General features: G+C 48.1%; 1 long non-coding RNA gene across 22 annotated transcripts; it reads right to left on the bottom strand.

Annotated features, from left to right (window-relative positions):
- Nucleotides 1-34204: 34204 nt before the first annotated feature.
- LOC131809497 (uncharacterized) lies at nucleotides 34205-112618 on the bottom strand. 22 transcript variants are annotated; one of them, XR_009345189.1, is made up of 11 exons: nucleotides 112346-112618; nucleotides 110585-110649; nucleotides 85518-85716; nucleotides 74202-74289; nucleotides 66222-66323; nucleotides 56035-56183; nucleotides 48980-49089; nucleotides 45183-45366; nucleotides 43730-43849; nucleotides 39094-41177; nucleotides 34205-37718 (listed from the first exon to the last, which is right to left on the bottom strand). It is a non-coding gene; the product is annotated as an uncharacterized LOC131809497 (long non-coding RNA). The 22 variants fall into 22 exon arrangements; XR_009345190.1 differs by lacking the exon at nucleotides 34205-37718 and adding an exon at nucleotides 59752-59878 and having other exon boundaries at nucleotides 40670-41177; XR_009345194.1 differs by lacking the exon at nucleotides 34205-37718 and adding an exon at nucleotides 42081-42206 and having other exon boundaries at nucleotides 40670-41177.
- Nucleotides 112619-144179: the final 31561 nt, after the last annotated feature.

The raw sequence follows: 144179 nt of genomic DNA, 5'->3' as shown, positions 1-144179 counted from the left end.
CCCGGGAAAGGAGGGACAATTACACACTACTCCCAATCCCAGGGCACGTGCGGTGTGCAGTGATACTGTCGCGTCTCTACTCGACGGGGGAAGGCACTGGCCGAGGTCTCTGGCCACCTGAACGCCAGAGCAAAAGGGCAGGCCTTGCCTACGCTGGGAGATGACATTGTGAGCAGAGTGCCATCCTAGGCCACGCACGCTGCTGCAGGTTCGAGGATGTACCTGCTTAGTTCGGCATGGCAAGGGGCATCCAGGACGCGACCATGGAGCCAGGGAAAGCAAGGCCCAAGAGGCAACAGCTCTCCCGCAGCTCTTCCACCTGGGCGCGATAGAGCGAACACCCAAAGGCTTGCTGAGGAAGCAGCAGCCAAGTGCGGCTCGCGCCAAGGCCAAAGCCTCTGCGAAAGCAAAGCTTTCGCTGATAAATCAGAGTGTGTTCTGCGGGCTGCTGCTGCTGCTGGCCTGAGTCCATTCTCACGGTGGGGAAACCCGCATACAGTGAAAGCCTCTTTTCCCGGGCATCTCCCTGGGACAGCACAGCTATCGTTGGAAAATCAGAGTCTGGTTTCTGGGATGCTGCTGCTGCTGCTTGACTGAGCTACTCTGCGAAGCACGGTGGAAGAAATCCACATGGAGCGAAATTCGCTTTGCCCTAGCATCCGCTCTGCCTGAAAGAGAAGCCTGGTTGCGCCTGTAAACAATCTTAAGGACACGGACAAGTCTGTCACTGTGCTACCCAGGAGCATGTCAGGGGAAGTGCAGGACGTTGCCCCAAGAGAAGTGAAGGGGCCGTTGACCTTGTTGTCGGGAATGGTCGTGATGCAGGAGCGCCGGCCCTCGAAGGGCAGCGGGCCGGTGGCAAACAATGTGTCACCCGCTCTGTGTGCAGAGAGAAAGAAGCCTGGCTGCTAAGGAGACACGAGAGGACGACTAGTGCAGGGGGGCGTGCTCCACTCTGTGGAAGGAGTCTGGGCTGAAAGAATTCCTGTCTTGGGCCTCTGGGCCCAAAGGAACAGCAGCTCCTTGGCCTCCTGTCCTGGTACAGACATGGGTTTGCCACCAGGCGCCTACCCTGAACTCACAGCAACAGCTCCCTGAGAAATCGGGCGGTCAATGCCGTCTTCCTCCAGGATGTGGCAGCGTTGGCAGAGGCAGACGGTGTCCCGGGAAAGGAGGGACAGTTACACACTACTCCCCATCCCAGGGCACGGGCGCTGTGCTGTGATCCTGTCGCATCTCCTCTCGACTGGGGAAGGCACTGGCCGAGGCCCCTGGCCACCTGAACGCCACAGCAAAAGGGCAGGCCTTGCCTACGCTGGGAGATGACATTGTGAGCAGAGTTCCATCCTAGGCCATGCATGCTACTGCAGGGTCCAGGCTGCATGTGCTTAGTACGGCATGGCAAGGGGCATCCAGGTGCGACCATGGAGCCAGGGAAAGCAAAGCCCAAGAGGCAACATCTCTCCCGCACCTCTTCTACCCGGGCGCGATAGAGCGAACACCCAAAGGCTTGCTGACGAAGCAGCAGCGAAGTGCGGCTCGCGCCAACCCCAATGACTCTGGGAAAGCATAGCTTTCGCTGATAAATCAGAGTGGGTTCTGCGGGCTGCTGCTGCTTCTTGCCTGAGCCCATTCTCATGGTGGTGAAACCCACATACAGTGAAAGCCTCTTTTCTCGGGCATCTTCTTGGGACAGCACATCTATCGGTGGAAATTCAGAGTCGGGTTTCTGGGATGCTGCTACTGCTGCTTGCCTGACCTATTCTCCGATGTACGGTGGAAGAAATCCACATGGAGCGAAATTCGCTTTGCCCTAGCATCCGTCTGCCCGAGAGAGAAGACTGGTTGCGCCTGTAAACAGATAAGGAAACGGAGAAGTCTGTCACTGTGCTACCCAGGAGCATGTCAGGCGAATGTGCAGGACGTTGCCCCAAGAGAAGAGAAGGGGCCTTTGACCTTGTTGTCGGAATGGTCGAGATGCTGGAGAGCCGGCCCTCGCAGGAGAAGCGGGCCAGTGGCAAAGTGTCACCCGCTCTGTGTGCAGATAGAAGGATGCCTGGCTGCTAAGGAGACCGAGGGGACGACTAGTGCAGGGGTCGTGCTCCACTCTGAGGACGGAGTCTGGGCAGAAGGCATCCAGTCTTGCGCCTCTGGGCCCAAAGTAACAGCAGCTCCTTGGCCTCCTGGCCGTGTTACAGACATGGGTTTGCCACCAGGCGCCTACCATGAACTCACAGAAACAGCTCCCTGAGGGAACGGGCGGTCAATGCCATCTTCCTCCTCCAGGATGTGGCAGCGTTGGCGGAGACAGTCGGTGTCCCGGGAAAGGAGGGACAATTACACACTACTCCCAATCCCAGGGCACGTGCGGTGTGCAGTGATACTGTCGCGTCTCTACTCGACGGGGGAAGGCACTGACCGAGGTCTCTGGCCACCTGAACGCCAGAGCAAAAGGGCAGGCCTTGCCTACGCTGGGAGATGACATTGTGAGCAGAGTGCCATCCTAGGCCACGCACGCTGCTGCAGGGTCGAGGATGTACCTGCTTAGTTCGGCATGGCAAGGGGCATCCAGGACGCGACCATGGAGCCAGGGAAAGCAAGGCCCAAGAGGCAACAGCTCTCCCGCAGCTCTTCCACCTGGGCGCGATAGAGCGAACACCCAAAGGCTTGCTGAGGAAGCAGCAGCCAAGTGCGGCTCGCGCCAAGGCCAAAGCCTCTGCGAAAGCAAAGCTTTCGCTGATAAATCAGAGTGTGTTCTGCGGGCTGCTGCTGCTGCTGGCCTGAGTCCATTCTCACGGTGGGGAAACCCGCATACAGTGAAAGCCTCTTTTCCCGGGCATCTCCCTGGGACAGCACAGCTATCGTTGGAAAATCAGAGTCTGGTTTCTGGGATGCTGCTGCTGCTGCTTGACTGAGCTACTCTGCAAGCACGGTGGAAGAAATCCACATGGAGCGAAATTCGCTTTGCCCTAGCATCCGCTCTGCCTGAAAGAGAAGCCGGGTTGCGCCTGTAAACAGTCTTAAGGACACGGACAAGTCTGTCACTGTGCTACCCAGGAGCATGTCAGGGGAAGTGCAGGACGTTGCCCCAAGAGAAGTGAAGGGGCCGTTGACCTTGTTGTCGGGAATGGTCGTGATGCAGGAGCGCCGGCCCTCGAAGGGCAGCGGGCCGGTGGCAAACAATGTGTCACCCGCTCTGTGTGCAGAGAGAAAGAAGCCTGGCTGCTAAGGAGACACGAGAGGACGACTAGTGCAGGGGGCGTGCTCCACTCTGTGGAAGGAGTCTGGGCTGAAAGAATTCCTGTCTTGGGCCTCTGGGCCCAAAGGAACAGCAGCTCCTTGGCCTCCTGTCCTGGTACAGACATGGGTTTGCCACCAGGCGCCTACCCTGAACTCACAGCAACAGCTCCCTGAGAAATCGGGCGGTCAATGCCGTCTTCCTCCAGGATGTGGCAGCGTTGGCGGAGGCAGGCGGTGTCCCGGGAAAGGAGGGACAGTTACACACTACTCCCCATCCCAGGGCACGGGCGCTGTGCTGTGATCCTGTCGCATCTCCTCTCGACTGGGGAAGGCACTGGCCGAGGCCCCTGGCCACCTGAACGCCACAGCAAAAGGGCAGGCCTTGCCTACGCTGGGAGATGACATTGTGAGCAGAGTTCCATCCTAGGCCAAGCATGCTACTGCAGGGTCCAGGCTGCATGTGCTTAGTACGGCATGGCAAGGGGCATCCAGGACGCGACCATGGAGCCAGGGAAAGCAAAGCCCAAGAGGCAACATCTCTCCCGCACCTCTTCTACCCGGGCGCGATAGAGCGAACACCCAAAGGCTTGCTGACGAAGCAGCAGCGAAGTGCGGCTCGCGCCAACCCCAATGACTCTGGGAAAGCATAGCTTTCGCTGATAAATCAGAGTGGGTTCTGCGGGCTGCTGCTGCTTCTTGCCTGAGCCCATTCTCATGGTGGTGAAACCCACATACAGTGAAAGCCTCTTTTCTCGGGCATCTTCTTGGGACAGCACATCTATCGTTGGAAATTCAGAGTCGGGTTTCTGGGATGCTGCTACTGCTGCTTGCCTGACCTATTCTCCGATGTACGGTGGAAGAAATCCACATGGAGCGAAATTCGCTTTGCCCTAGCATCCGTCTGCCTGAGAGAGAAGACTGGTTGCGCCTGTAAACAGATAAGGAAACGGAGAAGTCTGTCACTGTGCTACCCAGGAGCATGTCAGGCGAATGTGCAGGACGTTGCCCCAAGAGAAGAGTAGGGGCCTTTGACCTTGTTGTCGGAATGGTCGAGATGCTGGAGAGCCGGCCCTCGCAGGAGAAGCGGGCCAGTGGCAAAGTGTCACCCGCTCTGTGTGCAGATAGAAGGATGCCTGGCTGCTAAGGAGACCGAGGGGACGACTAGTGCAGGGGTCGTGCTCCACTCTGAGGACGGAGTAGGGCAGAAGGCATCCAGTCTTGCTCCTCTGGGCCCAAAGTAACAGCAGCTCCTTGGCCTCCTGGCCGTGTTACAGACATGGGTTTGCCACCAGGCGCCTACCCTGAACTCACAGAAACAGCTCCCTGAGGGAACGGGCGGTCAATGCCATCTTCCTCCTCCAGGATGTGGCAGCGTTGGCGGAGACAGTCGGTGTCCCGGGAAAGGAGGGACAATTACACACTACTCCCAATCGCAGGGCACGTGCGGTATGCAGTGATACTGTCGCGTCTCTACTCGACGGGGGAAGGCACTGGCCGAGGTCTCTGGCCACCTGAACGCCAGAGCAAAAGGGCAGGCCTTGCCTACGCTGGGAGATGACATTGTGAGCAGAGTGCCATCCTAGGCCACGCACGCTGCTGCAGGGTCGAGGATGTACCTGCTTAGTTCGGCATGGCAAGGGGCATCCAGGACGCGACCATGGAGCCAGGGAAAGCAAGGCCCAAGAGGCAACAGCTCTCCCGCAGCTCTTCCACCTGGGCGCGATAGAGCGAACACCCAAAGGCTTGCTGAGGAAGCAGCAGCCAAGTGCGGCTCGCGCCAAGGCCAAAGCCTCTGCGAAAGCAAAGCTTTCGCTGATAAATCAGAGTGTGTTCTGCGGGCTGCTGCTGCTGCTGGCCTGAGTCCATTCTCACGGTGGGGAAACCCGCATACAGTGAAAGCCTCTTTTCCCGGGCATCTCCCTGGGACAGCACAGCTATCGTTGGAAAATCAGAGTCTGGTTTCTGGGATGCTGCTGCTGCTGCTTGACTGAGCTACTCTGCGAAGCACGGTGGAAGAAATCCACATGGAGCGAAATTCGCTTTGCCCTAGCATCCGCTCTGCCTGAAAGAGAAGCCTGGTTGCGCCTGTAAACAGTCTTAAGGACACGGACAAGTCTGTCACTGTGCTACCCAGGAGCATGTCAGGGGAAGTGCAGGACGTTGCCCCAAGAGAAGTGAAGGGGCCGTTGACCTTGTTGTCGGGAATGGTCGTGATGCAGGAGCGCCGGCCCTCGAAGGGCAGCGGGCCGGTGGCAAACAATGTGTCACCCGCTCTGTGTGCAGAGAGAAAGAAGCCTGGCTGCTAAGGAGACACGAGAGGACGACTAGTGCAGGGGGGCGTGCTCCACTCTGTGGAAGGAGTCTGGGCTGAAAGAATTCCTGTCTTGGGCCTCTGGGCCCAAAGGAACAGCAGCTCCTTGGCCTCCTGTCCTGGTACAGACATGGGTTTGCCACCAGGCGCCTACCCTGAACTCACAGCAACAGCTCCCTGAGAAATCGGGCGGTCAATGCCGTCTTCCTCCAGGATGTGGCAGCGTTGGCGGAGGCAGGCGGTGTCCCGGGAAAGGAGGGACAGTTACACACTACTCCCCATCCCAGGGCACGGGCGCTGTGCTGTGATCCTGTCGCATCTCCTCTCGACTGGGGAAGGCACTGGCCGAGGCCCCTGGCCACCTGAACGCCACAGCAAAAGGGCAGGCCTTGCCTACGCTGGGAGATGACATTGTGAGCAGAGTTCCATCCTAGGCCAAGCATGCTACTGCAGGGTCCAGGCTGCATGTGCTTAGTACGGCATGGCAAGGGGCATCCAGGACGCGACCATGGAGCCAGGGAAAGCAAAGCCCAAGAGGCAACATCTCTCCCGCACATCTTCTACCCGGGCGCGATAGAGCGAACACCCAAAGGCTTGCTGACGAAGCAGCAGCGAAGTGCGGCTCGCGCCAACCCCAATGACTCTGGGAAAGCATAGCTTTCGCTGATAAATCAGAGTGGGTTCTGCGGGCTGCTGCTGCTTCTTGCCTGAGCCCATTCTCATGGTGGTGAAACCCACATACAGTGAAAGCCTCTTTTCTCGGGCATCTTCTTGGGACAGCACATCTATCGTTGGAAATTCAGAGTCGGGTTTCTGGGATGCTGCTACTGCTGCTTGCCTGACCTATTCTCCGATGTACCGTGGAAGAAATCCACATGGAGCGAAATTCGCTTTGCCCTAGCATCCGTCTGCCTGAGAGAGAAGACTGGTTGCGCCTGTAAACAGATAAGGAAACGGAGAAGTCTGTCACTGTGCTACCCAGGAGCATGTCAGGCGAATGTGCAGGACGTTGCCCCAAGAGAAGAGTAGGGGCCTTTGACCTTGTTGTCGGAATGGTCGAGATGCTGGAGAGCCGGCCCTCGCAGGAGAAGCGGGCCAGTGGCAAAGTGTCACCCGCTCTGTGTGCAGATAGAAGGATGCCTGGCTGCTAAGGAGACCGAGGGGACGACTAGTGCAGGGGTCGTGCTCCACTCTGAGGACGGAGTCTGGGCAGAAGGCATCCAGTCTTGCGCCTCTGGGCCCAAAGTAACAGCAGCTCCTTGGCCTCCTGGCCGTGTTACAGACATGGGTTTGCCACCAGGCGCCTACCCTGAACTCACAGAAACAGCTCCCTGAGGGAACGGGCGGTCAATGCCATCTTCCTCCTCCAGGATGTGGCAGCGTTGGCGGAGACAGTCGGTGTCCCGGGAAAGGAGGGACAATTACACACTACTCCCAATCCCAGGGCACGTGCGGTGTGCAGTGATACTGTCGCGTCTCTACTCGACGGGGGAAGGCACTGGCCGAGGTCTCTGGCCACCTGAACGCCAGAGCAAAAGGGCAGGCCTTGCCTACGCTGGGAGATGACATTGTGAGCAGAGTGCCATCCTAGGCCACGCACGCTGCTGCAGGGTCGAGGATGTACCTGCTTAGTTCGGCATTGCAAGGGGCATCCAGGACGCGACCATGGAGCCAGGGAAAGCAAGGCCCAAGAGGCAACAGCTCTCCCGCAGCTCTTCCACCTGGGCGCGATAGAGCGAACACCCAAAGGCTTGCTGAGGAAGCAGCAGTCAAGTGCGGCTCGCGCCAAGGCCAAAGCCTCTGCGAAAGCAAAGCTTTCGCCGATAAATCAGAGTGTGTTCTGCGGGCTGCTGCTGCTGCTGCCCTGAGTCCATTCTCACGGTGGGGAAACCGCATACAGTGAAAGCCTCTTTTCCCGGGCATCTCCCTGGGACAGCACAGCTATCGTTGGAAAATCAGAGTCTGGTTTCTGGGATGCTGCTGCTGCTGCTTGACTGAGCTACTCTGCGAAGCACGGTGGAAGAAATCCACATGGAGCGAAATTCGCTTTGCCCTAACATCCGCTCTGCCTGAAAGAGAAGCCTGGTTGCGCCTGTAAACAGTCTTAAGGAAACGGACAAGTCTGTCACTGTGCTACCCAGGAGCATGTCAGGGGAAGTGCAGGACGTTGCCCCAAGAGAAGAGAAGGGGCCTTTGACCTTGTTGTCGGATAGGTCGAGATGCTGGAGAGCCGGCCCTCGCAGGAGAAGCGGGCCAGTGGCAAAGTGTCACCCGCTCTGTGTGCAGATAGAAGGATGCCTGGCTGCTAAGGAGACCGAGGGGACGACTAGTGCAGGGGTCGTGCTCCACTCTGAGGACGGAGTCTGGGCAGAAGGCATCCAGTCTTGCGCCTCTGGGCCCAAAGTAACAGCAGCTCCTTGGCCTCCTGGCCGTGTTACAGACATGGGTTTGCCACCAGGCGCCTACCATGAACTCACAGAAACAGCTCCCTGAGGGAACGGGCGGTCAATGCCATCTTCCTCCTCCAGGATGTGGCAGCGTTGGCGGAGACAGTCGGTGTCCCGGGAAAGGAGGGACAATTACACACTACTCCCAATCCCAGGGCACGTGCGGTGTGCAGTGATACTGTCGCGTCTCTACTCGACGGGGGAAGGCACTGACCGAGGTCTCTGGCCACCTGAACGCCAGAGCAAAAGGGCAGGCCTTGCCTACGCTGGGAGATGACATTGTGAGCAGAGTGCCATCCTAGGCCACGCACGCTGCTGCAGGGTCGAGGATGTACCTGCTTAGTTCGGCATGGCAAGGGGCATCCAGGACGCGACCATGGAGCCAGGGAAAGCAAGGCCCAAGAGGCAACAGCTCTCCCGCAGCTCTTCCACCTGGGCGCGATAGAGCGAACACCCAAAGGCTTGCTGAGGAAGCAGCAGCCAAGTGCGGCTCGCGCCAAGGCCAAAGCCTCTGCGAAAGCAAAGCTTTCGCTGATAAATCAGAGTGTGTTCTGCGGGCTGCTGCTGCTGCTGGCCTGAGTCCATTCTCACGGTGGGGAAACCCGCATACAGTGAAAGCCTCTTTTCCCGGGCATCTCCCTGGGACAGCACAGCTATCGTTGGAAAATCAGAGTCTGGTTTCTGGGATGCTGCTGCTGCTGCTTGACTGAGCTACTCTGCGAAGCACGGTGGAAGAAATCCACATGGAGCGAAATTCGCTTTGCCCTAGCATCCGCTCTGCCTGAAAGAGAAGCCTGGTTGCGCCTGTAAACAGTCTTAAGGACACGGACAAGTCTGTCACTGTGCTACCCAGGAGCATGTCAGGGGAAGTGCAGGACGTTGCCCCAAGAGAAGTGAAGGGGCCGTTGACCTTGTTGTCGGGAATGGTCGTGATGCAGGAGCGCCGGCCCTCGAAGGGCAGCGGGCCGGTGGCAAACAATGTGTCACCCGCTCTGTGTGCAGAGAGAAAGAAGCCTGGCTGCTAAGGAGACACGAGAGGACGACTAGTGCAGGGGGGCGTGCTCCACTCTGTGGAAGGAGTCTGGGCTGAAAGAATTCCTGTCTTGGGCCTCTGGGCCCAAAGGAACAGCAGCTCCTTGGCCTCCTGTCCTGGTACAGACATGGGTTTGCCACCAGGCGCCTACCCTGAACTCACAGCAACAGCTCCCTGAGAAATCGGGCGGTCAATGCCGTCTTCCTCCAGGATGTGGCAGCGTTGGCGGAGGCAGGCGGTGTCCCGGGAAAGGAGGGACAGTTACACACTACTCCCCATCCCAGGGCACGGGCGCTGTGCTGTGATCCTGTCGCATCTCCTCTCGACTGGGGAAGGCACTGGCCGAGGCCCCTGGCCACCTGAACGCCACAGCAAAAGGGCAGGCCTTGCCTACGCTGGGAGATGACATTGTGAGCAGAGTTCCATCCTAGGCCAAGCATGCTACTGCAGGGTCCAGGCTGCATGTGCTTAGTACGGCATGGCAAGGGGCATCCAGGACGCGACCATGGAGCCAGGGAAAGCAAAGCCCAAGAGGCAACATCTCTCCCGCACATCTTCTACCCGGGCGCGATAGAGCGAACACCCAAAGGCTTGCTGACGAAGCAGCAGCGAAGTGCGGCTCGCGCCAACCCCAATGACTCTGGGAAAGCATAGCTTTCGCTGATAAATCAGAGTGGGTTCTGCGGGCTGCTGCTGCTTCTTGCCTGAGCCCATTCTCATGGTGGTGAAACCCACATACAGTGAAAGCCTCTTTTCTCGGGCATCTTCTTGGGACAGCACATCTATCGTTGGAAATTCAGAGTCGGGTTTCTGGGATGCTGCTACTGCTGCTTGCCTGACCTATTCTCCGATGTACCGTGGAAGAAATCCACATGGAGCGAAATTCGCTTTGCCCTAGCATCCGTCTGCCTGAGAGAGAAGACTGGTTGCGCCTGTAAACAGATAAGGAAACGGAGAAGTCTGTCACTGTGCTACCCAGGAGCATGTCAGGCGAATGTGCAGGACGTTGCCCCAAGAGAAGAGTAGGGGCCTTTGACCTTGTTGTCGGAATGGTCGAGATGCTGGAGAGCCGGCCCTCGCAGGAGAAGCGGGCCAGTGGCAAAGTGTCACCCGCTCTGTGTGCAGATAGAAGGATGCCTGGCTGCTAAGGAGACCGAGGGGACGACTAGTGCAGGGGTCGTGCTCCACTCTGAGGACGGAGTCTGGGCAGAAGGCATCCAGTCTTGCGCCTCTGGGCCCAAAGTAACAGCAGCTCCTTGGCCTCCTGGCCGTGTTACAGACATGGGTTTGCCACCAGGCGCCTACCCTGAACTCACAGAAACAGCTCCCTGAGGGAACGGGCGGTCAATGCCATCTTCCTCCTCCAGGATGTGGCAGCGTTGGCGGAGACAGTCGGTGTCCCGGGAAAGGAGGGACAATTACACACTACTCCCAATCCCAGGGCACGTGCGGTGTGCAGTGATACTGTCGCGTCTCTACTCGACGGGGGAAGGCACTGGCCGAGGTCTCTGGCCACCTGAACGCCAGAGCAAAAGGGCAGGCCTTGCCTACGCTGGGAGATGACATTGTGAGCAGAGTGCCATCCTAGGCCACGCACGCTGCTGCAGGGTCGAGGATGTACCTGCTTAGTTCGGCATTGCAAGGGGCATCCAGGACGCGACCATGGAGCCAGGGAAAGCAAGGCCCAAGAGGCAACAGCTCTCCCGCAGCTCTTCCACCTGGGCGCGATAGAGCGAACACCCAAAGGCTTGCTGAGGAAGCAGCAGTCAAGTGCGGCTCGCGCCAAGGCCAAAGCCTCTGCGAAAGCAAAGCTTTCGCCGATAAATCAGAGTGTGTTCTGCGGGCTGCTGCTGCTGCTGCCCTGAGTCCATTCTCACGGTGGGGAAACCGCATACAGTGAAAGCCTCTTTTCCCGGGCATCTCCCTGGGACAGCACAGCTATCGTTGGAAAATCAGAGTCTGGTTTCTGGGATGCTGCTGCTGCTGCTTGACTGAGCTACTCTGCGAAGCACGGTGGAAGAAATCCACATGGAGCGAAATTCGCTTTGCCCTAACATCCGCTCTGCCTGAAAGAGAAGCCTGGTTGCGCCTGTAAACAGTCTTAAGGAAACGGACAAGTCTGTCACTGTGCTACCCAGGAGCATGTCAGGGGAAGTGCAGGACGTTGCCCCAAGAGAAGAGAAGGGGCCTTTGACCTTGTTGTCGGATAGGTCGAGATGCTGGAGAGCCGGCCCTCGCAGGAGAAGCGGGCCAGTGGCAAAGTGTCACCCGCTCTGTGTGCAGATAGAAGGATGCCTGGCTGCTAAGGAGACCGAGGGGACGACTAGTGCAGGGGTCGTGCTCCACTCTGAGGACGGAGTCTGGGCAGAAGGCATCCAGTCTTGCGCCTCTGGGCCCAAAGTAACAGCAGCTCCTTGGCCTCCTGGCCGTGTTACAGACATGGGTTTGCCACCAGGCGCCTACCCTGAACTCACAGAAACAGCTCCCTGAGGGAACGGGCGGTCAATGCCATCTTCCTCCTCCAGGATGTGGCAGCGTTGGCGGAGACAGTCGGTGTCCCGGGAAAGGAGGGACAATTACACACTACTCCCAATCCCAGGGCACGTGCGGTGTGCAGTGATACTGTCGCGTCTCTACTCGACGGGGGAAGGCACTGGCCGAGGTCTCTGGCCACCTGAACGCCAGAGCAAAAGGGCAGGCCTTGCCTACGCTGGGAGATGACATTGTGAGCAGAGTGCCATCCTAGGCCACGCACGCTGCTGCAGGGTCGAGGATGTACCTGCTTAGTTCGGCATGGCAAGGGGCATCCAGGACGCGACCATGGAGCCAGGGAAAGCAAGGCCCAAGAGGCAACAGCTCTCCCGCAGCTCTTCCACCTGGGCGCGATAGAGCGAACACCCAAAGGCTTGCTGAGGAAGCAGCAGCCAAGTGCGGCTCGCGCCAAGGCCAAAGCCTCTGCGAAAGCAAAGCTTTCGCTGATAAATCAGAGTGTGTTCTGCGGGCTGCTGCTGCTGCTGGCCTGAGTCCATTCTCACGGTGGGGAAACCCGCATACAGTGAAAGCCTCTTTTCCCGGGCATCTCCCTGGGACAGCACAGCTATCGTTGGAAAATCAGAGTCTGGTTTCTGGGATGCTGCTGCTGCTGCTTGACTGAGCTACTCTGCGAAGCACGGTGGAAAAAATCCACATGGAGCGAAATTCGCTTTGCCCTAGCTTCCGCTCTGCCTGAAAGAGAAGCCTGGTTGCGCCTGTAAACAGTCTTAAGGAAACGGACAAGTCTGTCACTGTGCTACCCAGGAGCATGTCAGGGGAAGTGCAGGACGTTGCCCCAAGAGAAGTGAAGGGGCCGTTGACCTTGTTGTCGGGAATGGTCGTGATGCAGGAGCGCCGGCCCTCGAAGGGCAGCGGGCCGGTGGCAAACAATGTGTCACCCGCTCTGTGTGCAGAGAGAAAGAAGCCTGGCTGCTAAGGAGACACGAGAGGACGACTAGTGCAGGGGGGCGTGCTCCACTCTGTGGAAGGAGTCTGGGCTGAAAGAATTCCTGTCTTGGGCCTCTGGGCCCAAAGGAACAGCAGCTCCTTGGCCTCCTGTCCTGGTACAGACATGGGTTTGCCACCAGGCGCCTACCCTGAACTCACAGCAACAGCTCCCTGAGAAATCGGGCGGTCAATGCCGTCTTCCTCCAGGATGTGGCAGCGTTGGCGGAGGCAGGCGGTGTCCCGGGAAAGGAGGGACAGTTACACACTACTCCCCATCCCAGGGCACGGGCGCTGTGCTGTGATCCTGTCGCATCTCCTCTCGACTGGGGAAGGCACTGGCCGAGGCCCCTGGCCACCTGAACGCCACAGCAAAAGGGCAGGCCTTGCCTACGCTGGGAGATGACATTGTGAGCAGAGTTCCATCCTAGGCCAAGCATGCTACTGCAGGGTCCAGGCTGCATCTGCTTAGTACGGCATGGCAAGGGGCATCCAGGACGCGACCATGGAGCCAGGGAAAGCAAAGCCCAAGAGGCAACATCTCTCCCGCACCTCTTCTACCCGGGCGCGATAGAGCGAACACCCAAAGGCTTGCTGACGACGCAGCAGCGAAGTGCGGCTCGCGCCAACCCCAATGACTCTGGGAAAGCATAGCTTTCGCTGATAAATCAGAGTGGGTTCTGCGGGCTGCCGCTGCTTCTTGCCTGAGCCCATTCTCATGGTGGTGAAACCCACATACAGTGAAAGCCTCTTTTCTCGGGCATCTTCTTGGGACAGCACATCTATCGGTGGAAATTCAGAGTCGGGTTTCTGGGATGCTGCTACTGCTGCTTGCCTGACCTATTCTCCGATGTACGGTGGAAGAAATCCACATGGAGCGAAATTCGCTTTGCCCTAGCATCCGTCTGCCTGAGAGAGAAGACTGGTTGCGCCTGTAAACAGATAAGGAAACGGAGAAGTCTGTCACTGTGCTACCCAGGAGCATGTCAGGCGAATGTGCAGGACGTTGCCCCAAGAGAAGAGAAGGGGCCTTTGACCTTGTTGTCGGAATGGTCGAGATGCTGGAGAGCCGGCCCTCGCAGGAGAAGCGGGCCAGTGGCAAAGTGTCACCCGCTCTGTGTGCAGATAGAAGGATGCCTGGCTGCTAAGGAGACCGAAGGGACGACTAGTGCAGGGGTCGTTCTCCACTCTGAGGACGGAGTCTGGGCAGAAGGCATCCAGTCTTGCGCCTCTGGGCCCAAAGTAACAGCAGCTCCTTGGCCTCCTGGCCGTGTTACAGACATGGGTTTGCCACCAGGCGCCTACCCTGAACTCACAGAAACAGCTCCCTGAGGGAACGGGCGGTCAATGCCATCTTCCTCCTCCAGGATGTGGCAGCATTGGCGGAGACAGTCGGTGTCCCGGGAAAGGAGGGACAATTACACACTACTCCCAATCCCAGGGCACGTGCGGTGTGCAGTGATACTGTCGCGTCTCTACTCGACGGGGGAAGGCACTGGCCGAGGTCTCTGGCCACCTGAACGCCAGAGCAAAAGGGCAGGCCTTGCCTACGCTGGGAGATGACATTTTGAGCAGAGTGCCATCCTAGGCCACGCACGCTGCTGCAGGGTCGAGGATGTACCTGCTTAGTTCGGCATGGCAAGGGGCATCCAGGACGCGACCATGGAGCCAGGGAAAGCAAGGCCCAAGAGGCAACAGCTCTCCCGCAGCTCTTCCACCTGGGCGCGATAGAGCGAACACCCAAAGGCTTGCTGAGGAAGCAGCAGCCAAGTGCGGCTCGCGCCAAGGCCAAAGCCTCTGCGAAAGCAAAGCTTTCGCTGATAAATCAGAGTGTGTTCTGCGGGCTGCTGCTGCTGCTGGCCTGAGTCCATTCTCACGGTGGGGAAACCCGCATACAGTGAAAGCCTCTTTTCCCGGGCATCTCCCTGGGACAGCACAGCTATCGTTGGAAAATCAGAGTCTGGTTTCTGGGATGCTGCTGCTGCTGCTTGACTGAGCTACTCTGCAAGCACGGTGGAAGAAATCCACATGGAGCGAAATTCGCTTTGCCCTAGCATCCGCTCTGCCTGAAAGAGAAGCCTGGTTGCGCCTGTAAACAGTCTTAAGGACACGGACAAGTCTGTCACTGTGCTACCCAGGAGCATGTCAGGGGAAGTGCAGGACGTTGCCCCAAGAGAAGTGAAGGGGCCGTTGACCTTGTTGTCGGGAATGGTCGTGATGCAGGATCGCCGGCCCTCGAAGGGCAGCGGGCCGGTGGCAAACAATGTGTCACCCGCTCTGTGTGCAGAGAGAAAGAAGCCTGGCTGCTAAGGAGACACGAGAGGACGACTAGTGCAGGGGGGCGTGCTCCACTCTGTGGAAGGAGTCTGGGCTGAAAGAATTCCTGTCTTGGGCCTCTGGGCCCAAAGGAACAGCAGCTCCTTGGCCTCCTGTCCTGGTACAGACATGGGTTTGCCACCAGGCGCCTACCCTGAACTCACAGCAACAGCTCCCTGAGAAATCGGGCGGTCAATGCCGTCTTCCTCCCTGATGTGGCAGCGTTGGCGGAGGCAGGCGGTGTCCCGGGAAAGGAGGGACAGTTACACACTACTCCCCATCCCAGGGCACGGGCGCTGTGCTGTGATCCTGTCGCATCTCCTCTCGACTGGGGAAGGCACTGGCCGAGGCCCCTGGCCACCTGAACGCCACAGCAAAAGGGCAGGCCTTGCCTACGCTGGGAGATGACATTGTGAGCAGAGTTCCATCCTAGGCCAAGCATGCTACTGCAGGGTCCAGGCTGCATGTGCTTAGTACGGCATGGCAAGGGGCATCCAGGACGCGACCATGGAGCCAGGGAAAGCAAAGCCCAAGAGGCAACATCTCCCCCGCACCACTTCTACCCGGGCGCGATAGAGCGAACACCCAAAGGCTTGCTGACGAAGCAGCAACGAAGTGCGGCTCGCGCCAACCCCAATGACTCTGGGAAAGCATAGCTTTCGCTGATAAATCAGAGTGGGTTCTGCGGGCTGCCGCTGCTTCTTGCCTGAGCCCATTCTCATGGTGGTGAAACCCACATACAGTGAAAGCCTCTTTTCTCGGGCATCTTCTTGGGACAGCACATCTATCGTTGGAAATTCAGAGTCGGGTTTCTGGGATGCTGCTACTGCTGCTTGCCTGACCTATTCTCCGATGTACGGTGGAAGAAATCCACATGGAGCGAAATTCGCTTTGCCCTAGCATCCGTCTGCCTGAGAGAGAAGACTGATTGCGCCTGTAAACAGATAAGGAAACGGAGAAGTCTGTCACTGTGCTACCCAGGAGCATGTCAGGCGAATGTGCAGGACGTTGCCCAAAGAGAAGAGAAGGGGCCTTTGACCTTGTTGTCGGAATGGTCGAGATGCTGGGGAGCCGGCCCTCGCAGGAGAAGCGGGCCAGTGGCAAAATGTCACCAGCTCTGTGTCCAGATAGAAGGATGCCTGGCTGCTAAGGAGACCGAGGGGACGACTAGTGCAGGGGTCGTGCTCCACTCTGAGGACGGAGTCTGGGCAGAAGGCATCCAGTCTTGCAACTCTGGGCCCAAAGTAACAGCAGCTCCTTGGCCTCCTGGCCGTGTTACAGACATGGGTTTGCCACCAGGCGCCTACCCTGAACTCACAGAAACAGCTCCCTGAGGGAACGGGCGGTCAATGCCATCTTCCTCCTCCAGGATGTGGCAGCGTTGGCGGAGACAGTCCGTGTCCCGGGAAAGGAGGGACAATTACACACTACTCCCAATCCCAGGGCACGTGCGGTGTGCAGTGATACTGTCGCGTCTCTACTCGACGGGGGAAGGCACTGGCCGAGGTCTCTGGCCACCTGAACGCCAGAGCAAAAGGGCAGGCCTTGCCTACGCTGGGAGATGACATTGTGAGCAGAGTGCCATCCTAGGCCACGCACGCTGCTGCAGGGTCGAGGATGTACCTGCTTAGTTCGGCATGGCAAGGGGCATCCAGGACGCGACCATGGAGCCAGGGAAAGCAAGGCCCAAGAGGCAACAGCTCTCCCGCAGCTCTTCCACCTGGGCGCGATAGAGCGAACACCCAAAGGCTTGCTGAGGAAGCAGCAGCCAAGTGCGGCTCGCGCCAAGGCCAAAGCCTCTGCGAAAGCAAAGCTTTCGCTGATAAATCAGAGTGTGTTCTGCGGGCTGCTGCTGCTGCTGGCCTGAGTCCATTCTCACGGTGGGGAAACCCACATACAGTGAAAGCCTCTTTTCCCGGGCATCTCCCTGGGACAGCACAGCTATCGTTGGAAAATCAGAGTCTGGTTTCTGGGATGCTGCTGCTGCTGCTTGACTGAGCTACTCTGCGAAGCACGGTCGAAGAAATCCACATGGAGCGAAATTCGCTTTGCCCTGGCATCCGCTCTGCCTGAAAGAGAAGCCTGGTTGCGCCTGTAAACAGTCTTAAGGAAACGGACAAGTCTGTCACTGTGCTACCCAGGAGCATGTCAGTGGAAGTGCAGGACATTGCCCCAAGAGAGGTGAAGGGGCCGTTGACCTTGTTGTCTGGAATGGTTGTGATGCAGGAGCGCCGGCCCTCGAAGGGCAGCGGGCCGGTGGCAAACAATGTGTCACCCGCTCTGTGTGCAGAGAGAAAGAAGCCTGGCTGCTAAGGAGACACGAGAGGCCGACTAGTGCAGGGGGGCGTGCTCCACTCTGTGGAAGGAGTCTGGGCTGAAAGAATTCCTGTCTTGGGCCTCTGGGCCCAAAGGAACAGCAGCTCCTTGGCCTCCTGTCCTGGTACAGACATGGGTTTGCCACCAGGCGCCTACCCTGAACTCACAGCAACAGCTCCCTGAGAAATCGGGCGGTCAATGCCGTCTTCCTCCAGGATGTGGCAGCGTTGGCGGAGGCAGGCGGTGTCCCGGGAAAGGAGGGACAGTTACACACTACTCCCCATCCCAGGGCACGGGCGCTGTGCTGTGATCCTGTCGCATCTCCTCTCGACTGGGGAAGGCACTGGCCGAGGCCCCTGGCCACCTGAACGCCACAGCAAAAGGGCAGGCCTTGCCTACGCTGGGAGATGACATTGTGAGCAGAGTTCCATCCTAGGCCAAGCATGCTACTGCAGGGTCCAGGCTGCATCTGCTTAGTACGGCATGGCAAGGGGCATCCAGGACGCGACCATGGAGCCAGGGAAAGCAAAGCCCAAGAGGCAACATCTCTCCCGCACCTCTTCTACCCGGGCGCGATAGAGCGAACACCCAAAGGCTTGCTGACGAAGCAGCAGCGAAGTGCGGCTCGCGCCAACCCCAATGACTCTGGGAAAGCATAGCTTTCGCTGATAAATCAGAGTGGGTTCTGCGGGCTGCTGCTGCTTCTTGCCTGAGCCCATTCTCATGGTGGTGAAACCCACATACAGTGAAAGCCTCTTTTCTCGGGCATCTTCTTGGGACAGCACATCTATCGTTGGAAATTCAGAGTCGGGTTTCTGAGATGCTGCTACTGCTGCTTGCCTGACCTATTCTCCGATGTACGGTGGAAGAAGTCCACATGGAGCGAAATTCCCTTTGCCCTAGCATCCGTCTGCCTGAGAGAGAAGACTGGTTGCGCCTGTAAACAGATAAGGAAACGGAGAAGTCTGTCACTGTGCTACCCAGGAGCATGTCAGGCGAATGTGCAGGACGTTGCCCCAAGAGAAGAGTAGGGGCCTTTGACCTTGTTGTCGGAATGGTCGAGATGCTGGAGAGCCGGCCCTCGCAGGAGAAGCGGGCCAGTGGCAAAGTGTCACCTGCTCTGTGTGCAGATAGAAGGATGCCTGGCTGCTAAGGAGACCGAGGGGACGACTAGTGCAGGGGTCGTGCTCCACTCTGAGGACGGAGTCTGGGCAGAAGGCATCCAGTCTTGCGCCTCTGGGCCCAAAGTAACAGCAGCTCCTTGGCCTCCTGGCCGTGTTACAGACATGGGTTTGCCACCAGGCGCCTACCCTGAACTCACAGAAACAGCTCCCTGAGGGAACGGGCGGTCAATGCCATCTTCCTCCTCCAGGATGTGGCAGCGTTGGCGGAGACAGTCGGTGTCCCGGGAAAGGAGGGACAATTACACACTACTCCCAATCCCAGGGCACGTGCGGTGTGCAGTGATACTGTCGCGTCTCTACTCGACGGGGGAAGGCACTGGCCGAGGTCTCTGGCCACCTGAACGCCAGAGCAAAAGGGCAGGCCTTGCCTACGCTGGGAGATGACATTGTGAGCAGAGTGCCATCCTAGGCCATGCACGCTGCTGCAGGGTCGAGGACGTACCTGCTTAGTTCGGCATGGCAAGGGGCATCCAGAACGCGACCATGGAGCCAGGGAAAGCAAGGCCCAAGAGGCAACAGCTCTCCCGCAGCTCTTCCACCTGGGCGCGATAGAGCGAACACCCAAAGGCTTGCTGAGGAAGCAGCAGCCAAGTGCGGCTCGCGCCAAGGCCAAAGCCTCTGCGAAAGCAAAGCTTTCGCTGATAAATCAGAGTGTGTTCTGCGGGCTGCTGCTGCTGCTGGCCTGAGTCCATTCTCACGGTGGGGAAACCCGCATACAGTGAAAGCCTCTTTTCTCGGGCATCTTCTTGGGACAGCACATCTATCGTTGGAAATTCAGAGTCGGGTTTCTGGGATGCTGCTACTGCTGCTTGCCTGACCTATTCTCCGATGTACGGTGGAAGAAATCCACATGGAGCGAAATTCGCTTTGCCCTAGCATCCGTCTGCCTGAGAGAGAAGACTGGTTGCGCCTGTAAACAGATAAGGAAACGGAGAAGTCTGTCACTGTGCTACCCAGGAGCATGTCAGGCGAATGTGCTGGACGTTGCCCCAAGAGAAGAGAAGGGGCCTTTGACCTTGTTGTCGGAATGGTCGAGATGCTGGAGAGCCGGCCCTCGCAGGAGAAGCGGGCCAGTGGCAAAGTGTCACCCGCTCTGTGTGCAGATAGAAGGATGCCTGGCTGCTAAGGAGACCGAGGGGCGACTAGTGCAGGGGTCGTGCTCCACTCTGAGGACGGAGTCTGGGCAGAAGGCATCCAGTCTTGCTCCTCTGGGCCCAAAGTAACAGCAGCTCCTTGGCCTCCTGGCCGTGTTACAGACATGGGTTTGCCACCAGGCGCCTACACTGAACTCACAGAAACAGCTCCCTGAGGGAACGGGCAGTCAATGCCATCTTCCTCCTCCAGGATGTGGCAGCGTTGGCGGAGACAGTCGGTGTCCCGGGAAAGGAGGGACAATTACACACTACTCCCAATCCCAGGGCACGTGGGGTGTGCAGTGATACTGTCGCGTCTCTACTCGACGGGGGAAGGCACTGGCCGAGGTCTCTTGCCACCTGAACGCCAGAGCAAAAGGGCAGGCCTTGCCTACGCTGGGAGATGACATTGTGAGCAGAGTGCCATCCTAGGCCACGCACGCTGCTGCAGGGTCGAGGATGTACCTGCTTAGTTCGGCATGGCAAGGGGCATCCAGGACGCGACCATGGAGCCAGGGAAAGCAAAGCCCAAGAGGCAACATCTCTCCCGCACCTCTTCTACCCGGGCGCGATAGAGCGAACACCCAAAGGCTTGCTGACGAAGCAGCAGCGAGGTGCGGCTCGCGCCAACCCCAATGACTCTGGGAAAGCATAGCTTTCGCTGATAAATCAGAGTGGGTTCTGCGGGCTGCTGCTGCTTCTTGCCTGAGCCCATTCTCATGGTGGTGAAACCCACATACAGTGAAAGCCTCTTTTCTCGGGCATCTTCTTGGGACAGCACATCTATCGTTGGAAATTCAGAGTCTGGTTTCTGGGATGCTGCTGCTGCTGCTTCACTGAGCTACTCTCCGAAGCACGGTGGAAAAAATCCACATGGAGCGAAATTCGCTTTGCCCTAGCATCCGTCTGCCTGAGAGAGAAGACTGGTTGCGCCTGTAAACAGGTAAGGAAACGGAGAAGTCTGTCACTGTGCTACCCAGGAGCATGTCAGGCGAATGTGCAGGACGTTGCCCCAAGAGAAGAGAAGGGGCCTTTGACCTTGTTGTCGGAATGGTCGAGATGCTGGAGAGCCGGCCCTCGCAGGAGAAGCGGGCCAGTGGCAAAGTGTCACCCGCTCTGTGTGCAGATAGAAGGATGCCTGGCTGCTAAGGAGACCGAGGGGACGACTAGTGCAGGGGTCGTGCTCCACTCTGAGGACGGAGTCTGGGCAGAAGGCATCCAGTCTTGCGCCTCTGGGCCCAAAGTAACAGCAGCTCCTTGGCCTCCTGGCCGTGTTACACACATGGGTTTGCCACCAGGCGCCTACCCTGAACTCACAGAAACAGCTCCCTGAGGGAACGGGCGGTCAATGCCATCTTCCTCCTCCAGGATGTGGCAGCGTTGGCGGAGACAGTCGGTGTCCCGGGAAAGGAGGGACAATTACACACTACTCCCAATCCCAGGGCACGTGCGGTGTGCAGTGATACTGTCGCGTCTCTACTCGACGGGGGAAGGCACTGGCCGAGGTCTCTGGCCACCTGAACGCCAGAGCAAAAGGGCAGGCCTTGCCTACGCTGGGAGATGACATTGTGAGCAGAGTGCCATCCTAGGCCACGCACGCTGCTGCAGGGTCGAGGACGTACCTGCTTAGTTCGGCATGGCAAGGGGCATCCAGGACGCGACCATGGAGCCAGGGAAAGCAAGGCCCAAGAGGCAACAGCTCTCCCGCAGCTCTTCCACCTGGGCGCGATAGAGTGAACACCCAAAGGCTTGCTGAGGAAGCAGCAGCCAAGTGCGGCTCGCGCCAAGGCCAAAGCCTCTGCGAAAGCAAAGCTTTCGCTGATAAATCAGAGTGTGTTCTGCGGGCTGCTGCTGCTGCTGGCCTGAGTCCATTCTCACGGTGGGGAAACCCGCATACAGTGAAAGCCTCTTTTCCCGGGCATCTCCTTGGGACAGCACAGCTATCGTTGGAAAATCAGAGTCTGGTTTCTGGGATGCTGCTGCTGCTGCTTGACTGAGCTACTCTGCGATGCACAGTGGAAGAAATCCACATGGAGCGAAATTGGCTTTGCCCTAGCATCCGCTCTGCCTGAAAGAGAAGCCTGTTTGCGCCTGTAAACAGTCTTAAGGAAACGGACAAGTCTGTCACTGTGCTACCCAGGAGCATGTCAGGGGAAGTGCAGGACGTTGCCCCAAGAGAAGTGAAGGGGCCGTTGACCTTGTTGTCGGGAATGGTCGTGATGCAGGAGCGCCGGCCCTCGAAGGGCAGCGGGCCGGTGGCAAACAATGTGTCACCCGCTCTGTGTGCAGAGAGAAAGAAGCCTGGCTGCTAAGGAGACACGAGAGGACGACTAGTGCAGGGGGGCGTGCTCCACTCTGTGGAAGGAGTCTGGGCTGAAAGAATTCCTGTCTTGGGCCTCTTGGCCCAAAGTAACAGCAGCTCCTTGGCCTCCTGTCCTGGTACAGACATGGGTTTGCCACCAGGCGCCTACCCTGAACTCACAGCAACAGCTCCCTGAGAAATCGGGCGGTCAATGCCGTCTTCCTCCAGGATGTGGCAGCGTTGGCGGAGGCAGGCGGTGTCCCGGGAAAGGAGGGACAGTTACACACTACTCCCCATCCCAGGGCACGGGCGCTGTGCTGTGATCCTGTCGCATCTCCTCTCGACTGGGGAAGGCACTGGCCGAGGCCCCTGGCCACCTGAACGCCACAGCAAAAGGGCAGGCCTTGCCTACGCTGGGAGATGACATTGTGAGCAGAGTTCCATCCTAGGCCAAGCATGCTACTGCAGGGTCCAGGCTGCATGTGCTTAGTACGGCATGGCAAGGGGCATCCAGGACGCGACCATGGAGCCAGGGAAAGCAAAGCCCAAGAGGCAACATCTCTCCCGCACCTCTTCTACCCGGGCGCGATAGAGCGAACACCCAAAGGCTTGCTGACGAAGCAGCAGCGAAGTGCGGCTCGCGCCAACCCCAATGACTCTGGGAAAGCATAGCTTTCGCTGATAAATCAGAGTGGGTTCTGCGGGCTGCTGCTGCTTCTTGCCTGAGCCCATTCTCATGGTGGTGAAACCCACATACAGTGAAAGCCTCTTTTCTCGGGCATCTTCTTGGGACAGCACATCTATCGTTGGAAATTCAGAGTCGGGTTTCTGGGATGCTGCTACTGCTGCTTGCCTGACCTATTCTCCGATGTACGGTGGAAGAAATCCACATGGAGCGAAATTCGCTTTGCCCTAGCATCCGTCTGCCTGAGAGAGAAGACTGGTTGCGCCTGTAAACAGATAAGGAAACGGAGAAGTCTGTCACTGTGCTACCCAGGAGCATGTCAGGCGAATGTGCAGGACGTTGCCCCAAGAGAAGAGAAGGGGCCTTTGACCTTGTTGTCGGAATGGTCGAGATGCTGGAGAGCCGGCCCTCGCAGGAGAAGCGGGCCAGTGGCAAAGTGTCACCCGCTCTGTGTGCAGATAGAAGGATGCCTGGCTGCTAAGGAGACCGAGGGGACGACTAGTGCAGGGGTCGTGCTCCACTCTGAGGACGGAGTCTGGGCAGAAGGCATCCAGTCTTGCGCCTCTGGGCCCAAAGTAACAGCAGCTCCTTGGCCTCCTGGCCGTGTTACAGACATGGGTTTGCCACCAGGCGCCTACCCTGAACTCACAGAAACAGCTCCCTGAGGGAACGGGCGGTCAATGCCATCTTCCTCCTCCAGGATGTGGCAGCGTTGGCGGAGACAGTCGGTGTCCCGGGAAAGGAGGGACAATTACACACTACTCCCAATCCCAGGGCACGTGCGGTGTGCAGTGATACTGTCGCGTCTCTACTCGACGGGGGAAGGCACTGGCCGAGGTCTCTGGCCACCTGAACGCCAGAGCAAAAGGGCAGGCCTTGCCTACGCTGGGAGATGACATTGTGAGCAGAGTGCCATCCTAGGCCACGCACGCTGCTGCAGGGTCGAGGACGTACCTGCTTAGTTCGGCATGGCAAGGGGCATCCAGGACGCGACCATGGAGCCAGGGAAAGCAAGGCCCAAGAGGCAACAGCTCTCCCGCAGCTCTTCCACCTGGGCGCGATAGAGCGAACACCCAAAGGCTTGCTGAGGAAGCAGCAGCCAAGTGCGGCTCGCGCCAAGGCCAAAGCCTCTGCGAAAGCAAAGCTTTCGCTGATAAATCAGAGTGTGTTCTGCGGGCTGCTGCTGCTGCTGGCCTGAGTCCATTCTCACGGTGGGGAAACCCGCATACAGTGAAAGCCTCTTTTCCCGGGCATCTCCTTGGGACAGCACAGCTATCGTTGGAAAATCAGAGTCTGGTTTCTGGGATGCTGCTGCTGCTGCTTGACTGAGCTACTCTGCGAAGCACGGTGGAAGAAATCCACATGGAGCGAAATTCGCTTTGCCCTAGCATCCGCTCTGCCTGAAAGAGAAGCCTGGTTGCGCCTGTAAACAGTCTTAAGGAAACGGACAAGTCTGTCACTGTGCTACCCAGGAGCATGTCAGGGGAAGTGCAGGACATTACCCCAAGAGAAGTGAACGGGCCGTTGACCTTGTTGTCGGGAATGGTCGTGATGCAGGAGCGCCGGCCCTCGAAGGGCAGCGGGCCGGTGGCAAACAATGTGTCACCCGCTCTGTGTGCAGAGAGAAAGAAGCCTGGCTGCTAAGGAGACACGAGAGGACGACTAGTGCAGGGGGGCGTGCTCCACTCTGTGGAAGGAGTCTGGGCTGAAAGAATTCCTCTCTTGGGCCTCTGGGCCCAAAGGAACAGCAGCTCCTTGGCCTCTTGTCCTGGTACAGACATGGGTTTGCCACCAGGCGCCTACCCTGAACTCACAGCAACAGCTCCCTGAGAAATCGGGCGGTCAATGCCGTCTTCCTCCAGGATGTGGCAGCGTTGGCGGAGGCAGGCGGTGTCCCGGGAAAGGAGGGACAGTTACACACTACTCCCCATCCCAGGGCACGGGCGCTGTGCTGTGATTCTGTCGCATCTCCTCTCGACTGGGGAAGGCACTGGCCGAGGCCCCTGGCCACCTGAACGCCACAGCAAAAGGGTAGGCCTTGCCTACGCTGGGAGATGACATTGAGAGCAGAGTTCCATCCTAGGCCAAGCGTGCTACTGCAGGGTCCAGGCTGCATCTGCTTAGTACGGCATGGCAAGGGGCATCCAGGACGCGACCATGGAGCCAGGGAAAGCAAGGCCCAAGAGGCAACATCTCTCCCGCACCTCTTCTACCCGGGCGCGATAGAGCGAACACCCAAATGTTTGCTGAGGAAGCAGCAGCGAAGTGCGGCTCGCGCCAAGCCTAAAGCCTCTGGGAAATCATAGCTTTCGCTGACAAATCAGCGTGGGTTCTGCGGGCTGCTGCTGTTGCTTCCCTGAGCCCATTCTCACGGTGGGGAAACCCGCATACAGTGAAAGCCTCTTTTCCCGGGCATCTTCTTGGGACAGCACAGCTATCGTTGAAAATCAGAGTCGGGTTTCTGGGATGCTGCTGCTGGTGCTTTCCTGAGCTACTGTCCGATGCACGGTGGAATAAATCCACATGGAGCGAAATTCGCTTTGCCCTAGTATCTGATCTGCCTGAGAGAGAAGCCTGGTTGCGCCTGTAAACAATCTTAAGGAAAAGGACAAGTCTGTCACTGTGCTACCCAGGAGTATGTCAGAGGAAAGTGCAGGATGTTCCTCCAAGAGAAGAGAAGGGGCCTTTGACCTTGTTGTCGGGAATGGTCGGGATGCATGAGAGCCGGTCCTCACAGGGGAAGCCGGCCGGTAGCAAAGAATGTGTCACTGGCTCTGTGTGCAGAGAGAAAGAAGCCTGGCTGCTAAGGAGACCGAGGGGACGACTAGTGCAGGGAGTCGTGCTCCATTCTGAGGAAGGAGTCTGGGCAGAAGGCATCCAGTCTTGCACTTCTGGGCCCAAAGTAACAGCAGCTCCTTGGCCTCCTGGCCGTGTTACAGACATGGTTTTGCCACCAGGCGCCTACCCTGAACTCACAGAAACACCTCCCTGAGAGAACGGGCGGTCAATGCCATCTTCCTCCAGTATGTGGCAGCGTTGGCGGAGGAAGGCGCTGTCCCGGGAAAGGAGGGACAGTTACACACTACGCCCAATCCCAGGTCACGGGCGGTGTGCATTGATCCTGTCGCGTCTCCTCTCGACTGGGGAAGGCACTGGCCGAGGCCCCTGGCCACCTGAACACCAGAGCAAAAGGGCAGGACTTGCCTACGCTGGGAGTTGACATTGTGAGCAGAGTGCCATCCTAGGCCACGCACGCTGCTGCAGGGTCGAGGCTGTTTCTGCTTAGTTCGGCATGGCAAGGGGAACCCAGGACGCGACCATTGAGCCAGGGAAAGCAAAGCCCAAGAGGCAACAGCTCTCCCGCAGCTCTTCTACCCGGGCGCGATAGAGCGATCACCCAAAGGCTTGCTGAGGAAGCAGCAGTGAAGTTCGGCTCGCGCCAAGCCCAAAGCCTCTGCGAAAGTATAGCTTTCGCGATAAATCAGAGTGGTTCTGCGGGCTGCTGCAGCTGCTTCCCTGAGCCCATTCTCACAGTGGGAGATAACCGCATACAGTGAAAGCCTCTTTTCCGGGCATCTCCTTGGGACAGCACAGCTATCGTTGGAAAATTAGAGTCGGGTTTTTGTGATGCTGCTGCTGCTGCTTGCCTGAGCTACTCTCCGAAGCACGGTGAAAACCCGCATGGAGCGATATTCTCTTTTTCCTAGCATTCCCTCTGCCTGAGAGAGAAGCGTGGTTGCACATTGGAAAGGGCCTTAAGGAATCGGACAAGTCTGTCAACGCGCTCCCAGGATCAAGTCTGTGTAAGGCGCAGCACGCCGCCTCAGAAGAAACGGAGTTGTTTGCCTTGTCGGGAAACGTTCGCGATGCAGGAGAGACAGCCCTGGCAGGAACCGTGGCAGGTTGCAAGACAAGTGTCACCCGCTCCCTGTGTGGAGAGACGCAAACCTAGCTGCTGAGGAGACACGAGCGGACGACTAGGGCTGTCCTGTCACGTGTGCTCAGGTCTAAGGAAGGAGTCTGGTCGAAGACATGCCTGTCCCGGGCCTCTAGACCCAAGGGGACAATAGCTCTTAGGCCATCTATCCCTGGTGCAGACTTAGGCTTGCCACCAGTCGCCTAACCTGAAGTCTCAGAAACAGATCCCTGAAAGAAGGGGCAGTCAGATTCCGTCTTCCTCCATGATGGGGCAGCATTGGCGGAGGCACGGGGTGTCCAGGGAAGGAATAGGGACAGTCCCCCAAAACTCCCCATCCCAGTACACGGGCCGTTTGCAGGGATCCTGTCGCCGCTCCTCTCCTGTGGGGAAGGCACTGGCCTGGTCCGCGAGTCCGCCTGAGCGCCAGAGCAAAAGGCCAAAAGTTGCCTACACCGGGAGATGGTAGTGTGCATAGAGTGCCATCCTTGGCGACGCATGCTGCTGCAGGGTAGTGGCTGTGTCTGCTTAGTTGGGCTTGGAATTAAGAACCCAGGGCGCGAACATGAAGCCCAGGAAAGCAAGGCCCAAGAGGCATCAGCACTCCCGTAGCTCTTCTTCCCTGACGCGACAGAGCAAATGCCCAAACCTTGCTAAGGAAGCAGCGCCCAAGGGCTGTTCACGCCAGGCCCAAAGCCTCAGCGAAAGCACAGCTTTCGCTGAAAAATCAGAGTGGGTTCTGCGAGCGGCGGCTGCAGCTTGCCTGAGCGCATTCTCACGGTGGGAAAAACTCGCATAAAGCGAAAGCCTCTTTGCCCGGGATTCACCTTGGGACAGCACAGCTATCTTTGGAAAATCAGAGTCGCGTTTCTGGAATGCTACTGCTACTTTCCTGAGCTACTCTCCAAAGCATGGTGGAAGTAACCCGTATATAGCGAAATTCGCTTTGCCCTCGCATCCCCTCTGCCTGAGAGAGAAGCGTGGTTGCGCCTGTAAACAGTCTTAAGGAAACGGACAAGTCTGTAACTGTGCTACCCAGGATCATGTCAGGGGAAGGTGCAGGTCCTTGCCCCAAGAGATGAGAAGGAGCCGTTGACCTTGTTGTCGGGAATGGTCGCGATGCAGGAGAGCCGGCCCTCACAGGAACACGGGCCCGGGGGCAAACAATGTGTCACCCCCTCTGTGTGCAGAGAGAAAGAAGCCTGGCTGCTTAGGTGACACGAGGGTATGACTAGGGCAGCGGCGTGTGCCCCAGTCTGAGGAAAGAGTCTGGGCAGAAGGAATCATTGTCCTGGGCCTCTGGGCCGAAGGGGAGAGCAGCTCCTTGGCCACCTGTCCCTGGTGCAGACATGGGCTTGCCACCAGGCGCCTACCCTGAACTCACATAAACATCTCCGTGAAAGAACAGGCGGTCAATGCCGTCTTCCTCTAGGATGTGGCAGCGTTGGCGGAGGATGGCAGTGTCCCGGGCAGGAGGGACAGTTACACATTACTCCCCATCCCAGGGTGCGGGCGGTGTGCAGGGATCCTGTGGCGTCTCCTCTCGGCTGGGGAAGGCACTTGCCTAGTACCCTGGCCACCTGAAAGCCAGAGCAAATGGGCAGGCCTTGCCTAGGCTGGGAGATGACATGGTGAGCAGAGTGCCATCCTAGGCCACGTACGCTGCTGCAGCGTCGAGTCTGTGTCTGCTTATTTCAGCTTATTTCATGGAGCCCGTGAAAGCAAGGCCCAAGAGGCACCAGCTCTCTCGCAGCTCTTCTTTCTGAAGAGAAAGAGCGAACTCCCAAAGCCTTGCTGAGGAAGCAGCAGCGAAGTGCGGCTCTCGCCCAGCCCAAAGCCTCTGTGAAAACAGAGCTTTCGCTGATAAATCAGAGTGGGTTCTGCGGGCTGCTGCTGCTGCTTGCCTGAGCCCTTTCTCATGGTGGGTGAAACCCGCATACAACGAAAGCCTCTTTGCCCGGGCATCTCCCTGGGACAGCACTGTTATTGTTGGAAAATCAGAGTCGTGTTTCTGGGATGCTGCTGTTGCTTGTCTGAGCTAGTCTCCGAAGCACGATGGAAGAAAACCACATGTAGCGAAATTCGCTTTGCCCTAGCATCCCCTCTGCCTGGGAGAGAAGCGTGGTTGCACAACTGGAAAGGGCCTTAAGAAAGGGACACGTCTGTCAACTGCAGGGTTGTGGCTGTTTCTGCTTACTTGGGCATGGCAGGGAGAACCCAGGGCACGACCATGGAGTCAGGGAAAGCAAGGCCCAAAAGGGACCAGCTCTCCCGCAGCTCTTCTTCCCTGACGCTACAGAGCAAAGGCCCAAAGACTTGCTGAGGAAGCAGCAGCGAAGTGCGGTTCGCGCCAAAGCCAAAGCCTCTGTAAAAGCATAGCAGGCGCTGGGAAATCAGAGTCGGTTCTGTGGGCTGCTGTTGCTGCTTGCTTTAACCTAGTATTCTCAGCACAGGTGAGAAACCCACACAGAGCAAAAGCCTCTTTTTACGTGCATCCCCTCTGGGAAAGCACAGCATTCAGTGGGAAATCAGGGTCGGTTCTGTAGGATGCTGCTGCCGCCTGCCTGCACATAGTCTCTGAAGCACGGTGGGTGAAACCCGTATGGAGCGAAATCCTCTTTGTCCGTGCATCTCCTCTGCCTGAGAGAGAAGCATGGTTGCGCCTGTAAATAGCCTTAAGGAAACGGACAAGTCTGTCACTGTGCTACCCAGGAGCATGTCAGGGGAAGGTGCAGGACGTTGCCCCAAGAGAAGAGTTTGAGCCGTTGACCTTGTTGTCAGGAATGGTCGCGATGCAGGAGAGCCGTACCTCACAGGAACAGCGAGCCGGTGGCAAACAATGTGTCACCTGCTCTGTGTCCGGAGAGAAAGAAGCCTGGCTGCTAAGGAGACACGAGGGGACGACTAGTGCAGGGGGGCGTGCTCCACTCTGAGGAAGGAGTCTGGGCAGAAGGCATCACTGTCCTGGGACTCAGGGCCCAATGGGACAGCAGCTCCTTAGCCACCTGTCCCTTGTGCAGACATGGGCTTGCCACCAGGCGCCTACCCTGAACTCACATAAACATCTCCCTGAAAGAACGGGCGGTCAATGCCGTCTTCTTCCAGGATGTAGCATCGTTGTCAGAGGCAAGGGGTTTCCCGGGGATGGAGGGACAGTTACACATTACTCCCCATCCCAGGGCGCGGGCGGTGTGCAGGGATCCTGTGGCGTCTCCTCTTGGCTGGGGAAGGCATTGGCCTAGTCCCCTGTCCACCTGAACTCCAGAGCAAAAGGGCAGGCCTTGCCTACGCCGGGAGATGACATCATGAGCAGAGTGCCATCCTAGGCCACGCACGCTGCTGCAGGGTCGAGGCTGTGTCTGCTTATTTCGGCTTGGCAGGGGGAACCCAGCACGCGAACATGGAGCCTGAGAAAGCAAGACCCAAGAGGCACCAGCTCTCCTGCAGCTCTTCTTCCCTGATGTGACAGAACGAACGCCCAAAGCCTTGCTGAGGAAGCAGCGGCGGTGTGGGGTTTGCGCCAAACCCATACCTCTGCGAAAGCATAGGTGGCGCTGGGAAATCAGAGTTAGTTCTGTGGACTGCTATTGCTGCTTGCCTTAACCTATGTGCTAAAGACTCTCTTTTTCCTTTTTTATATTTTTGCCTGCTTTGTGAAAGATTAATTGTGCACACAACTGCAGGTTTATAGCTGAGCTTCTGTCCTGTTCCCTTGGTTTCTGTGTGTATTTTTGTGCCAGGACCATCCTATTAGGATGACTACAGCCTTGTAGTAGAACTTGAAATCTGGAATTGTGACTCCTCCAGCTTTGTCTTTATTTCTCAGCATTGTGTTGACTTTTCAGTATCTGCTGGTTCCATACAGATTTTTAGGAGTGTTTGCTTGAGTTCTTTTTGTTTTACTTAAATTGAATGAGCCAACTTAGACTACATCATTAGTTTCAGAGTAGTGGTCAATAATAGATCAGGTGTGTGCAACACCCAGTACTCATTGCATCCCATGCCCTCCTTAATGTCCATCACCCAGTTACCGCATCCCCTAGCCACCTCCCCTCCAGCAACCCTCAGTTTGTTTCTGTAACAAACCCAACAGTTTGTTTCTGTACTGAAGAATCTCTCATGGTTTTTCTCCCGATGACTTCCCATTCAGCTTTCCCTCCCTTCCCCTCTGATCGTCTGTGGTGTTTCTTCTATTGCACATAGGAATAAACCCATGTACAACTGTCTTTCTCTGATAGACTTATTTTGCTCAGCATAACACCCTCCAATTCCATCCAGGTGGATGTGATGCTAGGTCTTCATCCTCTCTGATGGCTGAATAATATTCTGTTGTAGATATGAACCACAACTTCTTTATCCATTCATCTGTCCATGAACATCTGAGCTCTTTCCATACTTTGGCTAGAGAGGATAATGTTGCAATGAACATTGGGGAGCAGGTGCCACTAGTTTTTATTCAATCTGTGTCTTAGGGGTAAATACCTAGTAGAGTGCAATTGTTGGGTTGTACGGTAGCTCTATCTTTAAGTTCTTGAAGAAACTTGATAACATTTGGCAGAGTGGCTGTACGAGCTTGCTTTTCCACCAGCAGTGTAAGAGGATTCCCCTTTCATGACGTCCTCACCAACATTTGTCTTTTCCTGCCGTGATAATTTTAGCCATGCCAGCTGTTGTAAGGTGGTATCTCATTTTGGTTTTGATTTGTATTTCCCTGATGCTAAGTGATGTGGAGCACTTTTTCATGGGTCTTTTGATCTCTTGTATGTCCTTTTGGTAGAAAGTTGTGTTCATGTTTATACCTACGTCTTAATCTAGGATAGGGGTGTTCCAAGGAGCATGGAAGGTGTGATCTGCTTAGGTGTGGAGACTTCACAGACGTCTGAATTGAGGGCTAGAGTTAAGGAGAGTATCAGGCTCAGGCTTTGCATTCAGTATGGTTTGGAACTATAAATAAGCAGGGATTGGTTCAAGATTTCATTCAGATTTCTTCTCTAAATCCTTTCTGCAGTTCCAAAAGGCATGATTTCTGACTTTGTTGTAGGATGAGCCTCTGCTTTGCTTAGGTGTCCCCATTCCCTGGGGATCTGGAGCCACGCCTCTGGGCATGGTCCTTTAAAAAGCCAATCTAGGTGAGGGTTGGGGCCTAGGATCATGGCAGGTTCAATCTGCCAGCTGTGTGGCAAGACTACTGAAGGGCATGGTCAGGGTGAGTGTCAGGCTCCAGGTTTGAGTCCAGCCAGCACTGAATGTGGGGTTTGCTTTAGGTGGGCATGCAGATTTCTCCTGCTCTGAACCATTTCTGGAGTTCCAAATGGCATGGTTTCCTTCTGGGTGGCAGGTGGAATCCTCTGGATTTGCTCAGGTATCCTTAGTCCCTGGGGCTTTGGCATCAGGTCTCTGGGAACAGACTCCTCTGAGCCCAGCCTAGGGTCAGGGTTGGGGTCAAGTTTACAGCCAGGGTTTAGGGTCACAGGTTAGGTTCAGGGGTTAAGGTTAGGGGTTTGGGGTAAGGTTAGGGTCAGGGGTTGAGGTAGGAGTAGGTTTAGGGTTGTGCTAGGGTTAATTTTTTTGCCATTCCTGTGGGACAGAAAGCACGCTACTGTATTATATCCTCCTTGCACACTGTGGCTAACAAAGGGGAAGCACAAGCTCACTCTCATAAGTTTACACTTACACCTTTGTTTCTGCGCATCACTATCATGTACAGTGAATTCCTGTTGGGCTGCAGACATGTAGATGTGCCATTTAAGGTTTAAATAGAGGAGGATGGAGATGGAGTTCTGGCTAAAAGGATGGAAGTCCTTGCCTCTGGGTGTGAAGAAATTACATTTTACCCAGAAGGCGCTATGCTCTGTCCAAAGAAGTGACATGATCCTAGGACCTTTGAGACCAGGGATTGACACAGACTTTTCCATAAGGTCTCTGTAAAAATTTTCTGTCAGGTTTGCTGTCCATGTGTTGTCTCTGACAATGACTCCACTCTTGCACTGTGGCTTGAGAGCAGCCATAACTCATGTTCCAGCCACACTTTATTGACAGAATACAGGGAGAGGTCCCATTTGGCCCATGGGTGATAGTTTCCCACACTCCAGATCTGCAACATGATGGGGGAGAGGGCTCTTCTTTTCCAGTGGCAGAGTGGGAGTACACTGGGACATATCCTGCCTGACCCTGGCCCCTCCACTTGAAAGGAAAAAAAGATGATAGTGAGATTGGCCAACAATGAAGGCCTCAGGAATTCTCCTGCCTTTCTCTGTAGGCCCCAAGTTTGCCAAAAGACGTTCGTCTGTGGTTGAATTCCATGTAGGTATTGTTTGGCCGAGACAGTCCCCATTGCCTGGTGGGTTTATCTTGCAGGTTATATACCGCATAGATGGTCATCTTGTTCAGGCCAAGACCATGAGCACATTTAGGGTTCTCCTGAGTTAGCAGAGGTTGTAGCATGTGTGGGCTTCCGGACAAGTCTGATTCAGCCCTCAGCAATGTAATGGAGCATCTGGCTTCCTGAGCTCTCTGTGGCACTGGCACAGGCCTGGCTGAGGCCACTTCTGCAGTCATGATGGAAAAGCCCCCTGGCCTGGGCAGTTCACCCCATCCTTGGCCCTGCAGTCTAAGACCCAAGGTTCCTCCCACCTAATTGGCTGGGACCAGGTCACATGCCCATGAATGAACCAATCCCTGGAGCCAGGGAGTGGAGCCATGGAGGTTGGCACATGTTGTTAGGACCTCTGTTGTAATGAATTTTCTAATGGCTGTGGTGGCAAGATCTTATGGGATGCATCTATTAATAAAACGAATATTAATTTCTGATAGTAAGTGGGTCCAAGGTGCTGGCTTGGCACCTAGCACCTCAGTCCCAGAACCTCAGTACTGATGTACTTCTCTGCAGAGACAATGGCTGAGGAGCAAAGTGGATGGAAACTGGCCCTGAGTGCACAAGAGAAGTGTGTGTGTTTAGGGGATTGGGGATAATAGCTCTGGGCAAGCTATAGCTCTAACTTACCTAGGTTCAAGAAAGTGCAGGGAACTGGTTTTTCACCATCCATCATTTTGCAGATGGAGAATATGCCTTTGCATAGAGTCTGGCAAGACTTGTTCCAAGTCTTCTCTAGTTGGTACAGAAGTTGTGAAGACAGTACCCTCCATCTGCTGGGATAGGCATGAAAGGCTGAGTGCTCTCAAGAAAGTGTCTGGCTTTCTGTGAGCCTGCACACATGCCTGATGAGGACAGTTCACGGTTTTGTTCTGAGGAGGGAGTGGTGCCACGTATGATCCCGGGAAGAGAACAGACCTGGAGTCTGCTGTAGAGCTAATTCATGGGAGTGGGGGTGATCTGCAGCATCCTCCCCATGGGATGTCTGTCCTTTATTGAGTTCTGGGTATGGTTTCTGTGACTGTGTCCTAATGGCTGGGATTTCCAAGAAGCAGGATTTTTTGGCTTTACATTAAGAGTTGGTCCACCCGGACTGGGCAAGTCCCATTCTGCTGCTGAGAATCGTGTCTCCAGTGGTTGGAGTGTGTATTACAGGCCTAGAGGTCAATGGTGGGGTTGTTACAGTGGTCAGTAGACTACTGTTATTGATGATTTTTGTAAGTGAAATCTATAGGATATGTTAGATTTTATGGTTAGGGATCCACATTAGGTGCCCATAAATGGTGCTTTTTCTGAATTTCATATTTGGTATCTTTTTACTACTTCTAATAACCCTCCTTGTACTTGGTATTCCAAGAAGCAATGCATTACAACGTTGCCTGCATTGCGTTGATGGGAATTTGAGCATGAAAAGGTTGTCAGTGCTTCCACAAATTGTACACTGGAACAGCCAAAAAATAAAATTTTATTTTTGACACTGAATAGGAAATATCCTGCTGTGATTCTTAATTTAAACCAGGGGAGGGGTCCTCTTTTGGTACTGGTAATGAGTACCATAGGCCTTCCTAGGGAACATTATCAGATTCTATTGGAAACTTGGTTCTTTGTTTTTGTGGAAGAATCAGGAGTCAACCAGTTATTTGTGTCCTGTCTCATTTTCCATGATAGTTCCACAATATCTGGTTTCACACCTCTACCATTGTGAAATCCCAACTTTGGCACCAACTTGCCCTTCTCTGTCAAGGGCAGAGAGCCAAGTTTGAGCCAAGACAAGAGCCGCTTCTGGGTGACTGGGAGACTCTAGGATCAGAATGCTGTTGGTAGGGAGTTACTGGGATCCTAAATTCCAAACCAGCTCCTGACACCCAGATGAAATACATTTCTTTTTTTTTTTTTTTAAAGATTCTATTTATTTGACAGACAGAGATCACAAGTAGGCAGAGAGTCAGGCAGAAAGAAAGATGGGGAAGCAGGTTCCCCGCCAAGCAGAGAGCCTGATGAAGGGCTCGATCCCAGGACCCTGAGATCATGACCTGAGCCCAAGGCAGAGGCTTAACATACGGAGCCACCCAGGCGCCCCCAAGATGAAATACATTTCTGACTTAGAAACTTCAGATAGAAATTTTTTGTCCATGATGACAACTGAAGAAAATGTGTCATCCCTAAACCTAAACTTAACCCCTAACAACGCTGAAACCTAAGCTGACCTTAAAGCCCAAACTAGAACCCTGAATCCCAAACCTGAAATGGAACCCAAAGCCTATACCTGAGCCCTGGATCCAAGCCCTGAACCACGAACCCAAACCCTAAAACAGATCTCCAAGTCATGAACCCTGAACCCAAATCTCAGCATGAAGCCAAACCCCAAATTTGACCTTGAACTTTATCCCATAAGCCCTGAGTCTTAAGGCCTAAATCATAAACTTAAAGCCCTAAACTATAATTCTGTTCCCTTGTCCTTCACTCTAAATCCTCACCCTAACACTAAACCCAAAGCCTGATCTAGAACTCTGACTAAAACCTGAACCTGAACCCAAATTCAAACCCTTCACCACACTTTGCTTATGCGCTTGCCATTGATGGATATTTGCAGTTTCTACCTTTTGATTCTTGTGAACATTGTTTGGGTTGGGGGCTAGGGTTAGGGTCTTGGATTAGGGTAGGGTCCAGGCTTGAGACCAAGTTGAGGTCAGAGTGTGGGTCTGCATCAGGGCCATGTTCAGTACCACTGTTTGGGTCAAGGACTGTTGTAATTCCACATTGTTTCCAATTCATTGTTCCTTAGCTATTTTGGGGGATGTTGGGGGATATTAGGCTCCATGCAGCTTGAATTTCCGGAATGAAATGGCGTCAGCTGGACCCCGGGAGGGAGCAGGACCTTCCACTGAAGGATGAGCTCTCACAGTCCTGCACTGCCTTCCACCGCCTGCAGAGGGCACCAGACCCCAGCTCCCGCCCTGAGCCCAGGCTGCGCAGCCACACCTGGGACCGGAGCCCCGCCTCTTCAGGACCCACTGTGGAGAATTTTGGAGAATGTGGGGCGCCTCCCACCCTGACAGGACAAGCTGAGGAGGGTGTGGCTCTGCATCCACACTGACCGGACCCGTTGTGGAGGACACGCCCACACTGACAGCAGTCCACCCTCCTAAGGACCAGGCGCTGGAGGAGGTGAGGAGAAGCCGCCTGAGTGGACTGTCAAGGGGTTCGTGGTCTCAGGACCCCACAGAGGAAGGGCGCCCTGTGTAGACACTGGGGCTTCCGTCGTTTTGTGTGAGGAGACGTGGCCTCCTGCTGTGCTGTGCACAGGGCTGTGGGGTCCACCCTTTCTGGGCTTGGGTGCTCCTCGGTCCTCGTCTGTGTTTGTGTGCTCGCGGATTCGGTTCCTGGGGCTCCTCAGATGGTCTGCAGTCAGGGAGCGTCTGCCTGCCACGGTGCTTGTGCTCCCCCCACCTCAGCCCTGCAGGGTCCTTCCCATGTCCACACCCACTCCGGGCTGGCGCCGAGTCCGGAAGTTCAGGAGCCAGAGTGAGGACTCTAGATGGTTTTGGGGAGAGTAGGTATTTTCCCGGTGTGGGTTCTTCCCTGAGCACAGTGCCTCCCCATCTCTGTGTGTCCCCCTCCCTGTCTTTCGTCATTGTTGCAGGGCTGTCAGAGGACAGGTCTGTCACCTTCTTGGTTCAGGGGCCTCCCGGGTATCTTGCTCTCTTGGATGCAGGTGTAAATGAGATGGTTCTCTGTAGTCTCTTTCTGATGGTTCCTTCCGAGCACGTAGGAGTGCCACTAATTTGTGCATATTGATTTTGTTCCTTGCAAGTTCTTGAATTTATTAGTTCGATTTGCCTTAAACTCAATCTGCCAGTTATTTGACCAGCAGCATGGATTTATTTGGGAAGAGCAGAGAATGGCAGTCTGGGCTGAGCAAGCTATGGTCCCATCACAAGCAAGTGCGAGAAACAAAGGAGAGGAACATTATTTCATGGAGGAGGAAGAAGTTGGGAGGGGTGCTTGGAAAGAAAGTCCCCTGGAGAAAGGCAGGGTGATGGTGAATTCTCACCAGCTGAGCTGCAAAGCTCCTACAAAAAGTCAGGAGATAAACCTCCAGCCTGGAATTGGTGAGTCTCTCCTGTGGGGATTGCAATGTGGGGTCTGTAATGGGCACTGAGCACCAGGCGCCCCCTTCCAGCCTCCCCTTCTGGCATCCCCAGTCCACTTTACTGGGGCTTCCCTTCCTGCTTTTGTACAGTTCTAACCAGCTTGTGGTGGAACGTTGTGGAAAACTGGAATTCCAAATCCACTGCTTCTACTGCACCTGAGATACAGGGGCCCATGATTTAATCCTCCCACGAGCCTCTTGCTAACATGTGTCCTCTCCATCTTGGGTGACCTGGGTCTGGGAGGGCTTGGCCTCCATCCCAAAGTCTGATGTCCTCTCTGCTTCCATGTCGTCGTGCTAACATGGATGTTTGGAAGAGTCATTTCCTCTGCGGTGATTTCAAAGTGCAGTCAGCTTGTTATAGCAGCACAAATACGTGCTGTCTCCACAGTCAGATTCCCCAGCCGTCATTTCTTTACCACGTTTGCCACTTCACACGGGATGCTTCCGTGTGTTTGACCCCACACCAGGACAATGTCCTGCAGAACCACCACATAACCTGAAATGAGGAGATCATTACAGAACCCATCCAAGGGTTAGAGTTAGGGACCAGGGACATGGCAGGACTGACCTGAAGACCCCACGGAGAGCTGTCTGGGTGGCTGAGTTGACAGTGTAGGTGAGGGTGAGTGTCTGGCTCTGGCTTTGTGTCCAGGAGTCAGCTCTGTGTGGGTGTGTCCTCAGCTGGGCATGCAAATTTCTGCTCCTCTGAATCCTTTCCGGAGTTCCAAATGGGACAGTTTCCTTCTGGGCAGCAGGCTGAGTCCTCTGGGATTGCCCAAGTGTCCCCAAATTGTAGGGCATCGACTGCAAGGCCTTTGGGGTCAGAACCCTGAGAACCAAACCAAAGGTTATGGTTAGGGCCCACCACATGGCAGGCCCGATCTGCCAGCACTCTGTCCATCTTTCTGGGGGGGGGGGGGTGGCAATTGAGGGATTGGTTCGGGGTGAGTGTCAAGCTCCAAGTTTGCATCCAGGGGCCTGCTGAATATGGGGGTGTCCAGAGGTGGGAATGCAGATTTCAGTTCCTCTGAATCCTTTCTGGAGTTCCAAATGGCATGGTTTCTTTCGGGGTGGCAGGGTGAGTCCTATGGTGTTCCTCACTGTCCCTAATCTCTGAGGCTTTGGAGCCAGGCCATTGGGGACAGACCTCTCAGGACAGAATCTAGGCCTAAGAGTTTGTGCCTATGGGCATGGCTGCACTGATCTGAAAGCACTGTGGTGAGGATCACAGGGGTCTGAGTTGAGAGCATGGTTCATGATCAGTATCAAGGTCTGGGTTTGTGTCCAGGGTACCGCTGAATGTGGGGGTGGTCTCAGATGTCCAAGCCGATTTCCCCTACTCTGAATCCTTTCCAGCATTCCAAATAGCCTGGTTTCCTTCTGGGTGGCAAGCTGAAATCTCTGGGATTTCTCAGGTCTTGCCCTTGCCCTTGTAAGGGCAAGATACTTTTTATAGTGAAAGAATTCACCAGATGAGCTGAACAGCCGAAAAGACACAGCTCAGGAGTAAATCAGTGAACAGGAATATCATGCCAAAAACTTCTTTGAGAACACACTACAGAGCAAGGGAAGATAGGAGAGAAAGCTGAGATATAAAGGACAAACCCTCCAACTTTCCAACATCATTCCCTACTTGTTTATTTCCATTGCTGTCAGCTCCTTCCCAGCCAAAAATAAGTCACCTGAGCCAGCCTTTTTTCTTCCTGAGTTTGGGGCACTGCAAAGCCCACCAGAGGGGCCAAGGGCACCCCTGTACCTGCTGAGCTGAGCCCATTTGTACCCCAACAGTGAGCAGGTACCAGCCTGGCCCTCTGGTGCTCCGTGGTCTGTGGCAGTCCTTCCTTCTGGACCCTGCTTTGCTGCTCTTCCTTCCCTAACCCTGGTCTCAAACTAGGGATTGTTCCTGCAGGAGGAACCCAGGGAGATGAGGCTCAGGAGGGCCTCCCTGCCTGGAATCTCCGTGTAGGGAGTGCACAGCCAACAGATTTTGCCCAGGGACTTGCAAAATGCAGAGAGGCAGATTTCTTTTCTCTCTTTCTCTCTCTCTCTAGCCTCATACCAACCAGGAGTTCTCAGAACTTTCTTCAGTGACTTCTAGGTGTAGCTTGGCCACTGTTTCCACAGAAAGGCCACTCGAGCATGATCAAACACACATATAAGCAATTACATTTTTTTAAAAAAACAACAAGCCAATGCACACAGACCTTTGATAGCAGCACAGGATGCTCAAGGGACCAGAGTCCCTACCTTGGGCAATAGTGGTAGAGGCCGGGATCTGCCACGCAGGTCCCTAGACCTTTGGCAGTTTCCACAATTGCAAATCCAGACATGCAGAATCCTGAGGGACAACCTACTAACTGCAAAAGAGCAAAAATTCATCAGGATTCAGAGAGTGGAAATCCATTTGTACTGGAAAAGAAAGAAGCAGGCTTGCTGTGAATCCAGCAGGGAGGACAGGCATAGATAAAGGCTGGTGTATGGGTCACGGAAACTATTGTTTCTCAAGGGTCATGCTGTCTCTGTAAAATGCTATGAGGACTCTCTCTTGGGGAACTCCTGCCTTTCTACCAGTGACGCCCCCAGATTCTGCTTTGCTAGTCCCATGGATTCCCGGGGATACCCAGTTGATAAGCTATGCTGTCCTCATGACAACACTTGCTAATGGACTGAATGTGTGTGTCTTGTCCCAATTCAGATGTTGAAGCCCTAACCCTCAAGGAGTGCCATCAGGAGGTATGGGCTTTGAGAGGTCATGAGATTGGAACCCTTGTGAATGAGATAAAAGCACTTCTGAGAAAAGACCCGAGAGATTGTTCTGCCAGATGTCAGCCATGCAAGGCTACAACAGGAATATGGGCATCTATAGATAATGAAGTAGTCTCTTGCTAGATATCAGATCTCCCAGGATCTTGCTTTTGGACTTCTCAGCCTCTAGAACTGCAAGGAATAGTACATGTTTTGCTGTTTCAGCCACCCAGTCTGTCATCATTTGTTGCAGCAGCCTGAACTGAATAAGACAGAGCCCAAGTCCTGGTTAATCTCTGCTTCTACTCATTTCCCCTCAGAAAGAGCTTCTAATCCAGAACTGACCTCTGCTTTCCATACACGTGCTTCAGACTCCTTCTGTGAGAGCCCAGACTTTGTAAAAGACTCCTCCCTCATGGCAACCAGCATTCTGTGACTCCTGAGGAATGTCCTCCCTGACTGTATTGAGTCAATCAATCTGATTTTGATTCTGGAGTCCCAGGGTCAAGGACTGCATCAGGCTCCCAGCTTCATGGGGAGTCCGCCTCTCCCTCTGACCTTCTCCCCTCTCATGCTCTCTCTCTCACTCTCTCTCTCTCCCTCAAATAAATAAATAAAAATCTTTTAAAAATCTGATTTTAACAGACCATAAGCTTGTTCTTGCTGGTCTTTGGAAGATTAGGCATTAGCCCTTCTGAGAAAGTTCTGAATGGCTGCTTCATGAAGGGGTGAACTGTGTCCCCAAAGTCTCTTTTTGCTGCCTTCTAATCAAAAATGCTGAGACAAATCCTCCCAGGTGCTAGTTTTTCAAAGTACGTAATGCTTTGGCTTTAAAGTTCCTCACTTGACAGTTCTGCTTTAATCAGTTTGTGACAAAACAGCCAATTGGTGGTGGATGCAAAGTGCACTGATAAAGTTAATATCAGGGAACAATTTTTTGAGTGTCAAGCATGTGCATGTGTGTGCACACACATATCCATGTGCTAAGCATTATGGTAAATGTCTGACAAGAACTAAAACATCAAAAAGTCAGGATACCCCATTAGCTGATATTTTTATTATTCCTACATCCTAAACTATGAAAAACAGGGTCAGAGAATAAGAAGTGGCAAAAAGAATCAAGATTTGAGGCAGTTCGATTTCACAGCCAGCCTTGATCAATAAGCATGTACACCTGTGTCTAGTTTCAGCTCTGTGTAACCTTGCCATAACCTTGGATAAGCCATTCATCTCTCAAGTTCAGGTTCTTGGTCCAAAGAGGGAAGGGGCACACGTTGAGTACCTCCAGTGGGACTTCCTGGCAGGCTTGTTCATCCAAGCATTCCTGTTTCAGTTTGAGTAATTGAATCCAGTCTTTGTTTTACCGAAGGCCAAGCTTGTCCAGTATGTCCATGCCACCAGCCAGCAACATTTGCCCATGCCACGTAACAACTGAGCAACATTCATAGGAATGGGGAGGAAAAGATATCCATAGGTGTTGACAGATGCTCTGCATGAAGGGACAGGAGCTGGGGCCATCACCTGCTGTTTCTAGTGGCCTTCTCTGTCGAGTTAAAATAAATGGCAATTATTTGCAACTACAGGGATGAAAGTAGAGGGTATTATGCCAAGAGAAATAAGTCAGTCAGAGAAAGACAATTATCATATGATCTCACTCATATGTGGAGTTTAAGAAACAAAACAGAATCATAGGGGAAGAAAGGAGAAAAATAGAACAAGATGAAGTCAAAGAGGGAGACAAACCAGAAGAGACTTAAAAAAAAAGATTTTTATTTACTTATTTGACAAACAGAGATCACAAATAGGCAGAGAGGCAGGATGAGAGAGAGAGGAGGATGCAGACTCCCCAGGGAGCAGAGAGCTTGATGCGGGGCTCGATCCCAGGACCCTGAGATCATAACCTGAGTTGAAGGCAGAGGCTTTAACCCACTGAGCCAGCCAGGTCCCCCTCAGAAGAGACTCTTAATCACAGGAAACAAACTGAGGGTTCTTGGAGGGGAGGGGGATAGGGGTATGGGGTAACTGGGTCATGGACATTAAGGAAGGCATGTGATACAGTGAGCACTGGGTGTTATAAAATACTGATGAATCACTAACCTGTATGTCTGAAACTAGTATTATATGTTAATTAATTGTATTTAAATTAAAATTTTCTTTAAAAATAATTTTAAAATAAAATAAGTAACAATCAAATAATGATCAGAGTTATCCAGCAGGGAGTATGTGTTTTTAATGGCCATGGGCAACAGGGACAAAGACATTTTTTAAAAACTTACAGAGATCTATTATGCTCTACTACCTTGGCCCGCATGGGCCACTGCAAAGGGATTCTGTGAACTGTGTACTCAGATGAGTGGTCATTATCTTCAAAAAGGCAGGGGCTGTGATAGACACAGGAACCAAAAAAGTAAGAGTTAAGGGACCATCAGAATAATGGAGTACCAACACTTTATCATCCTTGGCTTGAATCCTCAAGGTCCAGTGTCTCAACAGAATTTTCATTTTGGTCTCATCTGACTCACTTGTCTACCCCTGGGCCAGCTGGCAGTTATACTGAGAACTGGAAATTTTCCTTAGAAGAGAAAAAGAGTATTTGTCAGGTAAACCCAGGAAATGTCCATTAAAGGAAGTTAGGCCTTTTGTCATGGTACTCCATTAGCACCCTCCTGACTGTTTAGAAAAAAAAAATTGTGACACCCATTAAAGACAGTAAGGAAGATTTTATTCAAGGGATGCTACTACGATGGGATTTTATTTTATAGTATGGGAGATAAATCTGGCTCACCTCAGACAAATGGAGATTTATAACTAAAGAGTATGGTGGGGGTCACTGAATGTAAAATTAAGATGGAACATCAAGGGTAAGGATGAAGGGATTCTGGCTAAACCATCTGGACAGTAATATTGTTGAAGGAAGGATAGGGTCATAAACTATTGAGAGCAGGGGATAAGGAATTTTTTAAAAGACTTATTAATACATTTTAGAGAGAGGGAGCAGGGGTAAGGGTAGAGGGAGAGGGAAAGAGAATTTTAATCAGACTCTTCACTGAGCATAGAGCCTGAGGTGAGGCTTAATCTCAGGACCGTGAGATCATGACCAGAGCAGAAACCAAGAGTCAAACGTTCAACCAACTGCAACAACCAGGTGCCCTGGGAATAAGGGATTTGATCAGATATTAAGCGTTGTAGATACTGAAGCACCTGGGTGGCTCAGTTGGTTAACTCTCTGGCTTTGGCTTAGGTCATGATCTGATCACAGGATCAAGCCTGGCATTGGACTTGCTGCTCAGTGTGGAGTCTGGTTCTCTCTCTCCCTCTGCTGCTCCCCCTACTCATGATCTCTCTCTGTCAAAATAAATAAATCTTAAAAAAAATAGTGGTAAGATACCAGGGGTGAGAGATAAGGAATTTAATCAGATATCAAGAGTAGGATAGGAGATTGCTTAAAATTGACTAAGCAGGTTTCTTGCTAAAACTGGGCTAAGTGGGCAGAGCCTGAGGTCAAGGCTGGACTGAAAGAGGACTCGGAGGAACTTGACTCAAGTCTGGTCAAAGAGAAAATCTTCATCATCCATGACCATTGTATTTTCTGCAGTCACACATTTTACTAATTCTTTTATCATACATTCAGTGAACGAGAAACATGAACACAGCAGCAATAATAATAACAAATGTAAGCGCTCTAGCAGAGACAAAGGCAGTATAGGAATCCACCTCATCAGATTTAGAATATGCATGACTCCATGACTGAATTACTACCACTGCTTGACTTTACTGTTGAGATTAAGATGTAGTACAGAGGATCAGAGGGAAGGGAGGGAAAACTGAATGGGAGTCATCAGAAAGGGAGACAAACCATGAGGCCCTTTAACTATAGGAAACAAACTGAGGGTTGCTGGGGGGGTAGGAGAGTGGGAGACATGGAGTAACTGGGTGATAGGCATTAAGGAGGACACGTGATGTGATGAGCACCAGGCGTTATCCACAACTGATGAGTTACTAAATTCTCTGAAACCAATGATGATGATCTAATGACTAACTGAATTTAAATACCTAAAAAAGACACTTAAAAAAAAAAGATGTAGCATAACTCACAATATCCTTTGAGTGGAAGAATGTGCGGACTTTCCACACCTCTGCTGTCCAAGTCCCATGGCTAGTAGCCACATGTGGCTAATGACCACTTAAATGGTGGCCAGTTCAAATGGAGAAATGCTGTAAAAGCAGAATAAACACTGGCTTTCAAAGACATATTGTAACCAAAGGTCAGAGAATATTGCCACCTTCACATCGCAAACATCACATGACTTCTACAGCTAATGAGAGTGGGACCCAAGATGGGAGAGGTCAACCTGAAAGTCCATGATGTCAGAAAGAACATGGGGAAGAAAGAGTTACAATCCTGGAGTGGATGGGCTGAGGACAGTTAGAATGCTTTTATTTTATTATTATTTTTTTTTTTTGGTGATTCTGTATATGGACAAGGAGAATTCACTGGAGATGACATCTGTATGCCTTACATTTTCAAGGGAAAATTACGAAAATGCATAGAGACCCACAGCCATAGTTTAATTATGTTTGAAATGTATTCAGACCTACTCCAGTCAGTAAATTGCATACTTTCACATTTAGCTTCTCAATTTTCTCTTCGGCCCCTCCCATTCTTGAAATCCCAACACAAATCCCATCTCTTGCCCTAAGGACCATAAACTACCTCACTATCAAAGGCCACAGTTTATTCATTCATTTGATTCATTCAAAGCAACCTAATCTTGAGTGATGTCTTAGGCGCTCTTCTAGGGACTGGTGACACGGTGAACAAAACAGGTAAAGATCTCACTTTCATGGAGCCTATCTGGTATTTAGGGGAAAATCTTTCCTTATCAACATGAAAAGACTTATGTTGGATGTTGCTTAGAATTTCAGTTTTTTTTTTTTCTTGACAGTATCTCAGGTGATCATCTTTGAGGTGGTTCTCCTGAAAATCCCTTTGGGGGGTACTGATTCGACTTTCTGAGTCAGACACTTTCCTAAAGACAGGGGTCACAGGAAAAGTGACAACTGTCCCTCTTGCAGTAAGAACAGGGATCACAATGCTTGAAACAGAGATATGCTGCTCAGCTGTCAGAAAGTCCACAAGCGCGGCGCCTGGGTGGCTCAGTGGTTTAAGCCTCTGCCTTCAGCTCAGGTCATGATCTCAGGGTCCTGGGATCAAGCCCCACGTCGGGCTCTCTGCTCAGCGGGGAGCCCGCTTCCCCCTGCCTCTCTGCCTCCTTGTGATCTCTCTCTGTCTGTCAAATAGATAAATAAACATCTTTAAAAAAAAAGAAAGTCCACAAGGCTCCAAATGTGTGTGGCCAACTAATGGAACCTGTAACTCAGAGGTTATCATCCTGAGAGCAATGGGAAATCCCTCTAGTTAAGGACTCTCCTTGACGGAAGCTTGACAATGGCCTTGATTCACTTACTATGATGTTTAGGTAATTGATTTGGGCGAGTTCCTCTTCTGAGTTTCCGTACCTACCAAAGAGTGACATTCTTTACTCACCTGGTGAGGCTGCTGGGAACTCTGTAAGCAAGGTATCAGGCCAACAGTCCCACGGGGCTTTATGGCTCCAGGTTTCATAAAGTCAACCTTAGTTCCTTAAAGCTGTCTGGTCATATCTGAGTCTATGCATGTCTTTCTCAAATATGTCAAAGCCTTGGTAAAATAACCAGTTCTCAATGGTGTCCTGTTAAAGGAGAACAGATTCTTATTGAACTTATGCAAATGACTGATTGCCATGGAAGAAAGAATACTTACTGAGACCTTTTGGTTTCAGAGGGTTCAGATAGAAAATTTGAATGCCTTGAGCACTTTTACATCTCTATAAGTTACAGATAACTTAAGAAAAAGTATCCCTAGTCTGGAAGAGCAAACATTAGAGAGAACCAGCAATGTTTAAAGTAAGACAAAACATTAAGAGACACAACACTATAATCTTTTAGTTCATTTAGTCCCATGTTACTAAATCTGGTGAATGCGGCTTTAGTTAGTTTTGGAAATTCTTACCCATTTCAGTTTTATGATTTTCAAGTGTATAAAATATCTGTATTTGTCCTGAAAGTCCTTTATATGAATCTCCTTGGAGATAAAACTCATTTTACAAGAGAATTAAAACAATTATAAATGACAAAAACTCAGAATGTATATGGTTAGAGCTGACCAGGAGAGTTTACAATTTAGCTGGCAAGTAAATCAGCTTATGTCTGTGACACATATCATTTCCATAATTACAATATCAAGAGATGATCTCTCAAAACATTAAAACGTTAGGAAATGCATAATCTCTAGAATAGTTATAGCATTTTCCCAAATGTAACCCAAGGTTTATCATTGGTACAGTAGTACTTCATGAGTCACTTAGCATACCAAGGAAAAGCCTCAGTTAAAGAGAATTAAAACTTAAATCTTGTCAATATTTGCTAAAATCTTATAAGGTTTTAAAGCACATGCCTAAATATAATTAGGGATGTTAAACACGTGATAAAACAAAACATAGAAACTGGATTTTCTGGGCAGGCAAAGAGAAAACCATTTACATTTTCGTAACAGCAGATCAATTATCTAAGAAAACTTTGTCCTTTTGGACAGAGACAATTTCAGTCTTATACCAATGTACCTTTAAAGCCCATTCATTTCAATCTTAGTCAGTTCTGACCATAGCTAAAGTTTCTTTTCTAAAGATTTCCCTTGGGACACCTGGGTTGCTCAGTGGGTTAAAGCCTCTGCCTTTAGCTCAGGTCATGATCCCAGGGTCCTGGGATCGAGCCCCACATCAGGCTCTCTGCTCAGCAGGGAACCTGCTTCCTCCTTACTCTGCCTCCTCTCTGCCTACTTGTGATTTCTGTCTGCCAAATAAATAAAATCTCAAAAAAAAAAAAAAAAAAAGATTTCCCTTCACACCTTCTACAACTTTCTTTTGCATTCAGGTTTTGTCCCAAGTCATTTCCTTACAAACAACCTTCTCATTTAAGACAAAATTACCTTCTCTTATCCTCAACAAAATGTACCTCCATTCCTTGAGTCTTTCTTACATATCTCCTACTTTCCTCCATACAGAGTTGTTTCCCTTATTTCCATCAGTCTTAGTTACACAAAGCATTTTGTATTCTTAGAAACACCTTAATCTCTAGTGAAGACTAAGTATTAATCAATTGTGAACTGTTACAACAGAATTCTTTAGATGGAAAATTTATGAATCAGTTAAGTGCAAAACATGTTTACCAAAAGATTTAAATATTCTTAGTTTCTTTTCAGTAAGAAGTCAAAAGCACAAACCTACATCCAGTAATTAACGACTTAGCATTTTATCCTGTTAAGACCTAGATGTCCACAATTTAATCCCATTTGTCATCCAACCAAAACTTTAAAGTTTCAGGTTACCAAAGACTTTGAAAGCTACTTCAGCAATTACCCATTAAAACTTTGAGATAGACTATTAACCATTAGTTTATTCATTTCTTTGCTAACAGATTTTAACAAATAACACAAGCTTATTTAACCTTTAGTAAACTTCAAAGTTTCACATTTACTGCTGATAACTTAAAAGACAGGTCTATCTTAATTAAACCAACAAACTTAAGTGTAAGTTCCAAACTCAAGTATAATTCCAATACTTATTTACATTCCACCTGGGCCCACTCCACTTTGAATGTTTACCAGAGACACGGGTAGGAAGATCTGGAGTGGGGAGTGTTAGGTCCAGAGGGTGCTCTTCTTGCTCCTTGACAGTGAGGAGAGGAGGAGCCATGGTGCATGATCTAGATAGAGGCTGGTCATGCAGGCTGAATGCACATTGGTACAGAAACAGGAGAAGGTGGCAACAGAAGAAACAAAGTGCTGCCAGGAGGCAGAGAAAGGATTCCCAGTTTTAGAGCTCATAAGCCCCAACAGAGGAGCAGACGCCATACTTTCCCACCAGCAAGGGAGGAGGGGTTAAGCAGTCCAAGTCAAGCCAGAGAAGACAGGGAAACTTCCCCGAAACAAAGTTTCGGCAGCTACTTGGGAATATTCCTTACGGTCTCTGTCTTGAGTTAGACTAACCCCAGTTGTCTCCAGTTCTAGCCATTGACACGGGAAATGAGTGAGGGAGAAGCCCCCACATATATTAGGAGAAGCAGAGAGAAATAAAGTCAGAGTACACTTTGCTAGGGATGGCCCAGGAACCTGGGTTTACTAGAAGGCTTATGTACATAATTATCATCCAATATGTTAGGAGGAAGTTTACTAGCTGACTTGTTCAGGCAAACATGTTCTGCAAAAGCCCCTTAGTTTGGTGTCCTGGTGTAGAGCAATGAAGGCCTAGGTATGAGCAATGAAGGAGTATCCAAGGTCCATTTGCCCTGTTTCCTGCAGAGAAGATCTAACTGATAGATCCCACTGAGGCCATGCAGTGTTACAGGAACTCAGTCCTTTCCTAAGTTTTGCAACCCAAATTATTTCCAGTGGGTTAAAAGGCACCCCAAGGTAGAGTACTTGGGAACTGAGGAAGCCTACTGAGGCCATGCTTCCAGAAAAGTAAAGAAGGTCCATTACCAAATACCCCCAGACTCCTGGGTGGCATCCCACGCAGGATATGTCAGAGGTTCCCATGTCTCAAAAGTGTCCAGAGGCGTCCCTCAACAAAAATCCCTATTGATCACCATCCTGCCTTACCCGGGAAGACATTCCTGCCATAAAAGGCCCTGGAAGGGTGCTGGCATCACTCCTCTTCCCCATCGCATCCTAAGCTGCTGATGGGTGCCTGGTGAATGGACCAAAATACTGTGCCATGCCATGCCATTGTCTGTCCTGAAGACTGCATACTGTTTTGCCATTTTAACCCATGGAAATACTAGAAAAGTTTGGCAAGGGGAAATTACCCAATTTCATAGCTTTAAGTAGTCTGTAGAAGACACTGACAAGAAACAGTAAAGACTGAACTCCATCATGGTCTAAGCGACATTTCAACACATGTGGTCCTTGCAGCCAACTTCCCTAGGAAACAGTCCCCGGTTGCATTTTAATTCAATCGGGTACTGGTTTCGGCCGGCTCCCAGTGGATGTCCCATACTTGGTGTTAGCGGATTGGCTTTGGAAGACCCCCTCGCGTGAAGAGAAGTGGCTAGACCAGGGATGTGAGGGGATCACATTAGATCAATCAGGAGGAAACCTCACACGGGAGTCTTAAGATTTGGCAGCCATCCTGGTGACTTAGGTGGCTGTCCTGTGCCCAAGAGAGACAACTTTCCATAAGAACAGGAATACAGAGAGGCCATCAAGTTTCTGGGTCTTATTGCCATTCCGGCCAGGGTACTACTTACAGCCAAAAGGCAGACGCTCTCCTCCCTGTAAAGCAGCCACAGGCTATAGGATTACAGCCTGAGTAATTGACATGCAAGTGTTCCAATAAGCCCATACTCCTTGAAAAGCCCTGAAATGAGAGTCAAGGAAAAGGAGAGAAGGTACTCACCAATTTTGCACCGAAGCTCAGAATCCAAATGTAAAGACTCACAGCCCCATGTTCGGGCGCCTATGATGAAGTTCTAGAACCTAGGTGAGGTTCGGTGGGCTGAGGTCTGGAGCCGAGGACCAAGAAAGAATTCTTGAGACATCTTGAAAGACCACCACCCCCCCGTCGTTAACTAATTAACTGCTCTTTTGTTGTGTAAGAGTACCCCTCCTCCCCTTGCAGTGAAAAGACCCTTCCCCCAGGGTTGAATTCAATGTAACTGCTCTTTTGCCTTTCTGTAACTGCTTGGCTTTTAGGGCATGACACTTGTCTCCTGTTTGAACAAGATACCTTCTCCTAATAGCCGAGGCATGGTCACATAAGCAAGGGGGCTGCATGGTCACGTAGGTCACGTAGACAGGGGGCTGCATAGTCAGGTAGGCAGGATGTCTTTCTGCTGAGTAATAAGGTCAAACTTCCCCTCTTTGTTTCCCCTTCCCGCCTTTCTCTTCGCGGGAGGGGGTCTTCCAAAGCCAATCCGCTAACACCAAGTATGCCTTTTTTCAAATGTTCAAATTGTCAGCCAATCGGCCCTGTCCCATCCGGGAGTTGTTTGTACCTGTCTATAAAAATCCTGCACCACCTCAGCCAGGTGTGTTCAGCTAGCAGGAGCTGCTGACCACCCGCAGGAGCGCGCTGACCACCCGCAGGCGCCTGCGTAACAATAAAGAACCTCTTGCTGTTTGCATCCTGTGGCAGTGTTGAATTCTTGGGTAAGGGGATCCGCGGGTCTTTCAATCTTTGGTGCAAAATGGTGGTTTATTAAAGCACGGGGACAGGACCCATGGGCAGGAAGAGCTGCTGCCCTGGGTTGTGAGAGATGGCAGGTTATATACCTTGCCGTTGGGAGGTTGTGAAGGGAAGGGAGATTCTTGGTGGAGTGTTATGATCCTGCTATCATTTACATTCCCTTCTACCTCAGCCTCCTTCAGTTTATGGTGGGGAGGGAGACATGAGGGCTTCAGGAACTGAGAGTTATTTGCCTCTGGAAAATTGTGCTATTGATAAGGTAACCTTCCTGTTTGTAGATCTCTAGGACATCTGTAGAGCAAGGGAGGTTCCTGTTCTGTAGGATTGTGATCTCTGCAAGTTAACTATTTATCATTTTATGGCAGTCAGGGGTGCCTGAGGAATGCTACACATATTACGGAGGGGAGCGGGTGGAGAGGGGGTGCAAGGTGCCAGATTTTGTTTTGTCTTCAGCCAGCCTCCTGCTCCCTCGTCACTAAGAAAGGTATTTATTTCAGCTGAATGTTAAGAAAGCTCCAGCTGACTGGAGCCATGTATTAAAAGACCCTTGTCAGATTTTATTTTTTTAAAAATGTGATTTATGAGGCACCTGGTTGGTTCAGTTGATTAAGCATCCAACTCCTGGCTTTGGCTCAGGTCCTGATCTCAGGGTTGTGAGATCAAGACTTATGTGGAGCTGATGAGGGAGCAGGAGTCTGGCTGAAGACAAAGCAAAAGCTAGCACCTTGGACCCCCTCTCTATCCGCTCCCCTTCGGTAATGTGTGTGACATTCCTCAGGCACCCCTGACAGCCATAAACGATAAACAAATAGTTAACTTGCAGAGATCACAATCCTGCAAGACAAGAGTCTCCCTTGGTTTACAAATCAATAGCCAGAGGCAAATAACTCAGTTCCTCAAGCACTAATTATCTCCCTCCCCACCATAAACAAAACTGAATGAGGCTGAGGTAGAAGGGAATATAGTAAATATAGTTAAATCTCTTCTAAACCTAAATCTCACCCACGAAGACGATTGGATTGATAGTAGGATTGTAACATCCCACCAAGCCTCTCCCAACTATCTTGATGTTAATGGCTGGCCTAAAGACAACATTGATCAAGCCACAAGGGCAAGGCCTCTGGTATTCCGGCACCCTGTAGGCCCTCTTTAGGATATGAAAACTCTGTTGAAACCTCCCTTCCCTTCACCTTCCCCCAACCACAGGGTAGGTAACCTGCCATCGCTCACAACCCAGGGCAGCAGCTCTTCCTGCCCACGGGTTCTGTCCTCATGCTTTAATAAACTACCATTTTGCACCAAAGATGTCTCAAGAATTCTTTCTTGGTCATGGACTCCAGACTTCAGCCCACTGAACCTCACCTAGGTTCTAGAACTTCATCAGGGCTGCCTGCTCAGCATGGGGTCTGTTTAGATTTCTCTTCCTCTCCCTCTGCCTCTGCAGCTCCTCCAACTCATGCACATGCACATCCTCTCCCTCTTTCTCCAAAATAAATAAGGAAAATCTGCTAAAATGCTTTTTTTATTTTTGAGATTTTTGTACATCTGGATTTTCCTACAAAATTGATAATTTTTAATGTTGGGAAGTAGTTAACATTAAGTATGCTGAAGGCAAAAAAAAGTATCTATGCACTGAGACCCAACACTTCATTTATAATCTCTGGCCTGCACAAAGTGATGAAGAAAAGAGTAACAAGTCTCATTACACACCACCTAAGGCTGAATAACAAAAATGTTTAGTGCAGCCAGTAAGCTTGGTCACAATTAGCAGTATGGAATTGGAGGAAAGGAAATAGATTGTTGTCACCAATCTGGAAGTTTTGTTATGTGGGTTTGGCAGGCAGTCAAGAGAAGGAAATAAATCTTGTGTATGAAAAGAAGGACATTCATGAACCTATTGTTGGCAAGCTGAGATAGCCTGGAAATGCACTCATTTCTTTTTCAAAGATAAGTTTATAGAAAGAATAAATAATAGATAAATTAACATAGATACCAGAATGAGGCAAGTGAGGCCCCTAGGATACAAAATTTAAGGAGCCAATCACTTGCAGGGTCATGAAGATTCATGGATGAGGCTTGTGCAAACCTAGGTGTACATGTCTCCTGACAGCCTGTGCTCTGGATGCATCAATTGCCTCAACTTAGTGCTGGTTCTGGTATTTACCCTACATCTAAAATAATTATTTATTCTTTTCTCAGACAATATGTCTATTTTTCACTTTGAAGACTAACAAATCTTAGTGAAAATAGTAATGAAAGAATAGTAAAAAGAAAAAAAAATCTAGACACTAATGGCCCATTCTGTGACAACAAATTTGCAACCATTTACTCTGTTGAATCAATCTTTATTTCGTATTTACAGATTTTCAATTATACTTCTAAACTGTGAAAGAATTTCTCTTTCTTTTTTTACATATTTATTCATTCCAAGGTATTTATTGAGTTCCTAACTCATGTGTCATTGTGCTAGGCAATTGATTCTATATTGGTGAATAAAACAGAAAAGGTGACTGCCCTTTTGGAGTTGATAAGTGATAGAGAAAAAGACACTTAATAAGTACGTAACTAAATTAATTAGTACTTATCATTGCAGTAAGAACAACAACAAAAAAGAAACAAACACGATGCAGGAATGTCTACTATTATCGTTTCATGTTCGAGAACACAGTCAAGGATCACCTCCAAGACCTTTGGTGATACAGTGTGGTTGAGGAGAATCCCTGCCAGAAGTCCTAAGACATTTGAGAAAGTAAATTATATTGAAAGACCCGCGGATCCCCTTACCCAAGAATCCAACACTGCCACTGGATGCAAACAGCAAGAGGTTTATTGTCACGCAGGTACCGGCGGGTGGTAGGCAGCTCCAGCTAACCGAGCACACCCGGCTGGGGTAGTGCAGGATTTTTATGGACAAACAAGTTTCGGGAGGGGCTGAGCTGACTGATTGATAGTTTGAACAGGCATACTTGGCGTCAGTGGAGTGGATCAGGGGACCCACGTGCGAAAGCAGACAAAGCAATCTTACAGAAGCAGAACTGGCCGATTAGCCCACGCATGCGAATGAAAGCACTATCAGGATATTGAAGGCCTGGTTACTATCAAGCCAAGGCCACTTTCCCTCTAATGAGGCACTAACATAAAGACAATTGGGAGTCTCCTGGTGGAATGTTACATTCCTGCTATCAAATGTCCTTGTTAGTGAGATTTAGGTCTTAAAAGAAATTTAACTTTATTTACTTTTCCTTCTACCTCCATCTCCTTCGGTTTTTTTATGGAGGGGAGGGTGACGTTAGGGCTTGAGGAACTGAGTTATGTATCTTTGGAAATTGGGCTATTGATAAGGTAACTTCTTTGCTGTAAATCTCAAGGACATTTATAAACCAAGAGAGACTCCTGCCTTGCAGGACTATGATCTCTGCAAGTTAACTATTTATAATGCTACACATATGGAGGGGAGCGGGTGAAGGGGGGGGGGGTGCAAGGCGCCAGCTTTTGCTTTGTCCTCAGCCAGCCTCTTGCTCCTTAGAGTTGAGGGTTTAAGCAATTTTTCATTTCTTAGCAAATTATTAGAAGCATGATTATACAGAAGCCAGACACAGCTGGGTTAAACACAGATTTTTGTTATTCGTTATCCTGTTATGCTGCTTGCTGACTCCCTTATCTATGGTCAGCTGGCCACAGTTTCTTAGTTAGCATAAGCTGGTCATAAAAAGAATGTTAAAACTTATAGGCTATACTATAGTTCTGACCTGGGGTCCTTCAATATAACGTCTTTTCTTTCAATATTAAAGATAAAAATGAAATAATTCATGCATAGTTTAAAAAATAGAAAGATAATTTTTCAAGCATGTAGAATAAATACAAAACATTTGGTTATACCACGAAGAGACTAATAATAAAGTTCTTTCTTTCTAGTTTTGCCTCATGCCACACTTTAGTAGTGGCAAAGCCCCCCCCCCCAACTCTCTCTTTCTAATAAAAATTATTTTAAAAGAGATGAAAAATCTGAAAAAATTTAAAAAGCCTACAAAATAAAAATAAAAGAATGTTACTTAGTGTTTTCCCTAAGCTCTGAAGCTTTGCAACCCTCTATTATCAGTAAACTTGAGAGGAGGAAGTTGTTCAAGTGATTGTGTTCAAGGGGAGGGATCTCTTGCCTTGATCCTCAGGTGTAAGTCAGCTAGTGCAAAAGCAGCTCTCCTAAGCAGCAGAGACAGCCCTCTGTGTAAGCAGCTCTGGATTCCAGTATGTGGTGGTGTTTTACTCCCTGAAGGCTTGCAGCGTCAATGGGTGAGATGAATATTGCTGCACCCGGCTCTCTATCCAGGAGCTGAAAATTTGCACCCCAGCTCTTCAGTGAACCCTCACAGAAAAAAAACAATCCACCAGTCTTAACTCCTGAGTCTCTGCCAGAACTCTGTGTTCATGCTGACAGTGAAAATGCATTTTTATCTCAGACACGCAAATGAGTTCCAACTCCAATTTTTTTTGTTTTTAAAGATTTTATTAACTAATTTATCTATCTATCTATCTATCTATCTATTTATTCACATTTTTTATTTTATGTATTTTATTTTATTTATTTATTTTATTATTTATTTATTTATTTACTTATTTATGAAAAGGTCAGAGGGAGAAGCATACTCCCCATGTAGCTGGGAGCCCGATATGGCACTCGCTCCCAGGACTCTGGGATCATGACCTGAGCTGAAGGCAGTTGCTTAAACAACTGAGGCACCCAAGCATCACCAACTCCAATTTCTATGCATTCCTGTGACACAGACCCACACGATACTTGCAGGGTGTTGTAGGTCTTGCCATGCTTCTGTTTTGTGCTGACCCCTCACAGAAAAGGGAATGCCTAACCATGCTGTGATTCAGGGTATAGGGCTATACAGAACAGAAAGCCGGGAGCTAGCTTCGTGATTTTCAGCCATTTTTCCCTAACTGATGTCTGGAAACTCTGAAGCATTCGGGCCACACCTGTTCTTCTCCTGACCCCTCAGGATCCTGAGATCATACTGTCACACCTGGGATTCCAACCTGCTTCACCACTTGAACATTTTTAAGCCAGGAATGTTCCCCACAGTAGTAGACTCCTGAGTGTTTCAATCATGCACTTCGTTGTTGATAAAAACTTTGCAGTAGGCACCTCCCCTCTGCTGTATCAACAGCCATATCACCCGCACAACTTATTCCCACCCACACCACTTGAGGTATGAAGCTGCCACAGGCATCACAGTGAGAGCTAGAGGAGCTCTTGAAGTGGTTCGGGATCTTCTTTTGTGGCTCGTGCCACAAAAAGCCCTTTCTTGTGGCTTGGTCCAAGAAAAGAATCATCACCATGATTGACTTTTCATGCCCCTCCTATATAAGGAAAATTTTCCCATCATTCAATGTTCTCTGAGTTCATGAAGCAATCCCTGGAAGGTCTCCCCTGATGGCCGGTCATGGGCACAGGGATCTGAGAGAGTACTGATTACTCATGGCTTACCAGTTGATGGAGACTTGCTCTGTGTGGCCTAAACTGTTCCCTCCACAGGTCTATATCAGCCAAACCCTGTCCTCCTCACCTCAGCATCTCTCTGGTTCTCCTCCCTCTGCCACTCCCCTCTTTCCTGTGCTCTTTTCCCTCTAATAAAGAAATAAATACCTAAAAATAAATAAAATATTGAGCATAAAAGTGTACATTTAGGCCTTCAAGACCTGGCTGGAAACACCCTCCTTTGTGTATTTATTTGTCATATTTCCTCTTGTGCTGATGGCATCAGAGGTGCATGACAACCCAGGGAGTGAGAAGAGTGATGGTGGAGGGAATCTGCCTTCCGAAAAGATCACATAAAGGATTTCAGTCTCCCAATTTTAAGAGCCACTCAACACTGTCATGGGAGGACATCTGTGGTGACATGCTACCAAAATTTGGAGAGTTACTTGGTAATTTAACATAATGTAATATGCCTACAACATGTTGAAATCACCAAACTTCAATAGCTACCAACCTAAATCTTTTAAAAATGACCAAAGAGGCACCTGTATTTCTCAGACAGTAGGATACTTGATCTCAGGGTTATGAGTTTGAGCCTAAAAAACAAAACAAAAGAAAACAAAAGGACTTACACATGAGAAAAATCAATGAGGCTCAAACAATGGAGCTGGTCAGTGTTGGGATGGATCTTGTTTTGTGTTCATTTTGCCACTGGGCACTGTACACTTAGATGGTACCAATGCTTATCAGCCAACCAGGTTCTCCCTCTAGAGCTCAGGGTCTATAAGAGAAGATTGACAAACAAGAAACAAAATTGTGAATGAAAAGAGCAATTGCTCCATAGGAAAAGAGCAAGGGACTACAATGAAGTCCTGAGCTCCACCAGGTGGGGGTATGACATGGATAGACTGAGAAGACATGTAGAATTCCTGTGGCAGGAAAAGAAGGAGACAGCCCTGCACAAACCTGAGTGTATTCAGCCTGTCAGAGGTCACCATGGAGCAGAGGATCAGAGGCAGACTTTGATATTCCCAGAGTGGAGGTTAGAGAGGAGGCCAGGGTGGCCAGAGAGCAGAGAGCAGAGAGGGAGGACCAGGGCCTCGGGCATTTTAACAGTATCAGTGCCCTTCTCCCAGTGCTGTGTGACCACATTTCTCCATACTCAGTGGTTGAACCCACAAACATTGTCTCCCAGTCTCAAGGGATCAAGAATCCAACAGTGCTCACCTGGGGGCTCCTTCCAGAGTCTCTCTTTAGGTTGGGGCTGTTGTTCAACACCAAGGGAGGACCTGCCTCACTGAGAACCTGAGCTCACTTAGGGGCATTGGCTAGATATGACCCATCTGAAATTTCCACTGTCTTTTGTGATCAACAGTGCTAGGCCACGTGCATATGTCTGTGTCATGGTTCAACCTAAGGGCTTGTCCTCAGGTATGAGGATCTGATAGAGAACATGGGTCAGAGTGAACTTGGAGCTGAGCAATGAGCTTTTATGACTAAATTTCAGCAGGGCCTTTGGGTCATGTTACCATGTTCTGTGGAATAAAAGTGAATCACTAAATCCAGATCATGCTCAGCAGAGGGGGTCACACAAGGATGTTTATGGAGGATTTGGGGAACCAATGGTACCCCTGAGGGAAGAAGGTGATGATCCCTGCTGGGTCCATGCCTTGCCCGGGATCAGATTGGAAGGAAGGCTTACTGGGCGTGAACCCAGCTCTTTGAGTGTCCTCAAAGGTGAGGACCTAGATACACCTAGCCATTCACTGGTGGCTCAGGAAAAGGTTGTCTAGAAGGAAGTGGCTATAGGCATGGAAATGGTAACAGGATGAGGGTGTTTTTTTAAAGATTTTATTTATTTGACAGACAGAGATCACAAGTAGACAGAGAGGCAGGCAGAGAGAGAGAGAGAGAGAGAGAGAGAGAAGCAGGCTCCCTGCTGAGCAGAGAGGCCGATGTGGGACTCAATCCCAGGCCCCTAAGATCATGACCCGAGCCGAAGGCAGCGGCTTAACCCACTGAGCCACCCAGGTGCCCCAACGAGGGTGATTTTTGATATCCTAGATAGGAGACATCGCCCTATGTTCTTGTCTTAGGAGGCCCCCATGTCATGGCAAACCACTGAATGGACATCACACCCTTTGGAAAGAGGGTAATGGCTTACTTCACAGGAAAGGCCATCTCTATGGGTAAGGGTGGATTCTGACCCTCAAGGGACAAGGATCCAATCACTTCTTTAGGGTTTGCATTGAAAATTAGAAGCCTAAGATCTTGGGAAGCTAATAACAAAACTATTACCCTGTTCTTCTGGGACTCCAGAATGTGAGCACTGATGAACACATGTGTTCACATAGGAGAGAGTGTGCATGTACATACAAAACCACACAAACCAGTAGGGACTGTGTGGTGGTATCTGACTAGTAGCAGATTCAAAGAAGTTGATAAGACGAAGGAAATTTGGTTGGAGGTATTTTCTACATGTGACACTGGTCATCTAACATCATAGATATTATCCAACCTACACCTATGGATATCTGGTAGAAGGACATGCTAGAATCATCCGTATTTTACTGAGAAGACCATCTTTGTCAGGTACAATGGTTTATCCAGGGTAAAAAACAGGTAAGAATAGAGTTCTGTCTGAAACCAGGTGTGTTTCCAAGCTGAGGCCCTGGCTGCACCCAGATCTTCCCTGGGGCCCTGTGGAGAGAAGTGTGTTGGCATCACTGTGTACAGATGTGACCTTTCATGCAGAAAGGCAATAAGGAGATGACAGACCAGAGCACTGTTTGTGTAGGTGTCAAACAAGGAGTGGACTGTGGTAGGGGATCCCAGGCAATGATGTCACTTCCTTGGCCACAGACCCTAACAGAACTTGGAACCCCTGCAACCAGGCATCCAGATTCTAGTGTAGTCCGTATCAGGGTTACTTGGCTAGAGACATCTGATATGGAAAGATGTCCTCTTGCTGCTTTCCTACTTCCTGGGGTTCTGGCTTCCGGAAACCCCAGGGAAATGGCTTTTTCACATGCTGCAGATACTGGCTCAAACCTCTCCCTCAATGCCTCAGAACATTTGGCAACAGTTGCCATAGTACTTAATACTGAGCAGACTAGGTGATGCCCACCCCTCTGAACTATCCAAGGGCAGCCCCATCCCTTCCTCTTGAGTTATAGGGAAAGAGGAATATGTGGGTGTTCCCACCCATGGGCTGGAGGAGGTTGAGCACAGTGGATACCCTAGTGATCCCTTCTTGCTCACACCAATGTCATTGTGGGCAGGGTGAAAACAGGATGTCTGAGGTGCCTCTTATCTGTGCCAGAGCACATCCATGGCCCTGAGAAAGGAGGGCCTTCCCTCTCCACCAGGGTAGCGAGGTATTATAAATTAGAGGGGCTGCTGAACTTTCATCCACATATCTGTTATTCCTGCTTTAGAGTAAAGGTCTGAGAGCTTCTTCTGGAAAATGGGAAGATGTCCTGGGGAGATGTGGATGGTGTGTGAGCACTGTGGGAGAGCATAGGGGGATGGAGGACAGCTTCAACCCCTGAGAGGGTCATTCTCCATGCCTGCCCCCTCCCAGCCCTATCTCTACCTTAATTCTGGGACCCAGAACCGAATATTTTGAAAGAATCACACAGAAGTCTGTTGGAATCTGGACACTGGATGCTCAGAGAGTGCTCAGGAGACCCAGTGAGAGCTCAGGGATCGGACGTCCCACACATGTGGGAGATTAGTGTCAATGGAAGGAGACCTACTCATGGCACCTAGTGAATAAGGAAGCACATGGGCGCAGGAGGTCACTTTTGAGCTATTGGGAGGGTCCTGGGTAGGCCTGGCTAGAGACAGAGTCCGTTGGTTCCCATCTTCTTTGTATCTCCCCAGAGTAGTGGCATGTGCAGTGAGAGTAATGAAAAGGCCAGACATCACACCTCCCTGGGCACATGCCATTGAATTCAAGTGACAAGTGGGCAAGGATACAGGCTGAGGAGTGTGTCCAGCTCCCCTGAGGAGGACAGAAATGCTCACACAATTGATCAAGGACACACATTCATAGTGAATTTCAGCTACCTTTCCATCTGTAAAAGGTCTGTCTCAGGCAGGACTGCTAGATCGCAGGTGAACAAGGAGTAGGACTGGTCTCTGACAGAGGCTGGAAGCCCAGGACCCAGGTTCACACAGGGTTCCCTAGGATATTGGTTTGAGAAGGTGCCCTGTCCTCTGACTTCTCTGCCTACCTGTCTGTCCCTAGGACCATCTATTCCATCTTGAGCACATTGCTGGAACAATATCCCAAGGATTTTTTCCATCCCCCAGAATTTCCCAGCCTGAATTGCGTATAGGCATACCTGGGTCTCAATATGCCCGGCTCAGACCTGGAGCGCTGTTCCCAGCTTCTGCTCTCATAGCTGCAACACCTCAAGCCCACGGAGCCAGAGGCTGGGGTGAGGAGGACTGGGGCTGACTTATGTGGGCCTGAGGAAGAGACAGGGTGGGCCACACTGAGTAAGCCTCCATAGATTGTAGTTGGGCCAAGAGGAGTGAGTAGTCTCGGATCTCTGTCTTCATAGGCTTCAGTTGGGGAAACCTTCCAGAGATTGGGTCTTGAACGCAGACCACACTAAGTGGTGGGAAGTTTCTTTTATGTATGAGGCAAAAGGGAAGTCAGTCGTGCTAATGATACTTTCTCTTCTTGGAGCTACACAACCAGCCCCAGAGCAAGATTTTGATCCACCTCAGGAACTCGTCCCAGCACCCATTCTGGCACCTGCTGCATCTTTGGAGCCTGAACTGGCTCACCCCATCCCTACTGCTATGGCTCACCTGTCAGGATGACCAGTGACACCATCTGCCCTGGTAGTCAGGGCTCTAATTCACTCTCCTGAGATGCAAAAGCCTTCAGTCCCTTTGCCTGACCTGAAGGTCCAGCAGGGTCCTGCCCATGCTCTTGGGATACCTGTATGGCATGAACCACCAGCTGCCTCAGTGGAACAAACAGTCTTAGCCCCTGAGCAGCAGCTGGTGCAGGTTGCAGCCCCAAACAATGTCTTCCCCTCCCCTGTCATTGTCCTCTTTGTAATATTTGTGTTTTGTGTACACCTGTATAATGACTTAATAGATTTTGTTCTTTAAATAAATTAGAATTTCAGCTTACATAAAATTTTACTTAGTTCCTTTTCAATGGTATATCAAGGTCTCATTAGATACACTCAGAGTTTGGCACAACCATTTACTTCTACAAAATTTCCATCTCAGAGACATCTGTGCTACTAATACTCATTCTTCATTCCCTCATCCCAGTCCCTGCAACCACTGCTTTTCTGTCTCTGGTACTTTACTTCCTCTTGGATTTTCATGTGCCTGGAATCCTACAATATGGTCTTCTGTGTCTGTCTGCAGAACTTAAGAGTGATTCACATTTTTAATTGTTTTATACAAATAACTCTTTATTACAAAGGTATGTTCCTGAAAGTACAAAGATCATGGGAAGCCCCCAAATGAACTATTTTCATTATCTGTAATAGGGTTTCCTTTCATAAGGATGCCTTGAAAAGTAGAAACAACAAGAGAAATGTCTGGCTCTATGAGACACCTTTAATTTTTCATTTTCCTGGGTAGTCTACATTTCAACTATTCTAATAGGCATATTATAAAATATTAAAATCATATCTTAAATATTCTCATTTTTTGCTAGCAAGTTAGGTAATAAAGTAAATATTTATTTAGGTTTTATCCAGACTATGTTTATGTAGTAAATAATGACTTATATATGAAAAAAACAAGAAGCAGATTCCTTCTACCAAGAAATAATCGCCCATAACACACGGTGTCCTTTTCCCCGCCATTCCCTCTAAGTGTAGTGTGTGTGTGTGTGTGTGTGTGTGTGTGTGTGTGTGTGGCAGAGAGAGAGAGACAGAGTGGGTCCCTGAAGGATCCAGGACTGCACTTTTGTTCAACCTGATGTACCCACAGTGGACAGGCACTGTCTCTGCTGTCCCTTTGAACATTCTCAGTGACAATACTCAACAGCACCATCTGATAAACAACTAAGTCATTTCCACTTATTTGATTCTAATAATGTAAGTGATTATCATGTCTGTGCCATGAATCTCTGTTTCTCTACAAATGATTCCTATAAACACCAATACTAGAACACAAATATCACTGGTCTATAAAGCAAGGAATAAAACAAGCACAAAAAGCAAAAATCCCTGCTTTCATGGACATTACTATCTGGTAGGAGAGAGAGAGACAATAAACATAAAAAATTAGAAAAATACTGCATGAAGCATGTCATGTGGTGCAAAGCACTATGGAAATAAGGCTGGAAATGGATGGGGAAATGAGGATGTGAGAGAGGACTGTGGGGTTGTTATATTCAATAGGATGGTCAGGGAAGTCATCACAAGGTATCTGTGACTCTTGTTCAGGGACAGTGGACACGTAGGAGAAAGAATCACTCCAGGCCAGTGCAAAGGCCCCAGGCTGGGAGTTTGCTGGTATGTTTAAGGGACAGCTAGGAGACCAAGGAGGTTGAAGGAGAGATAGAAAGAAGAAAAAAAGAGAAGTGGCCAATGGGTACACAAGAAAGTATGCAGATCATGGAAGCCTTGTGGGCCAATGAAAGCGCTTTGGCTTTTACTCCAACATAGGCTGGAAGCAGAGGAACAACTTGACTATCTTATACATTATGGGATTTCCTGGGCTCCTGTGTTCAAAATAAGGTATGGATAGACTTCTGGTCCCAGGATTAGCATGTAAACAAGTTATCACTCCTATCCTTAACATAAGAAAGAAGTGAAGAAAACTGAAAATCAATAATTTTCCTGGACTTGTCAGAGAACTGAGGTTACAAGGCAAAGGGCCACCCTGAAATGTGGAGACACAGGAGAATACAGAGATCACAGTCAAGGTCTACTTGCCTGGAGCAGAAGCTCTAAAGCCATAAGCTGGTAAGAACACCTGAATGGTAATTTTGACAAATTGACAGAAACAGAATGTAGACTAGTATGGCTGTGAATAACTCTGGTGACTTATGGAGACTCTTAGACTTTCTTGACTTTACCCTCCAAGATCCCCCAGATTCTCACAAGAAAGAACCAAGAAAGATCCCCTCATGGCTCTGGGGATTTGAAATACTCCCCGAAGATTCTCCATAACAAAGACCCACTCTCCAGTGAAAAAAACTTCACCGGAGCCTTGCCTCACCAAGGTCAGAAATTCATATCTGCACAGAAGACAGTATGGGAGAGGAAGGAGAGGAAATTAGGAAGTTACTGTAATACCTGTGGGAGGCAAAGATGCAGAGTTGGTTTCTTCCCATGAAGAGCCTAGAAAAGACTGAGCCTGGAGGAAAGGGAGAAAGAATGTCAAATAGTGAGTTTATTAATAGGAGGACAGTTTGTAGTCACAGACAGAGAAAGGAGAAGGTAAACCATTTCTCTCAAATTACAGAGTGAAAGGGTCCCTCTCCAAGCCAGCCATACTGTCCACCATTCTACAGCCAATTTATTAGTCACCTTAGGTAAGCTAGGTAGAATAGGAAGAGAACCTGTGAAGAATTTATCCTTGTGCCAACCTTTCACCACAGTTTTTGCAAGCATCCTTTGTCCAGTGGGCTGTATGATTCTGGAAACAGGCACTATTAGCATTCTTCAAGATAGCTACATGGTCTCAAGGTCACAGGATCACCTGGAAATCACCCTTCTCTTTCCTTCAAGTCCCCATTAGACCATGACAAATCTCTTGGCATATTTTTTTTTCCATGGCTACACCTCATGTAGTTGTGGTCAATGTTTCAGACCACAAATATGCCAATCAGGTTCATCCAAACAGTAATGGGTACTACCAGGCCCTGAGATCTACTGATCTTTATCTACTGATCTTTACCCTGTAGTTCCTCAAGCATTTCCATGGAAGTATCTTAAAATACTGTAAAATTTATGTTTTAACCTTTTAACCTTCAGGTGGTCTTCTTGGTTTTGTTTTTGTCTTTGTTTTTGTATTCCAGCAGATCCAGCATCAGCGCTGGTTTCTTCTCAAAATATTCAACACTATTTGTCAGAGCACAGCCTAAATGACAGCACTCATATCACAGTATGTAGAATATTCTCTTTTTTTAAAAAAGATTTTTATTTATTTATTTGATAGACAGAGAGAGATCACAAGTAGGCAGAGAGGCAGGCAGAGAGAGAGGGGGAAGCAGGCTCCCTGCCAAGCAGAGTGCCTGATGTGGGGCTCGATCCCAGGACCCTGAGATCATGACCTGAGCTGAAGGCAGAGGCTTAAACCACTGTGCCACCCAGGCGCCCTGTAGAATATTCTCTTTGATGAAAAGATCCTCTCAGACTAGGTATCTCTGGTTTCACTGCCATTTCTGTGGGAGCAGCTGGAGATTGATGTGGCGCCAAGCTCAAGGTCGTCTCCAAATCAGCAGATGAGACACATGAGGACTCCCACTTTTAGTAACTCCTGTGATGGCCCATTTCTATGTCTGCATTCTGAACTTCACAGATAATATGACTGAGATTTGGGAGGTCACTATGAATGGATGGGTGGACAGATGGATGGATATCAGAAAGCAGTGTTAAATACAGTTCTCAGGATGCTTCCTTCCAGGCAAAAGACAGCCTATTTTCCACTTGTTATATTTTTAGTAGTGAAATTTTGGAGGTATATGGGGCTAAGAGAAACATAAGGAAGATGACCTCATAAGAGATTGTTGATCCTCTTATCTGATGGTCTCTGTGACCTAACATACTCAGTTTAGAAAGAATCCAGGGTAAGCTGATGATCTGCCCTGATGCTGAATTTTCTCACCAGTAAATATCTAGACAAGTTATGATATCATTTCTCTAGCTTTAGAAGTAAATATCTGGCCACCCAGCTGATTCTAATATCTTACTAAATAAAAGAGAGAAATCAACTTCAACAGTTAAAAAAATAGAGAACAATTACTGAAATGCTTACCACATGTTGTGTATAAAATACTGAAAATGATACAGGTAGGGGATTATTTTTTATATTCAAAAACTCCTTATACTTGATATCATAATCTACTGAACTTTATGTTTTGACTGTGACATCTTATTTCTAAAATAGATTAGGTAAATAATATGCAAAGCTAGAAATAAAAAGGAAATCGATAAACCCCAAGGTCCTATGGGAAGGAATCAGAACTTTCTCCACAAATGTGATGAATTAACACTTATACATGTGTAGAAAACTACCCAAACATTACAAAGCCAAAAGTTACTTGTCCCATGCTGCGTGTGGCCAAAAGCCATACTATTTTATTTTAACACAATAAAGACTATACCAAACGTCCCTGGAGTCTGGACTAGAGTATATAATAACTGAACTATTTTGACAAAATACAAGCTGAGCAGTCATATTCTTTTCTGCAATTTTTCACATCACTCACCCCAATATAATGCAAAGTGCCTTTAGAATAATACAGATATCTCAGCTCCAAATTGTATGGAAAGGATGTCCTAGTTGCATGACATAGAACAAAAAGTCTCCTGAACAATGCGGTCTGCAACTTCCTCAACTGAAAAATTGAATCATAGTGCATTTCTTACAATATTATTGTGAAAGTTATAAATAATATGGGCAAAATGTCTGATTTTGAATACCTACTGTTATTCTTAGGCTGTGATCTTTCATTAGGTAAATCTGACCAACCATACTTACATCTTTTTGGCTACATGTAACTCCATGTCCCTCCCACCCCCCACAACATACAAAATGAAAATGTCAGTAGTAATTTTCAGATTGCATTTACACATAGAAAGCTGGCTACTTCATATTTATTTAATTGCAATCCAAGAGAAGTGTGCTCTTCATGATGGGGCAGAAACAGAGATGGGCCCTTCTGATCCTCTTTCCAAAAATGGCTCCCTGCTCAGCTATAAGGAGCATGGTTCACACAAGGCCCCCAGTTGTTAGTCCTTCAGGATCTGCATCAGCTTTCCAGTGAAGGTCACAACATTTGTGGGGTGGCCTCGGGACAATGAGTGAGCCAGACAGGGATAGCCAAAAACATGTTCCCGTCACAGCAGCCTCCAGTCAATGCCTGAACAAAAGCATAAATACAAGGGTTTGGCCACCCAACATGGCATCCCTCCAATGGGCAAGCTGTGCTCCTGAGCTCCCACTACGCAGGCAGATGCTTGGCCAGGTGGGCATGCCAGACTGACAGTGCCCCCTGCCTGGTCCTGCTCCCTCCCATTCCCATTCACAGGCTTACTCCCCAGTAAATATCTTGCACTTTTAACTGCCTTGTCATCTGCTTCCAAAGAAACTAAACTGTGACACATAGCAAATGCATAAGAGACCCATGTTACTAGATAATAGTAACAACCACCACCACAACATATCCCAGTAGAAGAATCAGTGACAATAGAGAAGTTCTTTGTTACTTTCTCTAAAACCGAACACCCCAGATAGGGGTCTACTCTGCACCTTTTTGTCCCCCAGCTTTACAGATATATAATGGGCATGCAACATGTGGAAGTTTAAGGTGCACAACCTACTGATTTGACATACTGACATAGGGCAAAATCTCCATCCTGTGATATAATTACCACTTCTCTTTTGTGGTGAGAACATTCAGGATCTACTCTTAGCAACTTTGAAGGATATAGCACAGTATTGCTGACTGTAATCACTATGTGGTGCACTCCATCTTCAGATCTTATTCATGGTATAGCTGGAAGTTTGTATGCTTTGACTGACATCTCCTCAATTTCCCCTTCCCCAGACCCTGGCATCCAAAACTCTATTATAAATTAACAGTCCATACCTTCAGTCTTACCTCTGAGTGTTAAGCCAATGCTAGCATATGTGCATATTTGTCTCTCTTTGGTCCAGTGTGAATTTTCTTGCTGCAACCTAGGCTGTCTTCTCCATGTATTTACTGTGAAGATGAAGAAAAAAGCACCTACAGTGTGATTTCAAAACATGTAAGCTGTGCTTTCACTATTGATCAAGATTCTCAACCTCTTTAAACGTCCCTCTGAAGTCTTGCTTTCCAAGCTATTCATCATTTTTATTGCTTTTCTCTGGATGTTACCCAAACTTTCCACCCTGCCACTGTCTTCTGATGAAGAGTTTCAAACTCAAAGCAGGTCTCTAGTAAGCAGCTGGCTGTATTACAGGGAGATAGAGAAGTTCAACAGCCAGACCACCAAGGAAAGGGATTAACTATGAAAACCAGCCACACAAACTTTCTAGCTATGCTTATTTTTATTATTTGGTAACCACACAATTGAAATATTTTATTCATTTCTATCCCGTCTCAGTCTACAGAGCATTTTGAATGGTCTTACTTAAAATGCACCAAGGGTCAGCAATATACAAGGAATGGCCCCAGCAGAAACACAAAACTTCATGTTTGCAATCAGTTCCATAATAAACTTTTAAGATTCTACTTATTTGAGAGAGAAAGAGAGAGAGAGCATGTGTAAGGGGAGGGGAAAGCAGAGGAGAGGGAGAAGCAGAAGCAGACTCCTCACTGAGCAGGGAACCCGATGCAGAACTCAATCCCAGGACCTTGAGATCATGACCTGAGCCAAAGGCAGATGCTTAACCAACTGAACCTCCCAGGCACCACCCATAATAAACATTTTTAAAATTTACAAGAACGGTTCTTATACCTACACACATACCTAAAATTGATGGTGAAGAGCACAATGAAGGGCAACATTCTGTTAGGTTCCTCTTAATCTTTTAAAATAGGAGCTACCAGCTCTGCTTGCAGTCTGTGTTTTCTGTAAACTGGCTTTTTTGGCCTGCAGAATCTTACATGACCTGCTTTCCCAGCATATTCTCCAAAAATCCTTTTATCCACTCTAAGTTCCAGTTCGACTGAACTATACACCATTTCTCTCCAAACATTGCTGCTTTCCTTAGTCCTCTGATGTATGCTCATTTCCTATGAGCTCAAGTGTATCCCCTCCCTATTCAAAATAGGTTAAGCCATCCAAAGCCCAGTTTGAAAATCTCCTTTGCCTAGAAGCTCTTTCTAATGCCATGGTCACACCTTCTCCCTTCTCTGAATTCCCAGAGCACTCTGTTGCACCATCCCTTTCTACACTATACTATCTGATATGTGTACATGTCCTACATCAAGTTTCTGTGGCCAGGAAAAGTGTCTTGTTTCTCTTTGTGCTTATGACAGCTTTGCGCCAAATATCCACCCACAAAGTCACTGAATTGGCCACAAATATATGCGAGGCACTGAAGTAGGTACTGGAAACCTAATCCAATAACACTGACTTAGTACCTATCCTTAAGGAAGGAGCTTCATCTAAACAGAAGAACTACCAAACATGCAATGACCAAATTTCCACAGCAGACAGAGGGCTCCTGTGCTGGTGTAGAAAACATGGGAAGGGCTCCTAACCTAGACATCAGAATAAGGAAACTCTGATGAAGACTAATATGCAAGCATTCAGCCAAGATAAGAGGCTGGGTGGTGGTGATGGCCACGGGTAGAGAAATAGGTCAAGAAAACACCAGGAGAAAGACAGCTTCGAAGTATCGTGAGAGAGGTATGAGGATAGGTGGGGTAGCATCTAAACTCAGAGGTGAGGATGACAGGAAAGCAGAATCCAGGTCATGGCAGCTCTTTTACATGTGAAGAGTCCAGACTTAGCCTAAGAACAATGGCAAGCCCCTGCAAGGTAACAATAATCTGTATTTTCAAACAATCCCTCTGGCTTTAGTGCACAGACTAGGTTGCAAGAGAGCAGGACAGGGAACTGGGAGGCCATTTAGTCTGTTTGCAGTAATTCAAGCAACTCTCAGTAAGTGCTATGATAGGAGGCTTATACCCATATCTTTAAATAACCATCATTTGCCAAATTCCAATTCCAATGTGTATGTACCAGCTCTCACCCTCTCTGTGAAGAAAATTTAAGTGAAACTGGCAGAAAATATGAAACTCCCCATATGATCAAGGGGCCTCTGACTTTCCTGTGCCAGCTTACCTTGTCCAACATCTGGATTTTTAATACACCTCTTAATACTTAAGCATTTTCACCATATTTATCATGGAGAAATTCACTGAGTTTCCAAGCACTGCTGTAATTCACAGTTAATATGCTCAATCAATGAATATTGCAAGCATTTTTATTGTTGTAACACAAACAATTACAATACTTAGTTGATAAGCAGTGAGGACAGACAGAGAATATGAACAAGAAAACCCACTTCGAGGAATGACGCCACATTTTCATCACATTTCTTTGACCATGCACAAAATCAGCAGGCACGTGTGTTTGTCTTTGTTTAAAGCCGAGTTGGAGATGAGAAACAGTCTAAATCCCACTATACTAGGAGTGTATCTTTTTGGTCAGGATATAGCATGGAACTCCCTGTGTAATATAAATCTGTTTCTGAATGGCAGAAAAGGGGAGATGGGGAAATATACCATGTGATATTTCCCTCATGGTCATAATATATATCTCCTCTACCATCACTACCAGGTCATTGAGAGGTTAAGTGCTCTCTTCACTGTAGATAACTCAAGGTTATAGTAAGGAACTGGGGGTTATCTTAATGGCTGCCATGACAACTAACTAATACCAAAAAAAAAAAAAAACCCATAAAAAAAGCATTTTGAAACAGGTAATCCGTTTTGATAAATGTCCTCTGTTATCTGATTGACTCAAACTTAAATGATTTAACTCATTCAGTTTGTCCTGAACTATGTGCCAAGAAACTGCATTACTCATGTCAATGTCCTTCTTAATGAAGCTATTATCATATAGTTCTGTTCAGCCTTAATAGATGACGTGAGTATTTGCTTGTACTTCTTTTAAAAACATCTAGACCACATTATTATGGCACTGTTCTATGAAAAATATTTAGGCATGATTTGCCTTCCTATCTGTCTACAAGCTGAAGAAGTGGTTCAACGTCTACATTCTGTAGATCATCTTGACGACATGAGTTACCATGACCAGGGCCTCCAGTTAGGCATGTCTCCCTCTCAGGCTCTGAACTCTCATGAAGAGGTAATAGTTTATCCTCTTTTCATAGGTTTTGCTCAGCTTAGTGACAGAGGAAAAAGCTATACATAGTTATAGACAAGTTTAAATTGTAAACCCTAGCTACATGTCAGGGAAAATAACCTTGAATTCTTTGTTCCTCAGGAGAAGACTGAAGGATATGCCGTCCATCTACTCCTTTAGCTATTCAAAATCTTTACTGGATTAATCCTGATGAACAAATTATGTAATTGAATGGTGACATATTGCTTTCCTAGTTAAACTGCTTTTTTTCTGATGTGCTTTAGCAATCTCTCATCAGTATGCTGAGGGACCAAAGGACCTATACGAAAGTGAGCCCTATAAAACTCGGGACCACATTTCCTTTAAGGATGCCATCAAATACATTGTTTCTAATGTTACAGAGTGGCCTCCTTAGGAGGACCCATAGGATATATTTCTCATAGGTCTTAGTGCTGGAAAGAGCTGTGTTTCCCCAAGGCAGTTAAGTTCATTTTCCTTTTACTGGCATAGTGAATCAGGGACCTGGTAACATTCTGGCCTATGCTGGCTGTTAGAAAATTTACAGCCAGAAAAGAGAAAGGACCCAAATAAATAAAATCATGAATGAAAGAGGAGAGATCACAACTAACACCAAAGAAATACAAACTATTATAAGAACATACTATGAGCAACATTACGCCAACAAATTTGACAATCTGGAAGAAATGGATGCATTCCTAGAAACATATAAACTACCACAACTGAACCAGGAAGAAAAAGAAAGCCTGAACAGACCCATAACCAGTAAGGAGATTGAAACAGTCATTAAAAATCTCCAAACAAACAAAAGCCCAGGGCCACACAGCTTCCCGGGGAAATTCTACCAAACATTTAAAGAAGAACTAATTCCTATTCTCCTGAAACTGTTCCAAAAAATAGAAATGGAAGGAAAACTTCCAAACTCATTTTATGAGGCCAGCATCACCTTGATCCCAAAACCAGACAAGGATCCCATCAAAAAAGAGAGTTATAGACCAATATCCTTGATGAACACAGATGCGAAAATTCTCACCAAAATACTAGCCAATAGGATTCAACAGTACATTAAAAGGATTATTCACCACGACCAAGTGGGCTTTATTCCAGGGCTGCAAGTTTGGTTCAACATCCGCAAATCAATCAATGTGATACAACACATCAATAAAAGAAAAAACAAGAACCATATGATACTCTCAATAGATGCTGAAAAAGCATTTGACAAAGTACAGCATCCCTTCCTGATCAAAGCTCTTCAAAGTGTAGGGATAGAGGGCACATAACTCAATATTCTCAAAGCCATTTATGAAAAACCCACCGCAAATATCATTCTCAATGGAGAAAAACTGAAAGCTTTTCCGCTAAGGTCAGGAACATGGCAGGGATGTCCATTATCACCACTGCTATTCAACATAGTACTAGAAGTCCTAGTCTCAGCAATCAGACAACAAAAGGAAATTAAAGGCATCCAAATCGGCAAAGAAGAAGTCAAATTATCATTCTTTGCAGATGATATAATACTATATGTGGAAAAGCCAAAAGACTCCACTCCAAAACTGCTAGAACTTGTACAGGAATTCAGTAAAGTGTCAGGATATAAAATCAATGCACAGAAATCAGTTTCATTTCTCTACACCAACAACAGGACAGAAGAAAGAGAAATTAAGGAGTCAATCCCATTTACAATTGCACTCCAAACCATAAGATATCTAGGAATAAACCTAACCAAAGAGGCTAAGAATCTATACTCAGAAAACTATAAAGTACTCATGAAAGAAATTGAGGAAGACACAAAGAAATGGAAAAATGTTCCATGCCCCTGGATTGGAAGAATAAATATTGTGAAAATGTCTATGCTACCTAAAGCAATCTACACATTTAATGCAATTCCTATCAAAGTACCATCCATCTTTTTCAAAGAAATGGAACAAATAATTTTAAAATTTATATGGAACCAGAAAAGACCTCGAATAGCCAAAGGGATATTGAAAAAGAAAGCCAAAGTTGGTGGCATCACAATTCCGGACTTCAAGCTCTATTACGAAGCTGTCATTATCAAGACAGCATGGTACTGGCACAAAAACAGACACATAGATCATTGGAACAGAATAGAGAGCCCAGAAATAGACCTCAACTCTATGGTCAACTAATCTTCGACAAAGCAGGAAAGAATGTCCAATGGAAAAAAGACAGCCTCTTCAATAAATGGTGCTGGGAAAATTGGACAGCCACATGCAGAAAAATGAAATTGGACCATTTCCTTACACCACACACAAAAATAGACTCAAAATGGATGAAGGACCTCAATGTGCGAAAGGAATCCATCAAAATCCTTGAGGAGAACACAGGCAGCAACCTCTTTGACCTCAGCCGCAGCAACATCTTCCTGAACATCGCCAAAGGCAAGGGAAGCAAGGGCAAAAAAGAACTATTGGGATTTCATCAAGATCAAAAGCTTTTGCACAGCAAAGGAAACAGTTAACAAAACCAAAAGACAACTGACAGAATGGGAGAAGATACTTGCAAATGACATATCAGATAAAGGACTAGTGTCCAAAATCTATAAAGAACTTAGCAAACTCAACACCCAAATAACAAATAATCCAATCAAGAAATGGGCAGAGGACATGAACAGACATTTCTGCAAAGAAGACATCCAGATGGCCAACAGACACATGAAAAAGTGCTCCACATCACTCAGCATCAGGAAAATACAAATCAAAACCACAATGAGATATCACCTCACACCAGTCAGAATGGCTAAAATCAATAAGTCAGGAAATGACAGATGCTGGCGAGGATGCGGAGAAAGGGGAACTCTCCTACACTGTTGGTGGGAATGCAAGCTGGTGCAACCGCTCTGGAAAACAGCATGGAGGTTCCTCAAAATGTTGAAAATAGAACTGCCCTATGACCCAGCAATTGCACTACTGGGTATTTACCCTAAAGATACAAACGCAGTGATCCGAAGGGGCACGTGCACCCGAATGTTTATAGCAGCAATGTCCACAATAGCCAAACTATGGAAAGAACCTAGATGTCCATCAACAGATGAATGGATCAAGAAGATGTGGTATATATACACAATGGAATACTATGCAGCCATCAAAAGAAACGAAAACTTGCCATTTGCGACAACATGGATGGAACTAGAGCGTATCATGCTTAGCAAAATAAGTCAAGCAGGGAAAGACAACTATCATATGATCTCCTTGATATGAGCAAGTGGAAATGTAATATGGGGGGTTTGGTGGGTAGGAAAAGAATAAATGGAACAAGATGGGATCGGGAGGGAGACAAACCATAAGTGACTCTTAATCTCACAAAACAAACTGAGGGTTGCTGGGGGGAGGGGGTTTGGGAGAAGGCGGGTGGGGATATGGACATTGGGGAGGGTATGTGCTTTGGTGAGTGCTGTGAAGTGTGTAAACCTGGGGATAAAATATATGTTAATAATAAATAAAAAACTTTAAAAAAGAAGAAAATTTTAAAAAGAGAAAAAAATGAAAATTTACAGCCAAATTGGTAGTTCACAGATTCACATTAAATTTCTCTGTGCATTTTTTTCTTATTACAAAAGGAAAACATAAATATTGAAGAAAAGTTGAAAACTCTGATTTATAAAAAGAACGTAAAAATTATTTGTACTCTCACTGCTCCATGATGATCATTATTAATGGTTTGTTACATTTCTTCAAGTTTCACTTCCATGCAAACATCCTTTATTCTTTTTTAACAAAAATGGAATCATTCCACATACAATTTTGTGACTTCCCTTATCACTTAGCATATTATGAAGAACATTTACATATCATTAAATGTTCTTATACAACATTTACAATGGTCATATTGAGGATAAACATTCCATAGTAGTACCAGCACCTATGCAACCATTCCTTTGTAATTGAGTATTTATGCTCTTTCCGTATTAATGTTATAAATATGCTCTGAAGGAATTCTTCATAACAGTATCTTTACAATAATCTTTTATTATTTGCTTATGGATGAATTTCTAAAAGTAAAAATGACTAGGTAAAAATTATGCAATATTATAAGATTATTACTAGGAATTAAGAACTTGCTCTTCAGAAAGCCTGCCAGTTTTTGATCCGACCAAGTGTCTTATTAAATGACCTCCTGTCAGCTACAGATACTTGTTGTATTGTCTGACAGTTCAACACATGCGTGCACATACCACGTACACCACACATTTGCAGAAACACAGATTATCTGTGTCTGTTGCTGGGCTCATCTGAACGGATACCGTGGCTTCTGGGATTCTCGCCCACCTCCTACCACTCCCTGTGTGCTCCCTGCTTCTCTGACAGTCTCCAGGTTAGCTCCTGGAGCGCTCCCGCCTCAAGCCAGGTAGTTCTGAGGCCGGCAGGCATTTCCCACCCCCCACCCCGCCCCCGCCCCCATCAGGCCACCTTGGCTGCCCACAGGTGACTCAGGAGCGGCCACCTGGCTACAAGTGGTTCCGCCGCGAAACACCCGGTGGGCACACAGCGCCCTTCTCTCCCCACTCCCATTCCCCTACCCATCTTCGTCCCCACCCCACACAGAAGGGACAAAACGTTCACGGATCAGAGACCCCTCTGAAGAGGTAAAGTTAAACCAGGGTCACAGAGTGTGCTGGTGGTGCGCTGTTGGTGCGCTGTTGGGTGCTTGAGGCATGCCACGCATCAGCCGCCCCCCCCCTCCGGCCCCCCGTGCTGCTGGAAAGCTGCCCCAAGCACCGCAAGGTCCCATGACACTCTTACCCGAAGTGTGCCACAGACTCCACTCTATTCTTTGTGTGTCAGTTTCAAAATTGGCCGTCTAATTCTCAAACACTGTTGGGACATAATTCTGGACAAACAAAATGGACAGAGAAAGGAAAGAGGGCAAGGAGGTTATCTAAAATCCACGTCACCGCACAACACCCTCTGAAAATCACTTCCTCACTCCCCAATTAAAAAAAACAAAACAAAACGAAAAAAAAAAAAGAAAAACCCTCACACACACTAGACACGCCCTGGCTTTCTGAAACCTCAGACTCAGTTTTTAACTTTTATAGAGTCCAGTTTATACATTTTTTAAAATTTTTAAATTAGTGTTTTTATTTTCATTGGGTAAATACCCAGTAGCAGAATCACTGGATTATATGGTAACTCTATTTTTATTTTTATTTTTTTAAGATTTTATTGATTTGTCAGAGAGAGAGAGAGAGAGAGAGAGAGAGCACAGGCAGACAGAATGGCAGGCAGAGGCAGAGGGAGAAGCAGGCTCCCTGCCGAGCAAGGAGCCTGATGTGGGACTGGATCCCAGGACGCTGGGATCATGACCTGAGCCGAAGGCAGCTGCTTAACCAACTGAGCCACCCAGGTGTCCCGGTAACTCTATTTTTAATATCTTGATGAACTCCCATACTGCTTTCTACAGTGGCTGTACCAATTAACATTTTCCACAAGTGTTTAATGGTTCCTTTTGATCCACATATTTACACATGTTTCTACTATGGATTGTACTTTTGTTGACCTAAAGAATTTTTGCCTTACCCAAGATCACAAAAATCTATGTTTTCTTCTAGAAATTCTATAGCTAAAATGTATCACATTTAGGTCCTTGATTCGTTTTGAGGTTAATTTCAGATTTGTCCACTGGACTGGTGCTCCTGAGGATTTACCATAGATACTGCAGTGCCAGAAAGGTCCGTGTTCCTGCTTCCCTGGCAACTTTCGGCACACCTTGCACACCAGCACACACCAAAGGCTGTTTCTCCGTGTTTCTGTCCCTTTCCTGGTGTGGTATACTGCCTTTGCTTATTAGTTGGCTTGAGGTATGATTCAGAGAGAGCTTTTTAAAAATTAAAACCAAGGTGGAATCCATTTTATAATGTTAAACTTAGATTAGAATGATCTTTTTGAACTAGTGACCTTAAAAAGATATCTAAAAAACTTGTTACTTTGGGGGCGCCTGGGTGGCTCAGTGGGTTAAAAAACTTGTTACTTTGTCAAGAGAAATTGTCAAGCATTGCAGTTCTCACAATTGAAAATGAAATAAGTAAGGAAGATTTAAAAAATGTTGTTGAATTTGTTCCATTAAAGCCAGGAAAGTAAAATTATAATGCATTCTGTGTTATAAACAAAATATTTAATCACACTGTGAATTGTAATACTTTTTGATGGCTCGATATTGAGATTTTTTTTCAATATTTTTTCAACACTTAAATGTTCTAGAAAAAAAAAGTTAACTATTCCGAATCCAGAAAAACATATCTAGAGTGGTACACATTTTTCTTTCTGCCTTAGGCTCCAATAACCAGTACCTGCTGAACACTGGCACTTATTTAAAACTTTAATAATGTTCATCATGGATTTATTTTGCATTAATTTTGGCTTTTAGAAGCTATTGTATTAAAATGTTACTTATTTTTAATTACTGAGTTTTTTGTGCCTCCTTAAATCTTGTGCAGCCCCCTCACTCTTCTTTTCCTAGACCCAGCCCTCCTCAAAATATATTCAAAGAATATTTATAGAATACAATAAAAGCCCACAGAAGTTGGAAGTTCATAGAATCAATCCAACTAATTGATTGTAGTTTGTAGAATCTAGTCCAACTAGATTTCATTTGCTCATTTATTCATTTTCTCTTCACATGAATCAATACATGCAGTGGCAGCCAGTAGGGTTGAAGAGGCAAGGGGTGGGTATAACCATAGTGTGGGTGGGGAATTTACAAGTCCAGGCAGGGGTGATACATAAAGAGAAACTTTTTGAAGTTAAAATGAAAAAGGAAAAGGAAAAGAAAAAGGATTTCACAGTGGTTGTTAGAGTAGCAGTATCTTGGTGAACTTAGGGCCTTAAGAAATATCTAAAGTGGCCATGCAAAGTTCTCAGGTATTGATCAGTGATTTTCATGTTGAAACACTATGCTATGTTCTCTACTACACAAATTTTCTTTTTAGTGTTGTTCTTATTTAAAAAGAGTGCCTCAGTGGGCACCTGGGTAGCTCAGTCAGTTAAGTGCCCAACTCTTGATCTAAGCTCAGGTCTTCTTCTCAGGGTTGTGAAATGGGGCCCTGACTTGGGCTCTGTGCTCAGAATGGAGCCTCCTAAAAATCAAAGAAAAGCAAAAAAAGAATTAAAAAAAATTAAAGTAAGTGTGTCTTAGAAAATAGCTGCTGTCATATCTTGTGGGGAAAATGTACTTTTCATGTACCAGACACTATTCACTTGTATACGAATATGAATTTATATGAATTCATTTAAACTTCCTTAACAATCCACTATGGTAGGCATTGTTAGTATCTCATTTTACAGATGAGAAGGCTCTGGCATGGTGAGATTAAGGAACTGACTCAGGTTATACGGTAAGTCCAGAACCTAGATTTGGACCCTAGCAGTCTGACTTCTGACTCTGCCTTGTAATTGCCAAGCTGTGCTACTTTACACATACAGGAGTATCTGAATGCAACAAGATGGGATAGATCAAATATATGTGTATTCATTTTCCATTGATGCTCTAACAAATTATCAGGTTAATTTTAAAGAGAAAAGTCACGGACTATGGGTAGATATGGATCAGACATTCTGTATGTCTGTTTGTTAAGTCTATCCTTTCTGGGAGTATTCTCTCTCTGTGTGTGTAGAAATGAGTGGATATAGGCAACTTTGGGTAAGCCAAATGTTCAAAGTAAAAGTGTGGACCTATTCTAAGAAGAGGAAGGGCTAATAAGCCCCAGTGGTCATGCACGATGATGACCAGGAGAAGGTGTTTCCAAGAATGTGTTGTAATGATGATGGATTTGCAAGATGTCCGGGAAGAGAGCTGTGTGTGCAGGCACACACTCTCTTGAGGAGTGGAGAGTTTATTGACCTGCCAACCACCTGAGGTCCTCATGGGCACACTGGAGCCAATATTAAACTGAGGCACACCAGACTCTGCCCAGGAATAGATGAACATGGAGACAAGACAAGGACACAGATTAAGGAGAGGTATGGGATAAAATAGCCCCATGAGCACAGGCACTTGAACCATAGCTATGAGAGAGCTTTAGCCCAGTGAGGGCTGGCTCTAGACCAAAAGTTAATTGATACGCTTTGGTGAGAGGAGAAGGAGAGGGAGGAGGGCACTTTAACTTCCCTTACTCAATCAAAAGCCACTAGTTCTTTAGTGTTATCAGGTAGTCTTAACAATGGTGAGTTTCCACTAAGCCCCAGTATTCTAAATGGCACAGCAGTTACAAAATTGTATGCATTTGACTAACATGCATGCATGTATCTACATCAGGATGACCTATAAGAATTTGCTGTTTTTTGGTGGAACATCTCTTTGAAATACAGTGGTGGAACATCTCTTTGAAATACAGTGCTGGGGGAAAATATGGTTTGATGTCCAAATTTTAATTATTGCCTCAAACTTGTCATCAGGAGATCTAAGTAGTTTGTTTGTTTTTCCCCAGAAAAATTTGGAAGGGAGGGTCCTCTTGCCTAACTTCCGGTCCACTTTTCTTTTTAAAGATTGCTTCCTTCTTTCAGGTTAAGATCCCATTGAGAGCCTACATCTGATATTTAGGTGGGCTTTGCCAAGCCATCTCCATACTGAGACCTGATCACATTTATGGAATGATAGGTACTATGTTTCCATCCTCATGAGAGAGACTGTACTCATTGAAGTGGGCTGTAGCACAGAGTTTTTGCAGTTTACTGGTGTACTTCTGAGTAACCTTTTGATTCCGTCTCCTTGATGGTGACCAAAGATGCTGCTAGAGGACTGAAACTTTAAATGTAATTGTCAGCACAGGGAAAGAAACATATTTTGAGTATTTGCAGAATGTTTATGTCAAAATGTTTTGGGAGCAGTAGTTTCATTTTTAACTTCAGAGATTAGATCATTTATTTTATGCATGAGGAGATATTTGCACTTAAGCTGCTGTGGGCATTTATGTTACTTTAATAGCAATCATTTTGACTCTTTTAAGAGTTTTAAAGAGGTTCATACTTAAAGTACTTTTATCTTAAAGATATCTGTCTTTCCCATGACATTGTTTTGTTTCTGAAGGTCAGTTTTATTTTTCAAAAATTATATCTTTTTCATAAGTACATATTTTCATTTCTTATTTTGTTTTTTAGAATGTATTATTTCTTTCAGGAGTACAAGGTCTGTGATTCATCAATCTTAAATAATTCACAGCACTCACCAGGCACATACCCTTTCCAATGTCCATCACTCAGTCACCCCCGTCCCTCCCATTGCCCTCCCTCCCAGCAACCCTCAGTTTGTTTCCTAAGATTAAGAGTCCCTTATGGTTTGTCTCCCTCTCTGGTTTAAAATTGTTTCCTTTTTCCCTCCTTCCCCTATGATCCTCTGTCTTGTTTCTCAAATTACTCATATAAGTGAGATGATGATTTTCTTTTTCTGATTGACATATTTTGTGTAGCATAACACCCTCAAGTTCCAACTACATTGCTGCAATGATTTTGGGGGGGGGGCAGTTGATAGCTGCACAGTATTCAATTAGCATATATACCACATCATTATCCATTCATCTGTTGATGCTCATCTAGGCTCCATTGATACTTTGACTACTGTGGACATTTCTGTTATGATCATTCAGTTCACATGCCCCTTGGGATCACTACATTTGTATATTTGAGGTAAAAACCAGTAGTGCATTGCTGGTTCACTATTTTCAACTGTTTGAGGAAACTCTTCAGAGTGCTGTACCAGTTTACATTCCAGGCAACAGAGCCAGATGGTTCCCCTGGCTCCTCAATTTCACCAGCATCTCTCAATTCCTGACTTCCACCCTCCCCTCTGCTCTCCTCCCAGTTCCTCTCCAGCCACACAGGATGCCTTTTTCATCCCCTCTGGCCAAACCAGCTTCTGGTACTGAGGCTCTGCAACAGAGGTACCTTCTTCCTGACACAATGCACCCAGATTGTGGAGGAATAGCTCTTTTTTTTTTCATTCTGTCCTCAGCACTGTCACCCTCAGTGAGACCTTTCAGGCCTTCCTATCCAATGACTTTGCAGCCTTCCTGTGGAGCACATTTTGTTTGCCACATGAAAAACTTGCCCTTTTATTTTGCATGGCATTGTTTCCTGTGCTGATCCATCTCTAGACTGTGGGCTCTTAAAGGGGAGGAGCCGTAGGTATCTCCAGTGCCATGCATGGGACCACCAAGGTACCTGGCCACAGGGGAGTACTTTAGGGTAGAGTTAGTGAATGAATAATTGAGATGGTCTTGGAGCCCACCTTCCCTATTAAGCACCTAGACTGTGGGGGAGAAGTGCTACTCCAAGTTTCAAGCTGTTTCTGAACAGGGGGACAATCACAATGGTCTCAGCCTGACTCTTCCTGCTCCAGTTCCTCCAGCAGTACTGCATAGGTACTGAGGACGGGGTGTGCACTGCATCCTGTTCTCCAGCTGTCCTGGGACAGCCCAAGGCCAGCAGAAAGTCCAGGAAAGACATGCTGTTTTCCTTTGTTTGTTTTGTTTTGTTTTGGCAAGGGGATCCTCAAGTGACTGGCTTTCCAGAGTCACAGGAGCAAAGGAGTACAATCTCCAGGCTCCAAGGGCAGAGGAACAGACATCAGAAACCTCCCTCTCCTCCTTTTCTGTGCACTCTCTCAGTGTGCTCTTTACAGCACCCTCACTTCAGCCAGAAGAGTGCTTCTGCACCGACCCCTATATGTGCCTGGGACAACCCTCAAGGTCTCATTGAGACTAGCCTTGTCACTGGGTTCCAAACACAGTGTTTGGAGTGCTCTTGCATTTTCCCAGAGGACATAAGCACATGAGGAACAGGCAGGATAAAAGGTCCTCAACATGACTAACCATCAGGAAAATGCAACCAAGAGCATAATGAGCTATCCCATCACATCAACTGGAAAAGCTATCCTAAGAAAGGCAAGAGGTAACAAAGGCCGGATATGGAGAAAAGGGAACCCTTAGACCCCACTGGTGGGAATGCACATTGGGAAAGTCACTATGCAAAACAGTATGGAGATTCCTGGAAAAAGATAAAAATAGATCTACCATAGGATCTCACAGTTCCATGTCTGGGAACATACCCATAGAAAACCAAGGAATATGAAAACAAAGAACTCCAGGAACCCACCTCCATGTTCAAGAAGCATTATTTTCAAGATCCAAGACAACAAAAACATCAGTGCCCTTTAGTGATGATTGGATAAAGAAGTGTTTACCTATATATTGGGATAGGAATCAGCCATAAGGAAAGGAAATCCTGCTATGTGTGACAATAGTAATTTACTACTCAAGCATTATGCCAAGTGAGATGAGTGAAGCAGAGGAAAGTAAATACTATCTATATTCAGGTATAGAGATAGAGATAGATATTACATAGATAGATACTAGATACATGAATAGATAGATATTTTCCCCTTCTATTCAGAATCAGAAACAAAGAAAAGGAGAAAAACTAACTAGAAAAAGACATCAGCTTAAAGGAACCAAAAGCAGAGGTTGGAGGATGGAGCAAGGATTGAGTGAATGGTGAAAAGTACAAACTTCCAGTTTTAAGATAAATAAGTAATATTTGTAACATGATGACTACTCTTCATAATGCTCTATGGTGTATTTCAGAGGTGTTAAGAGTTCTCTAGAGTTCTTAACTCTCTTAATTCGAGAGTTCTCATCACACAAAGAACCTTCCCTTTCTTTTTTCTTTCTTTTCTTTTTGTACCTCTTAGAGATGATGACAACTAAACTTATTCTGGTAATCATTTTAGGTCCTGTGAAAGTGAAATCATTTTGTTGTATACCCAAAATGTACACAGTTCTCTATATCAATTATATCAATAAAACTGGGGCCAGAAATATTTTACTATTCATAATGGACCTCAGGAAAGTTGACTTGGTAAACGAGTGACACGTAAACAAAACTGAAAACAGCAGAACCTTAAGTCAGTAGATTATGATAGGCATAAAACCATCCAAGCCACCTGCATGAATAATGGATTCTAAGTTGAAAAAACAGTAAATTAAAACTCAAGGAGATGAAGTAGAATGTTCAATTTGGGTTGAGTTTCAAAAAATTTTCAAGGAAAATGTATCTTAATAAATTAACTGAAAATTACCTTCTCAAATAACATTTTCCTGTTTGGGACAATTCTGATGTTAAACCTTGAAGTAGGCGCAGAAGGACAACATTTTGTTTGCTCCAAGTTATCTCAAGGAAAATGGCTGGAGTAAAATGCCCAAGATAGAGCCTACCTGGAAGGATATAAATGGCAGATGAAATGGTCTTGTGTTCATTTCTCCATCTTTGCAGCCTTTCAGTGTAATTTATTTTTAGGTCAGGCAGTCCATGAAGTTCTAAATGTTTTAAATACATTATTATCTTTGTAAACCCCCCTGTAACCCATCTTCCCATTTCACTACATCTTGTAAAACTAAAACTCTCTAGCATGAGTGAGAATCTTCCCATGAGCACCTCCTTCCAGCCCTTGGCAAACACCATTCTCCTTTCTGTCCTTAGGGATCTACTTTAGGTAGGTCCTAAGAGTGGAGTCAAATTTTGTATTTTTATGAATACTCATTTCACTTATCATATATCCTCAATGTTTATCCATGTTGTGGTACATGTCAATGTTTTTTTCTTCTTTACAGAAGGAATACTATACCAACATGTGTATATGCAACATCTGTTCTTCCCTGGACCCACACTTGGATTGCGTTCGTGGGTTAGCTTTTATGAATAATACTGCCATGAAAAGGTGTGTTCAGGTATGTCTTCAAGACCATGTTGCCCATTTGGATGTCTACTCCAGAAGTGGAATTACTAGAATAATTCTAATAATTGATTTTTTTGAAGAGCTGCCATACTGGTTTTACAATGATGCCGTTAAACATTCCTATCACACACAATGAACAACATTCCACTGTCTCTCTTTTTTGCCAATACTTGATATTGTCTTTTCTTCTAAGTCTTTTTTTTTTTTCTTTTTCTGGGGCAAGTCTTCCTCAGGGATATGAAGTGATACCTCATTCCTTCTTATAATCTGTATTTCTTGAAAAATTAGTGAAGGGAAGTATCTTTTCAAATTTCTTTCCATGTGCATAGCTTTGAGGTTACATCTCTTCCCCATGTGTACATTCACACATCACATTTAGTTTGTCTTTTGTTGTTGAGATTCTGGGATCTCTAGATATTGCAGATATTGAGCCCCTGCCAGATACATTGTTTACAAATACATTCTCCCATCTTGAAGACTATGCTTTCCCTTGAATGTCTTTAAAGTCACAAAGATTTAAAGTATTCTGAATGTTCAGTGTGTGAATTTATTTTTCCTTTCCATCCTGTGCTTTGCAGGTTCTATCCATTAAATCACTGTCAAATCCTGTTTTGTGAAGCTGATGAAGATGATTATTGCTGAGCTCCAACTTCAGAGATGAAAGAGGTTTACAGGTCTATACTGGGATTCTAACTAATGCAATGGCATGATGATAGGAATAGGTATGGTGGGCCAGCAGGAGACGTGTACTCAAAATGATACCCTGCCCATTTTGGGTACCACCTATGTGGATGATGGGAGCAGTGAGATATATGACTGGACATGTCCCCAAGCTAAGCTCTTCTTCAAAGTGAGCCTTTTTTTGTACTCTGATCCACTAATGTTTGAAGAGTATCTTAATCAAATGAGGGACATAGTCTTCCACGACAAAGGGTGATGAAAGTGGTGTGCTGACACCTGTCTCCAAAGAACTTCTAATCCCTCTATCATGGTGAGCCATTGTCTAGAGTCAATTGCCAAGAAGGTTAGAATGTCTCAAGGACACTGGGATCAAACCCAAAGTGGGACCAGTCTAAAATTGCCATGCTGAGCTGAATTCACATAGGAACTTTGTATACTTCTTGTGTTTTCCCAGTTCATGGTCACTTAGTTCTGCAGGTTCTTCTATGGGAGAGAGGGGAGAGCCCTGTTTGCTGGTGAGCTAGAGAGCTATGGTACCTCCATGAGTGAGATGGAGACCCTGACTATAGTTATCTCACAAGTGAACAAAAGGGATTGATGTCATGAATGATAAAAGCATCAGCTGCCAGTGTCCATGCCACCTGCCTGGAAAACGTGTAGTGAGGCCCTTATATATGATGGAGGGTGCACACTCCTGTGTAGTAACTCCTGTGGCAAGTACAGATGTTACCTGCTTGAGGTGACTCAGCTTGGGGGGTTGGAGTGTTTGCCACCCTATCAAGAGTGTTGCAAATTGACTAGAAAGGCAAGAAGACAGGAACTGGTGAAAGTATGTTTGAAAATCTCTTTAGAGCTGAAATAAAAATGGCACTGTGCCCTGAGAATTGCATCATGTACAGGCTATCTCATTTCATTGCTTGAGGGAAGAAAAGAAATCATCTTGTGTTTTCCACATTGAAAAAAGGCTGTGAATGGATGGTAGGTCTCTAGGCAGTAATTCTCTTCTGCCACCTAGAGCAGTATGATGTTCCATGAGGACTTGGTATTGCTGGGCCGAGAAAGAAGAACGGATGCAGGCAGAGCCTGAGTGGCAAAGTTGCAGGGCCAGGTGAGGGCTGAGCAGTGGGGCGGGGGACCGGTCCTGGGTCTTGGCACACACGCCCACCCTCCTGCCTGCAAATTCATCCAGTCCCAATCTGTTCTCAGAGGCAAGTATAATTATTCCCTCTTCCAGGAAGTCCTTGATGCCTTTCCTAGATCCCTACTGACTAACTAGATGGGTCTTCCACTCCTTTCTTAGCAACCTATCCCAGGAAATATGAGAAGGAGGAGAGGGGTTGGAACCAAGGAATATTCTTTCCAGGGACATCTCTGATACCCACTGCCTCCCCTTCCCTATAGGAAGTTCCACATATGCTCACCTTATTCTTTTGTGCTAGCTGATTTCATTCCCCTGAAAAGTAGACAACCAATGTGCCCCAGAAAGAGCCCCTGGTCAGTCCTAGCACCTTACATCCACCCTTCCTTAGGCTGTGCATAGGCCAGGACACAGGAGGGACACTCAGACACAGACAATGGGACTGGTGTCAAGGTCAGGCCCTGGGGTCAAGAGAAAGGTAGACATGGGGCAGATGAATTGGCTCCAGGTTGGCACCCTGCTGCACAACTCTCTCTAATGACAGATGTTTTTAAAGATAGAAAAGCAGTTTCTTAGGATCATGAAAGCAACTCAGCTGGGCCTCCCATAGCATATCTTGGCAACCTTGATCCAGTATTCCACCACCATGGCCCTGTCCCAGGCTGCCATGCTTGGGTTGCCAAGACACATGGTAATGACACAGCTGGCCACAGCACTGAACTGGGTGATGAGGGCCCATCCTGTGGGTGCCAGAGCTCATGCCCATACTTATTCCTCTCGGACCAAAAGGAGCCAAGGTATTGATGGGACAGCACCCTCTTGAACAGCTCCTAGAGAACAGAGGGAGGATGTTTACCCAAACACTGTTCACATGTGCAAGATTCATGTCCTAGGTAGAGGTCATAAGTCAGAGCTGGAGAGCAGGAAGCTGTGAATGTGGCCTGAGACTGGTTGGAGAGCCTGGATTTCATTCCATTCTTTTTCACTGAGGGAACCCAATACAGGATAACCCAGGGGCAAATAGAGGCAAGTGAAGGATCATCCTAGCATATCACCCCAGCTCCAGGGGACAGATCCAGGTGGTACTTCCAAGGGGGCATCTTCTCCTCCAAATGTTCTTCCCTGTGGTCCCTCTCTCATTTCAGATGCCCATTCTCACATGATTGCTGAAACCATCGGTTTGTCTGTCTACCCTGTCCTTAAGGACACATCAGATGCCTAATCCAGGCTGAGGGTGTTCAGGCTCCAAGGCAGATGGGTGGGCCACTCATGGACTTGGCTGCACACAGGGAGCTGCCGTCTTCCACCCGAGGGACCAGAGCCTGCCCCTTTATGTTCTATCATTTCTGGTGCATTTCATACATGTGGCAACTCTGCCTCAGTCCTTATCAGTGCACTTTACAGTGGCTAACTGAACATAAAAACAAAAACAACAAAACTCTCTTCAGTTTCATGAACTCACAATACATACAGACACACAGACACAGACACACACACACACACACACACTAACCTGCTGATAGACTTTGTTCACAAAGTTGACATAAGTCAACTTATGAGCACACAGTGCTGTGCTCTTCTTCAATGCTACAAAGGCTGGGGTTGCTGAGTCTTTGGTCGCAGAAGGTGATGGAATGGTTTTTGTCCTGTACTGAGGGACCACTGCCATCCAGTTCCCATACTCTCTCTTTGTATGTGCCACCACCAACAGTCTGGAAGAAAGGCATACCACTTCTGAGTGGGCCTCTTTGGCCCTCAAGAATACCTGGTGAAATGGATGACTTGATTTATTTTTAAAAACTCTGGTTCCCATCAACTTGAAGGCAAGCTAGACACCAGCACTGCTCAAAGCACAAGGGCCTCCAGGACCTGTACTTACCAATTCCACAATTCACCTTCTCCAACTCAGTTATTTTAACAGGACAGCACTATATTATTGCACGGAGGGAGGCTCAACCAAGGTTTTCTCAACCAAAACCTTTAACTTATACCTACAAAATCATAGAACAGATTGTGTCAAAGAATTTATACTATGATCACCTTTGGTTTCTAAATTCAGCACTCACTCTGTGGTCACAGAGATCTGAAAGTTCAGTGGTTTTTTGCAGCCACAATATTGGAAAGCATTATTTGGTTCATGGACTAAGTGACATCTGATGGAGGAGTGTCAAAATCATTAGAGGGTATTTCATGAGAAGAATCTTGATCTGAGCTTTATATTCAGAATCTCAGATTGAACTTAACTGAAATATTTATAAAACTTTAAATATTTAGAAGGCTTTTAGAGCACAAAGAAATAAAATAATTCATGCTCATGTATACTGTAGATTTATGCACTTATCTTCCCAAAGAATTAGTTTCTTCCAAATATAATACATGTATAATTTTGCTTCAGTTTTGTAAATTCCATTATTTTTCAAGTGTCAAAAATGTCAACTCAAATACCACTAAAATTCTACCCACTGTGCATATTTTTTACAACAAATGATAAGAGTAATACAAAGTAGTAATTTCGGGAACTACCAAGGATCATTTGAAAGCAAATATCCAAATACCAATCTCTAAGGAAAATTAATGGAAGATTCTAACATTTTCCTCTTCATGCCTTAGCTATTAAGTTTGTGTGGCTTATCAAAGGTAGTGTCATACTGTAAGATGAGCTGTCCTATAGAAATTATTTCATCCTATTTATGCATCAACCATTTTCCACAGAAAAATATAATTTTACTCATTTTTAGTGATATACAAGTGTATATATAATAACTGATATGGAGATGTACATGTGCACCTACATATATATTCTTTAATCTATAAAGTATGGAGGTTGGATTAAGTCTAATGTCTCTCATACAGCTTGATAACCTGTGACTCTTTGATCAGTAACTTCCATTTTCCCACAGGTCAGAGAAATGGGGGAAAATGCACATATGAACTTATGTAGCACGTTAAAAAATGATCACAAATCCTATGACTCCCCATTCCCTTTGATTCACATGGGCTCTGTGACTGTGTTAAACAGTGGAAGAGAGTGGAAGAAACCTGTGTCAGTTTCAGGCCCAAGTCCAAAAGGAACCCCTCTCTTGGAACATTTGCTATTGGAGCTCTGAGTGGACAGGAAAGAAGTCCAACAACCTTGTTACAAAGACAGCACGGAAGTGGGGGGCCAGCTGAGCCTCATCTCCCAACTGTACCCATCAAAGTGACAGGCATATATATAAAGTCATCCTGAATCCTCTAGACCAAGCAGCCGCTGCTGAAGGCCACACCCACTGACCTCAGTTAATGCCATGTTAAGCATAAAAATTGCCCCATGAGATCCTGCCCTAATTTCTGACCCCCAAAACATATGTAATATGACAAAAGTGTTGTTTTAAGCCACCAAATTTTAAAGTCATTACATAACTAATTGGGTAACATGGCAAATACGTATCCAAAATAATGTAAATCAAGGAATATGTTTAAAGGCACCAAGTTATCTTAAAAAGTTCTCTGAACACACAGAAAAACAGAAAGAGACCCATAAATACAGAGAACAAATTGATCGTTTCCAAAGAGGAGGCAGTGGGTGGACAGGCAAAATGAGTGAAGTACAGTTGGAGACAACAGGCTTCCAGTTACAAAATTAGTAAGTTGCAGGATGAAAGGCACAGCATAGGGAATACGGTTGGTGGTACAGTATGGCGAGCACAGCATAACATACAGACTTGTCAAATCCTATGTTTTATATCTGAAACTAATGCAATATTGTGGGTCAACTATACTTCAATTAAAAAATCAAAATAAGTTAAAAAAATTAAACTGAGCTCTATTATCCAAATAGGACATACGAGATGGATTTCCCATCATACCATAAATTGAAAACGACTTCTCTTGATAGAACAATGCTTTCCCTAGTCTTAGTCCCTACTCCCTCCACAAAAAAACTACTTTCCAAAAACATCTTGGTATTTTGACAAACGATTATAACTGCAGTGAGTGATGAGAGTGAAAACAAACTGATAATCCAAGTTTCCTCATTTCTTATCCCTTTTATGAAGATGAACAGTAAAATCATGCGTAAGAATTAACCACAGAGAGAGGTCCATTTTCCACTCACTATAATCAAGCTGGAATTCGCAACTATTATTTAGTATTAGTTGATTCTGGTGGCAAATGCAAATATGGTTTCACTTCTTGGGCACATGAGGAAGATTTGGTCGGTGAAACAGACATACCAGGTTGGCCCAGGCCTGCACTGCCAGGGTTCAGGAAATTGCAAGATACAACCTGACACTTAAAACTTCCCATCAACAACTACCCCTGCCCCCCAACATCTTGTTCCTTCACACAGACAGCTCATACTGAGACCTGTCCACTGGTCAAGCTAAAGGGGGATGCCCACAAACTAGGTGGGAAATGAGAGGATGCAACTGCAGTTCTGTGGGGATGCCTAAGGCCACTGAATGCCCCGTCATGATTCTCCAGCACAGATGGGGGCAGCCTGCACCGCGTGGGTAGAGCTCTAGGACACAGAAAGTACTGGAGTGGCAGTCAACAAACAAATGTGTTTGTGTAATATATAAGCCCCCATAGGGTTGTCAATTTGTGGGATTCACTTTTTCGAACTGTTCACCCCATGACATACAACTTCAGGAAACCCAGAGCCCATGGATTATTGTTGAAGGGCACATTTGGACTCAATCAAAGTGTAACTAAGCGTAATCATACACATAAATACAAATATCATTAAAAAAATCAATACCACCTCAAACTTTCTTTTTCATTCCCAAATGAGCTTTTATGGGTTTTAATATCAATTAATGTGCTTATAGAACTGGCAAAAAACAGTCACTGATGAAATTTTAAAATTACCACTCTGCTTTCCCTAATTTCTGTTGATGTACTTTTATCTCACACAAAAATGAATTACTAAGGAATAAATCATACTTCACTGAATACGTTTCAGCTGAAATGATGCACCCAGATGTACAGTTTTGGTCAGGCTTATGCTGTTGTTGTCAACATAGTATACAGGGTGTAAGAGCTACTGTCTTTTCCTTCTCCCATGAATATTAGTCCTAACAGATTCTTCAAGTGGAAAGAAAACTTAGTCTAGAAGATACACTAATTCCTCTCCTCCCTGTTGAAAAATACTGTTAGAGGTATTAGTTTTAGATAGAGAAGCAAGTTCACTTTGGAAAAAAGCACACACACACAAAACCCTCAAACATGACCTTTAATACAGTGATAAGGGTGAAAGTGTAAACTTCATTTGGAAACAGCACTCAAAATACTGTTTTGAAGGGCCTTTACAACAGTGGTATACTCTTTGAATAGATTTTTCAGATCAACTGATTGAGTCATATTTACTTTACCTAGGGACAATTAGATAAAATTTAAAAGTCCAAACAAAAACTTTTAGGACACAAATAAAATTATATGTGTTTTTATTCCTGCAACTACCTCCAAAATCTAATATTCAATGGTTTAAATTGCTGCATTTCTCATTTGCAATGTAGATGAAGGGAGGAACATAGCAGACACGTGTGAGATGAGGTGTGAGGCATAAAAGGGAGTACAGGAGGCAACTGATCAGCTGAGTAGTGACTGCCCCAAAGATGACCATACCCTGAGCCCAAGAAGCTCTGAGTACTTTACCTTCCCTGGCAAAAGGGATTTAGCAAGCATGATTAAATTAAGGTGTGAGGGGGGAGAGATTATCCTGGATTACCTGGGTGGTCCCAATGTAATCATGAGGATCCATAAGGAGACAGGAGGATCAGAATCAGAAGGCATGTGAAGTTGGAAACAGAGGGATAAAAGGTGGTGCAATGAAGGGTCAGAAGCCAGGGAATGCAGGCAGCTTTAGAAGCAGGACAAGGCAAGAAAATGGATTCTCCTCTAGAGCCTCCAGAAGGAACACAGGCTGTTAACACCCTGATTTTACCACACTGAGACTGATTTTTGAACTTCTGACCCCCAGAACTGCAAGATAATCAATGTGTGTTGTTTCAAGCCACTGAAAATTTGTCATTTGCTACAGTGGCACTAAAAAACTGCTAGAACTCACTGTGAGACATATTGAGTCTGTACAATGGCAGTGACCATTTCTAGGTAGGACTGTCTGTAGGGTGTGGTAGTACTGGGCCTGGATAGTTGACTGCCAGCATCCTTCCTCCCTTCCCTTCCCTGAACCCCAGTGCACTGTGTGCCTCCTCCACGGCAGCCCAGGTGACTCACAGGAAGCTGGCCCCATCCACACTACAGGGAAGGGTTCTGTCATGGAAGCCAGTCATGTTCCTCCTGGGCCATTCACATAGCCAGCTATCTGTCTACGAGAACCTGTCTCGTAGGTTCTACGAGAGACAGTAACCTAGGATGTCCCACTCACACAAACAGGAAGGGCTTTACAGAAATATCTGGGTTGTCTCTGAATGGGAACAAGGAAAGCGGTGCCCCCACTGCGGGCAGCCATCACACAGTCAGCAGGGGGTGGAAGACAAACTGGCCAGAGGGAAAGGGCAGAGTAGGGAAAAATGGAGAGAATCATGGGGACAGTGTGAATAAAACACATTCTCTGCAAGCCCTGCCATGAGCTGCTTCTTCACGAGATTGAAGTTGTTTGGTTTTTTTTTTTTTTTTAATCTTTAAGACAGTTTGAGTTATGGGCGCCTGGGTGGCTCAGTGGGTTAAGCCGCTGCCTTCGGCTCAGGTCATGATCTTGGGGTCCAGGGATCGAGTCCCGCGTCGGGTTCTCTGCTCAGCAGGGAGCCTGCTTCCTCCTCTCTCTCTCTCTGCCTGCCTCTATGCCTACTTGTGATCTCTCTCTGTCAAATAAATAAATAAAATCTTTAAAAAAAAAAAAAAAGAGAGTTTGAGTTAGGATGAGACAACCATCCAAACTGATTCAGGAGGTCAGACTTTACAGAAACTAAGAAAGCCAGATAATAAAAGTAGATGACTCACATGTGTGAAAAGTTTCCTTTCCAACTAAGGGCAGGAGGAAAACTAGAACCTTGAATTTGTGGTTATTCTGCTATTCTTGCTATTTTTCATCATTCAAAGGTATTTTTTAAGAATGAGGAACTTATTCTCAATAAATACAGTGATGGTTCCCTGAAAATTTGTAACCAAGTAGGGAACAGAGTCTCTAAACAGATTGTTTTGAATTGATTTAACAATCACACAAGATACATTATAAAAGTTATCAGAGAGTGGGACTGAGTTTCTTATATATGATTTCATGCAATTTTTTGTCTACCTGATGATTTTTAGTTTTTGTCTACAGGATGAGTGAATAAAGGTGTCTCAACATGGTCCATAACTAATGGTGTTCCCTGGCTCAATGTGAAATCCAGGGTCATTTCTATTTCCTTTTCCATGAATTTATCCTTCCTCTCATTTGGTCTGTTTTTCAATCGGACTGTTTGTCTTCTCAATTTGTAGGCACTTCAGAGACATGAACTCCTTGAACAGCTGATGTTACAGATGCTTTTCACAGCCTATTGCCCACATGCAGCTTTACTCTATCTTTTTTTTTTTAAGATTTTATTTATTTATTTGACAGACAGAGATCACAAGCAGGCAGAGAGGCAGGCAGAGTGAGAGAGGAGGAAGCAGGCTCCCTGCCGAGCAGAGAGCCCGATGCGGGACTCGATCCCAGGACCCTGAGATCATGACCTGAGCCAAAGGCAGCGGCCTAACCCACTGAGCCACCCAGGCGCCCCACTCTATCTTTTGATATACAAATCTTTTTCAAATTTTTAAAATAAAGTGGCATGTCATTTCTTCTATGGTCTGTGGGTCTTATCTCTACCTAAGGTAGTCTACCACTTCCCAAATTTTTACATGTCCCTAGATTATCTCCAAATTCTTTATCATTTTGTTTGTAGAGTTAGAACTTAAACCAATTTACAATGTTAATCAATCTGACATCTGCTTACATATGTGATAGGAAGCAAGGGTTCTAAGAAAGAGAGTTCTTTCAGTTCTGAGGGATAGAGCTTAAAGTCAATATTCAATGACACTCTGTCTCATTTTCTAGAAGGAACTGGTGGTTTCTGTTTGGAACTCTGATAATTTTTTCTTAGTCCCTGAAAGTCAAATAGGTTTGTGTCTGTTTTGGTTTGAGTCTGTTCTGCTAATTCTCCCTGGGACTTGAAGGCTTTATGAACTGAAGGCATGACTGTTTTTCAGCTCAAGTAAATGCTGCATTAGTTCAGTTATAACTTCTGTTATTTTCTCCTTTTGTCCTCAGGATACTTGCAAGGAAGATTTGGACCTGACCTCAGATCTTATTTATTTGTTTCTCATTTCCATCTCTTTGAAATTTTCCTCAGTGTTCTGGGATATTCCTTTGGAAAATCAATTTTGTGGGGCACCTATGTGGCTCAGTTGGTTAAGCCACTGCCTTCAGCTCAGGTCATGATCTCAGGGTCCTGGGATTGAGTCCTGCATTGGGCTCACTGCTCGGTGGGGAGCCTGCTTCCTCCTCTCTCTCTCTCTGCTTGCCTTTCTGCCTACTTGGGATCTCTCTCTGTCAAATAAATAAAATATTTTAAAAAATCAATTTTGTTCTCAGCAGTGATCATTACTGTTTACAGTGTTCCTATTACATGTTACAACTAGTGAATTTAAGTTTCGAATCTTTCTTGTATTTTTATGTTTTAAAAGATTTATAAAATTTATTTGACACAGAGAGACACAGAGAAAGTGAGCACAGGCAGTGGGAGTGGCAGAGGGAAAGGGAGAGGGAGAAGCAGACTCCCCACTGAGCAGGGACCCCCCCCCAACATAGGGTTTGATCTCTGGCAGACATTTAACCAACTGAGCCACCCGTGCACCCCAAAGCTTCCTTTCAAAATCTTCAGTAAGTATTTTGCTGCTCTTTACTGTAACTGTATCCCCCTCAGACTTCTTGACAATAAGTTTCTCCAGCTCTGTAGTCAGTTCTTAATCAATGAGGACACATGCTCTGGACCTCAGTTTGGTGCTCCTCCACCAAGATGCTACCTGCCACTCAGGTGTGTGAACTCTTCCAGCTCAGGCCTAGTCACACTTTTGGGAACTCCAGGGCATCAGCCAACCTGCTCTAAGGGGGCCATGCTTTGTGCATAAAAGCAGGCCCCTGCCATGAAGCAACTGCTCTCAAACCTCCCCAAGTTGTCCTTCTCTACACAGCACAAAGTCTCTAAGCAACTCAACCTGCTAGGAAAGCCCAGTTCTCTATGACCAAGGACCACAAGAGAGGGAAGGTATAAAATGGGCCCCACACAGAAAGAGGTCTTCACTGAAAGCCTTCAAAAGAGACGGCCTTTTCTTCCAGGCATTCCATCATGGCATCTCAAAATCCTGAGATGCTCTTCCACTCTTCCCCCTGAGATGCCAAAAGGCACTTGGCAGTCAAATAGGTCCTTCCCACAACCCACCTGCATGATTCTTGAGGGCCTGCCTAGTGCTGGGGATGGGTGAAGGCAACACAGGCCCCTGGTCTTGTGCTCTGATGTCACTGGTTCTTGAGCAAAGGAAGGAAAATGAGAGGGTCCAGGAGACTGCACACAACACCATCTTCTCAGAATATCTCCCTGGCCCCCAAGATCACCTTGTCATGGCAATGTCAGCAGAGCATGGCAAGTGCTACCTCAGAAGTCCCTCTGACACCTCAGCAATAGAGAGAGAGCCCAACCATAAACATAATCCCTAGAACCAGTATCCTTTAGGAACCAAAACCCCTATGAGTCGATTACCTTGGTATGTGTTAGTGTATTTTTACCTATGTAAAATATAAGAAAAAGAGGAATGACATACCTGTCTGATTTTGGGCAGTACATCAACTTGATTTTGAGTGTTTTAGATTATAGCTAGATACCTTTTTTCCAAAAAGAAATTTATAATCCATTTAATAACAATGTGAACTGCCATGTATGGAATTTTTATACTATAAATGTTTTCATTATCTTGAGTTGTAGTAATGCACATACACTGGTGTTGGTCTCAAATGGGGGATGTCTGGAAGGAAATAGAATACGTGATTAGGGGAGTGAGTATAACCCATCACCCTAAACAGTTCAATTTCTCACAAATATATACCTCAGCCATATATTTGATTGGATGAATATCAACTAAAGCTTTAAAATTAAAGTACCAGAAATTATTAGGGATGACATTTTTTGGTAGAATTGTTTCTGATTCTGCCTAGTGACCTGACAAAGGTGGGATGGTGGCTCCTTGCTTATTACAGCTATGGCATATAGCAGTGGAAGTACTAAGTACTAAGCTACTAAGAAATTTGAGAAAGGGTAAGCAATTCTAATAGTAAGGATATTTTCACATACATTACAACTAATTTAATATTATTTTAGGACTGAAACAAATCTAGAAGAATGTACAGACATTCTTCATCATTTCAGGTACTTTAACATCCAATACTACCCTAATCAAATCCATGGGACTTTAGTTTTATAGCCTTTTCCTTGTAGATGAATCTGAAGAATAGAATCAGTATAAACTACTTTATGTCTGAAAGAATTAATTTTTGAGGTATCAGACTTGACCAGTTCCACAGAATTAATAAGAAGTCCCTTTCTTGGTGCAGCCACATTGGGAAACAATGGAGATTCCTCAAAAAAATTAAATTGGAGCTGCCCTATGACCCTGCAACTGCACTCGGTATATACCGAGAAGATACAGATGTAGTGAAAAGAAGGGCCATCTGTACACCAATGTTCATAGCAGCAATGGCCAAAGTCACTAAAGTGTGGAAAGAACCAAGATGCCCTTCCATGGACGAATGGATAAAGATGTGGTCCATATACAATATGGAGTGTTATGCCTCCATCAGAAAAAATGAATACCCAGCTTTTGTATCAACATGGACTGGACTGGAAGAGATTCTGCTGAGTGAAATAAGTCAAGCAGAGTCAATTATCATATGGTTTCTTACTTCTGGAGCATAAGGAGTAACACAGAGGACATTGGGAGATGGAGGGGAGAAGTGAATTGAGGGAAATTGGAGGGGGAGACAAACTATGAGAGACTGTGGACTCTGAGAAGCAAACTGAGGGCTTTAGAAGGGAGGCAGGTAAGAGGTTGGGTGAGCCTGGTGATGGGTATTAGGGAGGGCACGTATTGCATGAAGCACTGGGTGTGGTGCATAAACAACGAATTCTGGAACACTGAAAAGAAATAGAATAAAAAAAAGAATTCCCTTTCTCCTTCTTTAAATTTCATAATCAATACAAAAAATTACATGGTATTGGACTTGAGCTACTACTTGCTGTATGTCCAGCTCTCTTACTGACTTTTTTTTTTTATTTTCAGCATAACAGTATTCATTGTTTTTGTACCACACCCAGTGCTCCATGCAATCCGTGCCCTCTATAATACCCACCACCTGGTACCCCGACCTCCCACCATTTATATACTTGGAGGTACTTGCATGAGGCAGACAAGGTCTCAACAAAGAACTTTAATTTCAATATATTAAAGTATACTATGTTTTCCACAGCGAATATAGACTATTTATCAAATCAGAAGCAAGTTCTGAAAAAAATACCCATATACAGATAGCTAAAAAATACACAGCCCGGTACCTCTAAAGGTTAGTACTTCCACATCTTTCAAAATGCATCAAGTTTCTGCTGTTTTCCCCTGACCCAAGCATGCACATTTGTGAGTATGTAAGTAAACACCCAAAGACAACTGAATTAGTAGTCCACATTCACTACATGGATTAATGCCTGTTGTGATCTTTTCCCCTCCAAAATTGTTTCTGATTATTCACTTTAACTAATTTTGCCTGCTTTCAAATAACAGGGAGAAGAAAATTTGCTTTCCCACCCTAGCACTAATCAAAGGGATACTTCTGTCCTGTGAGCCTCCATTTTTCATAGGGGAAAACAAACAAACAAACAAAAAACCCCCCAAAAATCCCTGAGCAGTGAAACTAGAAATTCCCTCATGTTTCCTTCCTTTCTGGAGCGTACTGCCCTTAGGTTGCACAGTTGCCCAAATATTGGCCCCTCCATAAGAAGGTTTAAGTAGCACCTAGTGGATGAAAGATCCAGAATATAAGGAACTCTGGGCAGTTGCATGGCCTGGGATGGTCTGCCTCACCAGTGGGCAAGGTCTGGGGTCACCATACCTCAACACCTTTAAGAGAAGACTTCAACAAGAATGTTTATTTCAACATCTTTGCATGAGAAAATGAACACTGCCTTCAATAAACACTTTCAATTAAAAAATTAAAATTTTAAAACATAATTTTAAATATAATTATACCAAGAAGAATCATGACACATGTTGAATTATTTTAGGAGCCACAGTCTTCCTGAGGTACAAATAAATAGTTTGTACAAATAGGTAAAATCATTAATTAGGAAACTTTAAACCTCTTATAATAAAGTTACTATTAAATATAAGAATAAAGTGACTATTTTGCTTAAAAATAAACAAAGGTCACTTTGTGTCGGGGACTGCCTCCGGCCGGGAAAGTCCCCGCCATTACAAGAAGGTGCTTGGCTCACTGCTAGCAAAACATGCTGCAAGTATACAATGAATTTTCTGGTGAAGCCCGCCTAAAGGAGGACATAGTTATTGGCTGTATCAAATTTAATCAGCATAGTAACAGGACTCTCATTGGCTCTCCCCATTGCTTGACCCCTTATTGGTCACCCTGCTGTATATAAGCTAAGGAAGTTGATTAAATAAACGGAAATGAAGCATTAACACCATACCAGGCTCGTTGTCATCCTTGCGGGCCGAGGGCGACAAATGGTGCTGAGACCCGGGAAATATTAAGAAAAATAGAAAAACCTTGCAAGGGAGAAGTCCGCAGGTAAGCGGGGAAGGGACCACAATCAAAGTGGTGGGAATCTTGTACAAGACCGCAATAAGAAGTGGGGCGGCCTTAGAGCCGGGATTTAGTGAGTCTGCAATAAGAAGCGGGGTGGCCTTAGAGCCGGGATTAAGCAGCGAGTATACACGGAACAGCCATTAGGTTGGAATTCTAATTATGGGATCTGGACTGTCAAAGTCGAGGTTAGAGGGTTCCCTAAAGGACCTTCTAAAGGCCAATGGCATGCCATTAAATACGAAAACTGCTAGGACATTCTTGAATACAGTTGAGACAGTGGCGCCTTGGTTTCTGGACGAGGGCTTGCTAAATATCCCTCAATGGGACCAGTTAGGTGAGGATTTTAAGAAGAGGGATAAAAATAAACCATTGCCACCGGGAACGTTAGTTATATGGACTCTAGTCAGAGGGTGCCTGGGAGGATATAAGCCGAAATGTGATTCAGTTATTCAGGAGGGCGCTGAGGCACTCGAGGAAGTTAAAGAAGAACGCTCATCTCTTGCTTCTAGTGAAGGGGAAGAAGAAATGTCGGGGGAGGAGCTAGAGTGGAAGTTCAAATTAAAACCAGACCCTCCCTGTTCAGCAGTGACCCCTAGTGCTCCGCCTCCTTACAATCCCCTGGCGGGGGAGATAACATGTAAATGTCATCCCTCTGCTAATGAGGATTGGAAGACCGCATGGAGGGGGGCCAATAGCAGCTCGATTTTCCCAGTTCTAGAAGACCAAAATCATCAATAGTATCACCAGCCCTTGGAATTTAAATTAGTTAAACAATTAAAGGAAGCGGTCATGCAGTATGGCTCTCAGGCAGCATTTACTATTTCTCTAGTGGAGTCCATAGCAGGCATGAATTTAATCCCCGAAGACTGGGGGAATTTAGCAAGGGCAGCCCTCTCTGGAGGGCAATATTTGGTCTGGAAGACAGCATGGCAAGAGCATTCCCAGGATGTTGCACGGCGTAATGCTGTAGCAGGCAATCCACAATGGAATCTGGATATGCTTATGGGCATGGGGCCATACACTGGTAAACATGACCAACTGCAATACAACCCTGCCGTATACATGCAGATTGCGGCTGCTGCTACCAGAGCATGGAAAACCCTCCAGGGCAGTGGGGACTTGCAGGGTCAACTATCTAAGGTGATACAAGGACCAAATGAAGCATATGCTGATTTTGTTGCAAGATTGATGCAAACAGCTGGGACAGTATTTGGGGATGTTGACTCAGCCATGCCTCTAATTAAACAACTGGCCTATGAGCAAGCCAATAAATGGTGTAAAGAGGCCCTTAGGCCATGGAAGGCTAAAGATTTAAGCACATACATACTTATTTATTTGACAGAGAGAGATCACAAGTAGGCAGAGAGGCAGAGAGAGAGAGAGGAGGAAGCAGGCTCCCTGCTGATGCAGGACTCAATCCCAGGACCCTGAGATCATAACCTGAGCTGAAGAGACAGGCTTAACCCACCCATTTAGCTACCCAGGTGCCCCTAGATTAAATACATATATTTTTTAAAGATTTTATTTATTTATTTGGCAGACAGAGATCACAAGTAGGCAGAGAGGCAGGCAGAGAGAGAGGAAGGGAAGCAGGCTCCCTGCTGAGCAGAGAGCCCGATGTGGGGCTCAATCCCAGGACCCTGGGATCATGGCCTGAGCCGAAGGCAGAGGCTTTAACCCACTGAGCCACCCAGGTACCCCTAGATTAAATATATTTTTAAGAGAAGAGTAAAGTTAGCAAGTGAACCTCGGTAAAAAACAAAACAAAACAAACAAACCCAAAACTGACAAACATCCTCATGAAGCAGCAACCGCAGAAATTCTCAGTGATGCACAGATGTGTAGCCACAGGAAAAGATGTCTGGAGGCCAACTTCAAGGAGGACAAGTTGCTCCCACTGGAGATAAAGGCAGACAGAAAGGCCTGCTCGCTTGCTGCCTGAAGCCACAACTTCAACTGGGCTGGCGGCCTTGATTGCACACCACTTGCTTCACCAGAACACTGTGAGGTTTCCAGTAGCTCATTACATCTAAACACTACTGCCTCCTTTAACAAGGTTTCCCTTCCGGATCGCCCCTGACTTACAGGGATAGGCAGTAGGTGTCCCTACACATGCTCCTTCCAAACTCACTCCTCTCTCTGCTTTCTTCTGATCCACTTTTTATTTATGGGCTAGCTTTACAGGATTCCCTTCTGTGATTAAACAGGTCTTAATAATTCTACCTTTTGTAAAGGAAGCCTTCCCCAATTATTTATATGTTGATAAATATTGACCTTTGAATCTCCATAAATCATAACTTTATATGGCACCAACATGTAGAAAATAAGAATGAAGTTACCCAATTTTCAGAATGAACCATACAAATTACAACCTACCATCTAAAGCCAGAGACAGAAAGAGAACATCTGCATAAACAAAAGTAATGCAGGTTCCTTATTCATTCATCTTTATTGTGCAAAATGGAAGTTTTAGGAAGATTAGAATAATGCACACTTGTTCTATTATATAGGCAACTAATCCTCTGTAGATGGTAATGTATCCATAACTCCATCTCCAATATAGAATTTCTGGACACAAGGAGAGGGTATTAAAATCTCCTCTGTGGGAGGCAGAGAATTACAGTGTCTGGCTCTGGCCTTCCTGCTGCAGGATGAGACTTGCAATTAGTGATGGCAAATGGAATTCACAAAACATTTCTGGGCTTTAGAGGACATCAAAAAACTAACAAATGACTTAGAAAACGGTAGGAGAGGAAGCAGGAAGAAGGGAGGTGGCAGAAACAAGAGAGCCAAAACTTAATATGTAAGCAACAAGCTCAAGAGAAACAAATCAGGGTGCCAGAGAACAAATGCCATTTTCACTGCAGGATCTCTACAGGCCTGTGCCCTCCAGACCCCATTCCCACCACATGGTAAGTTGGGAGAACTGAACCTGAGCTTTCCTTAATAAACCAGGACCCTCAAATGCAACCAAAGTGATCCCAACCAAGAACACTCCCAGCCTCCTGGCAAAGGAAAGACAAACCCTCCAGGAAAAAACAAACAAACAAACAACAACAACAAAAAAAAAAACCAAAAAACAGAATTAAAAGAGATTACATCTATGTTCCAATAAATCTGGTCTCAAAATCCCATCACAGAGCATGCAAGAAATGAGGCCACTGTGAGAGACAGCGGACCGAGGGAAAATGAAGACTTTCGACACTGGAATGATCAGATACAGAATAGGAAATATTACATGTTATTTGTTTAAGAACACAAAAGAGGTTTAAAAATGAAGAAGGATCAAGAGCCTATCAAAAGCAACAGGCCAAGTGTGAACATGGAACTGAAGGAAGTTAAACAGGGACCAAAAATCACTGAGACGTAAAACACAACAGAAAACACACCAGAATGGTGGGGCAGTAGATGAGCCCCGAATGAAAGACTTCACACACTGCACACAGGAAGTGAAGACATTCCCCAGAATGCAACACAAGGAGGCAGGAGAAGAGGATGAACACCAGCTTGAGAGACATGGACAACAGATGGGAGGTTTAAATAAGAATCCTGGGAAATACAGCAGAAGGACAGAGTCAACATTTCAGAAGACAACAGCTGAGCATATTACAGAAATGATAAATCCAGAAATACAGGAAATGCACAGATACCAAGCAAGACGAGAAATCTTCAATTAGACATTTTGTGGTAAAGCTATAGAATACCAAAAACTAAGAAAAAGGTTCTAAGGAAAGCCAGAGAGAAAAGGCATTTAAAGGAATGAACAGGGTGGAAACAGGGTTTAAAGCTGCTACAGTGGTAAGGAGATGCTAGTAAAATGATACCTGTAAAGAGTGACAGGAGTATTTTTACTGCCACTACTGCTAATACTGTGTCTAATGCACATAACAACTGAAGACTGTGAAGGTTAATCTGGAGCAGAAAAAATTAAACGAATTATGACCCTCAAAAGAATTATCATGCCAATGAATTTTGCAACTCTGGTGATTACTTTCAAAGCATCTCCTCTTTTTATCATAACATTTGTATCATGTCCAGGATGAGATATTACAGCACATGTAATAGAATATTTTAAAACAATAGTCCATTTTGCTCAAACTCCATGTTGAAAGCAAACGACTCTGTCAAACACTTTGAAGAAGGTTAAATAGTGGAACCATGTTTTGTCAAGAAAGCCCAGGGAGAAAAGCAGGTAGTAAAACCAAGTAGCAGTATGGAGGAAGGGCAGCCTCAGGGAGAAAATGAACAGTTTTCTTCTGTTTTGTTCTCTTTTTTGTTTTCTTATTGTTGGTATCTTTTTTTTTTTTTTTTGGTCTTTCCCAGAAATCACTTCATATATATATACACATTTATCTGTTCAACTTCAGTGAAAGTTGGGAGGAAAAGGTGCCAGAACTCTTGAATGGTTGTCTTCAGCTGAGTGCTTATTTTCTTCCTTCAGTTTCTCTGGGGTTTCCCACTATTCTTCAATAAACATGTGTTGCTTTCTGGCAGGGTAAAGCCAAATGCATTTTTAAAAGAAGTAATGGCAGGTCATCCGTCCATCCAGATCAGGAGAGAGCCCATACCAGGGCAGGCAGAGAGGGTAGTAGATTCCCCTCTGTGAGTTCCTGCCCTCTTGGTCTTTCCTCAGCCCTTGCTCTCTGCTCTGTCTCTCCAGTCACACCCCAAACCCAGAGCAACAAAAGGACTGTTCAAAACTTAAACCCTGTGAGAAGGGCCACGCAGAGGCAAGGAGAGCCCTGTAAGACTCTGAGCCATGTGGTCTGTATCTGAGACTGCACATCTCCTTGAGCCATGTTCCATTCCCTCCATGACTAATGATGGCCTCACGTTCTACAGAAGCAGTCAGGGCATCCATACACTCCTCTCTGCATGCTTTTCTGTATATCTGATCCCATCTCAACCCACAATCCCCAGCACCATGCACCACCTGTCATCTCCCTTCAGTCAACCTGCAAATAGGTAAACACAGCCTGTAAAACCCACCCTTGACCAAGCTATGCCTGGAGTTATGATCGTCTGTCTTTACCATCAAACTTTCTAAAAGGCTATTCTTGTGTGTGGCCTCCATGGTCTCACGCCCAGTCACTCTATCTCCTGTCTGGCTTAGGACTCCACTACTCACTCGCCTTTTCTTTCAGTACTCAGTGACAACCTCCTCGATCTACCCCCACCCCCTAATCAAGCTGCTTTGCAACTTTTAACATCATCGAACATTGCTGACATTTCATTCTGAAATCTCTCTTCTCTAGACATCTGTGCAAAAATGCCTTCCTGGCATCAAAGCCACGTCCCTCCCCTTCCATCCACTACTCCTTTATTTGTCCTCTTTATCTGCCCAAGAAAAGAAGGAATTACCCTAAATCCTTAACTGTCACTCTCTCTACAAGGAATATATCCCTTGGCAACAGCATGATTGCATCTCTCTTCCCCCAAGAACCCATCCCTACATTTTGACTGTCCAACCAGAACCTACACCTGCGGGTCCCACAGACACCTCAACTCAGATTGCCTAAAGCTGCACTCCTCCTCTTACCTCCTGGACCTGGCTCCCTTCCTGAGTTGCCACGACTGTTATGGCAGTTGACACATCAGACTCAACATTCTGAAAGCACAGAGGCACCCCTAAGCCTACAGCAGCATTTTTTTTCCATAGCTGAGATATGGAAGGAGCCCAAGTGTCCAGTAACAGAAGACAAAGTTGTACATACACACAATGTTATATTACTCAGCCATCAAAAAGGACAATATCCTGATATTTACAACAGTATGGATGTACCTAGAGGGTATTATGCTAAGCAAAATAAGTCAAACAGAGAAAAACAAATACTGTATCTCCAGGGATGAATCCTTGAAAAATGCCCTACATATTCAAGTTTTAATGCAGGACCAAAAGCAACAGTTTTAGCATATATCACCACGATATAAAATAAAATCTTTTTTAAAAAAAGGGAAATAATAGGACAACAGCAGCTAGGGTAAAAAGACTTAACAATTGTCTTGCTCATCATCACTACCACCACACCAGTTACACGTCTGACCCCCAGGCCAGCATAGCAGGTGTGAGGATAGGTCCAGGCATAGAAAGTGTTACTTGTCACATTTTTTGAAAAATAATAAACAGAAGGGATGCCTGGGTGACTAGGCTGGTTGAGCGACCAACTCTTGATCTCAGCTCGGATCTTGATCTCATGGTGGTGAGTTTGAGTTCCACACTGGGTGTGGAGCCTGCTTAAAGCTAAACTAAACTAAAATAACACCTCTGTCAAAAGTATGTGAATTCACAACTTACATGTAAGTCAAGTTCTACTTGTTCTAAGACAGCATGAAAACCAAGATGTCATTATCAAGACAGGAAGCAAGATAAATTGTGTATTCCATGTGCTGTGAGATGACCCCACCTGCATCCAATTCAGCCATGGCCCTCCACACATCTGCAAGAGAGGGTATATTATCCCCATTAGCACAGAGGAAACCAAGGCTTAGAGAGGTTAAAAAAAAAAAAAAGGGTCCAAGATCATAGCATCATTTAGCAGCACAGCCAGAATGTATAGGAATTACCTCAAAACAGGCCACACTAGTGGAAGAATACCTTAGTGTGGAGTTATGAAAACCCAGGTAGAACGCTGCCTCAGAAAGGCAGATAATCAATAAAGGAAAAATAAAGAGGTGCCTGGGTGACTCAGTTGGTTAAGCATCTGCGTTGGGCTCAGGTCATAAGCCTGGGATTTTGGGTCCTGGGATCTTGCCCTATGTCAGGCTTCCTGCTCAGCAGGGAGTCTGCTTCTCCCTCTGCCTCTGCTCCCCATTCATTCTCATAAACAAATCAGTAAAATTTTACCCCCAAAAAAGGAAAAATAAAGATTATAAGCTTACAATAAATATATGAATGATGAGTCAAAGCTTTCAGTGACACACACACACCTGCCTACAGTTCTCTGGCTAAAACATGGGTGGAATTGATGGGGTAGGAGGCACATAGGCCCAGACAGCACAGCACCAGCAGATGGAGAACCCTGGTGTGGGTTTAGCTGCCTTTCATTGTCCTTTAAAATGTCAAAACTGAAATCTGGTAGGGTTATTGAAGTCTGATCCCGGGGGATGCCTGGTTGGCTCAGTCTGTTAGGCAGCAGCCTAACATGACTCAGGTCATGATCACAGGGTCCTGGGATCAAGTCCGGCATCAGACTCCTTACCCAACCAGGAGCCTGCCTCTCCCTCTGCCTGTTGCTCCCCCTGCTTGTGCTCTCTCACTGACAAATAAATAATCTTTAAAAAGAAAGAAGAAAGAAAAAAAGAAAAATAAAATCTGATCCACAGTATGGAACAACACAAAGGATGGTACTTTCTTGGGCTGATTTCTGTTTGTTTGATTTTAAGTAGGCTCCACAGCCAGCATGGACACTAGTGCAGGGTTTGATCTCAGGACCCTAAGACCATAAACTGAGCCAAAGGCAGACAATTGATTAAGCCACCCAGGCACCCCACTTTCTTGGGTTCTAATGGGATTTTTCCTAGGTTCTAATCTTGGCTGTACTGGCTGCCAGGGGGAATGAAGTCCAGCACCACAAGAAAAGCATCCCAAGGCAGCAGTCCTCTGCAGGAGATTTGCTGGTGGCTGCCATCATCAAAGAGTCAGTGGGTGAAGGTTTTGAAGCACAGTGGGAACAATGATAGCCACTGCCTTTTGGGTGTCACTGAATCATCCTACTCATCTTCAGGAAGCCTGGCCCTTCTCCAGTCAATGCAGCAAAAGCAAACTTGTTAGAAGAACAGGGGAGGTGTTCATCTCCCTCCCTCCCAGAAACTGAAGCAACCAGCCAAACAGTGCAGCACTAGAGGAAAAATAAAAATATGAAGGAATGTGGGTGCACCTGGGTAGCTCAGTCTGTTAAGCATCTGCCTTTGGGTCAGATCCTGATCTGAGGGACCTAGGATCTGAGCCCCACATCAGGCTCCCTGCTCAGTGAGGAGTCTCCCTTTCCTTCTCCCTCTGCCCCTGCTCCTAGCTCATTCTCTCTCTCTCTCTCCCTCTCAAATAAATAAAATCTTTAAAATAAGAAATTTAAAAATGAAGGAATGAATCAAAATGCAGAATTCAGAAACAGAACTACAGATATAAAAACTACATATAAAAACCTGAAATATGACCCGGTGAGTGAGGAAGGATTATTAAATCATGATACTGTATGAATTTATTGCCAATTTTTTTCTTAGAACAGAGCACACTGCACTACACCAAAACAAAAACACAAAATTAGGATTAAATACAAAAACAAAATTATCAGTGTTATTCCATCAAGTGTTTCTCTAACCTACTGATCAAAACCTCAGTTCCTCCTCCAAAAGAATCTGGGCACCACCTCAGGACACATGAACACATTTTCAGACCACAGTTCACACTGCTCCAGTCCCCACTCTGAGTCCTGAGCCCTGGGTTCCTCCAGGCAATGCCACCACCAACTATGTCAGGGCCCCTGCCCTAGAAATCCCCAGCCACTTCACAACAGGGAGACTCAGGGAGATTCAAATGGGCAGAAACGTGGGATTTTGACTGTTTTTTTTTTTTAATTTATTTACTTGAGAGAGAGGCAGTGAGAGAGAGCATGAACGAGGAGAAGGTAGAGAGAGAAGCAGACTCCCTGTGGAGTTGGGAGTCCGATGCGGGACTCGATCCCGGGACTCCAGGATCATGACCTGAGCCGAAGGCAGTCGTCCAACCAACTGAGCCACCCAGGCATCCCGACTTTTTTTTTTTTTTTTAATTAAAAGGAAAATACAGCAAGAAACATTTCTAGCACAAAGTGAAGAGCTAATCTCTCACAATGTCAAGAGTATTAGAATTATCACTACACCGTCAATAGTTTGATAGGTCAAACAGGCCAAAAGCTGGAAACACCAGAGAAAATGCTCACAGCAAACAGACCTGAAAGCCAGGGCCTGGACCGGCTGACATGGCTCTGCCGCTCACCACAGCGAGAAAGTGTAACTTTCCTGGGCCTCAACTTCCCTCTTGGCCAGCAGGAAAGTGGCAACACCACAAAACTCATGTCTGGTCAGGGATTATGTGAAAGGAGAATGCTCAGTGAGAGCCCCGCCACACCGCCCATCCAGCCACAGTCTGTGCCCAGTGAATGGGAATTTCCTCTACTGCAGCCACATGAAGAGCTGAAGGATATGCACAAGATGCCTGTTTATTTACCAGTCACAGTCTCTGCCATAAGCAGATAGGGCAAGAGACCCCAAGAGATGGGAATATCCCTCACCCTGCCTGGACCAGGCTTTCAAGACAAGTTGGAAAGCCCACAGCAGCTCTGCCACTGACTCTGAATGAGCCTTTGGAAGACAACACCATCGCAAACAACAGTTTAATTTACTTCTCTTTAAAAAGCAGTAAGACAAGCTCTTGGCCACATCTTCATAAATTAAAAGCTTAGGAAGCTAAACCCCAATGATTTAGTTATGTCCCCCGCAGGCACACCTCCACTCGTGGGCAGCTTCAGGGAGAAAGGGTGCTCCCCACCCATGAGGACACCCTCTGACACTCATCTGCCTGAAGGTGCTTCCTGCCCATGGGCATTTACTCTCTGGAACCCTCCCCATCTAAGTTCCTCTCTGGATGCTGCACAAGGCAACTTCCTCACACCCCCATCACCACTGGTGACACCACAGCTACCCCCAAGCCTTCAAGCAGGGTGCACCTGTCTTTGCTGCCAAGCGTCCCATCAACCCAGCTCCATCACTGATTTCTGTACTCATAATTAATTAACTTATGCATGTATGTATTTATTTATTTTTACAGATTTATTTATTTTAGGGAGAGAGAGAGAGAGATACAGAGAGAGCACACACACACAAATACAGGGAGATAGAACCTCCAGCAGATTCTACACTGAGAGCAGAGCACCCCTCAGGGCTCAATCCCACCACCCTGAGATCATGACCTTAGCTGAAACCAAGAGTTGGATGCTTCAACGACTGAGCCACCAGGCACCCCTCTGTACCCTTAATCTTAAGAAAAGACAGACACCGCTTCTTTCTATCAGCCATGGCCTCATAAGCCATCTGACACACAGCCAAAGCTTCCAGAGGGTAGGAACAGGTCTGCAACATCAGTGATGCCAGAGTATCACCATAAAACTACAATCTAGTGAGTACCAGGCTCTGCTCTAAGCTCCTAATATGGCCTTCTATTTTGTACCCCTCACAGACCTACATGCTAGGTATTATCCCCAGAGCACAGAGGAGGACACTGAGGTCCATGGCTTACCCAAGCGATCTACTTTTATGTGGCAGCAGTGGAGGCCTGACCCCAAGTCTGTGACTCCAAGGCCCCTCGGTCAACTCTGCTACACATGCAGCCTCAACACAGTCATCAAATACCTCCCTAAACCTTGATCCCTCCTGTGAAAAAGCATGGTCTTTTGCCATTTCCCAGATGGGAAGAAAGCCGGCTTGAGCCAGATAGAGTGACCTGCCCATGATGGTACAGGCAATGTCCCCCCTGTTCTCCCTCCAACACCCATGTCATTCTACACGAGGCCCCATGGGGTCCTTCATGCTTCCAGTGGAAAACTCTGGTGAGACCACCAGTCTCCTGGCAGGCCTTCATCTTGACCCTGGAGGACAGGACCAGTTAGGAGAAACCGGCTAGTTAAGCCTCTGAAATGGGGTCCTACCACCCAGGAAAACCCCCTTATCTCCAGGGCATCACCCATGTGAATTAGCTGGCTTTGTATAGGGCTCCACAAGCACCAGCCTTGCTGAGTCACTTTCTCTAAGGTGGTGGTGGAGACAAAAAGGACCCAGGAAAGAAAGGCATAGGCTGTTGTGGAACTCCAGTGCCTTGGCATCAACAATTAATGTGAGCAGCTGCCTCTGCTCACCAGATCTGCATTTTATGTGGGGCACACTATTCAAAGTTTACACCCCCCATCTCTGTAACCTTCACGACAACCCCCGGAGCTCCCTGCACATCATTACACCTCACAGACAAGGAGACAAGGCATGAGGGGTGTGTAGAATGATGCAGCTCTGTGCTGGGGCAAACCTGGGGAGGACTCCCACAGGCTTGTCTTCCCACTGCTGCAGAAGCAGCTGAAAACAACGGGTCAGTTTGCATTATGTAGAGTGGAAAAGTCAACCATAAAGGTCATTCGATTTTTAAATGGGTTATTCCTCAGGATAAAAACAGTCCCAAAAAATAATTTCCTAGAAGTTCAACATATTCCTCCTTCCAGGTGCTTGGAATGTAATGGAATGTTGTTAAAATAAGTTCTGGCCCATCAGCATGCCAGACAGAAACTGGAAGTAAGCTGTTGCAGGTCCCCAAAGGCTCCGTCACAACCCTAAGGAGAAGACATATAACTTTCACTGTCCCAAAGTGGTTATGTTTAAAAAAAAAATAGGCACAGGTGGAACATTTTAAATTATAGACTTTCAATACAGGGGCAGTGGGGACAGGGGGGTGTCCCCCCACTACCCCCAAATGTTTCAGCTATATATAGTGACTTACCAAAGTGACTCATCACAAGTACCTACAAGGCGACTGACAGGCAACTGACCGATGAGGAAGGTATTTGGACCACTTAACAAAACCAGCACAACTTAGAATCTTCATTATTAAGAAGAGAAAACCATTTATTAAACATTCGCCAGGCACCAAACCCTCTAGGCACTGTCACACGCTCTACTCATCACAAGGCTGCCAAACTCAGTGCAGAAACTGAGGCTGAGTAAGTCACCTAAGGTCATGCAGCACCAGAAACTGGATTCCAACCAGGTCTGAAATCAAAGCCCACCCCAGCTTGCTGCAATGCTTCAGAACCTAAGCTTTCTGATGATCAATAAACTACATGCTTAACAACGTTTACACATCTCTGTTAGAGTTCAGGGAAAGGTTTTTAAAAATGACATGCACAAGGGGAAAAAATAATGCAGGTTCTGGAGGCAGGCTGCCCAGTGTTCAAATCTTGGCTCCTCCACTTACAAGCTGTGTGACCTTGGACTCTTTTAGCTCCCCTGTACCCATATTTCCATGCATTAAAATGGTAGCCATAACAGTCCCTATCTCCTCAGGCAGATAAAGCATTTTGGTGTTGTTGTTGTTGTTGTTTTAAGATTTTATTATTTATTTGACAGAGAGAGAGAGAGACAGGGAGAGAGGGAACACACACAGGGGGAGTGTGAAAGGGAGAAGCAGGCTTCCCACTGAGCAGGAAGCCTGGTGAGGATTAGATCCCAGCACCCTGGGACCATAACCTCAGCTGAACAACTGAGCCACCCAGGTGCCCACAAATAAAACACTGAGAATCATTCCTGGCATGAGTTAAACCTCAGAAGGTGTGGGCTTGTGTTACTTCCTGCTGGGCACTAGATAGGGCCAGCAGCCTCAGGCCCACTTTTTTAGCAACTCATTTGCATAAACAAAGCCCAGGCTCAGCCACTTTGTGCTCACCCTATGGTTTCTTCCTGTCACTAACATCTCTCCTCACTCCTGCTCTGTGGCACTAAACTCTGGGCCTCAACTTCCCATCTGTCAAATGAGGTGAGGAGCCCAGCTGATCTATCTGAGATCCTTCCAGCTGGGCAATCTAGGATTCTTGGTAACTCAGGGCCCAGAAATTTCAGAACCATCCTAACACAAACATTACCAGATGACACCCACTCATTTTCCTCAAATCTTCTCTTCCGTATGATGTATAAATGCTTATTTTCATGGCAAATCTTCTCCAAGATCCCAGAGCTCCACGAGCACCCAGAATAGGCTGGGCAGGCATCCCCAGTGCTGAGGCTGGGGACATGATGGTCAGAAGCTCTGACCCATTCCAAATCAAGCTGCTCTGATAAGCAGGTCCTCCCTGTTAGAGAGGATTTCAACAGAGCACAGTTAAGAGGAAGTGCAGGCAAGAAACTCAGAACTTGGCCCACTGGACAGAGGGCAGTAGGACAGTGGGCCGGAGGGGTGACAGAGGGATGGAGAGGAACGGCACAATCAACAGAGGCCAGCCAAGGCAGCACTGATGCTCAATGTGAGAGGGTGGGCTGGGGACACACTGTGAAAATGGCTTCACAGGCAGGAAGCAAGCCCAGCTCAGCACAAAGCAAAGTCCTGAGCAGGAACCTGCTGGGACCAGGTTGGACACTAAGGTGAGCTGAAAATGGCTGCAGGACCCAGTGCAGTCTGAATCTCACCCATGCATCTCACAGGCTGTGTGACCCCGGACCAGTTATGCTACATCCTAAAGGGTATATTCACTCCATAACCCTGAGCCATGTTCTCATTTGGGTGAGTGTGGGAGCCGCAATAAGGCTTGAGACGAGAACCAAACCAGACCCTGACTTATGCCTCCTTTAAAGTCTGAATAACCTAACAAAAGGTTTAGGACGGGAAAAGTTGAGTAGCACTGGGAAAGAGTCTGTGCTATGTGTTGTGCGCTCACCTACGTGACTTCCCACACGCTTACTAAACAAATGAGAACAATTCGGTTAGGCTAAAAAGTTCATTGCTGGTCCTTGCTGCCTTAGTACAGCCCATAAATTACTTTCAGGTTTGCTGTATTTGTACTGGCATCAGCCATTTGGCGTCATGAGGAACCGTAGTTGCTTAACTAAACACAGATGTAATGTCACTATATATATGGCCTTAATGCTTTGAATAAACTTAGCACTGTTGGACATCCTCCTCAGTGCTCCTCCTGCCCCCCATCTCTTGGCTTCTCGAGTTCTTCTCTTCATCCTCTTACCCTCAAGTTCCTGGTTGATTTGTTGCGCCAGCCACGACAGGTGAGGATCCAATGGTGCCCACAATCTACAGGGATCCAATATATACAATTAGGACAGCCTGGAGGGGGGTGGGCAACGCGGGCTGGACAGGGAGTTAAGAAGGAGTCAGGAAGAAGTCATTCCCACACTTGAGGCATGGGTTGGTACTGACCAGAGACACTGGGTAAGAGACAGTGTCCTAAGACTGCTGTAAGACTAGCTGAGTCCAGGCAAAGCACCTAACTGTGTTTAGATGGAACCCATCTGTAAAAGGGGGGCGGGGGGTGGTGGTTGAAGCTGGTTGAGCATCTGACTCTTCGTTCTGGCACAGGTCATGATCTCAGGGTCCTGGGATCAAGCCCCACCTGACTCCACACTCAGTGGGGAGTCTGCTTGAGATTCTCGGTCCCTCTGCCTGGCCCATTCACCTGTGCCTGCATGTGTTCTGTGGTGCACTCTTTCTCTCTCTCTCTCTCTCAAATAAATAAATCTAAAAACAACAACAACAAAAAGGAAGACAGGAAGGATTAGGAGACCTGCTGTTAAGGTCCCAAAGACTCCACCCTCCTCAACTAGCCTCCGGAAATAATGTAAGTGGATGCCCAGGAGCCTCCTGGACACAAAACTTACCAAAGCAAAGCTTTCAATTTCGTACTGGAGAAAAGGGTGCTGTGCAAGTTCAAGACAAAAAAGCCGGCCAGGGTGGGGTGGGGGGGTGAAGGTGGGTTTGGATGGGGTTGGCCCTGTAGGGCTCTGGCCACTAAATACCCACTGCCCAAGCCAGGAGCCTGGAGTCTGTGCAGATAGTCCTTCTGCTTCTTGAGGCTTCCACATCATGGCCTCGCCCTGAAGTTTCCTCCTGGTAGCTCCTTACCCAGGGAGGCCACCTGTGAGCAGCCCCCCCCCACACCCCAGCTTCTGCCCCTCCATCCAGCTGGAGGGAAGGATCCCCAAGCCTGCTCTCTCTGGTCTGTCCTGCACAGAGAGGAGTATGTGGCCCCGGAAAGGAGGGTCCCTGAGGATATCTGAGTCCCTGGCCGGAAGACAACTGGCTTGAGAATGTGGGGTTTCTGTGCTTCTAGGCACAGCAGTTCCTAGAGGAAACAGGGTAGGGAGCTCCAAGGTGGAGGGGAGACCCAGATGCCAGTGGCCCCCTAGTGGAAGGGTTTCAGTGACTCCAGAGGTGAGAGGGGCCCGGGGTCAGGCCTGGAGGTGGACAAGGACCTGTGGGGTAGGGGGCCAGAGATGGAAGTGATCCCAGGGTGGTCGCAGCCCCAAAGTGGAGGGGTGGGGGGAAGGGGTCCATGGGCCAGAAAGGAATGGTATCCTGGGGCTCCTGGGTAAAAGGCACTAGAGGTGGAGGGGGCCCAGTGGGGCCCAGGCTGCGCCGGCAGAGCCAGCTCCTCTGGGGCTGGGGAGCCCGGCGAGTCTGAGAGACAAAATTTTCCATCAAGTTCTGGAAAAGAAGCCTGTCAGCACAGGTGTCTCTCCGGGGGTCAGACGAGCCCAGTGGTGCTGGGCCCCTTGATGTCAGTAGGGCCCCACGGGTTCCCTGGATACTGAGAAGTGGAGCGAAGGCTGTGGGGCAAGGGCTGTGGGGTGTAGGAGCACCAGGCCGCCAGGAACCTGTCCGCCAGGCCCCCCTCCCACTCCCTTGGACGAAGCAGCAGGTGGCAGCGGGCAGGAGGGCCCCAGCTTCCCTCTCTCCCTAGAGCCCCTACCCCTCCCCAGCCCCTCATTACCTGAGTCAGCGGGGCTGCGATGCAATCATCCGCGCCCTGCGCAGCCAGCGCAGAACCCCTGCCTCCCCGGAAGGCGCTACTTGCGCAGCGAGTTCGCTAGGCCCACGGAAGTCGGTGGGCGGGGCAGGCAGGTGCGCGCACTCTGAGGCGGGTAGGGGGCGGCAAACAGCGGCGCGCGCCTCCGCAGGCCCGTGGTCCCTCGCCCAGCCTCCTGTTCTGTCCTGTCCGGTGAGGGGGCTGGCCGCGCCCCCTGCCGGCTCCCGCCGCTCTTCTGCCCGGCTGACTCCAGGACCCCAGTCCCCCGCCCAGTCCCCGCCTCCCCAGCGCTGCTTGAGCTCCACGCTCGCCCCGCTGCCGCTCCTGGGCGGCTCGCCTGCCCCGGTGCGGCGTGGCCAGCCCTTTTCTCTCCCCAGGGCACAGTGGAGCCGCGAGGGAAGGCCTGAGGGGATCTTCTGTCTGCCCAGCCCCAGTGGACACCGTCCAGGGGCCTCTCTACCTGGTGGGCTCCACCCATGGCCATCTTGGAACCCCCGAATTCCCTTCAGAGACCAGGTGAAGCCCTCCTTGGGGAATCCAGGCTCCTGGGGCCAAAGCGAGTTGATCTTGTGTACTGCTGTGTTTGTTCCCTGGCCTGGCATGGATTGACAGTCGCTGAATTGATCTATTCTGGGGTCATCAAGGGCAGAGAAAAGAGTTCAGGGCTGGGAACCCCAGGCCTGGGGTCCACACAAGGCTTGGAGCCCTCTTGGCTGTCCCTGGCAGAATGACCAAAGAGGAACCGTCAGAAACATGGATCTGCCTTGAACTGGCAGAGCATTCAGAGACAGGAAGGGGAATGTCTCCTTCGCAGAGTATCTGGAAGCCTGAAGTGGAAGATGGATTTGTCTGAGCCATGGTCATTAGTGTTGGGCCAAGGAACCCCTGACTTGCTTCTCCCACCTGCATCCTAGGTCTAAAAACTCTTACAGGGTGCCTGGGTGGCTCCCTCAGTACAGCATCTGTCAAGGGTCCTGGGATCTAGCCCTGCATCTGGCTCCCTGCTCAGTGCAGAGCCTGCTTCTCCTTCATCCTCTCCCTCTACTTGTGCTGTTAAATAAAATTTTTAAAAAAGTTAAGGAAAAAGAAATGAAAAGAAAACTCATAGCACCTGCTAATTATGATGGCAGGAGGGGTGAGAAATTCTAAAAAAAAAAAAAAAAAGCAATCTCTTAAGAGACTATATTAACACTTCTTACAGTACTTGGTGCATAATACATAATAAATAAGCATTTTTACAAATGCTTACATTTCTGGGTGGTTTTAAGGAAAAATGCTGAGTTTCCTTCAAACCCCAATATACCTTCCTCTGTTTATTTTAAGATAACACCTACAGAAGAGTACATACTGCCTCAGGCCTGACTTAATTAGCTATGTAACAAATAGAATTAATAAATCCACCTTTATGGTGTTCCTGGCAACTCTCCCAAGTCCTCTCCAGCCGTCATACTGAGTCTTAGGGTTTTGAAACCCCACAATGACTAGCGACCATTGTTCTGAATCCAGAAGCAAAACAAAACAAAAGATGAAAACATTATGGCCCACAGATTTACATGACACCCTCTATCTGCCTTTTCCTCACCCTCTCCCCTGTCCTGCCACCCACCCGCAGCTCCCTGCCCCAGCCCAGAGCCCTTCCCCAGGGCCCATCAGTGAGCCTAAGAATTAAAAATAGAAGGAGTGAGATAAGCTATGTGGACACTTGCACTCCCCTCATCTGTGAGAACCTCAGTGCCTTCCAGCACCCCTCCGTAATAATGAGACAACTATGTTAGGGTGGCCCGTGCGAATCCCAGCTCTGCTGCTCACTGCTGACTGCCTTGGCAAAGCCATCCAGCTTCCCCCATGCAGACTGAACCCTGAGACCCCCAGAATGATTCTCACCCCAGTTTTTCCTTTGAGGGCTGTTGCAAGCTGTTGCTGGAGGAAGACAAGCATGTGCCATCAGCTCCCTCGGCTCAGTTCCAGGCCCAGGACTGGCTGACCCATCCTTGATGGTGTGCAGAAGCCTTTCCCCATCTCCCAGGCTGTGTGAGGATTGGAGACTGAGTAAGTGGCAGTGATGGCTAGCTGTAAAGAATTGTCTGGTTTTGTCCATTTGGGGTCTGTTTGGGGAGTTCTTGGTACCTCCCCAGTAATATGGTGTAGAGAAAGTATGTTGGCCAGCCTGCCAATGTGAGGGGAGATGTGGGCCTCCTCTGAGAGCCCACAGAGGGACTTCACGCCTGACCTCTGAGCCTCCCAGGCCTTACTAAGTAGTAGCAGGTACAGATACCTGTGGAAACCACTCCTATGCCAGCCCCATGCTGAGCCCTGGACACACCAGAGTGACTGACAGCCCATAATCCCTGTCCTTGCAGATCCCCAGTCTTGAGGGGCAGGTAGACCTGTCACCTCACGAATCCAGCCCCATCTCCTTGCAAGGAAAATGATTCAATGACCAGATGCAGACCTCAGGAGGGTCATAAGCACAGTGTCAGGATTCTTACAGATCCTCCAGCCCATCCCTGGGTGGTAGGCGGGGTGAACTGAGGTCCAAAGGGCAGGGAGATAGGAGGTGGTCACAGGATGAGGCCAGAGGCCTCTTTGCTCTGAAAAACCCTTTTGCGTCTCTTCTTACGAGATATGGGGATCTAGTCTCCCAAATACACATTTTGTCCCTGGCTTCCCCACCCCGCCTCCAAATGGGAGCTCCATAAATATCTGTTGAATGGATGAATAAATGTTGTTCATAGCTGCTCCTGTACTGGAGCCATCCCAGGTGCCCTGTGCCATCCTGGCTGCTTCACCCCATTACCACAGCTGAGCCCCACAACCTGCCGAGCTTGCACAGTGACTTGAATTTTGCAGATAAGGAGACAGGTGCTCAGTGGTGAGGCTCCCTGGTCCAGGGCTCACAGCATGTTTTCCACTGTCTGGAAGCCCATGACCAATTGCCACCCTCCCTCCCATCCTCCTTGTCTCCAGCCTCTGTTTGAGCCACCAGAGCCAGACCATCCCCCTGGGGCAGAGGCAGATTGCAAAGTCTCCATTTATTTCCAAAGAGCTTCCCATCAGCCCAAATGTTTTCTGAAATCCACCAGAAACCTCATTCTTTCTGCCTTTAGTCCTTGGAGGGTTACCTCCTTCACCACAGACATGGGAGTGTTTACTTTTTGGAAACAATGCCTGGAATTTGGGGTTTTCTTGTTGCTTCTGGAAATTGAGCAATAATCTAAAAGTAACAAATAAATAAATAAAAACAGAGGCAGGGGGAGTGTGGGAGAGCTGGAGGTCAGGCTTCCCACAACTTCAGCCCAGAGAAGACAGCCAAAAACACAGAGATGGAACCAGCAGAAAAGCTATCACAAGCCTCTGCACTTGGCTGCAAGAAGTGGCCCTCAGACCCTCACACCAGAGCCATCAACTGACATCTTCCTCCCAGCTTTAGCAGGTGCACTTACTGGTTTCCTACCTGCACTAGGTTAAACTCGATGAATGCAGGGGGGCAGATGTTCTAGTAGCAACAATATCATCCACAAGAGGAGGTGTGGCTCCAGAAGATAAGGAAGGAAAAGAAAAAAGTGTGACATGCAGGATCTCTTCGGTCTCTTCATAGAAAGGAGCTATCCTTAGACAGTTACCCCCACATTCAGGCAAAGACTAGTGTAAAAAAGATGTTCACCAGGGTTATTTGCAATAGTGAAATGGACATCATGTAGATATCTGATCACAGGGGAGATTAAACAGAGAGACTCATACACAGCCATTAAAAAACTTTTATTGGAGCACAGAAGAAATGCTTAAATCACAAGAGTAATACTGAATTTTAAATAAATTATAAGCAAAGGAAATGGAATATGCATCATTCACAGGCATGAAGACAAAGAAACACTGAAATGAGTCTTGGAGCACACTCAGTGGTCTTCTGTCCCTATCTGTTTGGAAACTTAGAGTTCCCCAGGACAAGTATATGCTCTGTTTTTAAACATGAGCTAGGATGCTCACTAGAGGGTAATGAGAAGACTTCGAGAAGCACACTAAAGCATTGGATGAGGGCTCCATACCCGGAGCTCTCCTTACCAAAGCCTTTAAGCAAAGCAAGTCCCATTCCATGCTCGTGCTCCGAGAGATTAGGGATCCCTGCACAGCCAGTCAGCACAACAGAGCCCTGGGATTGTGGTCTGTGTGGCCCACCCTCTGCCACAGCATCCCTAGAAGCCCTAGTGACCCTGTGACGTTCTATCATTGCCCCATTTCACAGGGAACACTAGAACCCAGGTGGATCTGGCCCAGAATCAAAGCACTCATTCCCAGAGCATCCCAAGTAACTGGCTGGGGAAAAAATGAGTTACAATGAAACAAACAGACCCTCAGCATTAGGGAATGCATGACCTTGCTGGGGCTGGGGGAAAACCAGGGGGATCCTCTGTGGCCTCTGGCTTCCTAAATCTTCAGAGGGGCCAGAGGGCTGGAAGGCTCTAGGTGTGAAGGAAACAGAGTGCCTGGGGGTGGGGCTCCACTGTACACCCCAAAGAAAATTTCCAAATAGCCTTGTTTTTAAAGGCGTCATCCCATTGGCTCTTGCTGTCACCCTCAGAAAGCAAGCCTGGCTTAGAAGCTGCGAGTCAGGTCCCACATGGGAGATGCACAAGGAGGGTGCAGAGGATGGAGGGGAGCAGGGGGACAGCTCCTTCCCACACATGATGATCCTCTGCGGGGCACCCCTCCTGGCCACATGTGAGGCTCTGTCACTGGGCCTGAGGTCTCTGCAGGTTCACAGAACTAGCTGAGGTTTTCCTCACAAATGAACCTTGGCCCCTGCCCTGCCCTCTAACCGGAATTCCCAGACTCCCTTCTTGCTCGAATCCTTGGTCCCTCTAGCCAGTCGCTCCCAATATTACTCCAAGGGCTGCTAGACCCACACCATCCCCACCCCATTTATGCTCCCAATTATGATCCTGGGCCATCCTCCCAGATACCCCTTTGCCTTGTGGGGTTTCCGTACAAGGGACCCAAGTCCTTGGGTCCCTAGCAGGCAGCCTGGCACCCACACTGGACCCACCATGGATGTGTTCAAGTCCTTCATCTTGGCACCTATTGCAGAGGAGACTGAGGCTCTGACAGAGGGACCTTCCAGCAAAAGGTCCCACAGCAGCTAAGCACAGAGGCATGATTTGAACCCAGGCCCTCCAAGTCCAGAGCCCTGTTCTGGGCCGCTGTACGGTATGGTGGATTCACCTCCTGTCCCTTGTGGTGGGGTTGCAGGGGGGTGAAGGCCCTGCACACAAGATTCACCACCCCCTCAAGCCTTAGTTTGTTCATCTGTAAAATGGAGATGCCAATGGATCGAGCTCCACATCCTTGGGCTCATGGGAGGACTTGGGGTGATGCAGTCCCTGGAGAGAGGGGGAATGGAGTGGGATCTGTGAAGAGCAGGTGGGGGTGTGCATGTAGGAGCAGTTATCCACAGCATCATTCAGAGGGCACATGGACTTCCCCCAGAATATGGAGGAAGCAGAGGCCACCCAGCCTGCCTCAGCTCTCTGACAGGACCCCAAGTGGATGTCTGAGCCAAAAACATAGAAGAAGCACAAGCAACCTCCTTCAGCTCCTCCTGGGCTTCCACAGGCAGTCCATGTAGTGAGGAAAGATGCCCAAGACACCTGAGTGATGATGGGGGTGGTGTATTGACACTCTTGGTGGGAGGCCCCAGATCTGAGGGGGTTGGGAAGGCCCTCCTGTCTCCCCCCACATCTACCTGGCCCCAGGGAGTGAAGCTCAGCAAGGTGCAGCTGATTCTAGAATCCCTATGCAACCTTGGAGACCATCGCTGGTGTTGGACATAGACGGTGCCCTTGTTCACCCCCCTCCTCGCTGCTCCCAGCTACCTCCAGGATGAACATTTCCCAAGAGACATTCAAGGGCCCTCACAAACTCAACCCTCTCATCTCCCTATTACCATCTCTTCCCAAATGAGGGTGTCCACCCCAGCAATACCCACCTGGATGCTGCCGTTCAGACTCTGCAAACTAACCAGATTCTGGGGTGGTCTGACAAGGTGGCATGGGTGACCACTACAGAGGGAATAAGCACCAACCCACCAGGCTATTCATGTAGTCCTACTGTTCCTGCTCAGCCTGGTGGTTGGCTTCTCTTTGCGGGTTGTACAGAGGAGGAGACTGAAGCTTGAGAGGATGAGTGGCTTGCAGAAGGCCACATGACAGAAACCATGACTACTGAAGCCAAGCAGTCTGGCCCCCACCCTTGGCTCCTCCAGCTGCTCCAACAGCCGCCCTCCATAGGTCTGGGAGGTGTAGGCTCCCCACTGCACACTCCATCCTGTCTTCCAGGCCCCAGGAGTCTGTGCCTGGACAGTGGCTTGCCCCAGCTTTCTAGGATCTGTAGCCAGGCTGGAAAGCCAGACACTGCTCTGGAGAACACCACACTGTTGCCAGCAGCCATCTGCAGTGATGGGTGGAGATGGAGATGGAGGCGCGGAGGTCTCTCCGGGATGAAATGCTTATTCGTTCTGCAGGAAGGGCCATGCCCCTCAAGTGTGTGGAATGGATGGTTGGTGGTCATGCCTCTCTCCTCCCCTTGCCCTGCCCCAAGATGCCACATGACCTTGGCAAGGCCGCCAGCTGGTCAGGGCTGAGCGGGGCCTCACCTATTGCACTCTGGTCCCCCAGCCTACAGTTTTCCCATGGCACCCCGAGTTGGGTGGTTCTGAGGGGCCTCCAGGCAGGGAAATTCTGAGGTTTAGAAAAGGAAGAGCCTTTGGATGAAGAGGGCTGCCTGGACTTGGAGGCGTCCACACACCTTCCTCCAGACCCCTGGATAATGCATGGCATAGGCAGAGATGGAAGAGAACATTGTGAGAGGTTTCTGACCAGAGGACCAGGGCTGTGGGAGGTTTACTGTGTACAGAAAAATAAAACTTATTGCCAGCATCAGGGTTCAGGCCTAGCGCATAGTAGGATCTGGATACTATCTGTTGAATGAATGAATGTATCCTTCAGCCTTACTTATGACCACTTATCTTCCTAATTATCAGCTTTGTGCCAACTGGAAGACACCTCAGCCCCCAAAAGACCTCAATTGTGAATCAACATTTCCACTGTGAGGACTCAGTGAGGTCAAGGCACAGCAGATGGGTAGGCAGTGAGGCTCCCCTGCTCACCAGCCTTGTCCAGATGAAGCCTGGGGGAAGTGTGAGTGAGTTGGTGACCCAGGTTCAGCATGAGGAAGTCACCCAGAGGTACAGGTCTCTAACTTCCTTCCCTGCCCAGGAGGGGCAAGTGCAGGTGGGGGGTGGGGGAGGTGAGGAGGGAGGAGCCCAAGACCACCCAACTCCATGGAAAGAGGCTTGCAATGCATCCTGGCTGGGCCCTTATATCGTGGGGGAGCTGCCAGGCAAATGCAGGCTCCCAAGGGTGGGGCCAGGTGCAGGTGTTGGGGAGGGACCAGAGGCAGGAGTGCGGTGCAGTGTGAAGCTAAGGGCCAGGACTGACCCTGTTGAGATCTGCCATCTGGGTGTCATATATAACTCTGAACAATTCCCAGTCTGTGGTCACTGGGCCATGGTGAGGCCTGAGGCCTGAGAGTTTAGGCATGACAGGCGCCCTAGCAGAAGAGCCACTGGCTGGGCTGTCCGTTACCGCTGCCTTTCAGCTTGTGGTCTGTGGGAGGATGCCATGGGCATGTTTGACATTTGTGGCCAAAAGGAACTGGGGCCCCAGACCAGTGAGATGAGCTAGAGTCAAGCCCAGTGGGGGGCCAGGACTTACTCAAGGCCATCAATGATCCCTGGGAGCCTGGGGTTTAGGGTACTCAGGCTGGGGTTCCTTGAAGGCTCCATCCTCCTCAGCAAAAGGAGAAGGTGCCATGAAGCCATCCCCAGGTTGGGGGAGGTCTCTCCCAGCATGCCAGACCAACAGTTAAGGAGAGTTCCTGTGGGAGCTCTTCCCTCTGCCCTGGGGTCTTTAGAAGGGAATAGAAGCCACAGGGTGGCAAGATGGAGCCCAGACCAAGGAGTGTGGAAGGAGAGATGATAAGGGGAAGGCCAGAACTCAGGCTAGACACAACTGGCTGCAAGGAGTCCTGCCAAGGAAGGTGGTTTTCCCCTGAATCTTTCAACCCCTGAAATCAACAGGCCAAGCCTCATCAGCATAGGTGAAAGCCCATGCAGCCCATGCTTTGGACAGTTCTCAGGACCAGGGCTGATGATCTTGAGCAGACTTGAAGATTCTCAGCCTCTCTTTTCTCCTCTCGACAGTAGGGATCTTTCCTCATGACTCCAAGGCACATGTCTCTTCATACAGGTTATGAAGAGACAGATATGCTATCGTCGTCCAGCTAACAGAACATGTTGAAGTCACCAGTACATTTAAGCCTAGATGGTCCTTTGGAAACCTACAATTGGTTGGTTTTAGGTTTTCAGCCTAGAACCTTTTTTCTAGGTAGGCACTCAAGTCCCTTGTCATCTTGCCCAAGTTCCCAAAGGGATGGGAGGATGCGGTCTGAGCTCCAGACCCTGCTCTTCCTGGTGGTTCATGGTGTTGAAGCTGACTATATAGCCCCCGAAACCCACCCCCGTCTGCCCGGTGGAAAAGAAATAATTCTGGTCCCTGGATGAGGCCTGCACAATGCTGGCGCTCAGAGAAGGCACAGTGCAAAATTGCGTACGTTCCCTGCTCCTATCCTTCCCGGATAGGAGCTTCTCAAACATCGCAACAATGTGATCCATCTACCAGATGGTCACGTAGGCCGAGCAGGTCCAGGATCAGCAGTTCAATAGGTGAGTGCTCACTCCATACACAGCACAAGGGGGAGCTTTCTGTCTACTAGTTGTATGTCTTAGGAATGTTAAAGCACCTCTCTGAACCTCTCTTTCCTCTACTGAAAAGTGGGGGGGCTAAGAAGATGAACCTCATAGGGCGACTGTGGGAAGTCATGGGAGAAAACATGGCATGTGCTTCTCTGGGGCCCGGCTCTGTAGAAAGGGCTGCTGGACATGCTGGGCATCTTCCCTCTGAACAATTCTCTCTCCAGGGACGATGCATCCAGGCTCAACCCTCACAAGTCTGAGGCCCTTCTGGGTATGAAAAGGAAATGGAAAGCTAGCAGGTTTTCTATTACCAAGGACTTCTGGGATTCCATCTAGTTTGTCCTGGTTGTGGTCCTTTAAGTGTCCAGTTCAGGGGAGACTGGGAGTAGGCAGAGCATCCCAAGGGCCACTCAGGACTTGCAAAGTCTTCTTTGGGTGATTGCATTCAATCATGGGTCTTAAACACCTAGGAATACAGGCACTCGCTAGTCACCAAGAGCAGTGTATGGGTAAAGTAGACACAATGTCTGGGTCTAAATTATGTCCAAGGGTCAGATAGGCACTCTCCACATCCAAAGAATGCAGGTCTAGAGTTCATCAGATGGGCCATCTCTGCAGCCTACTTATGTGATAAATGGATCCACCTCTATTGGAACCATGAGGATACACTGTAAGATCAGGAAGAACACAATAGGTCTTTGGATCCCGAAGGAGGGCCTGCTGTCTCCACAGAGCAGTCTGGGATATGACAAGGGTTGTTGCTGGGGAGGAATGTTCAGAACCATGGATCTCCCAGAACTCTTGATTTCCATGGGAGAGCTTAATGGGTGGCTTCCTATGAAGAAGCCAATTAATCCAAGAGAGCTGAGGATGAGGTGCCAAGCTCCCTGGGAAGCACAGCCCACTGTGGGCTGAATTGGTGCCTTAAACACCCATCCCTTGGGTGGCTCATTCTTGTTCTACCTGCCCCTTTGGATGTCTGCCTCCAATGACCACAGCAAGTGGAGCCAAGGAGAAACGGTGTGGGGACCAGACCACTTACCAATTGGCCTCCAATATATCCTTGATACTAGTCTGCATGGAGGATGCATGACTGAGGGGGAAAGAGATCTGCCTATGGGGGGTCATTTATCCATCCTGGTCAGCTGTCAGCAAGGACAGCTCCAGAGGGATTGGAAGAGGGCTGGGGTCATTCTGTGGGGCTCAGACAGAAAGAATGGTTTTGTGGGTGTGGTGTGGGGAAGGAAAAGCCAGGTCTCTGACTCTGCTCCACATATGACTCTCCCTAGCACTCTGTGTCCCATTATGGGAACCTGGACTAAGAAGACACTGCAGGGTATTGGGCAGTCCAGGCACAGTGCCCATGTCCAGGTCAAGGGGCCTATGTGTACCTTAAGTGGCATGACTGAGACCTGAACACCCATGCCCCCATTCTGTTGAGGCAGCATGAAATTCTGCAGCTCAAGGAGGCAGAGGTGGAGGGTAAGGGGCATTGCAAACAGAGAAGACTATATGGGATGGAGTTCATGCACTGGGTATTCCTGGAGAGGCCATGGGATCTGTCCCGTTTAGGGAAAGGCACATGTAATGTCAGTGATATCGCTGAAAATTTCCCTTTCTCCTGACTCAGTGACAGCTCTGTGACTCACTCAAGCAGCTGAGCCAGCGAAAGGGCATCCCATTAAATGAGAGGAATTCCTGGCTCTGCATCTGCAGTCAACTTCAGGGTCATTACCAGCCTCCCATTCCTCAGCTGTTCCAGAACTGGGACAGGGGTTACCATGTCCTCTATGGATGACAGGTCTTAACCCCAGCAGCAAGGCCATCAGTATGCATGGAAATTTTCACTCCAGCTATCCCAGTTGCCACTGAGCCAACGGCAACACCAGAGGTTTCTAGCCAAAACAAGAATGAGCTGAAAGAGAAGCCTGACCTCCAGAATTCCATCCCAAACTGGTGGCAGAACAACTGAACTGCATGTATACAGTGAGCATCTGGGCCTTCCGGGACGAAGGGCAGGTCAAACATTTCTACTGCTCACAGCTCAACTGTGCCGTCCTTTCCCGGATGTGGACTCCTAGGATATGGGGACAATTCTCAGCTGCAGCCCTAACAAACTGCTGAAACCCATCATGGGTTACAGAACTGAGCTTTCACTGTCCAGCTGCGGACTGTGGAGACAGGCACTGAGAAGGACTGAGGCAGAGGTACCACGCAGATGCAATGAGTCAGAAGCGAGAGCCTGTAAATGGGAAGGCTCTGGTCCCCCGCGGGGAGGAGGGCAGCTCCTTGTGTGCAATCCCGTCCATGGGTCGCCCACCCATCTGCCTGGGAGCCTGAGCACCATCAACCGGGCTTAGGCATCTGATGCATCCTGAAGGACAGGCTAGACACGGAAAGCCATGCTTTCAGCCACCAGGTGACAATGGGCACCTGAAAGGAGACAGAGACCGCAGGGAGGAGCATTTGGAGGAGGAGATACCCCCTTGGGAGCACCACCTGGAGCGGCCCCCTGGACATGGAATGATCAGGGTGCACACGCCTTCCTCCCTTCCCTTGCCTCTCTTGGCTCCTGGGGCATCCCGAACTGGCTTCCCTCGGAGAAGAAGAGGGGCATGAAATCCAGGCTCTCTTAGCAGGCTCCGGCCACATTCGCAGCCTCCTGAGCTCCAGCTCTGACCTGGGACCCCTCCCGAGGACATGAGCCTTGCATGGGCGAACATGTGTGGGGCTCAACACACCTCCCCCTGTCCCCTAGGAGCTGTTCAAGAAGGTGGTGCCCCATCAGTGCCTGGGCTCCGTCTGGTCCCGGAGGAACAGGCCTGGCAACGAGCACCTGGCACCCACAGTCCGGGCCACCATCGCCCAGTTCAATGCTGTGGCCAGCTGCATCGTCACCACGTGCCTTGGCGACCCAAGCATGACAGCGCGGGACAGGGCCGTGGTGGTGGGCCACTGGATCCGGGTGGCCAAGGTATGCTGTGGGAGGCCCAGCTCCCTGAGGCTCTCCTGAGCCTTGGGAACTGCTCTTCTGTCTTGCTCCCTTCTCAGGGCTGAAGGCCCTGCTCTAAGGCCTGTGGTCCCTAGGCTCTTCCTCCCGGGGGCATGGCCCAACGTTGGGACACTCAGTTCCCACGTGACTCCTCCTTTGCAGTGAGGGAAAATCCTCCCTCTCGCCAGCAGTGTTCCTCTTTAGGGCTGACCTGTGCCCTTCTGCAGCTCCCTGGACATCAGCTTCACCCGTGGGGGAGCCCTAAACCGAGGGGGGCACTAAAGCTCTCGAGCATCTGGGGCTCCTGCTCTCCCACTGACAGCTCCTTCTCTTCCCTCCCCCAGGCCTGTCAGATCCTAGGGAACTACTCCCTGCGTGCCATCCTGGCGGCTCTGCAGAGTGCCTCCATCCACCGCCTGCAGAGGACATGGGACAACGTTTCCAGGTGAGGAGGCTTCTCTGCAGGAGGGACCAGGATGGAGGCGGGATCTCCCCCAGGCCTGTCCTTTGCCCCCCTCAGTCAGCTTGGACCTCCTGGGAGGCAGCAAACCCCGACCAAAGGACCTGGGCCCGGGGCTGCTCCTCTCAGCCTTCCTGGGGAACAGGCCACCAGGCCTCTTGCTTGAGAAATCCAATGTCCTCCATGCCCCACCCTGGCCTCAGCTGAATCCCATATTTCCACGTGGTGACTTGGCAGCCACTGAAGTCTCGGCCCATGGTTCAGCCAGAACCCCACCCAAACCGAGCTGTTCAATTAAGCTGGGAAGGGACGCCCAGGGGGACGCCCAGGAGAACTCCCTCCCATGTCCTACGAAGACCCCAGTGCTCAGAGCAGCCCAGAGCAAACCCTCAGCCAGCCCCGGGGACATGCGGGGCTTCTCCAAGAAAAGGGACTCGCACTCTACCCTGCCACGTTAGGACTCCCCTGAGCCTAACTTCTTTCCCTCTCTTCTAGGAAGAGCTTCCGAACATTCCAAAAGCTCTGCAGAGAAGACAACCCCCAGGGCAGGGAACTACTCATCAAGGTAGCACGGGAGGTGCAGGGCTCCAAGGACAGGAGAGGGGTGTGAGGAGGCATGATCCTGTGTGGATGAAGTACGGAATGGCCTGAAGCATTCCTCGGGGAGCAGAAGCCTTTGGCAGGAATGTGCTGACAGCCTGGGCTGAAGATTCCCCCTGGGGCTGGGACAAGCGGGTGCTGCCCATCCACACTCCCTAGGCTAGATTTCAGGTCTCTCTGTGTCCATCGAGAAGGTCCACCTGGGGGCCCACATGAACACGGACAGCCCAGAGGACAGGCCCCTGCTCACAGATGGGGTGGGGATGGGTTGTGGGCCACAAAAATGATGATCCTAAGAGGATCCTGAGTGCTCAGGAGACCACAGGAGGTAGGTGGAGTTCCCCGTTCTGCCCATGGGAAAACAGGCTCAGGGAGGCCAGGCTCCAAGCTCCAGGTCCCCCATGGACTGAATGGGGGAGCTGAGATTGTTCTACAAGGACTCGTGGCATGCTTCAGGGGAATGGAGCCTCAGTATCAGCAGACGTAGGTCGGACGTCTAGGGTCTGCAGTCAAAGACGGTGGGCGCAAGGGGACTGAGGCTATTCTGCTCTCAAGGATCTTGTACTTGGCCCTCTAGAAGCGGCCCTCGAATAAACTGGCCAGCCTGGTGAGGCAGCTGCAGAGAGCGCGGAAGGGGCTGCCCAAGAAGGTGAGTGTGCCTGAGGGACAGGGCCTCCAAGGCCAGGGGAGAGGGGCTCCTCCCTGAGGGCTAGAAGCGTCCAGATCAGGACAGGTGGGACCTGCCACTCCAGCTCCACCTCCTGCCACCACAGTTGCTCAATGTCTTCTCCCCCCCCCCCCCCCCCCCCCGCCTCCCGTGACCAGGAGGAAGTAGTAGCAGGCTGGGTAGAGAATGGATTTGGGGCTGGGGAGGGGCCCAGGGCTCCATAGCCAGGGGTTTTTTGAATTTCAAAAAGCAGGCCCTGGAGGGGATTAGGAGGAGTCTGATGTTCTGGGAGGGTGAGGGGAAAGCGAATCCAGGGGAAGCAACTAAGGGTCCTAGGCCCTTTTCCATGTGGGAAAATGGGGTGGGCCAGGACGCTGAAGTCTTTTCGGGGAGGGCCCCTGTGGGCACCAGACAGCAGGGACTCATCCATCCCAAACCTACCCCTCATGACACAGGGTGTCGTCCCATACCTTGGCACTTTCCTCTCCGACCTGGTGGTGCTGGATACAGCAATGGAGGACTACCTGGAGGTGGGTGAGCCTGAGGATTGTGGAGGAGGGACCAGAGTCCTGAGGACAGGGAGCAGAGAGTCCCCGGACTGAGCCCTGAGCTCTGAGTCCTTCGGAGACCTCCCTTCCCCACAGCCTCACAGCCGCCCCTAAGAACTGGCATCTCTTGCCCATCTCAGTGCTGAGGGAAGGGACTCTGCGCCCATCTCAGTGCTGCGGGAAGGGAGTCTGCACCCAGACGGGTGGCCCAAGACTGGGCAAGCGCCAGCGCATCCTGAAGGTGAAGCTGCATGCGCTCTGTGTGCATGGGCTGCAGCCTCTCCCTCAGACCTTGCCTGTCGGGGACAGTGAAGTCAGGACCCTGCACATCAGCCACACTTCAGGAGCCCAGCAGGCCCTGCCTGCCTGAGGCGTCTGCCGCTCCCTTCAGTCACCACAGACTGTTGTGCTGCAGGGGGCTGACCTGGAGCCCTTTCACCAGCCCCCAGTCTTCCTTCCTCTGGACCCCAGGGCTTGCCCTAACCCCAGTCTCATTGTGTGTGTGGCTTGGCGGCCCCCTCCTGGGTCCTGGCCTACGCGCAGCCTCAGAACGGGTGGGTGTAAGCTGCTAGGACTGACCGGGGGCCTCTTTCTGAAGGACAACGGTTGTCTGCTTTCCAGGGCAATGAGATCAACCACCGCAAAAAGAATAAGGTGAGCATACGTAGCCCTGGCTGTAGGGAAGGGCAGGCAACCCCTATCAGAGACGCCCCTGGGAAGAACATTGCTTGGCTCCATCCACTCCCCTCCATCTCCCATTTCCTGGGACAGGTTGCTAAGAATGAAGTGCAGGACCCATCGAGTCAGTCAGTAGGGATCCAGAAGGGCATCAAGGAGAACTTCCCTTGATGGAGGAGGGGCTAATTCTACTAGCCTCTGAGAACAGTTTGGGACCAGATGAAGTTGCATGCTGGAGGGTGGTCATGTGTGCCAAGACCCAGGACCCGTCCCATGTCCCACTGCTCGGCCCTCACCTGGCCCTGTAGCTTCCCCACCCAGGCTCGGGGTGCATCCTGTGCCTCTCTCCCGGCCCAGGAATACCGAGTCCTCACGGACATCATGCTGCTCCAGGCGGCGGCAGAGAATTACTGCCTAGAGCCCCAGCATCCATTCACGGCCTGGTTCTGGGCTGTGGAGCGGCTCAGCGAGGATGACAGGTGAGGCCCACTCAGGAGTTGGTCAGGCAACGTCGGGGTGGACTCTTTCTGCTGGCCCCGCCTGGGATCCTCCTTCTAGGGCTCCCTGGGCAGCCAGACACCAGTTGTGGGAAAACGCTGGGAGGGACTCCTGAATGCCAGCTGCTGCTCAACTCACAGGTGTCCCTCTGTCCTTAGCTAAAACCTGTCATGCCAGCTGGAGCCACGGTCCTAGCTGGCCAGCAGAACACAAGCACCAGGACCACTGGCTACAGCCACCATCAGACCTGAACCCGTGCACAGTGGCTGAGCCAAGGATTGCCCCTCGGCCCCTGGGCTACTTGTGGTGCACGAGCCCCATCCGCTGCTCAACACCCCTTCCTCTCCCCTACAGAATTACTTGTTCTGGAGGGGGCAATATTGAATATAATTAAAGGGTTGTTATTTAACCACAACCACAACCACAACAACAACAAAAAGGAATGAGAACCCTTGGGATTAAAGTTTTCTTACCAAAATAATAATATTAATAATAATAATAATAATAATAATAATAATAAAGATTTTTATTTTCTCCTCTACCTGCCCACGTGTGCGTTTGGTTCTTTTATTTCCTACGGTAATGGACAACGTGTACAGACTCTCTTCTTCATTTCTGAAACCAGAAATCTTACAGAGTCAGCAGCTATTCCATGGGGCAGAAAGCAGAGGAGCCAGCCCTCCTCACTTCTGGTGGCACTACTCATTACTGGTGGCACCTCCAAATGCCATTTCCTCAGAGGACAGGTTCATTTCTGTGTCAGGCATCTGGGCAAACAGCAGAGACAGCCCTCAGGATCCCTGAGATGGAGACATTGCAGGTCCTTCCCCAGGAATGCAACATACCCTGACCAGGAGAGTCCTGGAGAGTTCCTTCCCCTCCCCAGAACTATGTGCTGCCCATGAGAGGGGCTTCTTCTCTCCCCTCTAAAGTAAGGAGGATGACGTCTTGCTTCCTTGGGGATATGGTATGTGTGCATGTGTTTGTGTGGGTTTGGACCCAGTATTTGGGACTGACGGTTGTCGAGTTCAGTCTCCTGAATTGCATCAGCACGATGTAGAGAAAACACATGCAAAGAGATCCAACCATGCCTGTGGAAGCTCCAAAATCTGAGGAAGATATTTTGTAAATGGAAGAAGGGCAGGCAGGACATCCCGTCCTCAGTTTCCCTATAGGCTCTTCAGGTTCACCCTTTACCAAGACTGGAATCCCCCTGGGATCCTTATCCAGGATCTCTGGATTCCTTTTCCCTGCTTCTTTTGGGTGAGGCTGGAGAAAAACTAAAGAAACTGGGAGGTGTCCCTGGCTCTATTCACATCTATGCTGACCTAGAAGCTAGGATGTCCAGCCATCCTGCATTTCCTTACGCAGTTCTTGGCAAGGCCATGGGGCCCTTCAGGCCCCTGACCCTCTTGGTCAGGTCCATGGTAGCCACTGCTCCCTGGCTGGGGCCTGATGGAGCAGAGATTGGTTCTCCCTTGCCAGGATAAAGGTTCGGATCCTTGACCAGAGAAACCCCACACTCTCCTGGCTGGCCAAGGGCACTGTCAGGTCCAGGAGGTTCTGAAGTCCCTGGTCTCCATCATCCACCAGGTGACACACCCATGTTCCACTCACTTGTCTGAAATGGGGAACTCGCCTGACACGGTAGACCAACACACACAGGGAATGTGAGCAGGGGAGAACTATCTGTCATGCAAATGGATGCGAAACGAAGCAAGCATAGGAATCCTTCTCTCCAGACACAACAGACTCTGAACCAAAGGGGGGAGGTATGAAGCCACAGATAAGGACAATACTTCCTCGCAAGGGAGGCCATGTAATAGGAGAGAACATCTCGAAATATGTAGACACGCACCAGGGGAGCACCCAAAGGCATCCAACAGTGCATAACAAATTAAGTCACCTTTGACAGCAGTACCATGCAGTAGGGTACTCTAACACCCCACATCTGCTAATGGACACAGGATCCAAATTGACAATCAACAAGGAATCTATGGCTTTGAGGGATGCACCCGTTTGAACACATAGATGCAGAACCTTCCGGCCTGAAACAGCAGCATCCGCAGTGCTTTCCAGTGCACATGGAACATTCTCCAGAGTAGATCACACGTTAGGGCACAACCCAAGTCTCAACAAACTCCAAGCAATGGATATCATCCCACGCATCTTTTCTCAGTACGATGCTATGGAACGCCAAATGAACCCTAAGAGCAACCCTGGAGAGACCACGAATCCATGGAAGTTCAATTACATGCTACCCAACCAGCACTGGGTCAACCCGGAATCTAAAGAGGATGTCCAAAATTACATGGAAGCAAAAGGACATGCCAAGGGTCCCCAACCTTGCAGATACAGCGCCAGGGAATCTAAGAAGACAGGAACCAGCACCACAAGAAAATTCCCCAATTCCATCAGCTGACACATAAGGACCTAGCCAAAGCACAACACAGATCTCCTGAGCAGTCGCTCAGCCTGGGTGAGTTGAGGCTCCTGCTGTTGGGTGCAGGCTGAGCTTCCATCTCTACTCTAAGTCCCAGCCTGGGGGGTGTTCTTTCCTTTCTCCCAGAACCATTCCCACCAGGGCCACTGGGGAATCAACTCTTCAGGGGCTTCTCCGCAGAGAGAAATGGCCCAAAGGGCCCAGGAAACAACCACCCCTTCCCCGCTGGTAGATCAAGGTGGCCCATTAGCGTTCCCTCTGTGGAACATTCCACAGTGCTTTTGGGGGGACGACCCTCTCAGGCTCTGATGCCCAGGGTTTCTCGGCAAAGGGCAGATTCCGACTGAGTACCCCTGGGAGGGACCTGACACTCTGCACTTCCAGCATGCTCGCAGCTAATGCCCCGGCCACCAGTCCCCGGAGCACACGGAGAGACAACTTGCCAGCGGACCACTGGACAAAACGTCCTCTCTTTCACCACCAGGAAGAGATCGATGGGCAACCGTCTGGCAGCCACAAACAGGTGTTTGATTGTCAGGAAGATCAACAGCCAGGCAGGGCTTGGTCCACCCCCACAGGCCTCTCCTACTCTTCTCCTCCAGAGTATAGGGAGGCAGGATGGCAGGAAAGACAGTTTGTTCAGTGGAAGCGAAATCCTGAGCTTGAGTCCCTTTCTCCCTAGTAGCCTGGGCACTCCTACGCTGCTTCCACTGTGGCCTCTGTGCAAGGCCATTCGAAACACCAGTGCTGGCTTGCCAAGTTCCGGGATCCTGGGCAGAAAGCGATGGAACACAAGAGAGTCCCAGGGAAGTGACAACGGGTTTGGTCATGAAAGCTTGAAGCTGTCAAAGACCATCTCTTGCCCTATGTTCCCTTGGTCAGAAACCTTTCAGCAACCGCTCAGAGGAAAGACAGGCAGGTACAGAGCAGGGATGGGGAACCCTGGGAGCCACTGTGGACCGAACCTGGTGGTCTCTTCTCCACAATTCACACAGACCAAGATACAGACGGAAGACTTAACATCCGTGGGTGTTTTGTTAACATGGGCTTTGATTCATGTGTGACTTTTCAGAAACAGAAAAGAATAAAGGGAATCAGGAAAGAGAGGCGATCAAAAACACCGGCTCAAATATAGGGAACATACTGGTGGGAACCAGGTGGGCGGATGGGTGTAAGAGGGGGTGGGGATTAAGAAGACACTTACTGTGCTGAGCACGGAGTCACATACAGAACTCCTGAATCCCTACTCTTCAACTGAAACGACGAAAATACTGTACGTCCATTAGACTGTATTTTCAAAATAGTCTTTGAAAGGTGGGTATTAGGAGATCGAAGATGAGATTACGCTCTGAGAGTTTCCCAATCAGGTCTCCTCAGGCTGTACGTGAATGCACATTAAAGATCAGTGAAAGAGCCCAAAGACAAAAGTGACATCTGTTGATATGGAAAGGCCAGTGCCCACCTCTGTGATCACAGAAAAAACACACCTTCCTATGATATTGGCTGTCGTAAAAGCATTTCACCCACGTCCCCTTGGAGCTACGCTCCTCTGGTATTTCCATTCTACCTCGTTGTGTGTCTTCATGAAGTAGTTGAAGGAAATATTGCTACCCTGTGTTTGGTGGACTAAAGCAAAGCTGGCTATTTCTAGCCCCTGGAAGACTGGAGCTAGAGGGCCTTCTGGAAAACACTGCACAACTGGATCTCTCATCATCTTCCAGAGAAGGAAAGGGAGGCCCCACAAGGGCACCAGGGGAACAGGAACACAGAGGAGGTTCTCCTGACACCAGCTTCAGGATCCCAACTCCCTGAGCAAGAATGAAGAACCCCCGTCCCCCCACACACAATGGACACATATCACTGGAATGGGTCAGTTCCCAGGAAAAGCGAAACGCGGCCAAACATGGAAAGGTACACAATAACCTCACTGAAAGAAAGCCCACTGGGATCCCCTGCCCTGGGTCTTAAGTTCCACCTATGCATGAAGCCATTTGATAATCACAGGGGAAGGGAGGGAAAACTGAATGGGAAGCCACCAGAGAGGGAGAAAAACGATGCGAGGCTCTTCCCTAAGAAACAAGCAGAGGAGCCTAACAAATAGCAGGGAGCACATGGGGAGTTAGAGAGGAGAAGGGAGTTGGGGAAAACTGGAAGGGGAGGTGAACCTTGAGAGACTATAGACTCTGGAAAACAATCTGAGGGTTTTGAAGGGGCGGGGGTGTGGGAGGTCGGGGTACCAGGTGGTGGGTATTATAGAGGGCACGGATTGCACGGAGCACTGGGGGTGGTGCAAAAATAATGAATACTGTTATGCTGAAAATAAAGAAAAATTAAATTTAAAGAAAAGCAAAGAAACAAGCAGAGGGTTGCTGGAGGGGAGCTGGGTGCGGGTATGGGACGATTCGGGCAGGAGCATAAAGGAGGGCATGCGATGGGATGAGCACTGGGGGCGAAACGCAACTGATGAACAGCTGGGCACTACCTCGGAAGCTGATGAGGTACTGTACGGTGGCTTACTGACTTTCCACAACAACAACAAAATACAATCCAAGGTTCTGTGTTTCCTTGATTTTCAATGTGGAAAATACGGGATGATTTCTTTTCTTCCCTCAAGCAAGGAAATGACATAGCCTATTCACGAGGAGGCAATGCTCAGGACATTCTACCCTTTCAGCCCTAAAGAGGTTTTCAAACAGGCTTTCACCAGTTGCAGTCCTCATGCCCTTCTAGTCATTTCGGAGCACTCTTGACAGGGGGCAAACCCTTTTTTTCTTCAAGGTGACTCACCCCAAGCAGGTAATATCCCTACGTGCCACAGGAGCGACTACAGGTGCGCCCCCTCCATCCTTTCCGAGGGCCTCACTACAAGTTTTCCAGAAAGGTGGCATGAATAGTAGTGGCTGGAAGGTGGATGCTGCATGACATCCATCCCTTTGTTCACTTGAGGGATGACTCGGGGCAGGGTCTCCATCTCAGTCGTGGACGTGCCAGAGCTCTCCAGCTCCCCTTCAGACACGGCCCTGCCCTCTCTCCCATAGAAGAACCTGCCGAACTACGTGACCATGAACTGGGAACACACAACAAGGTTACAAAGGTCTTACCTGAATTCAGCTCAGCATGGCAATGACAGACTGGTCCATCTTGGAGGTTGTTCCCAGTGTCCTTGAGGCATTTGAACCCCTTCTTGGCGGCTGACTCCAGACAGTGGCTCACCTGTCACAGTGGCTCACGATAGAGGGATGAGAAGTTCCTCGGAGACAGGTGTCACCACACCACTATCATCACCCTTTGTCATGGAAGAAGTCTATGTCCCTCGTCGGATTAATAAACCCTTCAAACAGGACTGGAGCAGGGTGCAATAAAAGGCTCCCTTTGAAGAAGGGCTGAGCTTGGGGACATGTCCAGTCCTATGTCTCACTGCTGCCATCACCACACACAGTGGTGCCCCAAATGGGCAGGGTACCATTTCCAGTACACGGCTCCTGCTCGCCCACCGTACCTATTCCTATCATCGCGCCATTGCATCTGGTCAGTCCCCAGCATCAGGCCTGTGCGTCTCCAGTTCCTGCTGCTGCCTGCCTCCACCAGCGATCCTGTTTCATCTCTGAATTCCGAGCGCCGCAGCATCCATCTTCCTCACTTTCACAAAACAGGATTGCGCAATGATTTCATGGATACGACCTGCAAGGCACAGGATGGAAAAGAAAAGGAAACTCACACACGGGACATTCAGGACACTTAAAATCTTTGTGACTTGAATGACTTTATCAACCAAGGGAAAGCACAGTCCAGAAGTCGGGAGAGCATGTTTGCAAACCATGGATCTGGCAGGTTCTCAATATCCACAATAGCTAGAGATCCCAGGAACTCAACAACATCAACAACAAGAGAAAAACAAGTCAAATGTGATGTGTGAATGTACACATGGGCAAGAGACCTAACCTCAAAGCTATACGCAAGGAACGAAATTCAAGCGATGAGATACCTTTATGCATCCATGAGGTTGGCTCCCCATGGAAAAAGAAAAACAAAACAAAACACAACAAAGCAAAACACAACAAAACAAAACACTCGGGAGAAAGGAAAAGACCAAGCCATGGCAAAGATAGAGAGAATTAGGAACCTTGCTGATTGGGTGTGGTAGGAATGTTTAAGGGTATGGTTGTGAAATCGGAAAGACAGCTCTTCACAAAATCAACTTTAGTGGGACACCTTGGTGGCTCAGTCTGTTGAGTGCCTGCCTTCGGCTCAGGTCACGGTCTCAGGATCCGGGGATGGAGTCCCGCATCGGGCTTCTTGCTCAGCCGGGAGCCTGCTTCTCCCCAGCCTGCTCTGCCTGCCACTTCTCCTGCTTCTGAATGCCTCTTTCTCACACTGACAAATGAATAAATAAACTGTTTTTAAAAAATCAACTTTCGCACTACCATGTGTTTTAGTACTTGCCCTTCTGTGCTAGGTACCCACATTCATGAACAGGATAGTATGGTCCTGGAGACTTATCTGAGCACACCTTCTCATGGCAGCATGGTTCCTAAAAGCTAACCCATGAACGCAATCCAAGCATCTGTCCAAGGAGGAACAGATGTTGTATATACAGACGTTGGGATATTATTCATTCGGTAAAGAGGACAAAAACATTGACATGTGCCACTCCGTGGGCAAACGTTGAGGAGGGCATGCTAAGTGAGAGGAGTATGCATGAAGATAACCAGCTTTGACTCCACTCTTAGGACCTACCTAGAGTGGATTCCGAAGGACAGAAAGTAGAATGGTGTTTGCCAAGGGCTGGAAGGAGGCGCCCGCGGGAAGAGTCTGACGCATGTCAAAGAGCTTTAGATGGACAAGATGCCAAGGAGATGGGAAGGTGGGTTCCAGGGAGCTTGGACAAAGACATTAATGCTTTTTAAGACATTTAGAATGTACTCCGTGAACTTCATGGACTTCACGACCTAAAAATAAATTGCACTGAAAAGCTGCAAAGATGGAGAAATGAACACAGGACCATTTCATCTGGCCCTTTATACCCTTTCCAGGTAGGTCCTCTCTCAGCCATTCGACTTCTGCCATTTTCCTTGAGACAACATGGAGCCAACAAAATGTCCTTCTGTGCCTACTTCGAGGTTGAAAAACAGAACTGCCCCACCCGGGACAACTTTATGTGAGAAGGTATTTTTCAGCGTTAATTTCTTGAGACCTGTTATTCCTTGATCATGTTTTGAAACAGAACCCAAACTGAACATTCTCCTTCGTCTGCTTGATTTTTCCTTCCCTGATTTTTTCCCCCCACTCAGAACCCATTGTTGATGCAAGGGGCTTGGGTGTTCCTATGCCTGTCGTCATCTACTGACTTTAGCTTCTGCTGTTTCCAGTTTTGCTTACGTGTCATTCCTTTACCAAGTCAACTTTCCTGAGGCTCATTATGAATAGTAAAATATTTTCGGCCCCAGTTGGATTGAAAGAACTGACATCGAGCACTGTGCACATCTCAGCTACACAAGACAATGACTTCATTTTCCTAGGCCCTAAAAGGATGACCAGAATAAGTGGTGTTCACAAGGATTCTTGACCATGGGGGTGGGCGCAGGGAGTTCTTGGACATATTCCTTGGCTGTCTAGGAGTATGTTCCCAGGCGTGGAACTCTGGGATCCTACAGTAGATTGTTGGTTGGGAGCATAGGAGCTAACAAATGCCGGTGAGGACACGGAGAACAGGGAACCCTTGGACACCATCCGTGGGAATGCACACTGGGACAAGTCACTGTGCAACACATTATGGAGGGTCCCACAGTCTAGAGATGGACCAACGCACCAAACAGTGCCATGCGAAAGAAAAGAGCAAGCGTTCCGTGAGACAAACGAAGAATACTCTGAAAGAAGGCTGCAGAGTCATTGGAGAGAAAGGCCCGAAAGGCCTCACTGAGGGGGACAGCGCTGAGGACAGAATGAAAACAAGGGAGCTAGTCCCGCACAAGTCTGGCTGCCCTGTGTCATGAAGAGGGAAGGCACCTCTGCCTTAGAGCCTCACTACCAGAAGCTGGGTTGGCCAGAGGACATGAAAGAGGCATCCAGTGTGGCTGGAGAGCAACTGGGAGCAGAGCAGAGGGTAGTGAGGAAGGCAGGGACAGGGCCTCAGGCCTGGGAGACAGGTAGCGATCTCTTGTCCCTCTGCAACGGCATTGCCCCAATACCCTGCATCTTCAAATGCACGGACTGAATGCCCCACGGTTGTTGCAGAAGAGGAATGGAGGCACAATTTCGCATGCTTCCTCCACATCACCATACTTGTGAGCCCGTGGTTGTGACTGAGGCTGGACTAGCAGAGGATTTTCCCCAACTTAGCACCCATCATTCGGGGAGCCATTCAACTCAGAATCTGAGTTTCTGGGCGCATGTTGGCCTTGCCACTGCCTCCGTTCCTGGCACTGTGAGCCTCGATGGATGGCAGCCCCAACCATCTGGGCATGCTTTTCGCTTCAGAGTCCGAGAAGAAAAGGGGAACAAGGGAGAAGTGGACCATGAGCAAAGAAACTAGGAAGTGCGCAACTCCTTGCCTGACATCTAGAGAAACACGAGGCATGCTATTTCATCACGTTGAGTAAGTACATCGTGTGGCTCAGAAGCCACTCGCTAACCACCCAGAGCTTGGAGAGTGATGCCTCCACCACAGGTCGGGATCCCTGGGAGCCACTGTGAAGGCTGCTCCCCTCATATACCAGAACGAGGGAAAGAGGTCTCATTCTAAAGCTATGTGGGAAACAACTGAACCGTTTCACTACCGAGGATGACCAAGTCTGCATCTGCGTGCATTTCCACCCCATCATGGTGCCCCATTATAATGACGCCAAGAGGGAAAGGGACGGTTCCAAAACGACACAAAGCCGGGACCCAGGCCTCCTCGGAGTGTTCCTCCAGGCCACGTCCCACCCCTTCCTGCAATTCATCTGGCCTTCTATGTGTGCCTCTGAATCCCATGAGGCGCTGGGAGCCTCGCCAGCCAACAGAAGCACAGCCTTTTTGCAGTCCCCATGCAAGTGCCCTGCTGTGCAATCAGAGTCTGAGTTGTGCCCCGCGCCCCCCCCTGAGAGAGGTGCACAAAAACGCCAGCCCGGTGCTCTCGGACCGGAAAGACCAGGCACTCCCAGCCCGGGCCAGCGGGAAAATCTCAGTGTTTGATCACTGCTTGGAACTTGTCTGGTAGTCTGGAGCTGCCCAGATAGCCGCCGCTGCCGTGGTTTTGGGTACAAGCAAAAAATCCTGAGTCCCCGGGGACCGCAACTGGGAACCTGCTCTGCCAGCGGCCAAGAGGGTTTTATATGGGCTCTGCAGCCAGACTGAGGCTTCTCTCTGAGAGGGAGGTCAGGGTGCAGTTTGCTTTCCTCTAAACCTACAAAACCATCAAAAGCGGTCAAGTCGAGAGAGAAAAACAAAAGTGAACAAATATAAAAACCTCCAGAGAACAAAAGCCTGAAAAAACCAGTTTCCTCAGAGCCCACCCCCTTGAGGGGGGCGGCAGGACTTAGCTGAGAGAACTTCAGGGACTGAAAACCCACGTGGCAGGCCCCTCCCCCAGAAAACCAACCAGGAAAGGGGGAAAAAAAAAAAGACGACAAGAGAACAACCACCACTACTTCATAGGACAATTTTTATTATTAATTTGATCCCATTATTCTGGCCAATTTTTTTATATATAGTTAATTTTTTATTATTATATAGATAATTTTTTAACCTATTTACCATCACAGTGAGATGTCCAGTACATCAAATTCCATAAGAACCTTCTAACCTGAACTTTTGGATACATACACCTGTGCTTTCCTTTTGCATTTCTATTTTTTAAATTTCTTTTTTTTAATTTTAGTTTAGTTCAGTTAATCCTTTTTAAATTTTTATTTTCTAATATTCATATAGAGTTAAACTTCAAGGTAATCCCCTTTCCCCAATAAATGCCACCCCATAGGTAAACCAATTCCTAATCCCCCCCTTATCTTAGGAAAGTTGAGTCCTTTAACAAAGATATCAAGATACATCCAGGAAGAATCAAAACAACCTTCCTCACCCACACTGAGAAATTACAACCACTCTCCCATCTTTTTCTTCCACCAGTATTTCTGTGTTTTGTGTTTGTCCTGATAGTATATAAATCTTACACTCAGGGTACTTTTTGATGAGGTGCTTCCTTTATTTGCATATATATATATATGCAAATATATATATATATTTTCTCTTGTCATATATTTTTATCAGTCTTTTTGTTTGTTTCTGTTTGTATACTCCATAAATCTTACCTTGGGGCCCATTTGGGCTAAATCTTCTCTTTTATCTCACCTTTCTTTCCTGTCTCTCTCCCTCTCTCTTTTTTCTTTTCCTTTTCTTTTTCCTCTCAAATGGGTGGGGAACCCTGATTGCTCAGAAGCATTCCAGGGTGCACCTTGACTGCACCACAGTCGATACACCCAGATACACCTGTTCATCAGCTCTCACCAAAATGACTAGGAGGAGGAATGCCCAACAGAAAAAAAATACAGAGGATGGACCTTCTGCAACAGAGCTAATGGCTATCAACATAGACAATATGTCGGAAAGAGAATTCAGGCTAACAATTATCCAAGCAATAGCTAGGTTGAAGAAAGCCATGGGTGACCAAACGGAATTGATTAGGGCCGAACTGAAAATGACCAGAGATCATGTTTTCAATATTAGGGAAGAGCTGAAAGCTACCAGGGATGAGCTTCACAATGCTCTCAATGAGTTCCAATCTAATCTAAATTCTCTCAATGCTAGAGTAACTGAGACAGAAGATAGAATTGGTGATCTGGAGGACAAACAGATAGAGAGAAAGGATCAGGAGGAAGCCTGGAACAAACAGCTTAGACACCACGAAAACAGAATCAGGGAAATAAATGATGCCATGAAGCGTTCCAACCTCAGAATTATTGGAATCCCTGAAGGGGAGGAGAAAGAAAGAAGTCTAGAAGATATAGTGGAACAAGTTCTTCATGAAAATTTTCCAAATCTTGTGAATGGAACCAGTGTTCATGTACTAGAGGCCAAAAGGTTTCCCCCCAAGATTACAGATTCTCGAGAGTCCTCGAGACACCTAATAGTAAGAATGAAGAATTATAATTGTAGGCAGAACCTCTTGAAAGCAGCTAGGACAAAGAAGATCCTTATGTACAGAGGAAAGCCCATCAGAATAACGTCAGACCTGTCCACAGAGACCTGGCAGCCAGAAAGGGCTGGCAAGATATATTCAGGGCACTGAATGAGAAGAACATGCAGCCAAGAATACTTTATCCAGCAAGACTGACATTCAAAATGGATGGAGAGTAAAGAGTTTCCAGGACTGGCAAGGCTTAAAAGACTATGCAACCACCAAGCCGATATTGCAGGAAATATTAAGGGGGCTTCTTTAAAGGAGGAAAAATCCCAAGAATAGCATTGAACAGAAATATAGAGACAATCTACAGAAAGAAAGATTTCAAAGGTAACACGATGTCAATAAAAACGTATCTATCAATAATCACCCTCAATGTGAATGGCCTAAATGCGCCCATAAAACGGCACAGGGTTGCAGACTGGAAAAAACGACAGGACCCATCCATATATTGTCTACAAGAGACCCATTTTGAACCTAAAGATACACCCAGACTGAAAGTGAAGGGATGGAGAAGCATCTTTCATGCCAATGGGCCTCAAAAAAAGGCTGGGGTAGCAATTCTCATATTAGACAAATTAGATTTTAAACTAAAGACTGTAGTCAGAGATCCAGAAGGACACTACATCATTCTTAAAGGGACTATCCACCAAGATGATCTAACAATTGTAAATATCTATGCCCCCCAATATGGGAGCAGCCAATTACATAAGAAAACTGTTAATCAAGATAAAGAGTCATATTGATATGAATACACTAATCGTTGGAGATCTTAACATGCCTCTCTCAGAAATAGATCATCGAAGCAGAAAATCAATAAAGAAACAAGAGCTTCTTTCAAGATATGTCTCCAAAGGCAAAGGAAACAAAAGCGAAGATGAACTTTTGGGACTTCATCAAAATCAAAAGCTTCTGCACAGCAAAGGAAACAGTCAAGAAAACAAAGAGGCAACCCACGGAATGGGAGAAGATATTTGCAAATGACATTGCAAATGTCATTATAATGACATTGCAAATGTCAAATATATTGCAAATGCCAGTACAGACAAAAGGTTGATATCCAGGATCTATAATGAACTCTTCAAACTCAACACACACAAAACAGACAATCATATCAAAAAATGGGCAGAAGATATGGACAGACACTTCTCCAATCAATACATACAAATGGCTATCAGACACAAGAAAAAATGTTCATCATCACTAGCCGTCAGGGAGATTCAAATTAAAACTACATTTTCTGGGATGCTTGGGTGGCTCAGTTGGTTAAGCAGCTGCTCCTTGCTCAGCAGGGAGCCTGCTTCTCCCTCTGCCTCTGCCTGCCATTCTGTGTGCCTGTGCTCGCTCTCTCCCCCTCTCTCTCTCTGATAAATAAATAAAATCTTTAAAAAAAAACTACATTTTCTAACTATATTTTCTAACTACAAATTCTAACTACAGTTAGAATGGCCAAAATTAGCAAGACAGGGAACAACATGTGTTGGAGAGGATGTGGAGAAAGGGGAACCCTGTTCCACTGTTGGTGGGAATGCAAGTTGGTGCAGCCTCTTTAGAGAACAGTGTGGAGATTCCTCAAGAAATTAAAAATAGAACTTCCCTATGACCCTGCCATTGCACTCCTGGGTATTTACCCCAAAGATACAGATGTCGTGAAAAGAAGGGCCATCTGTACCCCAATGTTTATAGCAGCAATGGCTACGGTCGCCAAACTGTGGAAAGAACCAAGATGTCTTTCAACGGATGAATGGATAAGGAAGATGTGGTCCATATACACGATGGAGTATTATGCCTCCATCAGAAAGGATGAATACTCAACTTTTGTAGCAACATGGACGGGACTGGAAGAGATGATGCTGAGTGAAATAAGTCAAACAGAAAGAGTCAGTTATCATATGGTTTCACTTATTTGTGGAGCATAGCAAAAAGCATGGAGACTTGGGGAGTTAGAGAGAAGGGGATTGGGGTTAATTGGAAGGGGAGGTGAATCATGAGAGACTATGGACTCTGAAAAACAATCTGAAGGGTTTGAAGTGGCGGGGAGCAGGTGGGAGGTTGGGGTACCAGGTGGTGGGTATTATAGAGGGCACGGATTGCATGGAGCACTGGGTGTGGTGAAAAAATAATGATACTGTTATGCTGAAAATAAATAAATTTAACAAAATTTTATATAACAAAAATAAAATAAAAATAAAAATGCAGTCCTGACCATATTGTATCTTGAACACAAAGAACATTGTCTACAGCAAGTGCAAAGTGGGGGGTTAAGAGGAGGTGATCTTCAGAAGGATCTATGTGGGGACTGGACTGGACTGTCATCTCCTTAGTCTCTAGGTTGCCCCACATTTCTTTCCTCACTCTGAATGGCCCCCCAGTCAATTTTCCTGTGCTAGCTGTCCAGATAAGCCCCTCCAACATTGATTCTATTCTAATGGGAAGGTTTCATAAACAGTGCATATGCTGGGCCACACATCTGTATCCCCAGGCATTTAGATAAGGAACCAGGAGACAATTAGCCTGGTATCAGCAGATGATTTCTGGCTAATCTAGTGGTTAACTGCAAGAAATGTTGTCCACATTTCATTGTTTCCCCATAGCCCTACCTCTGCCAAGAAACCTCATGGACATTCCTGGTACTTCCTAATGCTGAGAGGTTATAAAGTGAAATGCACCATGGCTGAGAAGGCTGTGGGGTGAGGCACACAGGAGAATATGTCAAGTAGAAAATCTAAAGGCTAGAGACCCTTGCTTACATCAAACTCAGAGCCAGTCGTAACTTGGAGACACAAATCCACAGAGTGTACAAACTATTGGGGATGATATCACCTCCAAAGGGTGAAGATTGGTTCTTGGGAAGGAAAAGCCTCATATTTGTGTTACGTATAAAACACAGAAACACATACGGTGTGTACACAGAATGGTATATCTGTGGTATTAAAGTATCATGAGGGAAATTTAATTAACTTACTAATTTATTAAGGAAAATAAAAAACATGTCTTACAAAGCACCTTAGGAGAACAAGGTTGAAAAAAAGATTGAGAAGCACTATCATAGAAGCATAGGAGCCTCAGACTTGCCCCTGTGGAAATGGACAGCGGGAGACAGGGAAATCTGTAAGCCCACATTGATTCTATCCTCTGAGCCAAGGCAGAGCTGTCCTGATACTTAGCATCTGCTCTGATAAGGCTGAGGTAGGTGTTCAGAGAGCTGAGGGCAGGATATGAGCTACCCAGGTCTTCCCAGGCTCTGGAGTGAGCTGGCTGAGCCTCGGATGAGGAAGGGGCAGGCTCCGCCAGCTTACAAATGTGTGTTCAACTTGAAGGTGGGAATTTCCCAGGGCCCGCATTAGAGTTCAGGCTTACAAGACAGGGCTGAATTTCCCCGATATTACTCTGTACTTGGGGACAAACGTGCAATGCTGAGCTTAGCCATGAATGCTCTCTCTCTCTCCAGAACCAGTAAGTCTCCCTTCTCATGGAGTAGGGAGAGATTCGAGAAGCAGGCTGGAATGGAAGAACACTTTGGTAACCCAATTCTGCATTGAGTGATGACATATTCTGTTCTTTGTAACTGAGGGACAAACAGATGGAGAGAACCAGCAGAGGTCTGGGGCCATCCATGACATCAGATAGGGAGTCTTCTTTGTTTCTATTACAATTTCTATGTAACTGTTTTGTCCACTTACAAATAGCTGGAGTCTTGCCCAGTATCTGAGACTCGAGAAGAGGGTGGGAGAATGAACAGAACCGGAGAGGGAGGAGGAAGGTGGCCCTGCAAGGAAGGCATAAAATATTAAGCATGGTGGAGGAGAGCTGACAGCGGGGAGTGGGGAAGAGTCAGATTGCTGAACATGGAGGTTGCCGTGTGCTTGTAGGGCCATTTTAGCTGACGAGAAAGAAAATATGAAGAAAATTGCTCTGAAGACTAATTGGCTAGATATGTAATTGGCTCTAATGATGTTGTAGGAGAAAATTATGCATATTTCTATATGCTGAGACTGTATATCCCATCTAGACATGCAAACACATGTATATCTCGTCTTATTAGAATGTGTGGGATATCTGGATATGTAATTTTCTCATTTGATAACTATTTAGTGAAGTTCTTCTTTCAAGGTGCCTTCCTTTGTATTTCTTTTTGTGTTCCTGTATGTGAAGCAGAAAGTGAGAGGATACTTCCAAAAATGGAAATGCATCCAGGTAGGCAATGAATACTTGATGAGGCTGTCATCCCTTAGATCTTAAAGGGATTTCTTGTGAAGGGTTGAATAATACGCAATATAATTACTTGTGGAAGGATTAAGATATTTTATTATATGTATTAGGATTATATTTATTATATATTATATTAATTATTATATACAAATTATATTGTATTGTATCTAGTTAGGATACACAGGTAAATGCATATGGGCTTGCGCTGACAAGTTCAAGAGAGGTAAAGAAGTTTTAAGTTGTATGGGAGGAGAAACAGGTCCATAGAAAGACATACTACTGTTATCCCACGTCGTTTAATGTGGAATCATCTTAGAAATTTACGTTCATGCCTTTTAGGCTAAAAAAAAAAATGTGATTTGATTTTCATTTGTAATATGTGCTCAAGTTCATATCCTGATAAGTCCAGCTAAGTCACATGCCCATGTCTTCCTAAGACAGGTGCCGATGAAACTAAGGCTTTTCTAAGTTGTTCAGACCAGCTTTGTAGCTATGCCTGCAGAATGCAGTGGAAGGACAGAGATTTTTACCCTGTGAAGTTCAAGAAGGGGAAGACCCCAATTTTCCACATGTCTGATGTGTTTGAAACTAGGTTTCTACACCAAGTAACTACTTTGGGAAAACAGAATTCTGGCACTGCCAGAAGCCAGGCTCATTCCTAACAGCACAGCGGTTCTGGCTTTCAGGTGCTGATTCTTGCCTTCAAGGGCATACATACCTAGAGATGAAATCTCTTT

This window comes from Mustela lutreola, chromosome 10, assembly GCF_030435805.1.
Source record: "Mustela lutreola isolate mMusLut2 chromosome 10, mMusLut2.pri, whole genome shotgun sequence".
Taxonomy (NCBI): Eukaryota; Metazoa; Chordata; class Mammalia; order Carnivora; family Mustelidae; genus Mustela; species Mustela lutreola.
This window is presented reverse-complemented; position numbering and strand designations above follow the sequence as displayed.